The sequence below is a fragment of the Myotis yumanensis genome, unplaced genomic scaffold (genome assembly GCF_028538775.1).
Source record: "Myotis yumanensis isolate MYYU_CA2020_CCGP unplaced genomic scaffold, mMyoYum1.0.hap1 SCAF_3, whole genome shotgun sequence".
Taxonomy (NCBI): domain Eukaryota; kingdom Metazoa; phylum Chordata; class Mammalia; order Chiroptera; family Vespertilionidae; genus Myotis; species Myotis yumanensis.
In genome coordinates this window covers 146,578,231-146,700,126 of record NW_027223754.1, presented here as the reverse complement: position 1 = coordinate 146,700,126, position 121,896 = coordinate 146,578,231, and the positions used below count along the sequence as shown (strand labels likewise).

Genomic DNA, 121,896 nt, shown 5'->3' with positions numbered 1-121,896 from the left:
TGGGTATATGCCCACAACCAAGGTACATGCCCTTGACCGGAATCAAACCTGGGACCCTTGAGTCCGCAGGCCGAAGCTCTATCCACTGAGCCAAACCGGTTAGGGCCATTTTATGTTGTTTTTAAAATTTTTTATTTTATTGTTTAAAGTATTACAAATAGTAGTACATGTTTCCTTTTTTCCCCATTGACCTCCCCTCCCCACCTCCCCTACCCTCCAGCACATGCCCTCACCCCCAACCCCAGTGTCTTGCGTCCATTGGTTATGCTTATTAAATTTTTTACTTTTGACTGATATTTTAGAGAGAGAGGAAGGGAGAGAGAGGGAGAAACATCAACTCGTTGTCCCACTTATTTATGCATTCATCAGTTGACTCTTCTAAGTTGACCAGGGGTTGAACCTGCAACCCTGGTGTATTGGGATGACACTCCAACCAACTGAGCTACCCACCCAGGGCTTCAGAGGACTTCTTGAATACTGAACATGAGAACAAATTATAAATAACAATGGCTTTAATGTTTTAGAGAGGTCTTTTTCCTTCAAAAAGGATTTCATCAAGGTGTGGCCATGATTTTCCTGAAAGCATTGCAGCACACTGTGATGTATATCAGATAAGTCAGTCTGCATCTGAGTATAAGATTTTTAATCTTAATTTTAATTTGTGGAAAATTATGCAAAGAAAGGACGTGTGTGTGTGTGTGTGTGTGTGTGTGTGTGTGTGTGTGTGTTTCTGTGCTGCCTCTGCCTTCCATAAGAGCAGGTGCCTGGGGTTCTTAGTACTATTCTGACTTAGTCAATTGTGATCCGTTTTCAGAAACTGAGGGGCTGACAGATCCAATCTTCCTTGGGAATGTGGTAAGGCAGCCCCACCTCAAGAAAAAGAAGCTAATAGCAACACAGTGTTGTATTAAGGGTAAAATAAACACTGACTTTATTTGGGAAGTCTTTTGATATGTTTGACTTTCCATAAGAAAGACATGATAATGAAAGGGCTCAGAGGAGAAGCCAACTAATTTAAAAGTAGGAAATAAAAGAAGAAAAGTAAATGTTTAAAGAACAGAAGGCTAGCTGGCAACAGTTTCTTCAAATGCTTTAAGAATCATTAAAGGAAGGAAAGTGACTAAATGAAGAACTAAAAAAGGAGGGATTTGAAAGCCCTTGAATATTTAAGATTAAATTAAGGCAGAAGTTTCTGATTTTTCTTTTCTAGACTGAGAAGACCATCTTGCTTCAGATTTGAGGCAGAGAGTTCATTCATTGAAAAATGAATCATGTTCATTAAATTATTTTTAGACACCCCATCCCTGTGTTTTCTGAGCACTAATAGGAGTTAATTCTGTCTCAAGTTTAAGTTGCTCAGCATACCAAGCTATAGTAACTGGATCTCACCCCGGCCTCATGTCTAGACTGGCTTTAGCCTTCCCCAAAAGGAAGATCAGTACAACCTGCAGTAGGAAAGAGATCCAGACTGAAGAACTCTCTCAGGTTAAGCTATTTCAATGATTAAGCTCACCTTTCCTTTCAGGTACTGTACTAATCACTAACAAATTGTCTTTATGCCAACAGGAAGAAAGAAGAGTAACATAATCCCTAGGTTAAAAAAAAAAAAAGGAAATCTACTCTCTCAAAACTTGAAAGGTATAAAAATAAAAAGTGTCTTCCTGATTTGAAAAATTTCCAAACCCGCGTCTTAATTTATTCAGAACTCTTGGGGTCTTCCTGTATTTAAACCTGCTTTGCCCCAGCTGAAAGGTCCTCAGTACCAGTTAAGTAACAATTGAAATCCAAGAAGAGAAATCAAGAATTCCATGATTGGATGTTTTCATATTCATCAGGAACATAACTGATTCAAGAGTATATTCATTTGGGACTTGTAAATCAAGAAAAGGGTATGTTTACATATTTGGCAAAGAAGTGAACGTTCTGATTGATTACCTAAAAAGGTCGAAGACGTTCTCGAGTTTAATATTATGATAGAATGTGGTTTGAAAAAAATTAATCTTAACTCAAAAGAGAAGTCATGAATAGTGGCTGAAGGAAGAAGGCTCGGGAAGGTGGGGGTGGCGGAGCAACGGGCAGAATTGAGGGAGCAGGACGCAGCTCTGGGAACAGTACCTGTCCCAGAGTGGGTCTGCCCTGCGCAGCGCCCCTGGGAAGCCCATCTACAATCCCGGGCGGGTCCAGCGTGGCAGGACTCCTTGGAGGGAAACTGAACAGAAAGGATTCTGTTCTCGGGAGTCCCCGACGAGGGGACGGTGCTAACGGAGAAAGTAGTGTCTCCTTCCAGGGCTGCAAGCTTCTCCACGGCTTTCCTTCGCCCCCTACTCAGCCAGTCCCAGACGCGGGGCAAATCGAGTTGGGGTCGACCAGCTGCGAGAAACAAGGTGCTGCGAAGTCACCCAGGATCCAGACAGAGAGGGACCTTGGTCTTACCAGTCGCACCCCCCCCCCCCCCCCCACCTCCCCCGCGCGTTGCCGGCACGGCAAATCCCGCCTGATCCGGCCTCATTCACTCCCATATGCTGCCCTGCGGCCAGACCCATACCGCGCTCGCCGAAGGGGTAGGAGGGAGGGAGGAGGCCGGCGGCCGGGTCACGCCCCCGGCCCCGCCGCATGCCCGCCGGGAGCGTGGGAACCGTGGCAGGATTCCTCCCGGGCGCCCCAGCCCCGCTTCCAGCCGCCGGTTTCCCGGGAGCGCCCGCTGCTCACTCTCCCTGCTGCTGACCAGTCCTCGTATGGGTTCAAGATTCCCGCCGCTCTGCTTGCGCTACGCCTCCTCCTCCTCCTTTTTTCTTCTTTTTCTTTTCTTTTTAACTTTCACTCCAGTTAGGCTACATTGATCCTAAGCTTTCATCTCGGACGTCCCTCCAAGGGAACTGAACTAGGACCCAGTCACCAGCCGCTATCCCCCGCGCTCGCCGCCCGGGGCCCACGGGAGACGCCCCGAGCGGGGCGGGACGGGAGGGCGGGGTCCGCGGAGGGAGCGGCTGGGCGGAGTCGCCTCCGGTTAGGGGGTGCCCCCCTCTGCTCACTCCGACCCAGCCGCTCCTGCCCCCGGGGCAGCTTGCCCGGCGAGTCGCGGAGCAGCGGCAGGCGAGCGATGAAGACGGGGAGACTCCGGGCGCGAGGAGGCGGGGTGGGGGAGGCCGGGAGAGCGCGCGGGCGGAGGCTGGCAGGGGGCGCTGGAGGCCGGAGCCGCCGGTGCGCTCCTCGCGCCCGAGGGTGCAGGAGGCTCTGAGCCGCGGCAGCAGCGCGAGCCTTCGGGACACGGGCGGCGGCGGGGCTGCAAGTGGAGGCGCTGCCGCCTCCGGGGGCGTCGCCGGCCTCGGCCCCTTTGTTCTCGCGCGCTCCCTCTCGCCGCCCACTCCCCTGCTGTCGCGCGGCGGCGGCGGCGGCGGCTCCTCCCGCCCGAGGCGGTCGGGCTCGGCGCCGGGGGCGGGAGGGGCGGGGGGAGCGCGCCAGTCGCCGGGATTGGGGGGCGATGGCGAAGCTCCGGGTGGCTTACGAGTACACGGAAGCCGAGGACAAGAGCATCCGGCTCGGCTTGTTTCTCATCATCTCCGGGGTCGTGTCGCTCTTCATCTTCGGCTTCTGCTGGCTCAGTCCCGCGCTGCAGGATCTGCAAGCCACGGCGGCCAACTGCACGGTGCTGTCGGTGCAGCAGATCGGCGAGGTGTTCGAGTGCACCTTCACCTGTGGCGCCGACTGCAGGGGCACCGCGCAGTACCCCTGCGTCCAGGTCTACGTGAACAACTCCGAGTCCAACTCCAGGGCGCTGCTGCACAGCGACGAGCACCAGCTCCTGACCAACCCCAAGGTAAGGACTCCCGCGAAGGATGCCTCGCTCCCGCACAGGTCTTGGGGTTTGGGGAGCCTCCGCGGCGGACCCCGCGCGGGCTGGGCTCGGAGTGCGCGCGCGTGGCTGGGAGGAGACCTGGCTTCCGAGGCGGTGCTGAAACCTGCGGCAAGTACGTCGGGGAGCCCGGGCCGGTGCTTTAGGTGGGTTTGTGTGCGGCGACCCGCGGTGCCCTGGGGCTTTCTGGACGCACTTGTGGTGCCTGGTCTCAGATTTGGAGGCCTTGGCCCAGGTCGGGTCCGGCGCATACAGGATGGGCTTTGGAGAAATGTGAGGAGCGGGAACTTAACTTTTCCTCTAATCTGAGCCAGTCAGTGGGTAGCAGGGATCCACCTACTCTGGTCAAAGTCCGAGCTCCCACTGGCCACTGAAAGGACTCGCCTTGCAAGGCGGAGGAGGTATTTGAGCCCCTTGAAAGGTGTTCGAGGGCTCCTTGCCTTTTAACTCTAGACAAACATTTTAACTTGGGGTCCACAGGTGAGCTTTTGAGGGTTGATAAATGATACAGAATCAAATGTGAAATTCTGCATAGGTCCTTTGGGTACAGAGGACTCCAAGTTTTCATGAAATAGATTCCCCAAAAGATCTAGAGCAGCGGTTCTCAACCTTCCTAATGCCACGACCCTTTAATACAGTTCCTCATGTTGTGGTGACCCCCAACCATAAAACTATTTTCGTTGCTACTTCATAACTGTAATTTTGCTACTGTTATGAATCGTAATGTAAATATCTGATATGCAGGATGTATTTTCATTGTTACAAATTGAACATAATTAAAGCATAGTGATTAATCACAAGAACAATATGTAATTATATATGTGTTTTCCGATGGTCTTAGGCGACCCCTGTGAAAGGGTCGTTCGACCCCCAAAGGGGTCACGACCCACAGGTTGAGAACCGCTGATCTAGAGGGAGCCTAGTGATTCTGTGTCTAGGGACAATTGGAAGCCATTTGGAGAATGGTCAAATTTACTGAAAATAGAAAACCGTCGGTAAGTGCACCAAATACTCCTTTCCTGGCCACTTTTTTTCCGTCTCACAAGCAAAAAAGAGAAAACCTAGTTAGGACTCGCGGGATGGAGAGCAGAGAGGAAGACTCAAAAAACTGTTCCCAAAGGAGAAAAAACTTATAAAAAGCTGTGTCCTCAGTCTGTGAACTAATTGAGTTTTGTAGTACACCTGCTTCTGCAAGAAGGGTTTTCTTTCTTCTTCTTCTTCTCTTGGTCTTTTTAAATATTCTTGTTGCTTAACTATCAAAGTGAAGGTGGTGTCTTCTTTTAAAGTTACTGACATTTTCCCTCTACGAGGGCCGTGCTTGAAGATCAAGGAGGAAACTAGTCCAAAAGGGAGTAAATCTTGTGTACACAGGAAAACTTTGTTAAATGTGACAAGATACAATTATATCCATCCAAAAGAAGAAAAAGTATATATCAATGTTTTTTAAGTATTTAACATAAGCTTATGATTTCTCTGGGGCAAAGCCCCTGATCTTGTTTTCTAAACAGTAAATTCTTGAATTTGGGACATTTTTACAAAGGAGTACCTTTTAAAAAAAAATACCACTCCTCTTAAAAAAGATGGCCCTGCTGACAAATGTATATTCATTAACCTTAAAAATGAAGAGGACATGTAAACAAACATGGACATACAGAATTTAGGTAAGAGCATAGTGTTCAAAGTCTTGAAGAAGCAATGTTTCAAAGACAAATGTAAGTTAATCTGCTTAATGCTCAGGAATTTCAAAAGAAATGTCAGGGTTTTAGAAACCTCACCTTTTAAAAAAAGATTTAACCATTAATATAAAAGAAAGTTGCCAAGCGGTAATAGTGATTTAGAAATTATATTGTAGTGTATCATTTAGGAGGTGTTGTTAAAATTGATGAAACATTGCTAATTGGTTTAAGATAGTGGTTCAGTCACTAATAAAATACATGCACATAAATGAGCAAATGGCTAATATTTAATCAAGACATTGAAAAGTTAGAATTTACTTCAAAAAGGCTGCTTCCCAATTTCCATGCAATTTTGAAGCATCTGGCAGAAAAAGTAAATTGGGATCATTAGGGCATAGATTTTAAAATCATTTGGAAGTAGTCATAATGCTTTATGTAATACTACAATTTTCCCTATCTCTTTTTGTTACAAATAATCTATTTTCTTCCAGTGCTAGTTCAGATCCTAGCAACAACCATTGTTTTGAAGAAGTATCTGAACAAAATAACATGGTATAAAGTTATTCAAGAAATGACAGAACTCAAGGACCATCTATTTCTATTACAGAAAATAATGAGGAACACCCCAGTTAATTTAGTCAAAGTTTCCTCAGCCAAATCAGTGTATATCTATCCAAATTATGACTGCTTTATAGCATTTATAGAACATACGTTCTTTTATACTCATCTTTCTACTTTGGGGCAATTAAATGCTCAGTTTGGAAATGCTCATAAGCAGTTAGTAATGGAAAAATTCAATGTAACTGAAATATTGTGCCAGAGTCATAAGCAGAATGTTTCCACAGTGTCCTTGTTATCAGGCAAGACTCATTGCTCATTGCCCTTGCATTTTGGCTGCCTACATCACTGTTTTTGCCTCACCTTACCACTTTATTGAAGGCCTCGTTCCCACCCACTCCCTTTGTCTGCAGTGTCTGGGTTTCCTACAGTGCCATGAATCCTACTCACCCCACATGATCCATTCATGATCCATTCATGATCCATTACCACAAGAAATCATGTAGGAAATCACTTCTTAGAAAAAAGAGAACAAGGACTGTCCCCTTCCTTTCAATTTGTTGTCTTAATTACAGTAAAAGGCAGGGAAAGAGAAAAATATTGCAAATATATAACTTCTTAAGCCATAGAGTACTAAAGAAGATGGTATGAATAAATTTGACTAATAATTTATTTAAAATATCTTCAAGTCTTGTTCAACTTGTTTATGTTTTGAATCATATTCTTATTATCTAAAGTGATCACTGTATCCAGTCATGTAATACAGTATTAAAGTCAAGTAATTATATACAGGGCAATATCTGATCTGAGAATTAATTCTATTAAAATCCAAATTTGGGATCAGCTCCTGCTTGCTACTATTCCACCGCTGCATTACTTCTTTATGACTTGTGTGTGCCAAGGACTTTGATTCTCAACTATAACTGCACATGAGAATCACTGGGGGAACTTTAACAAAATTCTCACTGGGTCCATCCCTCAGAGATTCAGGCTTGGTCTTGGATGGGCCTGGACATGAATGTTTATTAAACAGTTCTGGAAGTGATTTTAATGTGCAGACAGGGTCAAAGCCACTGGCTTATAAAATGTACTCCTCTATTTTGCAAGAAAAGTAAAATAAGAACCAAAAGGATTCATCATGATTAATGATTGTGTTTTTAGGTCAAAAGATATTACTGATGCTACTGAATGAATAGAGAGAGCTGGTATAAAAGGAGGGACTCAAGAAAATTCTGAAGGACAAGAAAGTCATTTAAAATTATAGTTGACCCTTGAACTACATGGGTTTGAAATTCATGGGTCCACTTATACGTGGATTTTTTTCAGTAATACAGTAAATGTATTTTTCTTCATTATGATTTTTCTTAATAACATTTTCTTTTCTCTAGCTTACTCTCTTGCAAGAATACAGTATATAACACATATAACATACAGTAACATAAACAGTATGTGTTAATCAACTGTTGATGTTACTGCTAAGACTTCTGTCTACTGTAGACTATTAGTAAAGTTTGGGGGGAGTCAAATATTGTAAATGAATTTTTGACTGTGTGGAATGTTGGTGTCCCTAACCCCACGTTGTTCAAGGATCAATTGTAGTGTGGAAATTTAAAATGATAATTTTAAATTGGTTAAATATAAATGAAATAAACGTTGGCAATTCCAGATGTTTGCTTTTGCATCAACATATACATTGGGTGGCAAAGAAATGGTGAATTTTTAAAACAGGCCTCCTATATGTAGAACAAGAGAAAGTGGGTGATTAGAAGCTATGTTTCATTTTTGCTTTGAGTTTTTTTCTCTCTCTGATATGATATAAACATCTAGAGAAGAAAGGTTAGGGGTAAAGCTTCATGGAAAATAAAACATCTGCCACAATTTTGAGAATGAAAGGAATTTTCATCTTGGAAGGAAAGGTGGCAAGGCATGAAGGAGAATATCAGGAAGAGAAAATGCCAGGAGTACAGCTGTGGAGCTCTTCCAGGATGGGGTATTTCAGGGGATTAGCAGATAGACTGGTGTGGCTGGAACTGAGGCTACAAAGAGCAGAGTTTTGGGGGTAATGCAGGAGAGTATATTGGGATCAGTAGTGAAGAAGACCTTGAGAGCTAGGATGGTCAGACATGGGGAAACCATGGTAGAAAGAATAATATGCCCCCCCTCTCCCTGCCCAAAATGTCTACATCCTAATCCCCAGAACCTGTGAATATCTTATATTACATTAGAATCCCAGTGCATGGATTTGTGCACTGGTGGGGTCCCTCAGCCTAGCAATCTGGGACCCCTCAGGGGATGTTGGACTGCCGGTTTCAGCCTGATCCCCACAGGCCAGGCCAAGGGACCCCACTGGTGCACAACTCTGTGCGCCGGGCCTCTAGTATGCATATAAAATCTTTGGTTAATCTCTTCCTGCCCTCCCCCTCCCCCCTTCCGTCTGAGATTCATCAGTCTGTTCCATGTTTCCATGCCTGTGGGTTAAGCATCTGCCCCCTGGTGTTCAGTGAGTGTCATAGCTACTGGTCAAATGGTCAAACGTTCGCTTAGGCCAGTGGTTCTCAACCTTCCTAATGCCACGACCCTTTAATACAGTTCCTCATGTGGTGACCCCCAATTTCATTGTTACAAATTTCATTGTTATAATTAAAGCATAGTGATTAAATCACAAAAACAATATGTAATTATATGTGTTTTCCGGTGGTCTCAGGCAACCCCTGTGAAAGGGTCTTTTGACCCCCCAAAGGGGTCGAGACCCACAGGTTGAGAACCGCTGGCTTTTATATATATATATATATATATATATAGACTAGTGACCCAGTGCACGAAATTCATGCACATTTAAAGAGGATTAATTAGAGGAAATATTTTTTTTTTTTAATTTTTTTTTATATATTTATTTTTTTATTTTTTTTATTGCTTAAAGCATTACAAAGGGTATTACATATGTGTCCTTTTTTTTTCCCCCCGCCCTTGACAATACCCCGGCTTCCCCTACCCCCCAGTGTCTTATGTCCATTAGTTATGCTCATATGCATGCATACAAGCCCTTCAGTTGATCTCTTAACCCCCTCCCTCCTGCCCCCCAACCCTCCCCGGCCTTCCCGCTGCAGTTTGACAATCAGTATGAGGCAGCTCTGCCTCTGTATCTATTATTGTTCAAAAGTTTATAATGGTCTCTATTATCCATGAATGAGTGAGATCATGTGGTATTTTTCCTTCATTGACTGGCTTATTTCACTTAGCATAATGCTCTAGAGGAAATATTTTAATATTGCTATTTGCCCTTTCTCTATAATAGAAGTGTCAGAGATGAAAGAAAATTATTAAAATGTATATGAAAATCCTCCTCCTGTCAGAGTCTGGGGCGCACCATGGGAACCAGACTCAAGTCCCTTCCCACCCATGTGCTCCTTGAAATCGGGTGAGACCCAGACCCAGCCGACCCCACCCACATTGGGCTAGATCCAGGCCCGGCCAGCCCCACCCCCACCAAGCCCCGCCGGGTGGAGGGTGCAGCCTCAGGTCACCTGGCCTGGTGCTGGGGCAGGGGGCGTGGCCTGAGGTCCCCTGGCCCAGGCCGGGGGGCAGGGCCTGAGTTCCCCCATCAAGCTCCACTGGGCGGGGGGTGCACCCTGAGGTCCTCCCTTGAGCCCTGCTGGGCAGGGACACGGCCTGAGGTCCCCCAGCCTGGCGCCAGGACCGGGGGGGGGCGTGGCCTGAGGTCCCCCATCAAGCCCTGCCAGGCGGAGGTGCGGCCTGAGGTCCCCCATCAAGCCCTGCTGGGTGGGGGCACAGCCTGAGATCCCCCAGCCTGGCACTGGGGCCGGGGATATGGCCTGAGGTCGCCTATCAAGCCACACCAGGCAGGGGGTGCAGCCTCAGGTCCCCTGCCCCGGCTCAGCGCCATGCAGCCTCAGATCCCTGCTGATTGCTCAGTAAGGCTCATTATAGGAACTCGGTCTCTGCTGTGGGCGCAGCCATCTTGTGTTACAGAATCCCCGCCCCCACTGTGGGCATAGCCATCTTGACCGTTATGGTGTGATGGTCAATCTGCACATTCCCTCTTTATTAGATAAGATGGCAAAGGGGATTAATGTTGCAGGTGGAGTTAAGGTTGCTAATCAGTTGACATTAAATTAAGATGATCCTGGTGGGCCCAGTATAATCACAAGGTTCCTTAAATGTTCAAGAAAAGAGACATGCAATTTGAGAAAGACTCACCCAGCCATTGCTAGTTTTGAATACAGAAGTGGGCCATGAGCCAGGAATTCAGGCAGCCTTCTTTTCTAAGGAGGTGGTGGTGGTGATGGTGGTGGGGAGAGGCAAGGAAATGGATTCTCCCTTAGAGCCCCCAGAAAAGAATGCAGTCCAGCGGCTGTTGATTTTAGCTCAGTGACATCCACTTCTGAGTTCTGACCTCCAGAATTGTAACATAACAAATCTGTATTGTTTTAAGATGCTAAATTTGTTACAGCAGCAATAAGAAACGAATAGAGAGGCCAAGGAAGATTTAGCATAAGTAATATGATTAGATATTTAAAGACTTGGTCAGAACATATTAATAATCCATCTATATATGGCTCTTTAGAAACAATCTAATTTGCAGGCTGTTGGGATCTTCCTGTCCGAGATTACTTACCATGATCCATCTCTGACCTCCATTTGTGGATGTCATTTATGAAGGTCTCAATTAGTTGTAAGATCCCCTCAAATTATGTGTTTAAAACACTAACCAGACACTTTTTACTTTTACAAAAGAGATTTGTGATGTTGGGGGAAAAATGCATTTATTTTATCATAAGCTTGCCTCAGTGTTATAAAACTTTTTATAAGTCATTGATACATTTTGTATAATTAAAATGGTTTTGGAACTCATTTATGAAAGAAGATGTCAAGTTTTATTTACCTTGGGTTTAAAAATTTTTTTAGTCCTTAGTAGAATTTCATATTCAGTTGTGTTTCTAAATAAACAGTACATTTATATATTTCATTTACTATAATCAGTCAGTAAAATACTGAACAGAATGGTTTTTAATATTACATGTTTCTAATTATTCTTCATGCTGAGACTTAGGATTCTCTAGGACACAAATCAATGTGTCAAAATTTGTGCTTTTTGAGTGGTAGTAATATCCTCTTCTTTTCTTTTAAGAGGTAATCAACCACAGACCTTGTATGCATATATGTATAACCCATGGGCACAGACAATAGGGTGTTGAAGGCCTGGGGCAGGGGGTGGGGGTAGTTGGAGGGGGTCAATGGTGGAAAAAAGAGGACATCTGTAATACTTTCAACAATAAAGATTTCAAAAAATTAATAAAGAAATAAACCTAAAAATAATAACCATTGTTATTAATTTAAAACCATGTGTTTATTAAATTATTTAATTTGTGACCATATTTTTAAATAAACTAATTCAAATAAATTCATTTATGTAATTGCTTTGTTGAGTAGCAGGATACAGTAGGTTGGGCCACTAGAAGGTCTTTGCATAGTGATGCACATGTGAAGGATTATCCACTCATTTAATTCTTCTAAACCGTTCATCTGTCTAACTGATGCAGTGGACCAAATGGACACTTGACTAGTTAAAATGTAACTATATTATAGCAGCATATATTGAGAAAATTAAATCCTAAATCCTAGAAGTTTAATCCAACTTTTCTTTTGTAATGAATATCTATAATAATAAAAGCATAATATGCAAATTGCCCGAATGTCCGAACAGCAGAACAACTGTCCAGATGACCTCCCTGGACAGTTGTTCTGCTGTTTGGAACAACTGGCACTGTGGAGGCTGAGGCAGCTGGGGCTGTGAAGGCCTACTCTTACACGAATTTCATGCATTGGGCCTCAAATGTTTATATAATTGTTTATATCAGGACAACATTATTTTAAAATAGTTATTGAGAACAGAAAAACAGACAATAATAATGCTTAGTGAAAGCTAAATATTTGATTCAATCATAATTACCTTATGTTTTCTCTATTTCAAGGATAAAAATGTCAACCAAATTCATCTTTATCTCTCCAAAACCTGCCTCTATTCTGTAATCTTTTGTTTCTATCAATGAGACCACAATTCACTGATATTAATACTTTTTAAAAATTTCACTGTCACTATCCTAGTCAAGGCCATTATTGTTTGCTTCAATTATTACTATATCTTTTCACTGATTTCCTGCTGGGACTGACCAGCAGATCCTGAGCGACAGATGAATGATTACTCTAACACATGTTTGTGTGAAAGATAGGGTTAAGGGACTGCTTGGCTATTGGAACCAAACAGCCCCATTCGCTTGCCTTCTTAGGCTTTATTGTAGCAACAGCTTGAATTAAAATTAACCTCTAGATACTATCAACAGGGAAAGTATCCTTGAGATAGCACATGCTTCTACAAGGTTGTTTCTAAAGACTAAACATTGAGATTATAGGAAAACACCCGGGGGCTTGGACTTGTTTGGAAAAGTCAAGGCAGGAGCTGCCGCCTTTGGCAAAGTCCCCCCAAAGGCTCCTGACCTTTTGGAGAATCCTCCCTACAGACTTTCCAACCAAGTCCTGTGCTTCCCCACATCTCCCCCTTTTTATTTTGCTGGCTGCAGAAGACAAAGGGAGGCTTCGAACTTTGCTTTGGAATGTAGGGGTCTGCAAAGCGTGTTCACTGCTGGAGTTCTGATTTTGTAGACTAAGAAAAACAAAGAGAATTACAATAACAGCAATGGTTAGTCCGATCAGGTACCAATTGATTCTAGGAAACCATGTGGTGAGGTCTGTCCACTCCAAATGCTTCTTTTTTTAAAAAAAATATATTTTATTGATTTTTTACAGAGAGGAAGGGAGAGAGATAGAGAGTTAGAAACATCAATGAGAAACATCAATCCGCTGCCTCCTGCACACCTCCTACTGGGGATGTGCCCGCAACCCAGGTACATGCCCTTGACCGGAATCGAACCTGGGACCTTTCAGTCTGCAAGCCGATGCTCTATCCACTGAGCCAAACCGGTTTCGGCTCCAAATGCTTCTTGACTGTATTCCAAGCAGTAATCTGTTTTTCATGTTTATTGATAGCAAGTAAGGACTCTCTAATTTGCCTTTGCAACATGTTTTCTTCTTCAGTAAGGTTATCATGAAAGACTCCCCATAGATGCTTTTTAACATCGATCCACTGCTGGTGACTATTGTTCCATTTTAAAGGGGTGACACATATGTGCTTATGCTCCCAATCGCAATTAAGTACTTGCCTGTATGCCATGGCGCCCTGTCTTTCTCCCAGATATTCATTGGCTGCCTCTAATGCCTATAGTCTAGCTAATATTTTTTGATCTATGTGCTGTTGTATAGTGAATTCCCTAGTTACTTTATAGGCCATATTGTCTACAAATGTGACCGTCTTCACAGACTCAGAAAGGGCCACCACAGCAATGCTGGCAGTAGTAAGAATACCAACAGCCAAGATGATGGCTGCAATGAGCATTCCCAAAAATCTTTTGGGCCACAATTGGCTCAATGCTCTTTCTAAGACTTTGATAGCTGATGAACCTTGCCATTTCCTGGTGAGATTAACAGATATTAGGATTTTGTCTCCTAAGTACCATAATAGTGTTGATGTTCAATGAAGTAATATTCTGGGTGGTAATACAGGATGCAAAATAAGCTCCTTCTCTAACCTGTACTAGAAAAGATGAACTATGGTTTATTAGTAGATTGGGGCCCATAACAAAGACATAGGGTTGAGTGGTATAAATCAGGCCATTGTCAGTAAGGTTATTAGTAAAACTTACACTATAGTGACTGGAGGAGTTCTGGTAGTCACCGTGCCATGCCATGATAGAGTTTAATCCAATGAGCTGGAATCCACAGTGGTCCTGTGGGATAGAAACACACGCATAGCCTCTCCCCCATGTTAATAATTCATTGGGTCCCATCCAGTTGTTAGTGTCCACATCTTGCCACAAGACCTGTGGTGTCTGAGCTGGTGCTAAAGAAGTAAAGTGACGCCCTATGGGGGATAAAAAGCGATCATTCAAATTCAAAAAATTAAGGGTAAAGAGTGCTTTGGATAGCATCATAGCTTGGTCCTTGAGTCCCATATTCCCCCTTTTTTGTTTTACTAGCATGCTCTCTAATGTTGAATGGGCACGCTCAACAATGGCCTGCCCCTGTGGATTGTGGGGGATTCCTGTGGAATGCTGGATGGACCAAGTCCTGCAAAAGGTAGCAAAGGCATGGCTGCTATAAATGAATGAGCACTCAACAATTGTCAGTTTTTATCTTGGCTAATATAGCTATTATTGAAAATAGGTCTTACTGAATTCATGCAAAGAAAGGTATTGCTACTTATTAAGAACTGCTAAATTTTGGAGGGACAGGTAGGGAGAGAAATATATAATTTACCAAATTGCTTTAAAAATGCTTCCTTATATACAAAAAGTTTAAGAATTAGCAATACTTTTAACAAAAGTTAAAAAACTATATAATTATTTTCTATTTATTTAGCTCTATAATAAACTAGAGGCACGGTACACAAAAATTTGGGGGGGGTGTTCCTCAGCCCGGCCTGTGCCCTCTCTCAGTTTGGGATCCCTTGGGGGATGTCCACTTGCCAGTGGGGAGCAGGCCTAAGCTGTAGTCGGACATCCTTAGCGCTGCTGAGGAGGCGGGAGAGGCTCCCGCCATCACCGCTGTGCTGGCAGCCATCAGCCTGGCTTGTGGCTGAGCAGAGCTCCCCCTGTGGGAGCGCACTAACCACCAGGGGGAAGCTCCTGCATTGAGCCTCTGCCCCCTGGTGGTCAGTGTGTGTCAGAGTGACTAGTCATTCCCAGTTGTTCTGCTGTTAGGGTCAATTTGCATATTACCCTTTTACTATATAGGATAGAGGCCTGGTGCCGGGTGGGGGCCGGTTGGTTTGCCCTGAAGGGTGTCCCGGATCAGGGTGGGGGTCCTGCTGGGGTGCCTGGCCAGCCTGGGTGAGGGGCTGAGGGCCGTTTTCAGGCTGTCCACAGCCTCTTCAGGGTGGGGGAGTCCCGCTGGGGTGCCTGGCCATCCTGGGTGAGGGGCTTATGGCCGTTTTCAGGCTGGCCACACCCCCCCGGCAACCCAAGCTCCCAGCCTCTCCTTTTTTCTTTTCTTTTTTTCCTGGGATTTATATATCTTCTATAATTGAAACTTTGTAGCCTTCCAGGTCCAGCTGGAAGCCTGGGCAACCCAGGCTCCCAGCCCCTCCTTGAGCAGAGGCCACAGCAGGCTGGAAGCAGGTATCTGGGTTTATTTATCTTCTGTAATTGAAACTTTGTAGCCTTGAGCAGAGCCAAGGGCCGGCCAGGGCAGGTGGGAAGCTTGGCTTCCTCCATCCCCGGGGGCAACCCAAACCTCCTGTTCGCTCCAGCTCCGTGACTGCTGCCATCTTAGTTGGGTTAATTTGCATACTCACTCCTGATGGGCTGGTGGGCGTGGCTTGAGCATAGCGGAGGGATGGTTAATTTGCATGTTTCTCTTTTATTATATAGAATTATTGTTTCTTCTGATTTTTCCTGCTAGTATTTCTATACATTCAGATACTTCATAGAGAGTAATGTAAATGACATGGAATCTTGTCCTTTCTGCAAAACACAATATTCCAGAATAACAATTAGCGCTATAAATGAAAGTATGATACAGTTGTTATTATTTGACAAAGCTTCCTATGTACCTTAACACATTTCGTACTGCTCAGGAGTTTTCTCGTGTTTCGCGCACCATCTATTAAGGACCGCTCATGAGTGTTCTCGTTTTTCACGCTCGTGGAAAAAGGAGCGAATCTAGATACTTATGTAATTTTTGTTCCTCTTCATAGAGGAAAATGTTTTACATAGTACCATACGTTAACAAAGTACTAGGAACTTTAATTGTTTAATTGTTTTTGTAAATAAAAATGTTATAATTATTGAAAAACAACACCTAAAGTGCATTATGATGATTTAAATAACGTGCAGTCCCTGGCGTATGTCTTAGAGATTTCTGTGCGGTACGCAATGTGTTAAGTAGGAAATTTTCCTTCATGAGAAAGAAAACAAACACTTGAGGCATTCTGGAGCCTATCGGAATGATCTAAGGCCAATTCTAAGTCAAGGAAAAGTTTCTTAAAATTCAAACCCTGGGAAGGTAGTCAAATACATTAGACTAAAAGATTATGTATTATTATTATTAAACAGTATTAAGTAATTTATTTATTTAAAGTAATAAAGTTCCCGATTAATATAACAATGATTTTAATACACACACACACACACACACACACACACACTGAGTGGCCAGATTATTATGACCACCCCATCAGTACTTTATTGACACTTCCAAAAATACTGAATATTGAAAACTTCCTAAGCAAATACTCAAGGTTTTATTATTTGCATAATTAATTCACTTCATTGTACTGATGGGATGGTCATAATAATCTGGCCACTCGGTGTATATATAACCTTTGCGTCTTAGGCAAATACAGGAAAAACTTCTTTTTCCCTTACTTTTAGAAATAGGCTTATATTTCCAATGGAAAATATACTCATATCCGTAAGAAGCATAATGGAGATAACATGACCTTGACAACTCTTAGGAGGCTGGAGAAAGGGTGGGTGTGTATATGGGGAGATAGCAGGTCCTGGAATTTGTTCCCAGGCCTGCAGTAACTCCTGGGCCTCTAACGGCTTTAGTATAAAAGTATCATTTTTTTTTTTAACAAGGAGAGTGCCCCCTCCCCCCCACCTCACTGCTTCGGCTATTCCAGGCTACTTCAGTAGCTCCAGCCCTTTAGGATAAATACTTGGGGAGTTTAAATAATTATTTCCCATATTTTTCTCTTTTTGAGTAGACTAACAATATGAAAACTTGTATATGAGAAGAGATTTTAAAAACAGAAACAAACAAAAAAAACCCCAACCCTACAGTAAATGAATGAGTACTCACAAAAGGTGGACTGGGACATTAGCCTTAGAATCTCATTTTACATTAACCCAGTATAGCAAATGGGTTCTTAGTGGCACAAAGTCCAAACAGTAGAGACCAAGAATTCCCTATATTCATAAAATGGTGAAGTGCAAACTAAGTCCCTTAGAGATAAGAAAGTAAGCAAAGAACATTAATCAGTAATCAAGTTACATTACAGACAGACAAGAACTTCCAATAGCTAAGTTTCCAGTGGCTGATGTCTTGAGAGGGAGAGCAAGAAAGGTCCCCAAGATTCAGAATTTGTGGCAGCTGCTGGGAAGTTCCTGCAATCCCTGCCACATGTTCAGCCTGCTACAAGTAGCTGGAGCCCCCAGCAAAGAGAAGTATGTCCCTTTTTTAAACAAATTAAGCCAAACAACAAAGACACAAAACAACAATTAACAGAGACACTCTACGTACAATATTTATAGGCATGCACAACCTACAGACAAGACTTAATAAACTAGAATCCTTTCCATGGATCTTTCAGAAGATGTCTTAGAGTGCCCGGGACTTACAGCCAGAGTGCGGACCAGAGGGCTCCCAGATGGGGTGGCTGGTGAACATCCACAAACAGCCTGTTGTTCACAGATCTCATTATATTCTGCTCTCCGTGATAGATATTGACTGGCGTCCAGAGTTGTTTGGGCCAAAATCTGCCCGTTCCAAAGAGTCATGAGATAATTTTCAGACAAGGCATTAAGGAATCCTTTTGTAAATGGACCGTTAGCTCCATTTTCCCTAATACTTTTCCTTATTTCTTTAAAGGTATTAAAGGAGAGCGGCTCATGAATTCTATTACCTTGTTGATCTTTAACAAGGGTGTCAGAGCTGGGCAAGCACAGTTTTTTCAACCTATGATGCTTGAAAAACTGTGTACCCAAATGTGAAGAGTGACTTTGGACTTATACCTCAAACTATGTACAAAAATTAACTCAATATAGATTAGAGACCCAAATGTAAGAGCTAAAACTATAAAGCTCTTAGAATAAATACATATGTAAATCTTTATACCTTAGAATTAGACACAGTTTTTTAGCTATGGCACGAAAAACACAAGCAACCAAAGGGAAAATAGATAATTGTACTTAAAATTTAAAACATTTGTCCTTCAAAGGACACCATCAAGAAAGCGAAAAAGCCCTGGATGCTGTGGCTCAGTTGGTTGAGTGTCTTCCTGTGCACCAAAATGTCGCCAGTCAGGGCACACACTCAGGTTTTGAGTAGATTGATGTTCCTCTCTTTCCCTCTCCTTTCTTCTCTCTCTCAAATCAATTTTCAAAAAAACATTTCAAAAAAAAAAAAGTGGAAAGACAACCACAGAATGACAAAGTATTTTCAGATATTATATAACAAACTTTTACAACTCAACAACAATAACAAAAAATGCAAATGACCCAATTCAGAAATAAACAAAGATGGCAATTGATATTTTTCCAAAGAGGGCATATAATTGGCCAATAAGCACATGAAAATATGTTCAAAATTATTAGTCATTAGGGAAATGCAATTCAGAACTGCAATAATATACCATTAGAATGAATAGAAGAAGAAAAAAGACAGTAACAAGTGTTGGTGAGAGTGTGGAGAAACTGAAACCCACGTACATTGCTGGTAAAAATGTAAAAGGTGCAACCCCTTTGGAGAACAATTGGCAGTTCCTTAAAAATTTGAATGTAGAGTTACTTTGTGACCCAACAATTCCATTCTTAGGTATATACTCAAGAGAAATGAAAACACATGTGCAAATTAAAACTTATACACAACTATTCATAGCAGCATCATTCATAATAGCCAAAAAGTAGAAACAACTTAAATGTCCACCAACTGATGAATGGATATATAAAGCCTATATCGATAGAAGGAGTATTATTTGACTAGAAGGTATGAAATGTGGATATATGCTACCACATATATTTTTAAAGACATTAAAATTGAAAGAAAAATGACAAATTTGGAATAATATTTGCACCACGGTAGAGATATGATTCAAAACTTAACATGTGAAGAAATCTTAGCAATAAATAACCATCTCTTCAGAAGAACACTAGATGTGGTGGTTAATTTTATGTGCCAACTTGACTGGGCTAAAGGGTGCCCAGACAACTGGTAACACTTTATTTCTGGGTGTGTCTGTTAGGCTGTTCCTGGAAGAGATTAGCTTTGCATCAGTAGACTTAGCAAAGAAGATCCCCCCTCGCCAATGTGAGTGGGCATTGTCCAGTCTTGTCAAGAACCTGCATAGAGCCAGAAGACAGAGGAAGGGTACATTTGCTCTCTGTTTGAGTTGGGGCATGACATTGGCACTCCTGGTTCTTGGGCCTTTGGAGTTGGACTGGGATTTACATCGTCGGCTCCTTGGTTCTCAGGCCTTCAGGCTCAGACAGAATTACACACCCAGCTTTCCTGGGCTTCCATCTTGCAGAGAGCAGATCATGAGACTTCTTAGCCTCCCTTATTGCCTGAGCCAGTTCCTCATAATAAATCTCTTTCTACAGGCCTATTTACATCCTGTTGGTTCTGTTTCTCTGGAGAACCCTGTCTAGGCAAAAGCATGAACAGGCAGTTCAGTGAAAGAATTACAACTAACTAAGCACATGAAAAATATGAATAATCTCACTAATACCCAAAGAAATACTAATCAATACAATATTGAGATACTTTTCCTGCCTATCAGTTGACAGTTATTACATTGGTAAGGACCTGAGGTCATGGACAGTCTCATGCACTGCTGGTGGGAGCATATTGTCAGGGAGCATTGGAAATAAATACCAAAATCCTGAAAAAGACACATACTATTTTTCCTAGGGCTGCTGTAACCAAGTACCATAAACTGGGTGGCTTACAGCAACAGAAATTTGTTCTTTTACCGTTCTGAAGGATAGAAGTCTAAAATCAACATGCCAGAGTGGCCATTCTTCCCCCGAAGGCTCTAGAAAAAAATCCTTGCCTCTCTCTAGCTAATGGCTATGTGCAAGCCTTGGCACTCCTGGCCTTGGAGCTGCATCACTCCAATTTCTGTCTCCTTCACATGGCCGTCTTCCGACTGTGTCCTTGTATCTCCCTCTTCTATCTCTTTTAAAGACAGCAGTCATTGGCTTTAGGGTCCACCCAAGTCTATGATGTCATCTTAACTAATCATATCTATGAAGACCCTATTTTCAAATGAGGTCCCATTCTGAGGTTCTGAGTAGACATGCATTTGGGGGAAGACATTATTCATCCTGGTACAATATGCATACTCTTCGACACAGTAAAACTGTTTTGGGCAGTATATCATAGGAAAAAATGATGGGATTCTTGAAAGATGTAGCTATAAATGTATTACTTGCAGTACCATTAAAAATTGCAAAACAGCCCTGGCCGGTTTGGCTCAGTGGATAAAGCATTGGCCTGCAGACTGAAGGGTCCCAGGTTTGATTCTGGTCAGGGGCACGTGCCTGGGTTGTGGGCTCAATCCTCAGTGGGGGGCATGCAGGAGACAGCCGATCAATGATTCTCTCTCATTCATTGATGTTTCTAGCTCTCTTTCCCTCTCTCTTCCTCTCTGAAATCAATAAAAATATATATTTTTTAGAAATTGCAAAATATCTGAAACAACCTAAATGTCAATAAAATGGTACTGTTTGAAGGAATTGACATAGACATACACTTATATGATGAAATACTGTGTTAAATTATATTGTTGACATGTATATTTTTTTAAAAAAATGCATTTTATTGATTCTTTACAGAGAGGAAAGGAGAGGGATAGAGAGTTAGAAACATTGATGAGAGAGAAATATCGATCAGTTGCCTCCTGCACACCCCCTAACTGGAGATGTGCCCACAACCAAGGTATATGCCCTTGACCGGAATCGAACCTGGGACCCTTGAGTCCGCAGGCCGACACTCTATCCACTGAGCCAAACCAGTTAGGGCGACATGTATATTTTTTTACAAAAAGGATGTTTCTTTTGTATTATGACAAAAAAGTAGGTTACAAAACAGTATGATTCCATATTTGAAAAAAAGTGATTATATATTTATTACGTATATACATACACACACCAGTAATTTTTTAAATTAACTTTATTGGAGTGATAATGGTCAATGATATGATACAGGTGTCAATTGTACAATTTATGATATATCACCTGTATATTGTATTGTATTGTCCACCACCCAAAGTCAAATCTTCTTCCATTAGCATATATTTGACCCCTTTACCCTTTACTACCCATCACCCACTTCCCTCTAGTGACCACCATACCATTTGTCTGTGTCTATGAGGTTTTGTTTGCTTTCCTTGTTTGTTCATTTGTTGCTTTCAGTTTTATATCCCACATATGAGTGAAATCATATGGTTCTTGACTTTTTTTGTCTGACTTATTTTGCTTACCATGATATTCTCAAGATCCATTCATGTTGTCGCAGATGACTGTATTTCATCTTTTTTTATGGCTGAGTAGTAGTCCACTGTGTATATGAAACACATCATCTTTATCCAGTTCTCTACTGAAGGACACCAGTTGTTTCCACGTCTTGGCTACTGTGAATAATGCAGTGAACGTGGGGGTGCACATATCTTTGTGAATAAATATTTCCAAAGATACCCAGAAGAGGGGTTGCTGGGTCATATGGTAACTATTTTTTGAGGAGCCTCCATACTGTTTTCTATAGAGGCTTCCAGTTTTCTTCTCCAATAAAGATGGCCTTACTTTTATGATGAGAGAAAACCCAGAAATGTCACTTTTAAATAAATGCTCTGAAACACATGGGAAAAGATTAAATAATACAGCTCAGAGGATCAGTGTACTGAAGATGAAGCTACCTACTCGAGAAAACCATCGTGTGTTGTACTTGTTTACCCATCCCACCCAACCAAGATACTTTACTACAGTGCTGAGGGAATGGAAAAGCCTTTCTCCAGCCCCCTTTGAGGGACAATCCTAGGTTTCTCTAACGTGTTCAAGGCAGAGCTGTACACGGAGCAGGCATTCGGAAGCTGCCTAGGATCATGGAAAAGGCTGCGGTGCCTACACCCTGTAAGCCAATCACTTAACCTCTTGATCCTCAGTTTCTTCACAGACTGAGGATTATAAATAACATATACAATGTCCCAAGAAGGTACTATTGATAAGTTCTTGTGGAACAAAGAAACCTTGGCATTTGCACTGAGGCACCAAGTAGGGAAAATTTCACAGATGAGGAAAGAGGTTAAGGACTTTGTCATAAACTGTATTTGTAATGTTGAAGCAACAGCATAATTTCTGATATCATAATATCAACTCTCTATTCCTTAATCTTCATAGCTGATAGGAACATATCTACTTGCTACAGCTTGCATTATTTTAAAATATCTGTAGAATCATTAATTAAACAGATGTTTAGCAAGCATCCGCATGTGGCAGGCTTTACTCTAGGTTCTGGGGATGCAGTGTGAAGGAAATCCCTGCTGGGTTGGAGCTTTTTTTTTCTGGCACAATCATCAGAGGACTTCACTCACTCAGTGCTGTGGGAGGTGCACTTACTGCTTGGATTTGAGATGGCATCTACCTACTCCATCCATTGAGCTCTGTTTCAGCCAGCTTTATCTCCCATGCCTGTGTGATATATTGAATGTCCATTTTCTGACTAATGTTGAACACTTTGACCTTCAGTGATTTTTAAAAAAAAATCTTTATTGTTGAAAGTATTACATATGTCGCCTTTTTTCTCCCATTGACCTCTTATATCCCATCCCTGGTCCCCGCCCCAGGCCTTCACCACTCTATTGTCTGTGTCCATGGGTTATGCATATATTCATATAAGTTCTTTGGTTGATCCCTTCCCAACCACCCACCCTCCCCCACCTTCCCTCTGAGATTCGTCAGTCTGTTTCATGCTTCTATGCCTCTGGGTTTATTTTGTTCAACAGTTTATTTTGTTCATTAGGTTCCACATATGAGTGAGATCACGTGATATTTGTCTTCCTCTGACTGGCTTATTTCGCTTAGCATAATACTTTCCAGGGCCTCCATTCTGTCTCAAAGGGTAAGAGATCCTTCTTTTTTACTGCTGCATAGTATTCCATGCTATAAATGTACCACAGCTTTTTTTATCCACTCATCTACTGATGGACACTTGGGCTGCTTCCAGATCTAAGCTATTGTGAATTGTGCTGCTATGAACATAGGGGTGCATATATTCTTTCTGACTGGTGTTATAGGATTCTTAGGATATATTCCTAGAAGTGGGATCACTGGGTAAAATGACAGTTCCATGTTTAATGTTTTGAGGAAACTCCATACTGTTTTCCATAATGGCTGCACCAGTCTGCATTCCCACCAGCAGTGTACTAGGGTTCCCCTTTCTCTATATCCTCACCAGCATTTATCATTTGTTGATAGTAGCCATTCTGACAGGTGTGAGGTGATACCTCATGGTCATTTTAATTTGTATCTCTCACCAACTTTAGCAGTCTGCTCAGATCCAGAAGTTAAGTGAATATTACTAATTTCCAAAAAAAAAATGCAGATGTAGTATTTTTTTTTTTTTTTTTTAGTTTTATTCATTTTAAACGGGCCAGATCCGGCCCGCGGGCTGTACTTTGCCCAAGGCTGTGTTAGCAGTTTCTTTTTTTCTTTTTTTTTTAAATTAAATCTTTATTGTTCAGATTACATTTGTTCCTCTTCCCCCCCCCCCCCATAACTCCCCTCCTCCCAGTTCCCGCCCCACCCTCTGCCCTCACTCCCCACCCACTGTCCTCATCCATAGGTGCAGGATTTTTGTCCAGTCTCTTCCCGCATCTCCCACTCTCCTTTCCCCCCCAAGAATAGTCAGTCCCTTCCCTTTCTATGTCCCTGATTCATTATAATCACCAGTTCATTCTGTACATCAGATTATTTATTCACTTGATTCTTAGATTCACTTGTTGATAGATGCATGTTTGTTGTTCATAATTTGTATCTTTACCTTTTTCTTCTTCTTCCTTTTCTTAAAGGATACCTTTCAGCATTTCGTATAATACTGGTTTAGTGGTGATGAACTCCTTTAGCTTTTCCTTATCTGTGAAGCTCTTTATCTGACCTTCAATTCTGAATGATAGCTTTGCTGGATAAAGTAATCTTGGTTGTAGGTTCTTGGCATTCATCACTTTGAATATTTCTTGCCATTCCCTTCTGGCCTGCAAAGTTTCTGTTGAGAAATCAGCTGACAGTCGTATGGGTACTCCCTTGTAGGTAACTGAGTTTCTTTCTCTTGCTGCTTTTAAGATTCTCTTTGTCTTTTGCTCTTGGCATTTTAATTATGATGTGTCTTGGTGTGGTCCTCTTTGGATTCCTTTTGTTTGGGGTTCTCTGCGCTTCTTGGACCTGTAAGTCCATTTCTTTCACCAGGTGGGGGAAGTTTTCTGTCATTATTTCTTCAAATAGGTTTTCAATATCTTGCTGTCTCTCATCTTCTGGCACCCCTATAATTCTGATATTAGTGCGCTTGAAGCTGTCCCAGAGGCTCCTTACACTATCTTCGTATTTTCGGGTTCTTTTTTCATTTTGCTTTTCCGTTGGGTGTTTTTTGCTTCTTCGCATTTCAAATCTTTGACTTGATTCTTGCGCTCCTCTGGTCTGCTGTTGGGTGTCTGTATAATATTCTTTATTTCAGTCAGTGAATGCTTAATTTCTAGTTGGTTCTTTATCACAACATCAAGGGTCTCATTAGTTTTCTTGAGGCTCTCATCAAGTTTATCGGCAGCTTCAAGCACATTATTGAAAGCCCTCAAAATTGCGTTTTTTAGCTCTATATCCTCCATTTCTGTCATGTTTTTTTGTCTCCGCATTTTTTATGCTTTCTTGGTGCACCCCCTAGTGGTCTTTGTGCGCAGTCTTGTTCTAGTTAAGCCTTGATTGTTGTAGTTAATACTAGAGGGATTTGACCACCCAGGCCGAGAATCAGCTGTGTCTGCCGTGGCAAAACTTCTGTCCTCTGGAGAGGTGCTAATCTAGCCTTTGCCTGAGGCTATCCGGCAAATGGCTCTGCACAGGGCTTGGGCGGGGCGGGTCGCAGGGGATCAACAGGGCGGGTGGAGCGAGCAGTTATGGCTGCTCTCAGTCTCGTTCCCAGAGGCTCTGCTTCTCAGAACCCCAGCAACCGCTGCAAACCTCGGAGAGAAAGCTGCCCTCACGTTCTGACTGATGCCAGACAATCCCGCTTCTCCCGTTTGAGTCTGGGTCCCTAGAGACTCGCCCGGATCTGGAGCTCAGAGTCTGAGACTCCCTCCTCATTGAAAACGACAACCGCGTCCTCAGCCACCAGCCCGCTCTGTGCGCGCACCTCCGCACCTTTGTATTTTCCACACTGCGCCTCCTCTGAGCCTCGGTATGCTGTTCTCTCTCCTTCTAGTTGAAGAATCTCTCCTCAGCCAGCTTTCCTGTAGTTCTGGGTGATGTCCGTTTCGCTTTTAGTTGTATTTATGAAGTGGTTGTTTGCGGCAGCAATCTCCGGTGTTTACCTATCGCAGATGTAGTATTAGCACGTGATAATAAGTTATAACTAAAGGAGCACTGGTGGGTGGGTGGATTACTCTACAGGAGGTAGTGAGCCACTTTTCAGAGAAGCATTTAAGGGGAGAAGAACAACTCTTCTGTGAGTAGCAGTTCAGATAATTAGGGCATTTTCCATCACCGTCTCCCGTGCCCCCTATACTCCAGCACATTGGATGACTCAGTCTTTCTGGAACATCTGTACACAAAGTCTTTACACATTGCATTTCTTCTTGGAATGTCACCTTCCCAACCTGGTCATTCACCAAAAAGCCAATTCCATGAAGACACAAATCCAAAGTCATCTGTGCAGTCTTCTCTCAAAAATCTCAACACTCCTCACTCATTTGTGGATTATAATGAACAACATAAACTGATGAACAAAAATAGATCTAGAGACAGAGAAGCATCGATCAGATGCTCAAACCTCAGAGGGAAGGCGGAGGAGGGTGGGCTAAGGGGGAGAGATCAACCAAAGGACTTGTATGCATGCATATAAGCATAGCAATGGATACAGACACCGGGGGATGAGGGCATGAATTGGGGGATGGGAGACAATGGGGGGGATAAGGACACATTTGTAATATCTTAATCAACAAAGGAAAAAAAATCTCAGCACTCCAAAGCCACATCTTCACTTCCTCTTTTGTGACTACAAAGCCCTTTGTGAATATGTTACTATTCCTACACTGCACACTCCTGGACAGGGAGGGAGGGAAGGGGTGAGGAGTGAGTAATAGCGAATCTGTTTTCTGTCCAGTACTCAGTAGTCAACAGCGGTTTGTTGCCTAAATGATCATTTCTGAAAATCTGTCATTCTAAGGAGGAGAGCTACTGAAATGCAGATCCCTAGCCCCACTGAATCAGACTCAGAAGGTGGTCTTTTTGTCATGCAGTTCCCTGGGCTGTGGACAAACACTCTTCTAGGTTAAGCACCACTCTGCTTCTGCCCGGCCCAGAAGAGCTCTCAAAAAAGCTCCTTTTAGCTTCTGTTCTTAGCTTGCTTTTCACATTTTCTATTTATTTGACCTTCAAATTCTTCCACGAGATTATTTTCATTTAGCTTTCAGATACATTCTGGATCCACCTGCCCTAGAACTTGGTTTTTTAGCTCTCATATAATTTTGTACTGTTTGTTCACTACATTCATAAAGTGTGTGTGTGTGTGTGTGTGTGTGTGTACTTATTAATGAAGTCGTAAAGATGTGAAACTTTGTGGAGTTTTCAAATGGATCAGTTACACTTTTTTATTCCACGGTGCTTTTCTGATCATACGTTTATATTGTCAAAAAGTCCCTAAAGTTACAAATCATAGCTGACATAGAGATGTCTTACAGGATTTCAGAAAACGGGGGATTTTGGATGAAAATATAATTAGACCCATGTTGCAGTTGATAATGTTTTAAGAATTCATTTTCTAACCAAATTTATTTTGGAAATTATTTAATCAGCTAAACCCATGCTTGTATTATGTCTTTCAATACTACCCTCCCCTACCCAAGTGCAATCAAAAAAGAAACTGGAGAAAAAATCCAGTCTCCCCATTTCTGTATCTTAGATAATGCCTAACACAGAACCCGGTCCCCGTAGTTTAGTTAAATGGATCATGTGTTTTGTGCAGTAGTTTTTTAAAAATGACTCAGTAAAGGAAGAAAGTGAGTTCTGCCTACTCTGCCCACATGATTGAAATGCAGTCCGCAAGACACTTATCACACAAAGAACCCACCCAAGAAGAGTTCTATTAAAATATGAATTCATTGTGGTAGGCTGAAAAGCATGCGATTATGCATCTTGATAAACCCTAAAATAAGATAATGGAAAATAAGTAATAATAAGTCTGTAATCCAATGTTCCACATCAAGTGAAGACAGTGTCTTCCCTTCATGAACTCACTGGAAGCCTTTATATTAATTAATATACTTAGAATAGCCCACTCGATCCTGTCACTTTGTTCATGAATGCAGAAGTCAATTTTTTTTCACTAAAAGGTAGGCATTAAACAAATCTGTTGCATGCCTCTTTTTCTCCTGGCTTTTAAAAAAAATTACTTTTTTCTAATTAAATTTATTGGGGTGACCTTGGTTTCTCCTGACTTTTTAAAGAAAGTGATTACATGGAAGTTTAGGCCGCAAATGACTCAGACTCTAGTGAAGGTTATTTGGGCAACATTGATTGTGGAAGTTAGGAAATGCTGCCTTTGCAAATGAAATACAAAGAAAGTCAGAACTATATGAAGAAGTTTCTCCAAGGGAATGCTCCTTGTCCTACATGACCAAAGACACTGCGTCTATAAATTCACCTCAGTGAAATTGCATCCATAGCACCAAAAACCGACCTTGGAGCCAAACTGAGACTGGAGGGAATAAGCAAAGGCTTACAATGCATTTCTCTGAGAATGTACCAGGCCTGCAAAGAAATGCTTTGGCCCACTAGTCCTCAGGAGGGCTACACCAATTTCATTCCCAAAGAATCACTACACTGATTCTCCAAGAAAGGGATGCAAAAGTCAGCTCTTCTCCCTGACCTCCAAATCGGGAGCTCTGAAGAGAAGACTGGAAAGCCCTAAAGATAAAAGACCCGGGAGGCAGTGCTGTGCAGTGGTTAAGAACAAACACTTCAGTCTGATTCCCAACCTTTCCATTTGCCGCTGTCCCAGTTTTCTCATCTGTAAATGAGGGTGCTCATAATATTTGCTCATTTGGATTAAATGGGATTTGGATTAATGAAATGCTTGACATATAGTCAATGAATGTTAGACACGATGATGATGATGATGATGATGATGATGAAGAATTGATGATGATGGTTTATGATGATGATGATGATGATGATGAGATGTCGTACATTATTCCACGTGCCCCTCCCCCAAAGGAGAGAGATTCATGGTGGAGCTATTCTTGTGCCAGGAAAACCATCAGGCTTGAACAACCTAGAAAGGAAAGGAGTCCCTGTGACTGAATTTCTAATTCTTTTTCTAGAACACTGCTTTGAAATTTCACTTATAACTCATTTTAAAACTTTAAAAATCTACTGATCCACTTAAATAGAATTGAGAAGAAGTCTAGGGAGAATCTGGGTTTGGCTCCACAGAAATTTTAAAGATAGACTAACTGGAGAATCAAGATATATGAGAAAGAACAATAATGATTTTTAAGAACATAAAGTTTAGCTTTTAAAATAGTTTCCTTTCAAGGTGTTATGAGCTTTAAAAGTTGCTAGGGTATTATAAGATCATTATTTAATCTATGATACTCTAGAAAGAATGCAGTCCCTGAAAAAGAATACTTGGATTTTGATCTCAGGAAACTTTGAGCTTGTGTGAATGAATTTTTATTATTATTTTTTAAAATATATTTTATTGATTTTTTACAGAGAGGAAGGGAGAGGGATAGAGAGTTAGAAACATCGATCAGCTGCCTCCTGCACACCCCCTACTGGGGATATGCCCGCAACCAAGGTACATGCCCTTGACCGGAATCGAACCCGGACCCTTCAGTCTGCAGGCCGACGCTCTATCCACTGAGCCAAACTGGTCAGGGCGAATTTTTATTATTTTTTTAAAAATTCATTCACACAAGCTCAAAGTTTCCTGAAGGCAAGAAACATTTCTTTTATCCCAAGTGAAACCAGGACATACTTAAAACTCACTCAGTGAAAGCTTTTGTCTGACTTTTTCCAGAAACATGTAGGTGTGATTCTCCTGGTCACATCATAGTGTTATTGTCATTTGAGAGAGACATTTAACTCCCCCACCCTCACCCCCTAAAAATAGTAAATAATTCAAACTGAGTTAACTTGCAAATTTTAAAAATCGGCTTTAATTACATTTGGTTGTTAGTTGTCATTCTCTAAGATGTTTAGTATACCCCTTGTGCTGGGCATACACAGCAAAAAGGGCTCTGATGTGTTTTTGGGGTTTCACTCCTCACAGCTTCTACCTCCAAATCTAGAAATTTCTCCTTCCTACAAAGAGCACAATCAGTTGACACCTACTCTCCCTTTATAAACTAATTTACCATGACGTAGAAAGGTTTTAATAGAAGGAAAGGAAATGTCCAGCACATTATTGGAAATAAGCAATAGAAAAATCAGATCCCCCTTATGAGCATTTCCTTAATGCAAAGCCCAGGCCCCCAGGAAAGGCCTTACCACACCGTCCTTTCTGCTGGCTGGATGGTGACGCAGGCTTCCCAGCCAGGTCTCGAGGGGCAGGATCTCTTCTGGGAAAAATATTACAATCGTGTTTGTAGTCCTGCCTTCTGCTCGGAACTTTCTTGGTGTACATCCAAGAAGAGAATCATGGAAATGTAGAGCTAGAAATTGTTTTGGAGACGACAGATTAGAAAAAAGTGAAATCTAGAAAAAGGACTTATTTACTCAAGCCCAAACACCTAAAAAATATTTGGACTGGAGCCCTATCCAATGGTCTCCATTTCTCCTAAGCCCAACTGCTGCTTTGAAGAACTCAGAATTCAACATGTCACAGAAACTCTTCGCTTTATCTTTCTGTTATTAATAGAAGTGGAACTGTATAGGCAGAAGATAAATATGCAGTGACTCAGTCATTAAAATAATACTATTTGCTGGGTTTTAAGCATGTTATGATTCATTAATGCTACCAACATTTTTGAAATTTCACTGTTATCAGGCATAGTTCTACATGTGAAGATACCGAAAAAAAAAAAAAAAGCCCTTGTCCCAACTTGCCAGCGAATGGGGAGGCTGACATAAAACAGACAAGGGTGATGCTGTGTGATCCTAGCTGTGATCGTGTGGGGTGCGGCCTCTATGGCCACATGAAGGAGGGGGCTTAACTGTGGGGTAAGAAAGAGAAGGATCCCCCTAACAAGTAATGCCAGAACTGCATCTTGAAAGAAGGGACTAAGGAAAAAGGCATTAAAAGGAGAAAGAAGAGTATTGCTAGTCAGGTAGCTGTGACAGCACATGGCAGATTTGGGTACAAAAGTGCTTTCACATGACTGCATCCCAGGCTTATGTGAGGCCAAGGACAGGCAGGGATCAGGTCATGATGAGCTTTGTATATCATGCTAAAATGTTTGTATTTTACCAGAAAACAATGGGAAGGTATTGATACATTATATGCTGTAAAATAATATGACTCAAGTTATACTATAAAGCAAATAGATTTTTTTCCCTGTTCCTTAATATCAGATACTTTGGTAAAATATCTGAGAATAGACCGTGACAAAATTGCCAGAATCTACTTCCAATTGTCGAGTTGACAGAGATCTCAATTTCCTCATCTGTAAAATGGGGATCATTATAGAGTTGTTGAAAGAAATACACGAGTTAAAGCCTGTTAAGCATGGATTACAGTGTCTGGCATATTGTAAAGACTTAGTAACTGTAAGCCGGCATTGTCTTCATTGTGTTCATCATCATTATAACAGACTGAATTGGAGAAAATGGAGGAGAATGCTAAGGGCTAATTTTAACATCTAAAGTTAAGAGTAATTTTCCAGTTCTGCTGCATCTACATTGCTTAGGGTAATGTAGGGTCAGAGAGTACTCTGTGGGAGGCATGGCTGGGAAAAGGCATTGGTTAGCAGATTGCACGGATTGTGTACTTGGCGGGGGGGGGGGGGGGGGGGGGGCTACTTTTCTGCTGATTCTGTTGTCCACGAGAATGTAAGATAAGAAAACATGCCCTGACTGGTTTGGCTCAGTGGATGGAGCATCGGCCTGCGGACTGAAGGGTCCCAGGTTCGATTCCGGTCAAGGGCATGTACCTTAGTTGCAGGCACATCCCTGGTGGGGGGTGTGCAGGAGGCAGCTGATCGATGTTCTCTCTCATCGATGTTTCTAGCTCTCTATCCTTCTCTCTGTAAAAAATCAATAAAATATATTTAAAAAAAAAAAAGAAAGAAAGAAAACAGGCGTTTCTGCCATTGAGAGCAGTATCTGAGCAGAGTAGAGGCTTGGTTTGTTAGTTAAAGAAGGAAAAGGAAAATATTAATGTCCATAGAAAGAAATGGGAGATAAAATTAACTTTTTTTTTTTTTGCTTCCCTTCGTTGATTGACAGGCTCTCAAAAAGAGAGAGTGCGCTTTTAGTTTGCTATTAGATTGTAGCTAGTTGTTTATAATATATCCTTATACTGTAAGGACTGAAGGTTATGTTTTCCTGTATTTTTGTTACTAGCATATTTTCTGTAATTGGGCCAAATTTGAAATTTGTAGCAGGTCCTCATTTCATTCAGTGTTGTTTCAATATAACGTTGATGCGATGTCCAAGGAACTTCACTCTTGTTTATATCAGTTAACCTGTGGTGAAATTGGTTTTGTTATTTGGTTTGGTCACAGTTCCAAGAACCTATCATTGACATTACGCAAGGACTTACTCTAGTTAGCAATTTAAATTTGGTTGTATTAAAAATAAGGTAGGTTACAAATAGATTTAGTATCTGCATGCCATCTCTATAAAAAATGGACTATATTTCAATATTTCATAGGATAATAGGTTTACTTTTTGTTGTTTTGTTTTGTTAGTGCTCCTATATCCCTCCCTGTAAGAGAGAAAATCAGAAGAACTTGGAAAGTGTCATGAATTGGCAACAGTACTGGAAAGATGAGATTGGTTCCCAGCCATTTACTTGCTATTTTAATCAATTTCAAAGGTAAGCCAATATTTACATGTACCTATTAAACTTGTTTATAGCCTTTTGTAGTTTTACACTATGACATATTACATTAATTAATCATAGACTGTGCTAACTTGAAAAATATACAACATGATTGTCTCAATTCTTTCCAGCATGTAGTAGGGAAGACCCTTCTTACTCTACAGGATGGGAGGCATGCAAAGAATCTGCAAGCAAAAAAAAAAAAAAGAGAGAGAAGAGAGAGAGCGCACTTCTATCTTAAAGTGCACCATCTGGGTACACTAAGAACGTGCCTTAGGTAGGATCATTGTATACTAGCTAAGGTGTAGGTTTATTAGCCTCTTGGACTACTTCAAATATCATTTTCCCTTTTACTTTCTATTCTTTTTTTTTATCAATTTTTTTTTTTTGCTAAAAGTATTACAAAGGGTATTACATATGTGTCCTTCCCCCCCCCTCCCCGCCCTTGACAATCCCCTGCCCTCCCTTACCCCCCAGTGTCTTATGTCCATTATTTATGCTTATATGCATGCATACAAGTCCTTCGGTTGATCTCTTACTCCCCTCCCTCCTGCCCCGCAACCCTCCCTGGCCTTCCCACTGCAGTTTGACAATCAGTTTGAGGCAGCTCTGCCTCTGTATCTATTATTGTTCAAAAGTTTGTAATGGTCTTTATTATCCATGAATGAGTGAGATCATGTGGTATTTTTCCTTCATTGACTGGCTTGTTTCACTTAGCATAATGCTCTCCAGTTCCATCCATGCTGTTGCAAATGGTAAGAGTTCCTTCTTTTTTACAGTAGCATAATATTCCATCGTGTAGATGTACCACAGTTTTCTAATCCATTCACCTACTGATGGGCACTTAGGCTGTTTCCAGATCTTAGCTATGGTGAATTGTGCTGCTATGAACATATGGATGCACATATCCTTTCTGATTGGTGTTTCTGGTTTCTTGGGATATATTCCTAGAAGTGGGATCACAGGGTCAAATGGGAGTTCCATTTCCAGTTTTTTGAGGCAACTCCATACTGTCTTCCATAGTGGCTGCACCAGTCTGCATTCCCACCAGCAGTGCACAAGTGTTCCTTTTTCTCCACATCCTCTCCAGCACTTGTTGTTTGTTGGTTTGTTGATGATAGCCATTCTGACAGGTGTGAGATGGTACCTCATTGTTGTTTTGATTTGCATCTCTCGGATGATTAGTGACTTTGAGCATGTTTTCATATGTCTCTTGGCTTTCTGAATGTCCTCTTTTGAAAGGTGTCTATTTAGATCCTTTGCCCATTTTTTGATTGGATTGTTTATCTTCTTTTTGTTAAGTTGTATGAGTTCCCTATAAATGTTGGAGATTAAACCCTTATCGGTGATAACATTGGCAAATATGTTCTCCCATGCAGTGGGCTTTCTTGTTGTTTTGATGATGGTTTCTTTTGCTGTGCAGAAGCGTTTTATTTTGATGTAGTCCCATTTGTTCATTTTCTCCTTAGTTTCAACTGCCCTAGGAGCTGTATCAGTGAATAAATTGCTTTGGCATATGTCTGAGATTTTGTTGCCTTTGGATTCTTCTAGAATTTTTATGGTTTCTTGTCGTACATTTAAGTCCTTTATCCATTTTGAGTTTATTCTTGTGTATGGTGTAAGTTGGTGGTCTAGTTTCATTTTCTTGCATATATCTGTCCAATTTTCCCAACACCATTTATTGAAGAGACTATCTTGGCTCCATTGTATGTTCTTGCCTCCTTTGTCAAATATTAATTGAGCATATTGGTTTAGGCTAATTTCTGGACTCTCTATTCTATTCCACTGATCTATATGTCTGTTCTTGTGCCAGTACCAGGCAGTTTTGAGAACAGTGGCTTTGTAATACAGCTTGATATCTGGCATTGAGATCCCACCTACTTTGTTCTTTCTCAGGATCGCTGCAGCTATTCGGGGTCTTTTTTTATTCCAGATGAATTTTTGGAGAGTTCGTTCTAGATCTTTGAAGTAGGCCATTGGTATTTTAATGGGAAGTGTGTTGAATTTATAGATTGCTTTGGGTAGTATGGACATTTTAATGATGTTGATTCTACCAATCCAAGAACATGGTATGTTCTTCCATCTCTTTATGTCTTCCTCTATCTCTTTTTTCAACGTCCTGTAGTTTTCTGAGTAGAGGTCTTTTACCTCTTTAGTTAAGTTTATTCCTAGGTATATTAATTTTTTTGGTGCGATGGTAAATGGGATTGTTTTTCTAATCTCTCTTTCTGAAAGTTCACTATTGGTGTATAGAAATGCCTCAGGTTTCTTGGGGTTAATTTTTTATCCTGCTACATTGCCAAATTCATGTATTAAGTCTAGTAGTTTTTTGATGGAGTCTCTAGGGTTTTGTATGTATAATATCATGTCGTCTACAAATAAGGACAGTTTTACTTCCTCTTTTCCAATTTGGATGCCTTTTATTTCTTCTTCTTGTCTAATTGCAATGGCTAATACTTCCAGGACTGTGTTGAACAGGAGTGGTGAGAGTGGGCATCCCTGTCTTGTTCCTGTTCTTAGGGGAAATGGTGTTAGTTTTTGTCCATTGAGTATGATGTTGGCTGTGGGCCTGTCATATATGGCTTTTATTATGTTGAGGTATGATCCTTCTATTCCCATCTTGCTGAGAGTTTTTATCAAAAATGGGTGTTGGATTTTGTCGAATGCTTTTTCTGCATCACTTGATATGACCATGTGGTTTTTTTCTTTCAATTTGTTTATGTGATGTATCACATTTATTGATTTACGGATGTTGTACCATCCTTGCATCTCTGGGATAAATCCTACTTGGTCATGGTGTATGATCCTTCTGATGTACTGCTGGATCCGATTTGCTAAGATTTTGTTGAGGATTTTGGCATCTATGTTCATGAGGGATATTGGCCTGTAATTCTCTTTCATTGTGTTGTCTTTACCTGGTTTTGGTATTAGGGTGATGCTGGCTTCATAGAATGAGCTTGGAAGTGTTCCTTCCTCTTGAATTTTTTGTAGTAGTCTGAGGAGGATAGGTTTTAGTTCTTCCTTGAAAGTTTGGTAAAACTCCCCTGTGAAGCCGTCTGGTCCTGGGCTTTTGTTTGCTGGGAGCTTTTTGATGACTGCTTCAATTTCTTCCATAGTTATTGGCTTGTTGAGATTGTTAGATTCTTCCTGATTGAGTTTTGGAATGTTGTATTTTTCTAGGAATTTGTCCATTTCCTCCAGGTTGTCTAGTTTGTTGGAGTAGAGTTGTCCGTAGTATTGTTTAACAATCATTTGTATTTCTGTGGGGTCTGTTGTTATTTTACCTCTATCGTTTCTGATTTGGTTTATTTGGGACCTCTCTCTTTGCTTCTTGTTGAGCCTGGCTAGAGGTTTGTCAATCTTGTTTATCCTTTCAAAGAACCAGCTCTTGGTTTCATTGATTTTCTGTATTGCTTTTTTGGTCTCTATGTCATTTATTTCCGCTCTAATCTTTATTATCTCCTTCCTTCTGATCACTCTGGGGTTTTCTTGTTGCTCTCTTTCTAATTCTTTGAGTTGAAGAGTTAGATGATTTACTACCATTTTTTCTTGTTTTTTTGAGATAGGCCTGTAGAGCTATAAACTTCCCTCTCAGGACTGCTTTCATTGTGTCCCATAGGTTTTGGATTGTTGTGTTTTCATTGTCATTAGTGTCCAGGATGTTTTTAATTTCTTTTTTGATCTCATTGGTAACCCAATCAATATTTAATAACATGCTATTCAGCTTCCAAGTGTTTGAGTATTTTGGGTTGTTTTTATTGTAGTTTATTTTTACTTTCTATTCTGATGAAGTACCAATAAAATGAGTTCATACCATTAAAACTTTGTTGACTTAGATCTCAAGCTATACCATATAATAATGTTTCCTTGGATTAGAACACTTCAGTACCCACACAGATCGATCATGGTAATCTATTCACCAGACATTATTGAGTATTTACAATACTTGCTGGACATCTCCACTTGTGTGTTCTACAGTTATGTCAAACTTTCTTTTCCTCTGCTGGTTCCTCTCTTGGAGAATGGCATTACCATCCACTCGTTTCCCTAGTCCAGAAACCTTTGAGTGATTCTTAATTCACTTTTCTTTTGTATACTTTATGACCTATGTTCACCATCATGCTGATTGTACCTCTGTGACATCTGTTCTGTGCCTTGCCTGTGCCACTGACTTAGTTATTCATATTATTTCTCAGCTCCATTAATGTAATAGTCTTCTTCTTCTTTTTTTATTTTTATTGAATTTATTGGGGTGACACTGGTTAACAAAATTATACAGGTTTCAAGTGCACAATTCCACAATATATCATCTGTACACTGTATTGTGTTTTTACCACCCACGTCAAGTTTCCTTCCATCACCATTTATCCCCCTATACCAGGGGTGGGCAAACTTTTGACTTGAGGGCCACAATGGGTTCTTAAACTGGACCGGAGGGCCGGAACAAAAGCATGGATGGAGTGTTTGTGTGAACTAATATAAATTCAAAGTAAACATCATTACATAAAAGGGTATGGTCTTTTTTTTTTTTTAGTTTTATTCATTTTAAACGTGTCGGATCCAGCCCGCGGGCCGTAGTTTGCCCACGGCTGCCCTATACCCTTCTCCACTTCCCCTCTCCCACCTCCCCCATCTCCACCCGTCTCCCACTGCATACCATTTTACATGCAGCTGCCAAGGTGATCTTTCTAAAACCTGAGACTAATCAGATTACTCCTCATAGTTTTTGAGTCAAGTCCAAATATCTTGGCATGGCCTATGTATCAGGTACCTATTTCTGTGTAATAAACTACCCTAAATCTAACAGCTTACTACAATGATTCATTATCTCTTCTGATTTTGTGGGTTGGCTGGGAGGTTCATCTGTTGGTTTCTCCTGGGCTCATGTGCAGTCAGATGATGGCTAGAATAGCTGTGTGGTCCATAAGGTCCTCTTCTCTCACCTGGTGCTGGCTCAGATGAAGCACCTGTTCTCCACCTGGCCTCTCATTCTCTAATAGGCTAGATCCCCTTCCTTATGGCATGGCAGCCTCAGGACAGCATTTCAAGAGAGCCAGGCCTTTGCTTTGGAACTCACATAACATTACTTCTGATATGTTCTGTTGGTCAAAGGGAGTCATGATATAGCCCAGGTTCATGGGGTGTTGAAATAGACTAAAAGCTGCAAAGGTGGTGTGGCTATATTTAATCTACAATGGCACACAGACCTCTAACCCAAGCTACCGCCTCTCCAGTTTTATCTCCATACTCACACTCTTTGTAATAGACTTTCTGAACAATGTGCAGTTCCAGGAATATCTGATACTTTTATATCCATGCCCCTTTATTTGCTTCTTCTGCTTCTTGACTGCCTTGCTGAAGACTCCTCAGATATCACCTTCTCTGGGCTGCTTTGCTTGATCACCAGGTTTCATTTAGTTGTATATCAGTCAGGATGCCATCTGCTGCAGATAAATATAAAACTGTGGCTCAAAGTGCCGAAAACAATTGGGAAATTTATTACTTTGTACATCAAGAAATGCATGAATGGGCTGACATTAAGGTTGTTTGATGCAGTGACTTACAGTGCCATCAAGAACCCCGTTCTTCTAGATCTCAGTTCTGCCTCAGGTGGCTCCCTGATGACCACAGTATGGCTGCTATGGTTCCAGATGTTACAGCCAGATACAGCAGTGATCAACATCAGAAAGAGCCTATCTCTCCTGACATATTTTTATTTTCACAGCTTCCCAAAGCCAGCATCCCCTCAGGTGTTTTGGTTTATAAGAGTTCCTTTGCCTATACACCTAAACTAATCACAAAAAAGAAAACCAGAATCTACCTATGAATGGGGGATAGGCAATGTGTCCTAAGGTGCATGGAGGAAGGGTATACACCTGAATAGATTTGGGAAGGAAGAAGACAGGGGATGGAACTTGTGGAACAACCAAAAGTACCAGCTATTATAAGGTGTGTCTTCCATGTTCTGTGTACAGCTGTGACCCTCGCTTTCTATAACTATACCAGAGGACCTTTAAAAATAAAATGCACTGCAGATCAATTAAGTTAGAACCTCTGGTGGGTGAATGTAGGCATTACTATTTTTAAAAAATTAACTTCAGAAATTCTGATATATGAGAAATGTGTTATATTATATAATAGTTATTACTATATATCTCATATATATTTATTACGAGATTCTAATACATGTACATTCTGATATACAAGCTATATATTAATCATTAATATATCTTATATATTATATGAAATATATCTATATGTTTACATTAGACATATATTTACATAATATTTGAGATATGTTAATATATTTATAAATATATCTAATAAACCAAGGCTTGACAATATATGGTACATTGAGTATATAATGAGTGGTGAATTTTTAAGCTGGAAAAGTAGCTTGGGGTTAGATTTCTAAAGAATCATACACACCATTCTAAGGAGATGGTTTTTGCCATACAAGCAATGAAAATTTGTAAAAAGTCGTGTTTTCTTTAAACCAAAGACTGGCATGACTAGATCTCTGACTTAGAAAGTAACTGGTGTGAGTGCTGAATGTGTGTTGAAGGGAAAAATAGTGAAAGGCAGGTAACTCTGACTCAGTGATGGGGAAGTGAGGAGAGTACTGATCGGAAAAAATAATATGTTTGAGTGGCTATGATGTGCCAATTATTGCGAATAACATCTTGTTTAGATCACCACATTTTTTATAGTCCTTCTAAGCACCAGCCCTATTTAATAGGTGAGGAAACTGAGTCCTAAAGGAGTTAAATAACTTGCCCAGTGCACACAGCTATTAAGTGGAATCCAGTTAGTCTGATCCCAAAGCTCCTCCTATCAGCCATCTGCAGTGGAGCTTATGTGAGAGCAATGGAAGTGGAAGGCTCTAACAGGGCATATGTCAGGCAAGACATTTAGTTACAGTCAGTAGAACTGAATGACAATGTAAGTGATGAGGAAAAAGAAGGTATCAAATTTGACTGAGTTTGAGAAAAAGCTGGTCCAGCTCTGACTATGCCGAAGTTGAGGGACTCATAAGATACCCAGAAGATGCTTGAAGGAGTTGGAAATACAGACCTTTCATCCAGGAGCAGGAGGTCAGGACCAGTGTTACACAGATCTGGGAATTGGTGGTGCACAAGCATCCTGGTTGAAGCACAGAGAAGGAATGCGCACTGGGAGTACATAGAGAAGAGAAATATGACAGAATCTGGGGATCATCTACATTTAAGGTATAGGTAGGAGGAGATGGAGAAAGCAGTCAGATGGTGAGAGGAAAGTAAAAAAAGAATACCGTAGTATCTTGGCAAACTTTGCAGGTTTTAAGGAGAAGGGGGTAATCCAGAAGGACTCCTGAGAAGTCATCAGTTTGGGCAAGTAGAAGTCTCCTAGCAATCATTGTGAAAATAGTCCTAGGATACTGGCTTAGAAATCATCTATAGCCTCCGCAGATGAGGATGTGAAGGCATTAGTAAGTGCAGGGGACTCATTCAAGAAGCTTTCCATGACTGGAAGGAGTGTGGGGAGGAGGTGAGTAATTGAGAGGGAAGGAGGAATGCAGAGCAGTGAGCCTGCTAAATACTGAAACTGCTGAGAAGGACACATTGACTATAGGTAGTAATTAAGACAAAAGTGGAAGAAAAGGAGATAGGGTGAGATAAACAGGTTAAGAAGTAGGGATACTCTTTTCTGTGAGGCCGGAGCCAGGGAACGAGCGTAGGCATCAGCAGGCAGGAGGAGAGCTGGATGTGGAGCCCAGGACTATCTGGATTGGGTGATCCTTATGCTTCCAGGCCCAACCAGGGGCCACGTTCAGAATGTGGGTGAGCTTGCACTTGCACTTGGAAGCAAACAGAGCACCCCTTCTCGTGGGCTGTCCTGACTAACTGGTCTCGGCCTCCTAATAAACTCCCCACACTCCCCACTCAGGCACAGAGTTCTCTAAATGCTGCCTCCCCCAAACAGGGTTGCCTCTTATGAGGGCACGAAGTCTGAATATCCTCAGTCCCCAAGCAGGGCTGTTCCTGTGGAATAATGGGGACCATCTGAAAAGAGCTAACCCTCATTCTGTAGCAATTCTGTTAACTTCAGGAATAGAAAGTTAAGCCTGTTGTACTTCCCTCAGAATGGATGCTCATTCCCTCTCCCTCATCTCACTGTCTCCTCCCCAAACTGTCGGGGTGTAGATAGACGTGGGGGTGTCTGTCACAACCCAGTAGCACCCGAGACATGAGTTCAAGTGACTCTGGGAAAACAGAAGATTGGAGTTGGCTCTTTTACCATGCCATATGCGAGAGGAAACAGGAGTGCTGGTTGGAGGTGGGAACATGGCAGCTCTTAGCACACTTTTTACTACTGCTAAGTATGAGATAAAGATAGGTTTACTGCAGAGACTCCCAGCTGCTCTCGATAAGATGAACTTCACATTTAAAGTAACCTTTAGATTTCACTCACATGCAGGAAATAGGGAGAGTAGTTATCAGGAAGTTTCCAATTTTAAGTAAAGGGTGTTATTTTAAAAATTGAAGACAGATCATTGGAGCCTTAGCTTTGCACTGTGTAAGCCTCATTTCGGAGAGCTATCCTCAGGAGTGGGATCTGCAGCGGCCAGAGCAGCCACCAACAGCCATGCCTGTGTGGGAGGCCAGTCCCCACGTGGTCACCCTGCTCCACGCTCAGAACGGACACTGAGGGCTCCATGGAGCCTGGCACGGGCTGCTCCCATTCAAGGCCGTCTCATATAACCCTCCAGCTCCTAGCCTCCTTCAGTCTTGGGCTCACAATCTCCTTCCAATGTGTATACTTCTAGTTTGCACATTTTTACATAGGTGAGGTCACGCTTACCCTTCCTACACCACTTGTTAATCTCTTATCCTTCCCAGGCTTCTTTCTCAGCAAAACCTGAATTATGCCCCCGTACTGAGTATGTTTTGAAATTTTCATTCCAGTGCTAGAAAACGTCTCTGTAGTCTGTCTTCTCATGCTGTTCCCCTCTTCATCTTTGCCTTAAATGGCTTCCCCTTGAAGGGAGGATGGCCCTGGGAAATGGGTACTCACTCCGCAATTGCTTTTGGATCTCAGGGCCAGGAGGAATGATCAGTCTTTGTTTTCGTGTTGTTGTTGTTTTTTAGCCTTTCCTCTAATGGAGAATATAGTCTTTTTCTATCCAGATTTACTGTGTAATGCTTTGTTTTATTCTTCTGAGTGGATAGGAGTTCACAGAGTGCACAGAGCAGGCTTACACGCACACACACACTCACCCAATGAACAAACCCAGCCACACCCCCTGTGAAGTCTTGAATTATCCTCTGGGTTCGACCCCTCAATGTTTCTCATCCAGGTTGTTGGCATGATCTTCAGCTGGCCTTTCACGCTGGGTCTTTCTCTCGTCTGTCACCGCACTGTACTAGGTTTTGTTTTGCTTTATTTAAGCCTCTATTTCAGCGGTTCTCAACCTCTGGGTCGCGACCTCTTTGGCGGTCGAACGACCCCTTCACAGGGGTCGCCTAAGACCATCCTGCATATCAGATATTTACATTACGATTCATAACAGTAGCAACATTACAGTTATGAAGTAGCAACGAAAATAATTTTATGGTTGGGTCACAACATGAGGAACTGTATTTAAAGGGCCAGAAGGTTGAGAACCACTGCTCTATTTGATCTTGACACAGTCCTGATTAAATTTTCCTTCCTTCTTATTGTCCGTGGGATAAAGAGCACGCCCTTCCGATCCCAGCTTCAACTTCTGCTATTTCATTATGTGCTAGTCATGGGGAAACAAACAGAAGAAAGCAGCAGGGAAAAGAAAACCGGATACAGGTCCCTGCTCATTGGAGCTTATAGTCTGTCTTCATACCATGGCATAGATAATTACAAAGTAGGGTAAATACTATGAAGGAAGAGCTGAGGGTACTACTATGTGATGTTATAACAAGGTGGGGAATCTCAGAGGCCTGCCTGAGTAAATTATAATTAGTGGAGACCAGAGGATGCTCAACAGTCATAAACTGATGAACAAAAACAGATCTAGAGACAGAGAAGCATCAATCAGACCATCAAACCTCAGAGGGAAGGTAGGGGAGGGTGAGGGAGAGATCAACCAAAGGACTTGTATCCATGCATATAAGCATAACCAATGGACACAGACACCAGGGGGGTGAAGGCATGAATGGGGGGGGGCTAGAGGGGGGTAAAGGGGGGATAAAGACACATATGTAATACCTTAATCAATAAAGAGAGAAAAAAAAATCCAAAAAAAAAAAAGAGTTAGCTAGGTTCAAAGTGAGGCGAGGAATATTTCAGAATGAGGCAACACCATGTGCTTGCTGGTGTTAGGAACGGAAAGGCCAGCCTGGCAGGGGAGCTGTGAGTACTGCCCCTGGAGAGAGAGTAGGTGGGTTCAGATTTCACTTCCATGCAGGCACCAGTCAATGATAGGTTTTAAGAAGATGGGTGGTGACATCTGATTGAAATGTTGAACTTTTCCTCCGCTGTTCCAGTCGCCTCAGATTCTTCTCTGTTTCTCATGCACATTGATGCCTTTGCTCCCTTCCTCTCCTCTTCCCTCACCTGGGGACACTTTTGCCTTTTTTCACTCCTAGGAATTAGCATACCACGATGGCTGTAGTAGGAACCTTGGAACCAGCCTCTTTCTAGTGTGTGTGGTCTTCTAGTAACCTTGAACCTATTTGCATCGCAGTTCTCTTTGTAGAAGGAAAAAACAATAAGGTTATTACGAGGCTATCAGTGAAATGGGGCGAGCCTAACCCAGAGGTGGGCAAATTTTTTGACTTGAGGGCCACAATGGGTTCTTAAACTGGACCGGAGGGCCGGAGCAAAAGCATGGATGGAGTGTTTGTGTGAACTAATATAAATTCAAAGTAAACATCATTACATAAAAGGGTACGGTCTTTTTTTTTTTTTTTTTAGTTTTATTCATTTCAAATGGGCCGGATCCGGCCCGCGGCCGTAGTTTGCCCACGGCTGGCCTAACCCATAGTAGTTCCTATAAAACTGTTTATTATTATTTTATTACCATTAATAAGTTTGCCTCAAATGTCATTGTGTAACCTTCTCTCACCTTTTTAGGTGTAATTAGTCACTTCCTCTTCTGTGCTCCCACACTGTGATGGTTGCCTTTACCTTCCTCCTTTCTAGATTATGAATTCCTTAAGGGCAGTGGTCGGCAAACTGCGGCTCTCAAGCCACATGCGGCTCTTTGGCCCCTTGAGTGTGGCTCTTCCACAAAATACCACGTGCGGGCTCGCATGTACAGTGCGATTGAAACTTCGTGGCCCATGCGCAGAAGTCGGTATTTTGTGGAAGAGCCACACTCAAGGGGCCAAAGAGCCACATGTGGCTCACGAGCCGCAGTTTGCCGACCACTGGCCTAGGGCAACCATGTGCATCAGGTAGACGGGTTTACATTTCTGCTGTACTCATTAACTGTATGACCTTGGGGAAATTGTGCAACTTCTTGAGCTTAGTTTCACCTATAAAATGAAGGTAATATTATCCTTCTTAAGAGTATTTGGGGGGTAAGGATCATATCTGTGCAGTAGTGAGTTCTTAGTAAATGTATGTGTGTTTCTTTCCTTGCCCTCTACATTTCCAACAACTAGGGCAGAAATAAAGAATCAGTAAATAAACAGCCTGGTTATTCACTGATTAGAGGCTGAATGAGGTATTGGATTAATAAATAATAGGGATTTTATTAATGAGTAAAGCAACAGAACACACACAGATAACTAAAAAGAAGAGATTCTATTGATAAATAAATATATTGTACTTCTGATACTAAGCAGATATATCCTAATTTTGAAGTCCATTCAAATTATGTTTGTCCTGTAATACGTTTTTTTAAAAAATTTTATTTTAATTAATTTGTTGTTATTTATTTATTTATTTATTTATTTTTTAATCCTCACTGGAGGATATTTTTCCCATTGATTTTTAGAGAGAGTGGAAGGGAGAGAGAGAAACATTGATGTGAGAGAGACACATTGATTGGTTGCCTCCCAAACGTGACCCTACAGGGTCTGGGAAATCTGCAATCCAGGTTCATGCCCTTTACCAGGAATTGAACCTGTGACCCTTTGGTACAGGTTCAATCTCTAACCACCAAGCCAAACAGGCCAAGGCCTATAGTATGTTTTTCACACTTTTCGGTTTCGAGAAAGTTGAACATAATGGTCTGAACTAAAATTGAATGAGTGCAGAACACAATTTGAAAGCTATTAAAGTAGAAAACTAAAAGCAATCAATTAGAAAAGTACTACTCACTTAATTAGGGCTTTGTTTTTTTTACCTATAAAATTTGATAGAATGATAGATTAAATGATCTTCAAGATTCCTTTAAACACTCCAGTGTTAAGGTTTTGTGATTCTCTGATTCTGAAGGCTTGTGAAACTACAGCAGCTTAAGATACTAGATGAAATCCTAATGTGGAAGAGAAAGAAAAATTAGCAAAGAACTAAGTGGTTTACAGTCTGTGGCCATTTAGTAGAGGAGCAGACAATCCTCCTACCTCAACAATAATCGAGTTTTGGAATGATGACACAGAGTCATCAAAAGGTTAAATATAGTTCAACACACTCCTTGAAAGGCAAGGAAATGTGTAATGCATTTTTAGAAAGATTTTTACCAATGATATTTTAACATTTTTATTAGTTTTTCTTCAATTTAAAATGTTAAACTTCAATTATTTGGAAAATTCACTTTTGTAATTACTTACATCCTCTTTTTGAAATAAGCATATTTCAGTAATTAAAAAGCTCTCCCTGCCACAAAATGGCTCATCACTCTTCTATCACCAAGTTACCCTTTCCGGTGTCTGGGATTTCATGCATAAAGTTATAACCATTTCAGTTGATTTCTCTTTCATTTATTCAACAAGCATTTATTAATCACCTGATATGTACCAGACAGCATCGGTCAAAGATAATAAGACTTTGTCCCTGTCTTTAAGGAACTCACTGCCTAGTTTGGAAGACAAACGTGTAAATACATAATTTGGATGCAATGTACTAAGTGCCATAATGATACACACACACACAGTATAATGCCTGGACCTACTTGAATGGAGATAAGAAGTGGAAAAAGAATAGCCTTTACACGGAGAAAAATTTGAGTTAAATTTTAAAGAATGAGTAGTAATTTTTCTGATAAACACGAAGAGGGAAGGGGATCTCAGGGAAAACAATAGTATGTTCAAAGGCATTAAGATTAGAGATACTATGGGCAACTGGAAGTAAGAAGCTTCAGATGCTTGGAAAGTGCATAGAGAGGAAAGGTGGTAGACGAGCCTGAAGAGGTTGAACCAGATAATAATGTGCTTTTGTGCATCCTAAGGGTTTTAGACTTTATTATATGCACAGTGAGGAGTGACAGTCACATTTGTGTTTCAGAAAATCCAGCCTGGTGGATAGACTGGATCTAAGCCAAAGTTGGAGGAAGGGTGAGCAATTGGGAGATTATTGCACCAACAGACCAGGGCTGAAAAGAGCCTGGGCAAAGGCAGAATTAGAGAAGGGAGGGAGGGAGTGAGGGAGGGAGGGAGGGAGGAAGGGAAAAGAAAGGAGAAAAAGAGAGAGAGAGAAAGAGAGAGGGAGGGAGGGAGGGAGAGAAAGAGGGAGGGAGGGAAGGGGGGAGAAAGAAAGGAGGGTACGGACATGAGACTTTAAGGAAGTGGGATCCACACACCTGGAGATTCACATGCTGCATGATGGGGTTCAGGTAAAGAAGAATATGGAGTTGGGTCATCTGGCTTTCTGTTGTGGGTGACCATCTTGGAGGCATCATGAACTGGGGGGTGGGCAGGAGCATGGTTTCTGGGAAGGCATTTGCTTTCCTGATGTAAGTCCCACCACCTCCTGTTCCCACTACCTTTGTCCTGGTAGAAAAGTGGATAGATGTGGCTTGATGCCAGAGATGCAAAGCCGTCAAGCAACTTTGTGGTGATAAGCATGAGGATGGACATGCACAGGTTTAGAAAAGCAGAGCAGAAAGACAGAGGAGCCAGCTTCCTGGCACCATCCTTGGGCAGCTGCCCCTGCCTTGCCTGCCTACATTGGCATTTCTTCTTGTGTGAGACAAACAACACTTACATGCCTCTGAATACATTTATAACCGTTTCAACGAAAAAATAACTGGTCCATTGTAAGTGACTTTTGCAATGTCTTTGCATTCATGTTTTACTTATGAAGCCCTAGAAACAGATTTCTTTTAATAGATTTATATGTTGAATTTAATTGTTTCATTGGCTTCTAAGTTTTCCTTTTAGCTTTTTTTAAAAAAATACTTTATTGATTTTTTACAGAGAGGAAGGAAGAGGGATAGAGAATTAGAAACATCGATGAGAGAGAAACATCGATCAGCTGCCTTCTGCACACCCCCTATTGGGGATGTGCCCGCAACCAAGGTACATGCCCTTGACCAGAATCGAACCTGGGACTCTTCAGTCCGCAGGCTGACGCTCCGTCCACTGAGCCAAACTGGTTAGGGCTCCTTTTAATTTTTATAGAACAAATTACTAAAAAAAAGAATCTTTGTCTTTACTAGCAGATACAAATGGAGAAAATGTGCATAGAAAGATAGGAACTGATATTTTGAATAAATTCTACAGGGAAATTTTATTGACTTTTAAATGAATTGCTATATAGCAGATTTGATATTTTGTAAAAATTTAATATTTTATAGAGCATTTTACTTTTGTTTTCTATTTACTCTGAAAAATATTTGTTATAATCATTAAAGAAGAGACTGGTTCTGTAGTTATTTTTTTTTTTAATATATTTTATTGATTTTTTACAGAGAAGAAGGGAGAGGGATAGAGAGTCAGAAACATTGATGAGAGAGATCGATCAGCTGCCTCCTGCATGCCCCCCACTGGGGATGTGCCCGCAACCAGGGCACATGCCCCCGACCGGAATCGAACCCGGGACCCCTGAGTCCGCAGGCCAACGCTCTATCCACTGAGCCAAACTGGTTCGGCTGTAGTTATTTTTTAAAGGAACATATGCATTGGCTTTCTTCTTAGACATTGAGTCTAATAATAAGTATATCTTGAGTCTTAAAAAAAACAAAACAGTGTATCCAGAATATTATTCAAATTGAGTTTTTCCATGTACATTTGTGTCTGGTTCCATATTTAGAGACATTGCATCAGAATTGAAGGCTCTCTTTGGTCTCAAACTCTGTACTTTTAAAAAAAGCAGCAATTGTGGTGGCTTCTCCAGTATGCTATGGAACAGGTATGGAATCCATCCCAGTGTTATTTGAAGTCTAACGTCCATACATTCTGCAAATGTTGTTGATCTAAATTTGAGGATCTGTTTTCTAATGTCACTCAAAGGGTTTTTCTGCTTGCAAATTAGTTTTCTAACAGCTTTTAACTTCGTGGCAATCAAGTTAATAATTTGAAGTTATTAGTCACTTTTCATTTAAGATGGTGTATGTTGCCATCAAACAGAGCCCCAAGGGGATTTGGAAGGAAAGCTATAAGAACTGGAGGACAAGTAGGTCGCAGAGTGCAGCGCTGCCAGATGATGGAATGCAGGGCAGGGCCGAGCATCAGGAGACTTCTGTGCTATCCATAGCTCTCTTTGTGACTCAGTGTATGACCTTGGGCTACTTACTCAACAGCTCTCGCCTCAGTTTCATCTTGGATGAAATGGGGCCAGGCCTAGCCTCTAACACCTGGAGAGTGGATTGTGGAGTTGCTATTCTCACACTCTCAAATCTGGGAGACATCTTCCAGTCATTCACTCCAACACAAAATAAATCCCTTCCCCAATGAAAAGTGGGTTTTTCCCATTCTCTTACAACTCTGGTGACAGCGGACATCACCTCCCCCATGAAGAAGTCCATTCCATTTCCAAACATTTTTAGTTGTCAGTAGTCTATCTTGGGAAATAGCTAAAACAGGCACATTCATAGAGCCAGAAAGTCAATTAGAGGTTAACAGGGACTGGGGAAGGAGGGAAATGGAAGGTCCTGCTTGATGGTTACAGTTTCTGTTTGGGGTGATTACAACATGTTGGAAATAATAATGGTGGTGGTTTCACAACCTCGTGGATATAATTAACACCACTAAATTGTATATTTTAAATGGCTGAAATGGAAAATTCAATTGTATATATATATATATATATATATATATATATATATATATATACACACACACACACACACACACACACACACACACACACTAGTGACCCAGTGCATGGATTCATGCACATTGAAAGGAAATTAATTAGAAGGTGGCCAGCAGCTTGGGACTGGGCGAGATGTGCTGGACATGCCCTGGAGTCAACCTCCTGTGGTCCCTCCCCAGCGTCTGTGGAGTGAGCAGGATCCCTCTGGCAGGTGGGGTCCCTCGGCCTGGCCTGCGGGGATTGGGTTGAAACCGGCTCTCTGACATCCTCCGAGGGGTCTTGGAGTGCCAGAGGGCACTCTGCAAAGTTGCTGTCTTACAGGGTGTGGAACGCAAATGCAAGTGTGCAATAAACCAGATTTGCGGCCGACAGTGCCCCAGCAACAACATAACCCACAGCCAAAGGTGGAATCGCGTGGCCCCATGAGGAATCAGGTTCCCTCCTCTCTGGTTCCGGGTGTGTCACCCAAGAACTGCCACTGCCAAGTCACTGTAGCTTGGCAGCTCCTGCATTGAACTTCTGCTCCCTGGGGCTCAGTGTGTATTATAGCGACTGGTTGGACGGTTGGACACTTAGCATATTAGCCTGTTATATATACCAGTGGCCTTGTGCACAAATCCATGCACAAGTAGCTCGCTGCCACTTGCCTCAGCTGACCGCCCCGCCCACCGCCGCTCGTAGCTCTCGGCCACACATAACTCACTGCCCCGCCCTCCTGTAGCTCTCTGCCACAGGTAGCTTTCTGCCCCGCCCTCCTGCTGATTGGTTGTTACTTGACAGCATCCTGACCAATTTGGATATTACCCTATTATAAGTACAGACTAGAGGCCCAATGCACAAAAATCATGCAAGGGGCTCGGCCCTCACAGCCCTGGCTGCCTTGGCTGGCCCTCACAGCCCGGGCCGGCCCTTGCAGCCCCTCACAGCCCCTCGCAGCCCCTCCCAGCCCCTCCCAGCCCCGGCCGGCCCTCGCAGCCCCGGCTTCATCCAGGAAGTCATCTGAACGGTTGTCTGGAAGGTAGTCCAGACAGTCATTCTGCTGTTTGGTCTAATTAGCATATTAGCTCTTTATTATATAGGATATATGAAACCACAATAAAAAATTGTCATTAATCATCAGGGAAATGCAAATTAAAACCACAATTAAAAAATTCCATCTTGGTTAGTGCTCTGGTCTCAATGTGAAGATAGACCATGTTATCTAAGATCGGCAGAACAGGAAGCAGTCTAAAGTCACATGCAGGGAGGAAGAGGGTAAGGATCTGAACTCAAGTCATTGAGCCTCAGACCATAGGTGTCCTGAGTCCACATTGCTGTCACTGTTGGGAATAGACTTGCTCTCACTATTTGTGATACTTTTCTTACTGTCTTTAGCTGGCCTATGAAGGGGAGGGCAGAACATTTTTGCCACCAGTGTTCAAGAGACTAAAAACTCACTTAATGAGGCCTGACATGGCTTTCACTTTTTTCCCCATCACCATTTATCCCCCCTATACCTTTTCCACCTTTCTCCTCCACCCCATACCCCAACAATCACCACACTATTGTCCATGTCCAAGAGTTCTTTTTCTCTTTTTTTTCTTCGTTGCTCAATCCCTCCACACCCCCTGCTTCCCTTTTCTCCCACCTCCGCCCAGAATTGTCAGCCTACTCTCTCTGAGTCTGTCTCTGTTTTGCTTGTTTGTCCATTAGATTTCACATATGAGTGAAATCATATGGTACTTGTCTTTCTCTGACTGACTTATTTCACTTAGCATAATACTCTCCAGGTCCCTCCTTGCTATTGCAAAAGGTGAAATTTTATTCTTTTTTATGACAGAATAGTATTCCATTGTATAAATGTAGCTCTTTTTATCCACTCATTTACTGAGGGACACTTGGGCTGTTTCTAAATCTTGGCTATTGTAAATAATGCTGCAATGAATATAGGGGAGTATATATTCTTTCGATTAGTGTTCCCAGAAGTAGAATTGCTGGGTCATAAGGCAGTTCCATTTTTAATTTTTTGTGGTAACTCCATACTGCTCTCCATGGTGGCTGCACCCATCTGCATTTCTACCAACAGTGCACAAGGTTTCCCCTTTCTCCAATACTTGTTTGTTGATTTATTTATGACAGCCATTTTGACAGATGTGAGCCAATATCTCATTATGGTTTTAATTTGCATTTCCCTGATGATTAATGACATTGAGCATCTTTTCATATATCTATTGGCCATCTGTATGTCCTCTTTGGAGAAGTGTCTATTCAGGTCCTTTGCCCATTTTTTTTAAATTGGATTGTTTGTGTTTTTGTGTGTTGAATTTTATAAGTTCTTTATAAATTTTGGATATTAACCCCTCATCAGATGTATCTGAAAATATGTTCTCTTATTTAGTGGATTTTCTTTTCATTTTTTAAAAAATATATTTTTATTGATTTCAGAGAGGAAGGGAGAGGGAGAGAGAGATAGAAATATCAATGACGAGAGAGAATCATTGGTCAGTTGCCTCCTGCACAATTGGGGATCAAGCCCGCAACCTGGGCATATGCCCTGACCGGGATTTGAATCATGACTTCCCTATGTGGGACATTAATACTAGTCTATGTCAGAGGAAAATAAAACAAATTTCCCTCAATAGTACTCATGCCTATAATGTTTAATGATTTTTCAAATTCTTTTATATTTAGTACAACAATCTGATGACTATTTACTTGTATTTTCTTGAATTTTGAATGTCACATGCTACCACAGTAAAAGTTAAGTTGCTGTCACATCCAAGAGAAACTTCAAGATTGACTGATAGGGTCTTTTTAATGGCTCAAGTTTTAAAAATTCTATTATTGTATTATAATTCATCACTTTGATTGTTATGCATATTTTTCTTGAATACTTTCGTTCTCCAAACATATATTCATAAGCAATTTATCAGTTAGGAAAAGAGCTTCATAATTAATTTGGCTAATTTTATTGTGCAGAAGTATTTCAATATTTCTTCAGTGCATTTTTACCAAGAGAAACAATTCTTTGACGGACTCTAACAAAACTAGAATGTAAAACTGTTATTCATGTAGTGTTTACAACATAATTTAGGGTTTAGGATGAGTAATTCATTCCTACCCTGGACAGAAATGCTGGCCTATTTCTTTCTTCCTATGGGCAGCAGCAAAATGTATATATTTAGCTAAGTATTTAATTAACAAAATAACTGTTTTGTGCATAGTACATTTTAATGACATGAGTTTTTAACAAGTGAGAAACTTCTAGAATGACAGTATAATAATAGGAAGTATCCCTGTTTCCTTCACGCTCTCATAATCAAAAAGATATGTGATTCTCCTTGCCTCCACTCAGGATACATTCTTCATATCCTTTCTTCACAGTTGCCAAAAGAATGGAGCCGTGCTGGCATGAGAGGTATAGAAAATACTAAACTGTCAACTGGCTGATTTTTCTTCCTTGAGGATCTAATTATAGGGAATTGACCTTAACCTAATCAGACATGAATGGTGATTTCCTGAGAGTAATTGTGGAATGAATTACTGTGGAATGAGTTACAGGGGCTTTTTGAGAGGTTTAGAAAAAATAGAATGTCTATTCACCTGCTTGGGCTCGTTTGGTCTGGGCATAATGGTGCTGGCAGCATTTCCTGGCTCGCTGGGTCTGTGACGGCAACCTCTCTAGGAGTAGTAGTGTTGGAAGGCATCTCACGGAGGGGAAGGCACCTAAGCAGGGGTGGGGCAGGTGAGCTGAGAGACAGGAACCACAAGAGACAGTAGTTACATGCATGTGAGTTGGTTGGCTGGGCTAGAGATAGGTTGTAAAATAACTAAGCGGGAAGAAAAGAAAATACATTTTGTAATGACAAAAAGAATAGTAAACATGATCACTTTCTCTTGGAAATTATCTGAAAACTAGAGGCCCAGTGCATGAAATTTGTGCATGGGTAGAGTCCCTAAGCCTGGCTGGCGATCAGGGCCAATCAGGGCCTTCCAGCTGCCGGCCGGGGCCTTCCTTCCCCAGCTGCTGGCTGCTGGCTGCTGGCTGGGGCCTTCCTTCATTCTGCACCGCCTCCTGGTGGTCAGCGCATGTCATAGTGAGCAATAGAACTCCTGGTCTCCCAGTTGAACTCTTATGGGGACACTTTGCATATTAGCCTTTTATATATATAGATAGTTTGCATAGTCTGTAAAAGCACAAGCAAATATACATGACTGTTTATACAAATACATATATAATATTTATGATTTCAAATAGAGGGTGCCCCCCAAAGTGTATACACACTTTAATATCAAAATTTCCATTTTGAAAATGAAATGTATTTTAATAAACACTACATTTCTAATTATTCAAAATGTGTTACACATTTTTTGTGGACACCCTATATATGTAGACTTGAGAGAATTCATAGGAAGTTGGAGATCCTCCTCCTCCCACCCCCAACATTTGTTTAACTGAAACTCTGTGGCTCTGGATTTCATTCCCTTCTTATTCCACTAACATGTACTGAGCTCCCACTTCAGCTTAGCACAGTGTGATGCTCTTTTTGGTGTGAGAACGGATGGAAAAAATGCAGGCTTTGTGGCGTTGGGCGGACCTGCTGAGACCACTGTTCTTAGTAGGGGCATTTGCGTTTGAGCCATGGGTTGGTGAGCGAACCCTGCTTGCTCTGCCCCCACTTCTGTTTCACCAGTTAAGGAACCTCTGCCATCTGGATGTTATGTCAAAAATCGTGGGGAAAATGTTTCTCGACCTCCTTGTCAATGCTGGTTTTCATCTGCACACAATATGCCCCATCTTGTTCAGACGGCAAGAAGATGCACTGACATTTGGGGGGATCCCTTACCCGCCTCATCCTTGAGAACCAAATTCTGAAGCCCTTGCCAGCCTTACAAGCGCCCAATGGAATCCTTGCATACATGCATATTTTGGGTGCATCAATATGTTTGTCATTTTCTCCCTGGAAACAGTTTCTCACACCCACGTTGCAAGTGTGTGATCTGTGATTCTGTCTCCCGCTAGCTTCTGTATCCCCTTTGCCTGGAGGGAGGGCTGGGAGCATGACTCAGCTTAGGGAAATGATACAAACTGTGGCTGTTCAGTGACGTTTCAAAAGAGTCTCTCTGTGTGCAGTTCCTATGGTGGGTGCAGCCTATGACTCCCTTCACCTGAAACAGTGGAGCAGGTTTGAACACGAGGATCTCAGTATCATGGCATTGAATGGGCCTGGAAGACACTTGCTCAGGTTTAACCCTTTGGACGTCATCTTATTTAATTTCAAAGGGAGTCTCAACCCTCTTTTTGAAGATTTTGAGGAAAAGGCACATGATAATTTCGCTCAGTGATTATCCTTTCAGCGTTTGCAGCCTTTTCTATAAGGAGAACTCTTTCCACTTTGGTATTTTGCTTCACAAAGTGGATAAGGGGTCCTGTTGTTTTTGTCTTAATCAGTGAGGATACTGGGATGTCCTGGTTTAATCAGTACTGTTGTTTTTAGTCCTTTCCAGCCCCTGGCTTTTCTGGGAATCCCGTTTGTATCACTATATCCTCAGACATGCTGGATCACAACAAGCACCTTAAAAAAAGATTTCTAGAGAGAGAGGGAAAGGGAGAGGGAGAAGGAGAGGGGGAGGGAGAAACATAGATATGAGAGTAGACTATCAATCCTCCTGCATGTCCCCCACCCAGGACTTAACCCAAAACCTGGACATGTGCCCTGACTGGAAATCAAACAGGAAACCTTTTGGTACACGGAGGATACCCAACCAACTGAGCCACACCGGCCAGGGTAACAAGCACTTTTTGATGTTTAAGAATTAAATCCTCTACATAAGGAATTGAAAAACAGAAGGGTATTTCAAGCATTAACATCATAAGTCAACATTTCCATTTTCTGAGGCAGTTTCTCCAGGTATAAGCATCACTCTCCATTGATGGAACATGGGTTCTGAGAAACTTCTCTTGGGAACAATGGCCCACCCTTGAATGTCCTCATTTCTGACTAAAATCTGATGTAATAATGCAGTATTGATTTTTATGAGAATAAATGCATGGAAGATTGCAGGTTGGATAGAAATTGTAAAACTGTTTTTTAGTAAAATAAAAGTATGAAAATGACACAAAGATCTGCTCCAACTGATCACTCTGAATTTCCCTGTGTGAAAATTCTACCTCAATTTTTAAATTTAGAATTTTTTAAAAAAAAGATTTGAAGGATAGTTAAGAGAGAAAAAGTTCATGATGTGGCATAAGATTGTGGTTAAAATTAATGTGGAGAATTACTAGTGACATATTGCATCATGACAGATCTAAGTAAAAAATAATCAAGAATCTTTGGACACACTTGATGAAAAATAAAGTTGAAAAGGAACTAGCAAAGATGTATTGCTAAGACACAAAGGAAATCCTATAGCAAACAGGAGGCAATTCCTTAGGAAGGATTAGCATGGAGGATGGTGTTAAAATGCGTGAAGTTCCCTTAATGACGTGCTTAGGAGCAGCGGGTATTGGGGTTCTCACTAGGCGAAGGCACATGTAGGGAGACAGTGGGAAGAGAAGTGCTTTACAGTATTTGGGGGGCAGGTGTGTTTTATATGTTAATGCCTTTGTCATAAGTGGACAAATGGGGGAAAATGAAAATAATAAATACTTTTTATAACTCAGGTTGGGATAATACAAAGAGTTTATTCTCTGATGTGGTTTTTTGGTTGTTTTGTGGGGATTTTTAGAGCAACTGTTGATGATTAAATTCCGAGTGACTAATTGGGGAAAGGGGTAGAAAACTTGTGCTAGTAGGAATGGATTATAATATAGAACAGTGTATGGTAGTGTGGTTATCTAAATGATAGGCCACATCCTAATAATCCCCATGGATTTATGTTTAGTTACCTTGTTACCTGAGCGTACTGGATGTGGCTAAAAGGGACTTTGCAGTTGTGATTAAGGATCCTGAGATGGAAGGTGTCGGGTAGGTTATCTGGGTAGGCCCTAAATGCAACCACAGGGGCTTTGTAAGGGGGTGGGGGTGAGGGGGTAGGAGATCAGAGGAATGGTAGGGAATGTGATGGTGAAAAGGAAAAGTGGCAGTGATGCCCATGGGCCATGGCACAGGATGCAGGCAACCTCTGGGAGCTAGAAAGGCAGTGGGGAGTGGGAACCCTATACTCTCTCTTACGAAGCCCTGCCCCCTTCCTGAGGCCACAGCTCCCTGTTGGACCTGCAAGTCTCCATCCGGGGCCTCACTGTATTGAGAAAGCACCAACAATGAGCTGAACATTTCAAAAGGCAATGTTCTTTCCACTTTGATGAGAAAAGGAAAGGTGGAAAAGAATTCCTGTTTGGGAATTAGGGATCCCCTTGCCTGGGAGTTTTCCTGGAGCCAGCAGAGATGAAATCTCTTAGAAGTGTCCACTCTTACTGTCTTCTTGCCTGTCCATGGTTTCAGTTGTCCTGGGTTGGACCATCCGTTCTGATCTGAGTAGTATTTTCCTCCATGGAGAAGACGAGAAAAATGAGAGAAGGGTAGGTCTAGGTTCTCTCTGTTAACACTGGTAGTTATTTGTCCTAAGGAGGGAGCATGTCCATTTTTGTTTTGATTCTTCCTGTAAACACAGCTTTAATACCATTTTCATTGCCTGCAGTGTTTTTCATCAGCTCCACTTATTCTGGGCTTGTCTTCTTGACAGTATTCTGATGGGTTCAGTCATTTTTGCTTCATCTTTGGTCCTTTAAATACTCATCTTTCCAAAGAACTCACAGTCCAGCCTCCTCTTTTCTGTAGGCGGCTCTTCTCTTTCCTTTGTTTAGTTTGGTGAAGGTTTCTTGGAAAACTCCTATGATAAAGAGAACATTCATGTAAACAGTTTGACCATAACATGGATTTATACAGTTTGACCATAACATGGATTTATACAGTTTGACCATAACATGGATTTATACAGTTTGACCATAACAAAGACTACGGGACAATAGATTTCTGCTATTTACTATGTGAAGAATGTTTTGAAATAAATATGTTTATGGCAGCTCAAACAGTAATCCATCCACATAAATTGGCAGGATAACAAAAAATGAAAACAAGATGTAGAGGTAAAGTTTTCAAGTAGAAAAATGACTGCTATAGCAAATAGAGAGTTTTAAATTATGAAGGAAAGATAATGTCCTAAATTATGCTCCTATTATAATTTTTTAAAATATATTTTTATTGATTTCAGAGCAGAGGGAGAGAGAGATAGAAACGTCAATGATGAGAGAGAATTGATCAGCTGCCTCCTGCACGCCCTTTACTGGAATCAAACCTGGGCACCCTTCAGACCCCAGGCTGACACTCTATCCACTGAGGCAAACCGGCTAGGGCCTATTATAATTTTTTAAAACCTTGCAGAGAAAAAGAATCTGCCATTACCTTTACTTTAAAAAATGTGAATATAGATGATGAGTAAATTCATGGAAGTATAGTTGCTGAGTCAAATGTTCACATCTAAAACTTTTAATAAAGCCCGGCCAGTGTTTCTCGGTGGTTAGAGTGTCACCCCAAGCACCGGAGGGTCTCTCTCAAATTCGATGGTCAAGGGCACATACCTGGGTTGCAGGTTTGATCCCCTGGTTGGGCTGCATGTGGTAGGGAACCAATCAATGTGCCTCTCTCACATCGATGTTTCTCTCTCTTTCCCCTCCTCCACCCTTCCTCCATTCTACTCACTAAAAATCAGTGGAAAAAATATCCTCAGGTAAGAATTAACAAAAAAAATTTAAAAATTAAAATTTTAATAGAAACTAACAAATAACCATTCAAAAAAATTACACCTAACTTACATAAAAGTTTTATTTCCCCACATACACTCCAGAGCTGTGTATTATCATTCTTAATTTTTACCAATTTGATAGTAAAAAATTTTTTATCTTATTTTTAATTTGATTTTCTTTCATAAATGAATGGAATTGATTATCTTTTCATGTAAATATTAGCTATGTGTTTTTATTTTTGCTTATGTGTCTTTGTGTAGTTTTTTGGGTTATATATTAAAAGGTGTACACATCTATAATTAGATCATCTTTTCTTAGTTTCTGCATTTCATGTCTTACTTAGAAATTAGAGTTGCTTATTCTATGTAGCATAATGCTCTCCAGGTCCATTCATACTGTCTCACAGGGAAAGATTTCCTTCTTTTTTACAATCAAGCAGTATTCCATTGTGTAAATGTACCACAGTTATTTTTTATCCACTCATCTTCTGATGGACAAATACCATCTGATTCAACTCATATGTGAAATCTAATGAACAAAATAAACTAACAAACAAAATAGAAACAAACTCATAGAGAACAGACTGACAACTGTCAGAGGGGATGGAAGTTGCCAGGCTGGGTGAAAAAGATGAAAGGATTAAGCAAAAACAAACAAACAAACTCATAGACAATAGGAAAAAAAAAGAAATTAGGGTTGCCAAATTTAGCAAATCAAAATACAAGGTTTTGTTAAATTTTTATTTTTGGTAAAAAATGAGTAATATTTTAGTAAAAGTAAGCCCAATAGAATATTTGGGACATATTTTATACAAGAAAAAAACATTAGAAAAAGTTTGCTTTTCTCATTTTAAGGTTATTTTTAAAAATGTAGGTGTTTTAGAGCATTCATGGTTCTGATTTTTTAAAAATTAAGTTTTTGAGACATCTGGGTTTTCTTTCTTTCTCTCTCTCTCTCTCTCTCTCTCTCTGTGTGTGTGTGTGTGTGTAATGAGATGGGGAGCCAATGCTTTTTTCTCCAAATAACCACTGTTACCCCAACATAGTTTATCAAATAATCCATCCTTCCCACACTACCTTTAAATAGTATTGAATTTTCACTGTAAAAATGGAACGACAGCCCTGACTGGTTTGGCTTAGTGGATAGAGCGTTGGCCTGTGAACTCAAGGGTCCCAGGTTCGATTCCGGTCAAGGGCATGTACGTTGGTTGCGGGAGGCAGTTGATTGATCGATGTTTCCCTCTCATCGATGTTTCTAACTCTCTATCCCTCGCCCTTCTTCTCTGTAAAAAATCAATAAAATATATTTTTTAAAAATGCAGCGACAAAATAGCTACACAAAGTGAGAACTACGATGAGAATACTCTGTCTACAATAGAAGAATGTATTTTTCCAGTGTATTTCTGCTTAAATCTTAAATTGAAGCATTTTGGCCAGAGAACACTTATAACCCTATTTGCAATAAATTACTTACCTGGTGATTCAGAGACACCATGGACCAAATTACTCTGAAGAACAATAATACTTTCTTAAGAAAAGGTCACAGAAATTGCTGAGTCTAAATTACTCTCTACTTTACGAAATCCTTCATGTCTTTGATGAGCTCAGTGGACAGAAAGTCATGTCCCCCAGTGTTCACAGTCACTGACACAGATGACTCTTCCCAAGCAGCTTGCAGAGGTGAGTGGAAGAGGAAAGGGAGGTAATGTAAGTTTTTGCAGTTCCTTAGGTCTGATCTTAAAGAATATCTAGGTTCTCTTTCCATTCCCACCCCCCGCCCCAGTGGAAGATCAGCAAAATATTTATAATTTTTAAAAAAATTATGTCAAGCTAACTCTAGCATAAAATAGATTCATTGATTTGCTTTTTTTTTTTTCTTTTAAGGCAAAAAATCATAAGCGTCCTCCTGGTTTGCAGGTTTGCTATCTATCCTGCCAGAGCTGAATGCAAATTTTTCTCTCCAGAAATGGCAGGCTTGGGGCTTCATTTCCTCCAAGAAGAATAGGCAAGCTTGAGGAAGAAGTTTTATGCAGTTAAACATTACTACACTCTAAGTTCACCTAATTGGAGAAACTAGTTAAGAAAATGTAAGAATGTTTATAACATTTATAGATCCATAGTCAGCCTTTCACCTAGAGCAACTGTAGAGCAAAGCCATGATCTTGATAAAGTATTTCCCGAGTTTTTAAAAGCCCTTATCAGAGTGTCATTGCTGGACTGGAGTGGGCAAAACTGGGCTCATGATAGAGCAAATCACCATACAAAATACTGCAAAGGATCTCTATTCTTGTCCCTGTGTTTGTGCTGTAATTTATAACAGAACCTGACCCAGCGTCCAGACTAGCTGTTCACCTGCCTACCTGCAAAGACAAGCATACCTTCCTCTTCTCTTGGCAAGGTCTTACGATTGCTTCAAACAGCAACTAAACACATTGGCTAACTACTGTCAATAAGGAGAGCTCAATTACGCCAAAACCGCATTAATGTTGTTATCAGCCAATCTTCAACATCTTTTGGTAGAAAAAAGATTTTTAAAAATCATTAATCAAGTCAGATATTTTCCTGAGGTGCATTTTAATCCTCACCCAAGGATATGTTTTTATTGATGTTTAGAGAGAGAGGGAGGGAAAGAGAGAGAAACACTGATGTGAAAGAAAACATCAATTGGTTGCCTCCCATATGCACCCTTAGGTATGTGCCCTGACCAGGAATTGAACCTACAACCTTTTGGTGTATGAGGCAATACTCCAACCAACTGAGCAGACCGGCCAGAGCTAATTCAGTCACCTTTTAGAAAGCCCATAGCATAAGTCTTGCTAAAAATAAAAACATTTCATAATACCCACATCAAGGTTTTCTAGATTAGATATCAATGATTAGCAATTTCTACCTGAAAATCTTCTATGACATAGTCAGCTCTCACCTGTGGCATTTTTTAAAAAAATATATTTTATTGATTTTTCACAGAGAGGATAGGAGAGGGATAGAGAGTTAGAAACATTGATGAGAGAGAAACATCGATCAGCTGCCTCCTGCACACACCCCACTGGGGATGTGCCCGCAACCAAGGTACATGCCCTTGACCAGAATCGAACCTGGGACCTTTCAGTCCGCAGGCCGACACTCTATCCACTGAGCCAAACCCGTTAGGGCTCACCTGTGGCATTTTGATTGAAATTCCTTTATACATTTGAGACTTTTATAGAAAACTTTCAAAGGCTTTCTGAAACCCAGTTCCAAGCAAAGTTATCCAGGAATTACTACATGTCAGGAATCTTTGGTTTTCGTTATAAAATATCATTATGTCACTTCCATGACAGGAATTAAGCTGACAAAGACTCCTTTCAACCAGTAACATAGAATGTGCCTCAGTTATTTTAGCCTGGAACAATTGTTCTTCAGTTATTTTCAAAAACCATTTTTGGTATTTAAAAAGCCTTCAGTCAGTTATTCCTGGATGTGAGTAATTATTCGCATCACCTGGGAAGCTGTTTAAAACCTCAGTCTGATTCAGAAGACCTGAGAGCTTGGAATCAATACTATAGAAACTCTTCGAATGATTTCATTAGCCAGGTTTGTAAAACTGCTATTAAGGGCTTTTTGAATGTGTTATACAGATTATTTTATGGAAAAACGTGCACAGTCTAACTTATTGAGTGTAGCCCCAGGAAAAAGTGTATTCTTGAGGAATTCACATGCTTCTCTCTTTTTTAAATAGAATGGCAACTATGTCATCTCTCCTTTTTTCCTTGGCGCTGGGACATTCAGAAGAAAGTTCCATTTAAGCATAAGGCAGGAGCTTTTCTAAGCCTGGGATTTCTATTTTTCCCCCATCCTAATTGTACTTGCTTTTTACTGTCAATTTAAGGATTGTATTATACTTAAGTCTTTTGTTTTTATTGTTACCTATTTCAGGTTACTTTTAAAAGTAAGGTCATGTTATAAATAATAAACAAGATTTAGAGCAGAAATAGATAGCACCTATTAAAAAGGTTTGGAGAAGCCCTGGTCAGGTAGCTCATTTGGTTAGAACAGTGGTCGGCAAACTGCGGCTTGCGAGCCACATGCGGCTCTTTGGCCCCTTGAGTGTGGCTCTCCCACAAAATACCACATGCGGGTGCACACGTACAGTGCAATTGAAACTTCCTGGCCCATGCGCAGAAATTGGTATTTTGTGGAAGAGCCACACTCGAGGGGCCAAAGAGCCGCATGTGGCTTGCGAGTCGCAGTTTGCCGACCACTGGGTTAGAACATCATCCCGATATGACAGGGTTGTGGGTTCAACCTCCAGTTAGGGCATATGCAAGAATCAACCAATGAATGCATAAATTGGTGGAACAATTATGTCATTTGGCTATGTTGCTATAACTGAGGCTGCCATATGGATTGATATTATGCTTGCAGAATTATGTTATGATTGTGATAATGATGAAGCATTTGTAGACTTTAAAATTAGATTTTATCAAAATATGTAAGTGTAAATCCTTATAATGACATCGTGTATAATTTCTCACAAAAACATGGGTAAAGCTTGACAGCTAAAAAAGTTTCCAAGGTTTATTGTATCCTTGGTATACAATAAGTGTACATAATTAATATATGTGTATTCTAAGAAGGGTTTAATGAGTGATCTAAAGGTTGATAGAATTTAGCAAGATAAAATAAATCAGAAATATGAAGAAAATAAGACAATGCATTAGGGGTCTGGTTGGCACAAAAAAGCCATAGAATCTTGCTAGAGATGGGCCAAAATTTTAACTTCCTAGCAGCCTAGATGAAAAGGAAAATTCTCTGAGTGGTTCTCAACCTTCCTAATGCCTCGACCCTTTAATACAGTTCCTCATGTTGTGGTGACCCAACCATAAAATTATTTTCGTTGCTACTTCATAACTGTAATTTTGCTACTGTTATGAATCGTAATGTAAATATCTGATATGCAGGATATATTTTCCTTGTTTGCGACCCACGGGTTGAGAACCGCTGCTCTATAGGATCTCTTGGAGAAAATACTTTGAAGTGGATTATCTTGTCTCTTGATTGGTATAGTTACCATTATGTGATTGATACAATAAATTATAGTGCTGTAAGATTTTTACATGATCTGGATTAGTTTAAGAACTTTTCTAGCCTTAGCTGGTTTGGCTCAGTGGATGGAGCATCGGTCTATGGAATCAAAGGTTCCCAGGTTCAATTCCAGACAAGGGCATGTACCTTGGTTGCAGACTCCTCCCCAGCTCAGGCACTGGTCGGGGCATGTGCAGGAGGCAACCAATTGATGTGTTTCTCTCACATTGATATTTCTCTCTGTCTTTCCCTCTTTCTAAAAATCAATGGAAAAATATCCTTGGGTGAGGATTAAAAAAGAAAGAAAAAAGAAAGAAATTTTCTAGCCATTAAAAAAAGAGTTCACCTGTTAGCCAATAGAACAGGCTCTGTGGGGTGGAAGAAATCTTGTTTGGTGAGACAAAGTCAAAGATAATATTTTTTTTTTACTAATTTTTCTTATTATTTATTGAGATAGCATTGGTTAATAACATTATATAAATTTCAGATGTGTAATCTTATAATTTGATATTTGTATAATACAACATTGTGTGCTCATCACCCAAAGTCAAGTTTCTTTCTATTACCATATATTTGATCCCCTTTACCCAATTTTCCCTTCCCCCTCACAACCTTCCCCTTTGTGTGTCTTTTTCCTTCACCAGGTTAGGGAAGTTTTCAGCCATTATTTATTCAAACAGATTCTTGACTCTTGTCCTTCTGGTACCCAAATGATGCGGATGTTGTTATCCTTGATGTTGTCACAGAGGTCCCTGAGACTTCCTTTAATTTAAGAAAATTATTTTCCTTTTGTTGCTCTGCTTGGGTGTTTTCTATTATCTTGTCCTCTAAATCACTGATTCAATCCTCTGCTTTATCTAACCTGCTGTTGGTTCCTTCTAGTGTATTCTTCATTTCAAATATTTTATTCTTTATTTCTGAGTAGTTCTTTTTTATGGCTTCTATATCCTTTTTAATGCTTACTATCTATTTGTTTAAGTTCTCACTGAGATCCTCCATTCTTCCCCTAAGGTCCTTGAGCATCCTTATAACCATTGTTTTAAACTCTGCACTTGGTTGCTTCTATTTCATTTCATTATTTTTTCTGGGGATTTCGTTTGTTCTTTCATTTATGGTATATTTCTTTGTCTCCCCATTTTGTCTTCCTTTTGTGTTTATCTCTGTGTATTAGGTAGCTGTGCTATGACTCCCAAACTTGTTATAGTGACTTTATGATGTAGGTGTCTTGTGAGGCTCAGTGGTGCAATATTCCTGATCACCTGAATTAGGTTCTCCAGGAATGTCTCTTGTATGGGTTATGTGTGGCCTCCTGTTGTAGTTGAGTCTCGAATACTGTTGGATCATTCATGGGTGGAGTTAACCCTCATGCTGGCTGACTATAAAGGATAGATCTCGATTACTGTGTATGAGTCTCTCTTCAGGGACTGCTCCCTAAGGAGAAGTTATTCCCAGCAGGATCTGATGTCTGCCGGAATCCCCCTTTGAATGTGCCACTAATCTGAAGTAAGGGTGGTGAAGCCATTGGTTGTGTTGGTTCTGGGTCCACTTGGGTAAGGTTCCAGTGTCGATGTCAGACATAATGTGTTACTGGCCTTGGGCTACCTGTCTGGAGCTACTATGTTATTCACTATTTGTGGCTGTGTCTACTGTGCCTGGGTGTATGTGGAAGGGGCAAAGCTATATACAAGGGTCAGCTTCCTTCAGCTCTGAGCCTGGGGCAGATCTATAAAAGTTCCAAGGCTCCCTGAGGTCCACCTCCACCTGTCAGCTACTCTGCCACCCCCTGAGGTTGCCTCCTTCAGAGCCTTCTGAAGAAAAACGATAGAGTGGGCCTAGGCTGGACATGACCTATAGACCCTAAAACAAGGCACAAGCTTGGTAGGGTGGGGTGACCTGGGTCAGGAAGATGGGTCTAGAAGGTCTCCTTTTGGGAGGCAGCTCACTCAGCGGGGAAAGTGGCCCCTACTCCAGAGCCATGCCACTCAGTTTCTGCCAGAGTCTCCAACCCTAGCTCCCGCAGGAGGAGCACATGTCAGGTTCAGGTTGGGTGTGGCCAGCCAGCCCTTCACAGGAGCAAGCTCAGTTGGGGAGAGCCACCAGGACTCAGGAGGACAGATCAAAAGAGTCTCACATTTGGGGTGGTGCCAGCTGATCCTGCAGGAGGAGGGCAAGCATGTTACGTCTTCCTTGCTCTGTAACCACACAACCTCTTGCCTGTCAGAGTCCAGAACAAAAGCCTCCAAGGAAGACATGCTCCAAAGGTCCCAGCTCTGAGCTGCACTCCCTTCCCCCACAGAACTGAGCTCAGCAGGGTTGGGCAACTGATTCTTGGGAGGACAGATCAAAACAGCCTCTCATTGGAGGTGATGCTGGCCAAGCCTGCTGGAGGGGGGCAAGACTGGCCCCTGTTTTAAAGCCACACAGCTCAGCAACTGTCTGAATATCCACCTAGTGCTTCTCTAGAAAAAGACCACAATAAAGGTCCCTGTTGTGTGCAGCCAACAGACCTTTCTATAGGACTTGAGCTTGGCAGTGTGGTGTCTCCTGGATTAGTGCACCCCCCAAACTGGTGTAAGAATAGGAGTACTCGACCCTGGGAAGATGGCACCTAAGGGCAGTGTGGAATTGGTACTCAGCACAGGGACCTCCATGGGTAACCTTTCAGATTGCTCCTCGAGGACACACCCCAATCTTCTTTTTATGACTCCCATATGACCTAAGTCACCTTCTCTTTACCGGAGCCCCATGTGAATGTCCAAGAGCAAAATCCTGTGCATTGGCCCTTTAGAGAACACCTGGGTTTCTAGCAGACTGCTTCCTCTTCCAGGTAGACAGAGTCTCAGCTAATTTCCACTGCCAGGAACTGTGAAGACTCCTGGTATTCTGGGTTGGGGATCCCATCCTGGGGTTGAGACCCCACATTTCTCAGGAGGGACTTTTTGCAGCCGAGATATCCTTCTGGCTTCTCAGCCCCCTTGTGGGTGCAGGGGCCAGACACCTCTCTGCATCTCCACTCTTCTTACCAGTCTCTACGTGGCTTCTTCTGTAAATCCTTGGTTATGATACTTCTATTCAGCTATCTTTCAGTTGGTTATTCAGGTTGATTGCACTATAATTTAACTGTAAACCTGGTGTGGCACTGGGAGGAGGTGAGTATAGCTTCTACCTGTTCCGCAGCCATCTTGGAACCCCCAAGTCTTCACTTTCAATGGTGCTTATTCCCTTTGAGCCAGAAAGCTGGGCTCCAGATTGTAAAGACTTTTCAATGCCATGCCAAGGCAGCTGACCACACTTTCTTTCCTGTTTTCCACTGTCTTGCAGACCAGATGACGTGCTCCTGCATCGCACACATGATGAGATTGTCCTCCTGCATTGCTTCCTCTGGCCCCTGGTGACATTTGTGGTGGGCGTCCTCATTGTGGTCCTGACCATCTGTGCCAAGAGCCTGGCCGTCAAGGCAGAAGCCATGAAGAAGCGCAAGTTCTCTTAGAGGGGAGTAGACGTGTGGAAAGCAAAGCACAGAAGCTGCACCCATTGGCACACATCTACCTGCAGAGCCTGTTCCCGGCGCAGGAGATGGAAGGGGCTATGAGAGGTCTCTGAGAGGCTCCTCCCTCAATGGCAGCAGCAACAGGCACAACTGGAAGACTTAGAACCTCATAGATGATATTCTATGTGTTGTAGCCATGGCTAAAGGGTCAAGCTCTTAGCTGTCTGGAGTAAAATTCAGAAAATCTGACAAAATGTTAATTTTTTTTGAAAGTCTCAGTGTATAATTGTACAGTGTAGTATACAAATCATGATGATTTATGGTATTTAAAAATATTAAACTAGAGTGATCTGTGTTCTTTTCTATTTTCTTTTTTATCCTTAAAACACCAGGATTCAAAAAAAAAGTTCTTCAGGGTTTCACTTGATTCTGCTAGACTAAACTTTGACTTGGAGATGAGGATTCCTGCACAGATCTTGACTTCACCATATAATTCCGTTTCCATTATTAAAGAGTACCATTGGGCTTTTGCTTGAAGAAGAAATACTGCTCAGTCTCCAATCACTTCCATGAATCTTCAACCAGGGATGCTCTAAGGTTGGAAAAAGATGTCCTCTAACACTTGCCTTTGCCTGTCCATTATTTTTCAGCAGATTTTTTTTTAAAGAGAAGAGCATAATTCTGAACAAGGCCCGTACTAGCTCTTAGAGCACTGCACTCCTCTATTCATCTTGCTCATGTTTATTTTGGATGGATTTTGTACTTGTGCAATAGAATGTACATGATATGAAGGACACCTTTCAGCTTAGTCAAATGCTGTTTTCATTTTTTTTTAAGTCAGAAAAATTATTCAAGATCCATCCAAACATTTTGTTTTGATTTTCTTTGTCCTTGCCTTGATGTTACCAGTATTAAAGCAAGAATATTGCTGATGTTCAGTTTGCTTGGACAAACCTGGAGATGCAGCCCAGCTCAATATCACGGCTGAGTTTTCTGTGCCTTTATCAAAAGTTCATTGAGGAGACCAGACCTCTTTGAATCTGTTCATAAGTTCAAATTCCAAATGTCAATCCCACATCTCGATGAATATCAAACCTACCCTATTTATTTACCAGGTAGAACCAAACCTTTGTTTAGATGAAATGTTACATTTTTAGTGGAGGAACACCTGACAATATAATTCCTTTTTGCTTTCTTCTAATACTCTGGACATGCTCCTAGTAAAATAAAGGCAAATTAGAAGTTAAGGACAAGCTCCCTCAACTATTTGCTCAGGGTTCTAAGTAAGATGCATGCTAATGGAATGATGCTTTCCTGACTTTTAGTCCACATACCACAGTTTTCTTAATTTTAGAATGCAAGTAATTGAGAGAGCCATAGTCTTCAGTGGAAGGGTGCTAGATGACTCTGATAATTTTTTCCTAATTCAAGTACTACAGGTTGCACTGTGAAAAAGGCCTTGAACGCACTATTTGTGACATCCCTTTAGGCAGCTCCAATGCCTTGACTTCAATCCCAGTTTTCTGTGGCAGCATCCCTGTTGTCTTAGCAACACAGCAGACCATTCTAAAGCAGTCACACAAAAATGGGACTCAGAAAATCATCTTTGCATCACTTTGTGGGAGATGAAGTCTACTTTATTCATTTTATCTTAATACAATAATCTATGATTAATTGATTACAGAGAGTAGACAAAAATAGCACATGGACATATGTTAAGTGTTGGACAAAAGGGAAATTGATATATATCAATCTGAGTTTTCATCTATCAGTTTGGTACTCACACATATTAATAAAATGCCTATATTTAGGCCCAAAGAGTACACACGACTGTATTCCATAGGTTGAGTTTTGGGAAAGAGGAGAAGCACACTGAATTCGTGAGGTCACTTGTAGTTTTAGGGTCTTACTTGCTTTCAGCCAGTTAAATTTGAGACTACTTATACTTGTCATTAAAGATAAAACCTGAAGGAATAAAGACAGGGCATTTTAAAGATAATAAGAGGTAAAGAAACTTATTAATATTTTAACTTTTATTTTGTATAAGTGAGAAAAGTTATTTTAATTATCTTTTTTTGTATAAGTGAGAAAAGGGTTTAAGGCCCCAAAATATGATCGCTCACATAAGATGGTTTATTTCTTCCTCACATAACATCCAGAGGTAGTTGAGAAGTAGTAGGGCTGGTCTGTTTCACAAGGTAATTAAGGGGCCCAGGATGCATCCACCTGTTGTTCTTTCATTGCCAAGGGCAATAGTCAACGCTGGCTCAAAGAAGCACTTCCACTGTGCGGCCTATCAAAAGAGGAAGTTGAGAGCAAGCTATTTCCTTTAAAGGAAGTTTTAGCCATCACTTCTGCTCAGTCCATAATCACTTACTACATAGCTATACCTAGCTTCAAGGAAGGCTGAGATATGTCCAGCTAGATGGACATATGTCCTTCTAAAATGCCAGGGAAAAGGTTCTATTATTAAAAGGAAAAGGGGGAGAATGAATGCTAGACTAAAGAAAAAGAATGATGTATAGCCCTCAATGGTCAGTGGTCGGCAAACTCATTAGTCAACAGAGCCAAATATCAACAGCACAACGATTGAAATTTCTTTTGAGAGCCAATTTTTTTAAACTTAAACTATATAGGTAGGTACATTGTTATTAACTTACTTAGGGTACTCCTAAAGCTTAGGAAGAGCCACACTCAAGGGGCCAAAGAGCCGCATGTGTCTCGTGAGCCGAGGTTTGCCGACCACGGGTCTAGGCCATGATGAAAAGCTGAGCAGGGCTAAAGAAGACCCTTAGCCTTGGTAAGAGAAAAGGTACTTGGTTAAACCTTGAATCTGCTGTCTGGAAGAAACTCTCTTGTCCATTGTTCTCTGTGGCCATAGTTTGACTTCTAAGAAATGCTTGCTCATCAGACTTACAGATACATCTGAATCCTGGAGAGGGGTGAGCAGTACAGCTTTGCAGGCCCCTGCCTACTGATGCAGATTTGTAGGCGTAGGTAGATTTCCTTAGGACTTGAACAAACATAGGCTTGTATAGGCCAGGATTACAGTTCATTTGGCTGCGATAAAGAGGCCAATTCCATTTTTGATGTTTGCTGATAGCTTTCAAGCCTCTTTGTGTCCCTCTCCTTTCCCACTAATCTCACCTGGGCAAACTGATTAGCAAGCTGGGGTGTCTTCTTATTTGGCCCAGGTGGGAAGTTCAAATCACACAAACACTGCCCTGAATGCAGGAACCCTCCCCGCAGCTTCACACCCTAAGAACACAAAAGCCAAGCCAGGCAAGCCAATTTTGGATCTGCCTGGGAACTTGCCCTGCTCTCCCCAGAAAGCCTCATTATGTGAATAATAAACCTTTTCATACCCTCTTGGTGTGTGTGTATGTGTGTGTGTGGTTATTGGTCTCAGCATCCAAACCAAATCTGGGGTTAGGGAGTCGATCTGAGGGGTGCCCACAACATTGGTGATAAAATTTCATCAAAATCAGGTTTCTGCTCTATTTGCTTTCAGTTCATATAAAAGTAACCACAGCCAAAGGGCTATGCTTATAGTTCTTAAACCAGCAGCATCTTACTTATTAGTCTGTGCTTGGCTTGTACCCCCATACCTCAATTTAATGGCAGCCACCTTGAACCTTCTGTAACAGTACATTTAAGTGGGAATGCAACACCCTTTATCTTATCTTTTCTGCTGAGCTGGCTCCCATTGTCTCTCGATAATACTTAATGGAGACTCTTGAGAAAGACGGAATAATAATCTGCTGTTTGGAGGACAGAAGCAGTTGAGTTGCAGGACACATTGTAAATTAGCTGTCTCACCTCAACAATTTTTCATAGCCCTTTCACAAGAAACAGCAAAGAGCAGCTAATGCACGTCCTAACTCTGGTTTTCTTCTACCTACTTTCCCCAGTGCTACAGGTCTGCCCTCCAGGTTGTGGCTAGTGACAGTGTACCTAATGGTTAGCCAAGCATAACAAGGGTCTCTAAATTTTCCATCCTGCGATATCTGTTTCCTCACTGCTGGCTGCCCGGCTACAATGCCAAAGCCCCATGGTTTAGATTTGTGCTATGATAGGGATATTCTTTACATTGTCTCTTTGTGAAGGGGCTCAGCTGATGACTCCTGGATCTGGGATCTGTCCTCACCTGTTCCATGCTCTGGTTGCATATTGCACAGCTCTAATGCACTCTTAGTCTCTGTCTCAAGCTTAGTGATGGGCAGACAATGCGGTGACAGGATAAATAATGGGACAGAATATTATCTGACAGCATGGGTGGGGAACCATTTACCTGGCTCAGATAGTTTGTTCTGAAAAATTACTGAGCTATATCAAACAATTTGACAACCTTTTGGGAATAGATCAACATTACCATCACATATCATATAGTCCAGATACACTGTGCTCTTCTTGGGGTCTGGGCACGTGGGTCCTGTCCGTGGCATGGGCCTCTCTTCTCACCATGTATGCAGATCTATTTTTTCTCATCCATTAGGTCTGAGCTTAAATACTCTGAAGTCTTTCCAAACCATCCTATGTAAGTAGATTTCTCCTGTCATTTTCTTCTTTACCCCACTTTCTTCATTTGTAGTACCTATTGTTGTTTATATTTATATGTTTGTTTGTTTACTTGTCCATAAATACATCTATTTATCTCTCAAATACATCTCTTTATCTCTCCTATTAGATGATATGATTTATGAAGGTAGAACAGTATTGGTAAAACATTTTTTTCACCACTGGCACAGTGGTGCTAAATATTTATTTAGCACTAAGGTGCTAAATATTTATTGAATGGATAAATGAATGAATGAATGCTCCCAGATCCATTATGTCCTCTGTATGTGAGGTTTTCCTATATCCTTTCTTATCTTGGAAAGTTTACCTTACCTTCAAGGCACGAGTTCCTCCCTCCATTCTACCTGCTAAATTAATCATTTCTTCCTTTGTGCTCTCATAGCAATTTGCACATACTTCTATCATCTTAAGAATTTAGCATACATTGTAAGATTTTATCATTTGTCTTATGATTGTTAACCCACTGATTCTTCCTTCCCAACTTATGAGACAAGAAATATATCTTGCCCTGGCCAGTGTGGCTCAGTTGGTTGAGCATTGTCCCATGTACCAAAAGTTTGCTGGTTCGATTCCTAGTCAGGGCACATGCCTGGGTTTTGGGCTTGAGGCAGCCAATCCATGTTTCTCTCTCTCATCAATGTTTCTCTTTCTTTCTCCCTCTCCCTTCCTCTATCTCTAAAATCAATAAAAAACATATTTAAAACAAACATATCTTATTGATTTTTGTTGTTGTTAATCCTCATCTGAGGATATTTTTCCAATTTTTTTTTTTTTTTTTTTTTTTTTTTAGAGAGAGTAAAGGGCGGGGGGAGAGAGAGAGAGAGAAAGATCAATCTGATCAACCGAAGGACTTGTATGCATGCATATAAGCATAACTAATGGACATAAGACACTGGGGGGTAAGGGAGGGCAGGGGATTGTCAAGGGCGGGGGGGGGGGGGAAGGACACATATGTAATACCCTTTGTAATACTTTTAGCAAAAAAAAAAAAAATTAAGAAAAAAGAAAAAGATCAATCTGAGAGAAACACATCGATTGGTTTCCTTCTCAACCAGGGCTGGGGATTGAGCCTGTAATTGAGGTACATGCCCTTGACTGGAATTGAACCTGGGACCTCAGGCTGATGTTTTATTCACTGAGCCAAACTGGCTCAGGCTTGTTGATCTTTTTGTACATGACAAAATAGAATAATAACAACCCCAACCATCTCTTATTAAGTGCTTTCCGTGTGCATCTAAACGCTTTATCATATATCCAAAACATAGTTAACCCTGGAAAAACTCTAAATTAATGAATAAACAAATACATATTGCAATTTTGGCCTGAAAATGAAAATTCATACTAAAGATAGGCTAATGTTTTTATATTTAAATATCATAGGCTACTGTTTAAACAAATATATAGTGGAAAAGTCACTCTATTATTATCAAATTACCCCCAAATTTAGCAACTTAAAACAGCAAACATGTATTATCTCATACAATTTCTGAAAGTCAGAAATCAGGAAGTGGCTTAGCTGTAATTCTAAATTATTCTTGGTGAAATTTTGCCTCTTAAGTAAGTGCATGGGTTATGGTAACAGTGGAATATACATAAGAAGCAGGAGTCTAGCAGAATTACAATGGGAAATTTTTTATAAGAACACAATTGTTCATTTGATGGACATCTTAGAACAAAAAGTGACTGAAGCCAATTGTCTGCATTTTTTGAGTGGAATGAAAAGTCTTCCAAAAGAAGTCACTGGAAACTTCAGGAGTAGACTTTACAATAACTTTAGATAACTTTCAAGAGTAGATACTGAAGCATATGGGACTCTTGCTCTTTCCTCACTTTTTGTGAATAACCTTAAATTGGAAATAAGGGATTTAACAAGCAAACAAAGACTAAAATTGGAAATAGCCACATTTCCAGATCTTTAACACCTCAGGGAAACTTTTGAAAGAGCCCTAGAGATGTAAGACTTAAATTAAACCAATGCCCTTCCAATAAAACTATTAGAAGCAACAAAGGAGGGAAACCACTTGATAAAGATGCGTGTAGATGTTGTTAGCAGATAAGATACTGGAAAACAATTGTGCTAGTTCACAAAGTAAAGGGGGGAAAAACCAGTAAGTGGACAATAAAGTTGCTCTGAGGAGGAACCAAGTACTTAGCCATTTACTCTTAAATTCACAAGTTGAAATTTCTTTAAATATTAAATGACAACCCAGAGAGTATGGCTAAGTTGGTTGAGTGTCGACCTATGAACCAGAAGATCAGGGTTTGATTTCTGGGTTGTGGGCCTGATCCCCAGTAAAGGGCCTGCAGGAGGCAGCCGATCAATGATTCTCTCCCATCATTAATGTTTCTATCTCTCTCTCTCCCTCTCTCTTCCTCTCTGAAATCAATAAAAAACATTTTAAAAAATATATTTTAAAAAGAAATAATAATTAAATGACAGCTTTGCAAAGGTTTTTGGATAGTGGGCACTACAATACCAACCTTAAAATGTGGCACTATTTTATCACCTTTCCCTCAGGGCCAGCAAACTATTTCTGTGGTGGGCAGTTCTACTAATCCTGAAGCACTTTCCATATCCCAGCCCGTAACTTTCATCCTTGGACTTTAACCAAGGAACATTCTTTCACCCTTTGTGACACTACACCTGCTAACTTAATTGGGAGGGATTATTGTGTAGAAGGGTCTGCAAGATTCAGTGCTCCTCTGAAGAACTCTTTCTTGAGAGCCCCAAGCACTTCCCTATTCAAACTTAGGCTAAAACTAATTTGGAAAGTAACTTACTGGTATTCTTGTATCTAACTAAAACCCAAATTAAAGATCTCTATGGTGTATGAGACTCCTTATGCCTGAAAATTCTAACTAAATTGGTGAATTTTTAGGGCTGAATATATCAAGGTTCATGTTGACACATTCAAACCCTATCCAAGCTTACCCCTTAACTTCTAAAAATAGTAGATAAATAGTAGTAAATAGTAGAAATAGTAGTAAATAGTAGAAATAGTAGTAAATAGTAGAAAGCTAAAACCAGAAATTCAAAGCCTAATAAAAAAAAAAAGATCCATCATAACTATACCAGTGCTTGTATTCCATTCGTAGAGTGGCTTTATGTAGTAGATGTCCTAGTTAAGAAACACAATGGGTGAGGATGTAGATTTGTTCAGGACCTCAGGGTCATAAATAAAATAGCCATCTGGTCCTGATCAGTGGCTCAGTTGGATGGAGCATAGTCCCATACACCAAAAAGGTTTGAGGGTTCAATCTCTGGTCAAGGCTTGTAAGGGAGGCAACCAATGATATTTCTATCTCACATCAATGTTTTTCTCTATCTCTCCCTTCATCTCTCTCTGAAATCAATTTTAAAAATTCTTATATAAGGATTAAAAAATAATAGCCATCTGTACTTCCCTTTGATAATAAACCTAAATATAATTTCATCATGTGGTTACATGTTCTAGACTCACATCTGTGCTATGCTTTCTTTAGCGGTTCCTAGGTCAGATTGAGGTAGTTAATGCTGCTTGTGCCATCCTGAGGAAGCCAACAATATGTCTTAACAATTATGCTTTAATGAGTTTCAATGAAGTGTCTGTCTACTTTTTTGTCACCAGTTCCTGAAATTATAGACCTGAAGTTTCCCTGAAATTCTAGTCTTACCCAGCATTTGGTTTCTAAAAGTGAGTTGAGCTCTTTCAATTTCATCTATATTCTTTTTAAATGTATTTCTATTTAAAAAAATATTTAATGTTGAGAGTATTACAGATGTCCCCCTTCCCCCCTCCCCATTACCCTCCTCCTGGTTAAAGAAATAGACTTACATGTTCAGGAAGCACAGAGAGTCCCAAACAAGAGGAACCCAAAGAGGCCCACACCAAGACACATCATAATTAAAATGCCAAGGGTTAAAGACAAAGAAAGAATCTTAAAAGTAGCAAGAGAAAAGCAGTCAAGGGAGCACTCATACAACTGTCAGCTGATTTTTCAACAGAAACTTTGCAGGCAAGAAGGGAATGTCAAAAAATATTCAAAGTGATAAATAGCAAGATCCTACAACCAACATTACTCTACCCAGCAAGGCTATCATTTAAAATTAAAGATCAGATAAAGAGCTTCATAGACAAGAAAAAGCTAAAGGAGCTTATCATCACCAAACCAGTATTACATTAAATGTTGAAGGGTATTCTTTAAGAAGAGGAAGAAGGAGGAGGAGGAGGAGGAGGAGGAGAAATATGAACAATAAAATAGCAGTAAATACATATCTACCAACAATTGAATCTAAAAATCAAAATAGATGAACATGGAATCTAATGAACAAAATAAACTGATAAATAAAATAGAACCAGAGGCATGGAAACATGAAACAGACTGATGAATCTCAGAGGGAAGAGGAGGGGGAGTATAGATTAACCAAAGAATTTATATGCATATATACTTTACCTATGGACACAGACAATAGGGAGGTGAAGGCCTGAGATGTGGTAGGAACCAGGTAGGGGAAGTTTTCTGTCATTATTTCTTCAAATAGGTTTTCAATATCTTGCTCTCTCTCTCTTCTCCTTCTGTCACCCCTATAATGCGAATGTTGGTACGCTTGAAATTGTCTCAGAGGCTCCTTACACTACCTTCAAATTTTTGGATTCTTTTTGCTTTTTGCTCTTCTGCTTGGGTGTTTTTTGCTTCCTCATATTCCAAATCATTGATTTTATTCTTAGAATCTTCTACTCTGCTGTTAAATCCCTGTAAATTATTCTTTATTTCAGTTAGTGTATGCTTAATTTCTGACTGGTCCTTTTCCATGTCTTTGATGTTCTCACTAAGGTCCCTGAAATTCTCAGTAAGTCCCTTGAAGCTCTCATTAAGATCCTTGAGCAACCTTATAACCATTGTTTTGAACTCTGTATCTAGTAGTTTGCTTGCTGCCATTTCATTTATTTATTTATTTTTTCTGGAGATTTCTTCTGTTCTTTCATTTGTGACATGTTTCTTTGTCTCTGCATTTTAAAATATATATATATTTTATTGATTTTTTACAGAGAGATAGGGAGAGGGATAGAGAGTTAGAAACATTGATGAGAGAGAAACATCAATCAGCAGCCTCTTGCACACCCGCTACTGGGGATGTGCCCACAACCAAGGTACATGCCCTTGACCAGAATCAAACCTGGGACCCTTCAGTCCTCAGACCGATGCTCTATCCACTGAGCCAAACCGGTTAGGGCTGTCTCTGCATTTTGACTGCTTCCTTGTGTGTGTTACTATGTATTAGATAGACCTGCAACGTCTCCTGGAATTTGTAGAGTGGCTTTATGTAGTAGATGTCCTAGAGGGCCCAGTGGCTCAGCCTCCCCAGTCACCTTAGCTGAGCCCTCTAGGTGAGTCCTTGTGTGGGCTGTGTGCACAGTCTTACTGTAGTTGAGCCTTGATTGTTGTTGGTGTCTCTGGGAAGAATTGACCTCCAGGCCAATTGGCTATGAAGACCAGCTGTGGCTACAATGGGAGAGCTGCTGTGCAGGACTTGCTTCAGTGGGGCTTTGGTGCTCACCGAGTCTGCCCCTTGAGTGTGTCAATTGTGGATGTGTAGAGTTATAGTCTGGTATAGTCTGAAGCTGTCCACTGGGTGCACTGGCTCTAGGGCATCCCAGAGGTGCAAAGTCAGCCACTGCCTGGGGCCACCCAGCAGCAGCTACAGAGCCATCTGTAGATGACTACTACTTGTATTGGGCTTGGAAATGCCCAGGCAAGGCCAAGCTGTGAAGCAAGGCACGCCGGTGCTACTGCCAGGTCTTGGGCCTCTTATTGACAGGCATGGGGCACACTGACACCAGCTGCTGCCTGTTTGAGAGATTTTAGGAAAGTCTGAAGACTGACCCAGGAAAGGCCATTCATATGGAAAAGCCACAACAAACAGCTTGGGTGGGGCTATACATTGGATGAGGGGAGGTTTTAGGGAATCACCAGGGCAGAATGAACAGTGCGAGCCAGGCTGATGGAAACTCAAATATGGCTGCCAGTCAGCTCTGTGATGGAGGCGGTCTCAGCACAGGAGCAATGATCCCTGAGAGCATCCTTATCTTGGAGAAAACCACCCCCAAGTTCCTGTCCAAATGCCAGATAATCCGGTTCCTCCAATTACATTTCTGGATTCCCCTCTCACTGCTGCCCAGTGCTGGAGTCCAGGGGGATCAAATCATGTAAGTCCATGCACCAGCCCTTTAAGAGAAACTGCCTGGATCTCCAGTAGCCTCCTTGTCACTCAGCCACAGTCTTCACTGGTTTTTACAGCCTGAAGTTATGGGGGCCTCTCTTCCCAGAACTAAAACCCTCGGCTGGGGGCCTGGTGTGCGGCTAGGACCCCTTACTCCTCACAGGAGGCCTCTGCAGTGGAGATATCTCCTCCCCCCACCCCCGGCCTTTTTTAAAGCCACACGTTGGTGTCGGACCAGCCCATTTCCCGCCTCCACCCCTCCTACCAGTCTTGATGTGCTTTTGGGAGTGGGGAAGCTCATTTATTAAGGACAACAGTTAATCAGGATTTATCTCATGACCCTCACCTCATCGCTTTACTACTTCTCAACCATTATCTTCTGAACTTGGCTCAGTCCCAATAAACTCTGCACCTTAAGAGAATAGCCATAAAACACTTGAGTTCAAATCCCCAAATCCTACAAGTACTCTTTCCTAGTAAATTTCTCTTTTTGAGAGACTACCAAGACTTTGTCAAGATAGTCTTCCTTGGTGCCATAAATTTAATAAGCTCAGCTTTATTTGCCCAACAGCTTTTTCTGGGATCGCCAACAAAATTCATCTTGTTGGAGCCATGAAGCAGTATTTGGTTTCTTTAAAGCTTATTTACTATTATTAAGCAGATTGTCTAAATCTCTTTCTTGGAAGTGTATAAAGAGACTTTGAGAAGAGTAGCTACTCTCCTGGGCCTTTTAGTTACGATAATTGGTAAGATAATGTATGGAAAGATAATATATGCAGAATGCTTAATAGAGTTCCTGGCATAATATAGGTGTTCAATGAATGTGAGCTATATTATAATCCTCTGACTCCCCAGTTCTTCCTTACCTGGACCCCGAGCAGCCTGCAAACTGTAGGTTAATTGTCTCTGAATTCAGAGTTCCAATTCATAAGTTGTCACTGGTTTCTCATCTGGAGCGATTGGCAGGGACCATCTGCTCCTCTTCCTCCCATGCAGTGTTTTCACTGGGTTCCCCTTTAGTCTCACCAGCAAGCTGAGGAATTCAATTCTTTACATTTGTCCTCCTTAACCTTGTTAAGGTGACTTTCTCTTGGGGAGAACTGTCTGAGTGGAGGGCCTCTGTTCAGCGGCATTTGATTTTAATAACAAAAAGTGAAAAATACTTGCCCCTTATAATTGAGATTTTCTTTTCTGCCACTTTCCCCAAACAAATGAACAAACCTAACAATCTCTTAAAAGTATTTTGGATGGGGTCTTGGCTGAAGAGGTGAATCTTAAGCTATAAGGTTGATGAAATTGGGAGTCTAGAGGAAACCGTGGTGTAATTACAGGGCTCCAGTACCATGGACATAAAACATAATTTAGGAAGGGGGATGCCCAGAGAGGTTTTTAAAAATATCTCATACCTCAGAGACCAAGAGACACCAAAAACACTGCAGTATCTGCATTAGTTCCTAAAATTCTCCTTTCTGAGACAGCACATTTTAAATGCCAACTCTATGTTATTATAAAATTCAAATCTATTCTGAAATTTAAAGAGGAAACAGATGAAATAAAAATGTGTGAATAAAATCTTCCAAGGTGAAAAAAAAAAAATGCTTGAGAGCGAAGAAACCCTACAAAGATGTTTACTGTGCCCTTTAAAATTATTGGGTGAAATGCTGAGCCTGGTGACTTCACTCCTCGATGGGGTGAGTGGGGTGTAGTGTTTGTGTATGTTTGGGGTACAAGGCAGAAACCTTTACTGAACCCGGAAGTAGTGTGCTGGTAAATGTTCAGCACCCAGCCAGGTGCCCTCATTCATAGAATTTGCTGATTTCCATGGTGTAAATCTGCTCACTGTGGCCGATTGCAAGCTATCAATGAGAAATCACTGAGTTGGGGAGAGTGCACAATAGCACGCCATTAGATGGCATTTCAACCATGCAGATATGTAGACCAAAAAATCCCCTCAAGAGCAGAGGCAATAGTAGAATGTGGTAAAATAATTAAGAAGTGGTGAGTTTTGAGTACCTGAGTTTTTAATATCATTTATGAAGTTATAAGTGTATCTATTTCACTTTTTAATAATGGCTGTGTCTAACAACTAGTTCAGAAAAGTGAACATTTGGTCTCGTGGGCAGTACTAACAGCACTGGAGTGCGTTCCTCTCTCACTGGTTTCCTGTCACGATGCACATGCAGTTGGCCATGTGGGTTATTTCAAACCTGGATATGCAACCCCCCACCCACTTTTTCTGACAAAGACCTCATCGCTAATATGTGGTCCCACTGAATCTCAGTTTGAGGCAAAGTTCCTCTCTCTGGGTGGGTGGGATAAGGTGGTCGGTGGGGTCTCATATTGAACACTCTTCCGAACGGGCATTACTTCCTCCAGGACCTGAGAGTTGGGGTGGGGAGGCAACAAGGAAGCCTATGCTATTACCACTATTGCCAAGTGTCGGGACTTATTTTGAGATGATCTGTGTAGGGACAGAGCAATGGCACTTTTCCCAGAGTGATGTGGACCAGGTTAATCAATTAAATGAATGTTCCAATTCAAATGACTCATTTTGTAGGAACAGCCAATTTGTCAATATAAGAAAACCATCACATCATTTTATTAAAAACTCAAAACATACTGCTTCAGTTTTATGAGTTATAAATCCCACTTTGGCCAAAGACATATGGAAATGCACAAAGGTGGTGTTGGAGCTACTAGCGATGTTTAGCTGGCCTGCCATGTTTTCCAGGATGGTTAGGGGACATCTTCTAAGCTAATTACATCTGCAACATCCCTATTCCCAAGTCAGGTCACAGTCTGGGGGACATTATGAGTGGGTCAATGGGTGGAAGGTGTAGGCAGGGAATGTATCAGCAAAAGGAAGTGAATGTGGGGTGGGAAGCTGTTCCCAATATCTCATCAATTACTTGGTGAGGACAAGGATGGTGCAGAGCAGTTTCAAGCACCTAAACCTGCTTGGAAAAGACCAGCTGTAAAATGCCCTCTTAACCCGGATAGGCTTGCTGCATAATCAGCTTCAGAAAGCTGCATCATTTTGTGGAGATTTATGAGCACCCAGTGCTGCAAACCGGCGTGTCTAAAGTGCACCCCCAGAGGAGCTCGTTCTGTGGGGATCTGTCGCTTTCTTGGGAAAATTTACACTGGTTTTCATTGCACACCATGATGCAGCCACATCCCAGTAACGCACACGTTGTAGAAGTAAGCACTTCAAAGTTCCTGTTAATTACAATTTCAGGGGCGTCCATTATTGTTTGAAGATGCTGGTTTTGATTATGCCTAAGTGTATATCTAGGGTTCCGTGTAGGTGACAAATCACATGCATTTCTAGGCAAACCCCAACTGTAGAAAATACAGGATAAATCCAGATTTAGGTACGGAGAGACTTTATTTGAAAGGATTATTGCTAACAGGGTGGTGCTGGGGGATGATTGTAATAGGGGGAAAGGGGACCATCACAAGGGGAGAATGCTCCAACCTTGAGATCTGCAAGCATCTCAAAGATGAGGCTGAAAGGGCTGCTCTCTTACAGAGAGGAATAAACAGGCTAGAGCGAACTGGGTGTGGGGAAATGGGCTGAGCTGGCGATGGTGTCATCAGCTGATCAGGGAATGCTTTGCCCTGAGCTCAGCCTATTCTTAGGAGAGATGTTCTGGAGGGGCTGTATGCTGACTCAGATACTCCAGCAGGTTATTTATTTCCCAGGACCCCTTTCCTCATTGTAAAGTAGGTGCAAATTCAGAGCTTATCACAGGAGGCTTCTGAACCCAGGTCTGTCAGTCTCTGATCTTCCAGAGAAAAGACCAACTACAAATAAAAACTCAGGTCTTTACAAAGTTCTCTTTAAAGTTGGTTCCTTTAAGAAAGGTGCAAACTGCCCTGGTCAGGCGGCTCAGTTGATTTGAACATTGTCTCATACACCAAAAGGTTGGTGGTTTGATTCCCAGTCAGAGCACATACCTATGTTGTGGGTTTGATTCCCAGTTGGGGAGCTTATGGGAGGCAACTGATCAATGTCTTTCTCTCTCTCTCTCTCTCTCTCTCTCTCTCTCTCTCTCCCCCTCTCTCCCTCTCTTACTCTCCCTCTCTCTCCCTCTCTCAGCATATCCTTGGATGAAGATTAAAAAATAATTCTATCTAATAAAAGAGTGATATGCAAATTAACCGTCACTCTGTGACAAAGATGGCAGCACCCATGACGGTGCCCATAGTGGCCAAGGCGGGATGCTGGCGGCGTTGCCCTGGCAACGTGAGCCCAGCAGGCAAGCACAGCCTGCAGGCAGCACCCAGAAGGGCCTGCTTGCTCATCACCGTGGTTTTTTTTGTAGGAACCACGGGGAGCGGGCCTAAGCCGTCAGTAGGATATCCCCTGAGGGCTCCCGGGTTGGAGAGGGTGCAGGTTGGGCTGAGGGACCCCCCTTCCCATGCACAAATTTCATGCACCAGGCCTCTAGTAATAAAATAAAAAAGGTGAAAACTTATTTTCTGAAATATGGCTATTTAATTTGATTAAATCACCATCAAAGAATTAGATGGAAAAAAACCTTTAAAAATTTTGCTTCATTATTTTTTATAACATCTGAGCATAGTACAAATCTACAGAGTTAGATGGATGGGGCTCAGTACTGTGTGTTTTAATAGTAAGCCCTCCAGGCAGTTCTCACACACACTAGCGCTGAGGACCCTGATGGAGTGAGTGCTTGAGCACACCTGGTTTGAAATTCGATTGCCTGGGGTGGAATCTTGGCTCTGTCATTTATTGGCTGTGACCTCTTAGCTATCAGTTTCTTAACTCACAGTTTTTGAGATGGGGATTGTGTTTTGGAGAGAATTGAGTCAATTAAAATACATTAGACTGCAATGAATGCCAGGCACTTTACTTCGTCTGTTAGTATTACATATTACTGTATTGTTATTATCATAATTTCTACAATCAGTCTCCAGTTTGTTTGCTTGGTACCCTGAAAAACCTTGTTCTCAAGCAGCTCACAGTCTAGTAAGGAAAGCAATACCAATAATGTCAATGCAATATGCCATGGCAATGAGAAGTGCCCCTACAGGTACAGAAGCAATGATGGGGAGGAAGGGAGTTTGAGGAGACAAGTAAGGGACTCACTCAGCAGCAGTCTCAGAGGTCAAGGGAGATCACTGCTATTATTTTTTTGAGGCTTCTAGTATAATAAAGAGTAAACTTTAAATTTAAAAAAATGTCTGGCATAGAAGTCATGCAATCACATTTTGAAGTCAGAAGGATTCAGATTGGAAGCTGAGCTTTGACACTTCATGGCCTTTGGCAAATTAATTGTCTCTTTGAGCTTCGGTTTCCTTATCTCCATAGAAGTGTAATAACTAGGGTGTGTGAAGAACTACATTAGATGATGTATAGAGAACTTTTAGAATGCAGCACTTAATATGCACTAGCTACTCTTCCCATTCTTCAGCTAAGTTTTAAGCACTACCTTGGTCTTCTCCATGCCTCTACTTCTTTATCTATAAAGTGGAGACATTCACTAATCTCTATTGTACAGCAGCTGAAGGTACTCAAAGAGACACTAGCCTTGAATGCTTTTTAAAAGTCAAAAACACTGTCTACATGTTACAACTTTTAGTGTCCATCTTAGAGATGAAACATGCAGCACCCTTCTGCAGCACTGGAAGCAGGACTTACAATGTCTTCTTTTTGGGTTAAATTTGAACATCTTTGGCTACTACAAGGGATCTGACCCTCCCAATAGCTCCTACAGATTCTAGCTCTCACTTTTAATTTTTATTCCCCCGTTGTCTTCTCTTCACAGTCTTCCATCAAAGCAGGATCTTTCATTTTATTTCTCTTCTGTCACAGTCCACCTTTATTTATCGCTGAAGCATTGTTCTTTGCAGGTAGAAGTGGTCTCCTTTCCTAGCCATCAGTCATGAGTGAGGAAGGAACATCTATTACTTGGGTGAAGACAGGATCAGGGGTCATTGGAACGTTCTTTAGGAATGATATATGGCTAAAATTTTATTTATGTATGTTACAAATGGTATTTTCTACTGAGGTTAAATTTAGGAATGTTCCCTGGCTTTTGAACTTTTCCACTCTTGATGCCCTTTGTTTCTGTAGTTGTACCATCAGTCTTTTGTTCTTGATTTTTGTTATTGTTGTTTTTTTGCCTTAGCTTCTTGGCAAGCCCTCGGTCATAGAAACTTCTTGGCCACCAAAAGCTTGCAGCAGGGTGGCAGACAGGAAACATATTTCATTGCTAGCTCTTTCTTAAAGACTGAAATAATGCAGAGTTTCTTTCTGGGGTCAAGAACTCCAAGAGAAGAGAAATGTAATTTAAGTTAAGATCATTTACATAGAGGTTCTTGCATCATTACAATAAACCCCAGGAAATAATAATAATAACAATAATAATAATAAAGCTCAACCCAAGCTCTACTCAATTAATCACTCTCTCCTATAACAGTAACATTTTCCTTGGGAGAAACTGGGCTAGGGAGATATTTTAGCAAGCTGACCTTTGGGTTTTTGGAGAGGAGGTAAATGTTTATTAACTCCTACACAGAACCATCTCTGTATGTTTTTCTCTTTTACTCAAGCTTGAATTTTACCAGTTAAGTTTACCCTTCTATTATGAATGATCCTTTTTTTTTTTTTGCAACATCAAGTCCCTTGTGAATTTTTTCATATTCTAGCTGTAGAACCTCTTCTGGATTTTAGGTGGTTTGGTTTAATTAACTTTAATAATATTTTTTAACAGTATTATGTTAGAAAGTCATGTTCTCTCCTTTTCTATTCAATAATATTTCAGCTTGAACATTTGTGATGACTTCTGCTAAGATATGACTCTAAAATACAGTCTGATACTTGTTTACTTAATGGATGTCTCCAGACATACGAGATACAAAACTGAGGCATAATCACACACGCTGTTGAAAGTTCTGCTGAAGGTTGTGTCTCAGTGTTGGAGATGGCTGTTGCACTCATTGGCTTCTGAACAGCTTTCCTATTTGTCTACATTGTGTAGACAGGTCCTTCCTATGAGTCATAGGAAGACCCACTTAAATTCTATCACTGTCCTATTTTGCTATATCACTTTAAAACTTGGGTTTTGGTTTTCTTCATTGTTCATCCCCACAGTGGCCCTTCCAGCTCTAACATTTTATGGTTGTGATGGATGTATCAGCAAAATTACGAAGTGATTACTTCAAATTGCAATATTCTCTTTTTCTTTAAGAGGAAAATTAATGAAATAAACAGTTACTTTGGGTAGAAAATGTCTAGCCTCATAAGTCAAATTCTTTTGTTAACCTAATTCTTTGAATTCAGAAACTGTGTTGAATAGGATTGCTTTGATTTAACATGTAATTCTATTATTGTACATTTTTAAAAAATGAAGATTTCTGTAAGTTGTAGAAAAATGAAATACTGAAGTTGTGAAAGACATTGTTCTTTCAACTGAAATATGAGAAAGGCAAAAGGGCAAAATAATAATTCTGGAAATTTACACAGCAGCGCCTCACTGAATATCACACTGCCCATTAACGCATGGAGTGTCAGTGATGGGCGCACGGGGATCCGGCTGGGGCAGCGCCTCTGGGAATACACCAACACTGTGGGTAATAGGTGACACTTCGGTTGCTAACAAACTAAAGAACTAAACACAAGAATTTAGCTGGAGACAGTTAACTTGAGAGTCTGTCCTATGCACATAATACCCTGGGTAACCAACTCCGCACTCAGGAATTAAGGTTAAGACAGCCATGCTCTTTATGATAATGGCTTAGAAAAATTTTCCCATGTAAAAGCAGTCACTTCTGACCTTTCTCCTGAGAAGAAGGATGACAGAAACTGATAAATGAGAAATAGGTGAATAGAAGACAGGACACTTTCCTTGAACAAACAGCAGTTTTATTCCTGTGCTACTGAGAAGGTGTATAAAATACCATACAGAATTTTTGACCATGGTTACAAATATGAAAATATATTAAGCAAATACATAATTTAAATAGAAAGGGTAATGAAGTTCTTTGCTCAAACAGAGTTGGTTAGAAACACAACACTGTAAGGGAGGTACTATAGTATGAAAAAATAGAATCCATCTATTGCCATTTTAAATAACCAGATTTGCAGAGAGAGAATACAGGATATTAAAAATATAAAAGTGCTCTATTATAGAACATAAGCTCAGTTGCTGGATTTATTTACATTATTTGTTGAAGCTTCACACAAGTCGAGGAACAGTCAGATGAACCTCCATGGACAATAGTGTTATTAGACACTGACTACATCACATCCAAAGTCTTGGGCCAGGAGCAATTTCCACTCAAAAAGTGTATGTTGAATATCTCTAAGCCATTCACTAATTTCTACAAGATGGGAGGAGAGAAGAGGTTAAAGTCTTTGTCCTTGTAGAATTTATAAGCCTGGTAAGTCCCACTGGGAGAGCAGAGATCAAGAACTCCTCAGATAAGAACATTGTGCACCTGGCTGTCAGTGTAGCTGAGACTAGGAAATTTCACCAAGGCCATGCAGACTCCCCCACTTGCAAATGGAATACTGTTCAACTCTATGATAAACGCCTAAAGCCACAATTGCCTATGTCCCTTTCTTACTGGGATGCTTATCTACTTAATCTGCTATTAAAATACATCTCAAACATAACAGAAAGCTAACGCTTAGGGTAAAAATAGTATTTCTTAAAAGAAATTACTTAAGGCAGAAAACAGCCATAACTAACCTTTCTTGTGCATATTCTAGAAAGGACACATTACATTTGTCAGAAATTATTCACAGTTTTGCACAACATCTTTAGGTGTCAAATATAAGATCATGTACAGAGGCAATATAGGTTATAAAAATAATCTTTGGTAAATTTGTTAATAGATTTATTTCCATTCCCTAAACTTCTATTTTAGGAACATTCACCAACAATTTCCTTATTTTATGAATGTATCTATATAGACAACCTCTTTAAAAAAACAAAATGCTTTATTATATTGCATACATTTATTTCAAGGGAGCTCCCCTACAAGTAAAGAGTATTCTTTTAGTCAGAAATATTTCCATTGCTAGAAACATTTTTAGAACAGAACAGATTTTTGTATTATCATGGCTGCATCAAATGATACCCTGCATTTTGACTAAAACGGCCAGTTTCAAAGGCCTCATCCACTACAAGAATCTATGTTCAGAATTCCAAAATCAGTCAATTTAGTCAAACACCTGGTCAAATTACAAAACCAAAGAAATCGGTTCAATTGCTTCATCAGCTAAATCAGTGATTTTCAACTGGAGTGCAGAGGCAGGCGCACTGATACGCCACAAAATTTTTAAAACACACAATACCTACTCTTGTATCCCTTAGGTTATAAAATGACAGCAGCCAACACAATAGCCATCCAATGTGAATGAATCAAAATTATACTTTTTTTTTTGATTGGCAAAAAATATTTTTTGGTGTGCCGCAGAATTTTAGTAACTAGTTTATGTGTGCCTTGAGATGAAAACGGTTGAAAACTGCTGAGCTGAATCATCTGACCAACGTCATCAAAGTGATTTAATTCCCCAAAGGATAATAGGTGCTAATAGAAACATGACATTTCTAAAGAACAGTCTGGATGCTGGAAGGACTGCCATTTTCCCTTCCTGATGATGTCTGGTTAGATCTCCTTTTCTAGTATTTCCCTTTCCTTGCAGCATTTCCTTTGCTCTCAGCAGTCATCGTTTACAGGTTTTCCGTGAAAACACTCAGAAACTTAGGACATTTGGGCTGCGGTCGGTTCCACTCTTCAGAACTGAGGTAGGGTTGAGGGTTTGCTCACAGCCACCTGGAGGAGGAGCAACCATTCCTTCTTGTCACTCTGACCAATTACTTTCTTTCCTCAATGAAAACGAACCTGGAAAGTCCTTGAACTGCTACCTCGAACAAGCAGCTTATTACCTGTTGTTCACCAGGTCAATTGGTCTGGCTCATGTGTGTGAACTTCAGTCTGGAGGACTCCAGAGTTGGGGCTTGGATCCCACTACTTGCTGTCAGACACATCTGGCAGGTTATGGTTTCAGGATTCTGACCTCAAAGGCCCAGAAAGCCAACTGAATGCAAAGTTAATAGATGGCTGGTCATTTTCTTGCAAAAGGTAAGAGGAATGTTTAATATAAGAAACTGCTTCCTGAGACGCTAAGGCAAGAGAATCAGACTGTGAAGTGTAACATGTAACTGTTTCTGTATTGCTGGACAACTGCTTAGTAGTTTTACATTATTTTCACACGTCCTTTGGGGTTTTCTTCCAAGAAATAATAAAATTAACTAAAGACCTTCCCAAACAAAACTGTGTCCAAAATGTCTGTGTGCTGTAGTCATTTTAGTATTGAAAAGTGTAGTCATGGTCGTCTCTTCTATGAGATGGAGCCTGAGAAGACTACAAAATGCTAATGAGTGTAAGGAGATAAAATGAACAGAAAATAAAATCACATTCGACTGGGAAAGCAAAGGTATTCTAAAGGAGAAGTGGGCAGGCAGGTAGTGAGTGAAAAAGAGGACCCCATAATCGTTCAGGGATGGCAATTCACGAAGGACCGATGTGTGTAGGCCCAGACAGGGAAATGTGCCTTTGAAAAATCAGATTCAAGAGCTGAAAACTGGCTGCTATCCAGAGAACAACAGAATGATGATACGAAATTGACTTAATGAGTAGAGATTAAAGGAGTTAATTATAAAGAACTTGGGTAAATAATGATTAAGATGCAAGAAGGGCCTCTCCCAAGGTTGGATAAGTCAGAACACTTTGAAGATGATGATTAAAGTGTGCCACACAGGTGCACAGACAAGGATGCCCACCAGGACAGGAAACTGAGTGTTTACCAAGGCAGAACACGGGAAGGGATTGAATTAAAATACATCCAATTGAGCTAAATGTCAAGGAAACCTTTTTTTTCTCCCTCCTAAATTTAATAACTAGACCAACTAGATTACATATTTAGTCTTTGGTGGCAGTGGGAGGGAAGTTAGGGAAATAATTGTTGCTAAGGAGATTTAAAATTAGATGGGTGGAGGGTAAGAATAAATATTTCCTAGATTAGACCAAAAGAACATACAGTTTTCCCTTGTCGTGTCCATTTCCACGACTCCGATTCCACCCAGACACACCAGGTATGAGGGTGTGATTGGCTGCCACAGATGTGTAGTTTTTTGTGGTTTCAATTTTTGGTTTGTGCAGTTAATTGCTCCCTTTTCTAGATCCGGTGTTTGCTATGGACGCAGCATCAGCACTGGCCAGTGTGGCCTGGGGAAGGCTGCCTACTGCTGTGGACTGGTGTGGCCACCTCGCTGCCTCCTTGAGGCCCTTTCGAGCTTCACTGAAAATAGTAACAGCAACCTAACTTTGTTATTGTGCTGCATTCCTTATGTCAGTAGAAACGTGTAGTTTCTAGGACACTGCCTAGCAGGCTGCAGGTACTTACTAAAAGTTTCCTAGATGAATGAAAAGCCAAGAGGAATTTGTCTTTCCCTGTATTGGTGTGCTTTGTGCTGAGCAACATTAGTCTAAAATGCTGTGGATTATTTTTGTTGCCTTTACCTTTCAATGCAGGGGAACTATTCCTAGTAGACACTACATCTCCCAAATCTCTGACTTCCATTTCCTCCCTGCCACACTTACATATATGTTGTTCCTTTTCACGTTTAGAAAATCCAGTCAGTTCCCTGAAACAGAATCAAAGCCTCACACGGTCATTCACGAAGGCGCTGAGCACAAGGAAACTGTGGAAATGTGGAACCCTCCTATTATCATCTTCATTCTGACAAAGTTTCCCCCTGTTTTCATGCATCTCAAATAGCCCTGGAAACTTCTCTGGCTTGGGTGTGGACTTACCTAGCTATAAGTAACTATTTTGGATATATGTAATGATTTTCAATTACTATACCAGTTGCACCCATTTGAGTACTTATGGAATTTTATGGTAGGTAGCAAAAATACACACTTTGAAAAGAGGTGTTCTCTTTGCAAATGAAGCCGTGAGATCAACAAGCTTGCTCTCTAATTCTTCAGTTTATTACAAAGAAATCTGCAGTGAGGAAAAGGCCACCACTCCTGGCCCGTCCTCAGGCAGCCCTGAGGATCCTACACAGGTGCTTCCCGGTTCTCCCAGGAGGCCCCTCGGCTGCACACGGAAGAGGGCCAGGCCCGCCTTCCGACTCACTGAAATCTAGCAGAGTCAAAACAGGCACAGATACGGAAAATCCACTTGGGAGAGTAGGTAGTGTCTTTTATATGAAAAACAACTTAAGGTGACTGTGTAATATTTGGACCTCAATGACTTACTAAGAGTCTTTTGGAAAATTTTATACTAAGCATCACTGAGTCTTTTTACAAAAATTAACTGTATGTGATATTTATGGGCATTTCCGTAAAAATATTGATATTAGGTCCTTTGATCAGGAGTATAATCTGCTACTACAATCTTCTTTTGATGGGGAAACCAAGTATGACCGGCATAATTTTGACTTTTCCAGGAATGCAGACTAAGACCAGTGTGTGCAGGTCGACCAACACATCCGTGACGGTAAGGGCACACATGTCCACGCTCCACACTGTGGCGCAGTGAACAACCCCCTATCACTACGGATGGTGCTCTCAGTTTGATTATGTTTACAGGCAGGGATCCAGGTGGCATTCCTCTTGATGTAAGAATTCATCACTTCTCTTCACACCCTTCTCTACCACAGCCCTCCACACTGCAGCCCGGCCTTGCACTGCAGCCCCTGAGCTGACTACTTTGGCTTGAACCTCTGGCAGGAGAAAGGGGTGAGAGAATTCACTTTAGGCACAGCCGTCGCCTTCGGCTTCGGTGCTACTTAATCCCTTCCCCCTCTGCCCAGTCCTTTTTTTGACTGTCCTATTTGTCCAAATAGCATTTGGATCATCTTTGGATCCCAAGATTCATAGGACAGCAATGCAGCAAAGCCAGCACACTATATGCTCTCCCCAGCCCGTCCTTTCTCCTCTTCAGTAAATATCAAAACTGCCAAAAACCAGGGCCCAGGGGATTGCCTCTGCAGCCACGTCCACACCCGTTTACAGCAGTCCTGTCATACAGGTTGGATTAGTTTATGTAGAACAACCCATGGACACTTTGGTGTGGAAAATAGTATTATATAAAGCTTAATATTAAACACTATGAAAAAATACATATTTACAGAAGAAACTACAAAATACAGCTATGTACAATAATATCTGTTACTTTTAAATTACATAAATTCTTTAAAATTCTCCAGATTAATAAATTATACATAGTATCAATAGAAATAGTTGGCACCTCTGTAGGGCATGAAGCGAGTTAAAAAACAAATCACACAGTGAATAGCTTTTCTCCAGGATAGCTTCGGGTGCATCCTCAGTGCCTGGGATAGCCCGCATCTGAAAGGAAGGACACTGTAATTAGAGTCGGTAGCAGGGCACGTCACAGTTGCTGTTCTGCTTCTGAAACTTACAAGTGGGAAAGACCAGTGAAAGTGACTAAAACGCAATATAGTTTAAGGTGAGACGAGCCCTGTGGGGGCCTGGTCATTCCATTCAGAACCATCTCGAATTGGAAAGGACTAGCGATTCTGGGCCGAGCCCTGTGGTTTCACAGATGAGCCCACAGGCCTAGAGAGGAAGGATACCTGAGGGTAACACAGCTTGTTAATGTTACTTATCCTAAAGCTAGGACCTGAATCCTAACATTCAGATGCCTGGTAACTGTAGTATTCTCAGCTTCCTTCAGGAGCACCCAGGATTACTCTAAAAAAAGACTCTTGAGCAAGTCAAAACAAGACAAAGGGACCTCCCAGCTCCCTCCTTCCTGGAGCTTCTTAAAGAACCTGACATGCAAAAACCTTAATTTACTATACAGATAAATTAGGGGGTAATTATTTACAATACAAAAGGATTATCTGGTTACAAAGGACTCCTTTAAATAGCAGTTCTCTCTTGTATTTGTGCTTTACAGTTTACCAACCAACGATTTCACATACTGGCTAATGGGTGGGTGCAGAGAGTGCAGAGAACAAAACAAAATTGAAGATCATTTAGAAATGGAGATAAAATAGCTCTGAAATAATGTTTTTTTTTTTTTTTTTTTTTTTTTTTTTTAAAAAGGTCTGATGTGTAGATGCTGTCCCTGTGGCAAGGACCTGAGACAAGACCTCTGCAACCAGCTCTGTGAGTGAACCTCCAGCCCCGCTCCCTTTCTCCCAACCCCCACCCTCCAGAGGCTGGTAGACATGGCCAATGTCTTGACTGCAACCTCATGAGAGCCCCTGGGCCAGAACCACTTTGTTCAGCCCCTTCCAAATTCCTGATCTACAGAAACTGTGAGATAATAAATGTTTGGGCTAATTTGTTAGGTGGCAGGAAATCACGAATGCAATGATTCCGTGTGCTGAATGAAGCTTGAATGATGGTCTGCAGTGGGAAGAGGCATGCAGACCCTCATTTGTCAAGTGAGTATTGTCTGATCAAAGCAGTGCCTTATAAAGTTTATATATTTTTCCTACTGAATATTTTATTGAAAAAAAACACACGTTACAGGCTTGTTCTAGAAAGTTTAAAAAACCATAAAGTGAAAGAAAACCATATATTATTTTATTGGTAAGAGAAATTTATTTTACTATCGTAGTATATTTCTTTCCAGTCTCCCCTCCCCCCACTATGTGTTGTTTACATTTCTTTTAAATTCTGCTTTTCTTACTTATAAAAATATCCATGTTATTATATCTTAAAAAATATAGTTTTTTAAGACTGAATTGTATTCTGTTCAGTGAATGTACCATGGTATACTTAGTCCTCCATTATTAAACATTTAGTTTTTTTCACTCAAACTTTTAACTATGAAAAGCTTCATGCATAAATTTGTCAGTACTTAGGATGGAAGTAGAGATACCGGCTGACAAGATAAGAACATATTAAGAACGTTGATACATATTGGCAAGTTTTTCTCCAAAGGGATTTTACAATTTGAACTCCCAGTTGTGATTTCAAAGCATCCTCCCGAGCAGTAATCCTTAGCACTTAGAAATGTTAAGCAGAGTCTTTAATAGAGGGCACCCCAGGCCAGGTAGTAAGAGCGAGCAGTGGCATCAGTGTTACCTGTGGGAGTCCCCTCCCCACTCTGCCTCTCTCCGCTTTAAGTCTTCAATGGTTTCCGGATCAATTATATCTTGATAAATGAACCTGTAAGTTAGTGAAGTAAGGTCCTACCTCTGTGATACTCTGGATTCACATTTTCGTAGATTGGAAACAAGGGGTTTTCCTGTTCGCTCCGTAGCTTCCTTGCTCTGAGGACATCTCTTACACACTGATGTAGGTAGACATACTGACACTGTGAAAAGCAGAAAACACGTCAGAGAAAGGCAAGTCCAAAAAGATGAGAGATTATCACAAAACAAGAACAGTACTGAGATCCTGTAAGATTAGCAAGTTTCTTGATCACCACTTCATTAATGGTCTCTACTACATAGAAGAGTGACAGTATTCTATTACCACTAAGATGAGAATGATGATAATGGGCAGAGAGGTGGTGTTCATTCCTTTTTCTTACATTCATACAATATGTATTTATAGAGTATGTTCTATGGAGGCTTACTACTATCTCTGACACATGGTATATTCTCCACAAATATTTATTAAATGGATGAATTAATGCCAAACACCGTGCTATACATTTTACATACATTATTTCATATTTTGACAACCTTGTGAAGTAGATATAATTATCCATATGAATGAAGACTCAGAGAAGTTAAGTAACTTCTCCAAGGTCACAAAGCTAAGAAATGGAACCCTAGGATTTGATCCTAAATTGGCCTCAAACTTCATGTTCTTTTCACTATACCAGTTTTCTTAGATGAATCCTAGTTGCATTACATTATTGAATGACAAAAGCATGTCACTGTGTATTCTGCTGTTTTATTTCCTTTCTTTTGGGAGTATAGTGAGAAAAAGGAAAGGTATACAATAGACACCAATGGGACTATCAGTTCTTTGAGGGCAAGTTCAGTGTCTTATCTGTCTTGATTCTCTCAGCATTTGAGTCAGGCTCATGGAAGAATCTCAAAGACGTTGGCTGACGGCAGAGAACTACAAAGGGTTACACAGTAGGGATAGCCACACCTGTCAACTATCTGAGAGCTAACTACTTCAAAAACAGAAACAAATATAGATGAGTCAGTGTTTGGTGACTATAAAGACACCATGAAGACCTCATAGGAGATCAGTCACAGGCAGCTAAACTTGTGCAATGGGCCCCATTCCTTACCACCAACTGAGCTTTCCAATAAGGGAATGTATGTCCATGTAAACTTAGCACGTGGCCTTGGGCTCCCTTAATGACATATCAACTGCTCCAGGGAAAGAGGAGGTCAGGAAGAGAGCACAACACCACGTCAGGGATGCTGGGCTCCTAGTCTGCATGCACCTGGCCGAGGCTAAATCGTGAGGCTTTTTGGGATCTCAGTTTCTCCATCTGTCAAACAAGGATGCAAAGGTCTCCTCTACAGCTAATATCCTCTACCATTATCCAGTTAACTGCCACGTGTCCAAAACGCAAACCATCCCACACGCCACGATAGACGCTTATGGCATACAAATGGTTATACCCCACTTCAGGGGACACGACTTTGTGTTGCTGTCAACTAGATGGACCCCATGATCGAAGTGGTCAGCCTTAGAGTATTTCATAGGTTGAGACACCAAGTAAAACTATAAGATCTTCCCTCACCAACTATCTTTAAAAGTGAACAAGTATTTATTTTTATGGGTTGGCACTAGGCATTGCTCCTGATTGGAAGTTAGCTTGGTCAGCTACTCAGGGGACTTCATAATGTAGGTCTGGTATAATCATTAGGACAATTCAAAGACACAAAACAATCATAAATGAGGCCTGCATTAATATTAACTATTCTCTGTCTTTCTGCTCACAAACCTTGCTCACTTGTCATGAGGGTTTTATACCACCTTGATCTTGAAAATTCCAGGAGGGCACTACCCTGAAAACAGTTGTTAGCATAGGCAGTCTCTTTTTGGCCATCTTGAAAACAACCCACCGAATTATGACAGACACCTGTCTGCTTCCTCCCATTCAGAGCATGATTCACATTTTAATTCTCCTCAGATATTAAATTACTTTGGGACCTGAGCATTCAGTGGTGAATGAGCTCTAATACCTCTATGTGATGCCTTATTAATAAATTCTTCAACAATGATCCACCATGGGCTTTGAGACCAGTTAATGTTCATTACTTTGCCTTGTCTTAAATATAAATTCTTTTCCCAGTAGAATGTTCTTGAAAAATGATTACGACTGAAACCTTCAGGTTGTTAATGTGCTTCATTCACAAAAAGTAGACAAAGTCTAATATATGAACCTCAATCAAAAGATCATTTTTTGCTCTGTTTAGCTAACTGGTGAAGCCTCAGATCCACTCAATTTGCCAAAAGTTGTAATATTAGATAATTTTTATAGGATTATACATAAGGCCTTTTCATGGTTCATGAGTGCAGAGTTGAGCAGAGGGGCAAATAAGCATTGCAGAAAGTGGGAATTTTCTCTCGCTTTTTTTCCCCCCATAGCAAATGAAATCCCAAACAAATCCAGATATTAATCTGGTTTTGTGTCTTTGAATTGTCCTGATGATTATACCAGACCTACATTATCAAGTCCCCTGAGATATGTGAACAAATACCTATAAGGTGATAAACATAAGTCAGGATTGTATGTAAAGCTTTATACATAAGAAGAAGTGATCAGATTCACTTCTGGGGGATGGCAAGTATCAAGCTAGAGAGAAAAGGTAACATCTGTTAAGATTTTGAGCAAAGAAGTAGGACATTTCAAATGATGTAACTAGCATGAAGGTACACATACTGCACTCACTGCTAGAGCCAAGCCAGCCTGCCAGGCTGGGCCCGGGCTCGGAGGCTGTAGGAGCAGCCCACCTCAGCAGAGTCCTAAAACCAGGCAGATAATATCTGGATTTGTGTGGGATTTCATTTGCTATTGGGGGAAAAATAAGGGAAAGAGAAAATTCCCACTTCCTGCAATGCTGATTTCATCATGAACAGAGGAATCAAAGTTCATCCTGGCCCAGGGAGGGGAACAACCCTAAAACCATGGGGGTGGGTGGTGTTATGACAGGAACATGGAGAAGTAAGCTGGGGCCAGGTTACAAAGAGGCTTGGACACACGGATGAGAGTTTGAACTTCATTTTACAAGCGATGGAGAGCTTTCTAAGATTTCTGTGCCAAGAGTTACAAGAGTGAGTTAGCTAGAGAACTTGGTTGGTGGCAGTGGTGATGAGGAGCTGTCCGGACAGACGCTGGAGACAGCAGACTCACTGGGAAGTCACTGCAATATGCCCAGTGAGGGTTGGGAAAGGCTGGGCAAGGGCAGGGGCAGTGGGTGAGAGACTAGGACAGAGAGAAAGGTGCTGGCAGAATTGACAGGCCTCAGTGGCTGTCTGAATGCGAGAACTGTGGGAAAAGAAGTCAGACCCCGGGCTTAGGCAATCAGATGGAGGGCAAGGGGGACGGAAACACTGTCACCTGAAACCGAAAGGAGCGAGAGCAGCAGTGCTTTCGTTGTTATCACTGCGGTTTGTGTTTTGAAAGACAGGTGACGAGTTGTTTGAGTCAAGATGACTGGAAGGCTTCCAGGAGGACCTGTCTGGCAGCCAGGTGCTTAGAGGAATGCTGGGAAAGGAGAATGAGATTTGGGAAACATGGGCGCGTACGGGAGTGGGGGCCATCACAAAGAGTAAAGGTAGAGGCAGAAGAGCAGCACCTTGAGGACAGAACCTCAGAAAAATCAAGCCGTGAAGAGGTACCCTGAGGAAAGAGAGCCACAAAATCCTCAGAGAGGCAGGAGAATAGACTGGGAAAAGGAGTTATGTCCAAGAGAAGGAGGGCAAGCTTTGCACATCATGGTACCCCTGTGATATTTATGATCGGGAGTGCTCAGAGCTCTGGGCAGGTATGTGGAAGGGACACATGACCCCAGAGGCCTCTAACAATAACCAGGGAGTCTGAACATACACACATACAAACACACCCTTTGAGACAACTTTAAAGGTGATAACCTCCTTTTCTTAAGATTACAGATTAAGTATTGGTTTGAGTTTGCAGAAGTGACAAACTAATAATGAAACATTGGCACTGATGTTTTAGCAATGTAATTGTGAAATATTTGTTCATTCATTTAATAGACAAAAATCCTATCTAATAATAGACAAACATGGTAATTGACAGTACCTTCACTATGCTTCCCATTGGCTAATCAGTGTGATATGCAAATTAACCACCAACAAAGATGGTGGTTAATTTGCATACGTAGGCTCCAAGTGGTGGAGCGAGGCCTGACGTTTCCGGGGCCCGTGGAGCAGCAAGGCCTCATGGCTCTGGGGCCGGTGGAGCAGTGAGGCCTCACGGCCCCAGGGCTGGCAGAGCAGTGAAGCCTGACGCTTCCGGGGCTGGCTCCGCCCATAACTCGGCCAGAGCGAAGGCCTGGGCCCCAGGTGCCAGAGGCAAACCGGTGCCAGCAGCCAGGGAAAGGAAGGCCTATTGCACGAATCTCTTCATGCAACAGGCCTCTAGTGTATATCTATATCTATATCTATATCTATATCTATATCTATATCTATCTATATATGTATCTATACGTATATCTATATCTATATCTATCTATATCTATATCTATATCTATATCTATATCTATATCTATCTATCTATATATGTATCTATACGTATATCTATATCTATATCTATCTATATATAGATAGATATAGATATAGATATAGATATAGATATAGATATTGGCTAGAGAGAAGGAAAACACATTTCTGTCCTCTAGGAACTCGAAGTCTTATGGATAACTGGTATAAAACTGTGACATAATTCCGCCACCCTTCATGAAATAACAGAGCTAGACAGTGGTCCTCAGTGGCTGCCCCAACCCTAAGTGAAAAGCTGATGGGGAGCATGAGAGTGGATGTCACTGTCAATTCCATCGGCACTGACAGAGACTCACACAGACAGGAAGTCCTTCCTGACATGATACAACAGGAAATACTCAGCACCATCCATCCGTGAAACACTGCGGTGGTAAAAAGGGACCTGAATTTAAGGGAGCCTCACACTGGCAGACAAAGACTATGGGGAACAGATGACACAGTACCACCAGGAAAACGCAGTCAGCCACATCCAGAATGTGGGAAAATCAGCAGAACAAATGAACTGGTCTCTTTAACAAATATATGGCATGAAAAACAAATTAGAGGGAGGATCATTATAGATTAAAAGAGATTTAAAAAAGACCTCAACCAAATGCAATGTGTGAACATTGTATTCTAATGCAAACCAGGTATGGAAAGTCATTTTTGACATAATTAGGGATATTTAAACACTGACTGAATATTATATGATATTAAGGAACTATGATTAGATTTGTTAGGTCTGATAATGATACTGTGATTATAATTTTTAAAAGAGTCCATATTTTTAATTTGCACATTCACACACACACACACACACACACACACAGTATTTAAAGATGAAATGATAAGTAGAATTTTCTTTAAAATAGTCCAATGAAGGCATGTGAACCAGATATGTGGGATGTAGATGAGAAAAGAACACAGAATACCGATAATTGCAGAAGCTTGAGTTTGGGTAGATGGAATTTCATAATATCATCTTTCCTAGTTTTATGTATTTTTTAAAAAAATCCAGAATAAAATAATTGCTCTAATGAAAGCACTCCTGGGTCAGGGCAGTGGTGGTGGGAGAGGATCCCTGGTGTGGGCACTGCCTGTAGGAGGCAATGACACCAGTGTTTTCCCATGTGTCATGGAGTATGAGCTTCGCATGAGATTACCATGTGCTGCACAAGAAAAGCATTCGGGGTCAAGGAGGCTTTGGGATAGTGCATTTAAAAAAGCTCGGGGGAGCTCTGCTGCAGTACAGCTACTGCGCGGTTTCCAGATGTGCTGTAATCACGGACAGGAGCATGTAGAACGTTCCACTTTTTTAATCATGGGAATTATTTTTTAAATTACCTTTTAAAAAACTAATTTCTGCAAGAGGAAAGGAGAGGGAGAGAGAGATAGAAACATCAATGATGAGAGAGAATCATTAATCATTGATTGGCTGCCTCTTACATGTCCCCTCCTGGGGATTGAGCCCACAAACATGTGCCCTGATAGGAATTGAATGTGACCTCCTGGTTCATGGGTCAATGGTCAACCACTGAGCCACACCAGCTGGAGAGGAATTATTTTTTTTTAAATAGAAGATTTTGATGCATCACTATGTTCATTGCAGCATTATTTGCAATAGTCAAGATATGGAAGCAGCCTAAGTGTCTACTGATAGACAACTGGATAAAGAAGATGTGGTACATATATACACAATCCTTGGCCATAAAAAAGATTGAAACCTTACCATTTGCAACAACATGGATTGACCTGGAGAGTATTGTGCTAAGTGAAAAAAATCAGACAGAGAAAGACAAATACCATATGATTTCACTTATATGTGAAATAAAGAGCAAAGTAAGTGAAAAACAAAACAGAAACAGACTCATAGATACAGAGAACTAGGGTGCTGGGCTGATGGTTGCTAGAGGGGAGCGGGGTTGGGTAAAAAAGAAGAAGGGATTAAGAAGTGGTAGTTACAAATAGTCATGGAGATGTATATCAGTAAATAACAGCACAAGGGATAGAGCCAATAACATCTATACTAATAATAGAGGAATATGCAAATTGTACGGGATGCTGTCATGTAAAGACCAATCAGGACCGGGACAGGGCCACAGCAGAGAGCTTTCAGCACGCCTGCGCCAGGGGTCCAAATGGCGCAGAGAGGAAGGGAGAGCAGATAGGCAGTTAGGGGGATCAGGCCAGGAGGGGAGTGCAGATAGGCAGTTAGGGGGATCAGGCCAGGAGGGGAGGGCAGTTAGGGGGATTAGGTGAGGAGGGGAGAACAATTAGGGCCATCAGGCCGGCAGGGGAGCAGTTAGGGGCATCAGGCAGGCAGGCAGGTGAGCAGTTAGGAGCCAGTGGTTCTGGATTGCGAGAGTGATCCCGGATTGGAGAAGGTGCAGGCCAGGCTGAGAGACAACCCCCTCCCCCTGCCCCCGTGCACAAATTTTGTGCCCCGGGCTTCTAGTTAGTAATAACTATGTGTGGTGTCAGATAGGTATTAGACTTACAGGGAGGTCATTTCAAAAGTTATATAAATGTCTAACCATCTGCTGTACAATTGAAACTTACATAATATGGAATGTAATTGAAAAATAAAAGAGTTTTCAAAAAAAGTTAAATAGAGGATTTTGCAGAGTTACCTAGGAAACAGAAGGGTAAGAGAACTTGGGCTTTGGAAGGCAATTAACTGGGAAATGACATGCTTGGTCTGTGTGGGGACATGGCCTGGTGCAGAGGCTGTGGGCAGTGGACTTGCTGCTTAGGGCCCCGGGTTCTCTAGAGCAGGTTCGAGTGCCAGTCTGGCCATTTCACAGGTTTATAGCCCGAAGCCTCTGAACCTCAGTTTTCTAGCCTGGAAATGGAAAATAATAACTCTCTTATCAGGTGATGGTGAAAATCTAACGAGTTAACATGTTCAAAAATGCCCTGCAAATGCCAAAGGACCATAAATGGATGGACTTATCCTTCCCAATCAATGAACACTTCTTTGGTGTTTCCAGAGTTGGGGGGTGCAGCTGGGGCGGGGGGCTGGAGGAGAGAAGAGATTAGAATCTGTTTCCTCTTTACTAACTGAAGTTCTTGTGCTCACCCACCAGCCAATCTGAAAATGATCTTCAAGATGGCCTGGCCTTTCTCCCAGGTATAATGCATTGATCACAATAATCTGTCTTCCTGCCCACCCACCGGCAGAAGATGGGCAACCAGCTCAATGAAGAGAAGGGTACACACCATCCTGAAGGTCGCTGAGATTTGAAATGACAAGTCCTAGACAAATTGTGTCCTCCGTGCTCTTTCTCTTCCCAATGAGTCAGTTATTTCCCCTTCTCAGATGAGGGCCTCGGGCATTTGGGGGCTTTGGGAGGGAGGCACGGAGAGCGGTCTGTGTCCTTCCGCCTGTGACTCTTACCTCTGTCTGCACCATGTGAACCCTGTGAAGCCGTAGGTCATGCACTGCTCCATAGATGTCCACAGAGTCTTTGGAGTCTAACTGCTGGAGGATTCGGTCCAACGCGATGAAGGTTCCAGTCCTGCCCACACCGGCACTGGAAGAGATGGGGAAGGAGGGCCGAGCCTGTTTATTACATTGGCCTTTCTTTCTTTCTTTTTTTAAAAAAAATATATTTTATTGATTTTCCACAGAGAGGAGAGGAGAGGGATAGAGAGCTAGAAACATCGATGAGAGAGAAACATCAATCAGCTGCCTCCTGCACACCTCCCACTAGGGCTGTGCCCGCAACCAAGGTACATGCCCTTGACCAGAACCGAACCCGGGACCCTTCACTCCACAGGCCGACGCTCCATCCACTGAGCCAAGCCGGTCAGGGCTACATTGGCCTTTCAAGAGGGCATCCAGAGATGAGCAAATCTTTCTTTTCCCTTCCAAGTTATGGGAGGCTATAGGAACACGTCTTCCTCTCCACATGCTCTCTCAAAGAAATGCAACCTAGAGCCCCAGCCTCTACCTCTTTCCCTCACCTCCCTCACTCCCCCAGGGGTAGGTACTGCTCTGCACTTGGTGTGTATCATTTCCAGCCATGTTTTTATACTTCTCCTGCATCCATGAACAATATAATCATTTTATGTGTTTCAAAAATTTACTAAGACATGTTTCATGTAGTTTTCTGCCAACTTTTCCACTCAGTATTGTGTTTTGAGACTTATCCATGTCGTTACCCACACATATATACTTTCTCTTAACAACTCTATAGAGTTCATAAACCACTGCTAGTCCATCCACCACTAGTCCATTTCCTCCTGTTAAAGGCACTCACATTCTGTTAAAGACCATGTTGCTGTGAGAACCACTGGCACACATGCGGGCATTTGCTAGGGCTGATAATAGAGGTAGAACTGCGTATCATAGGGTGTGAACCCCTTCACCTTCACTAGGGATTGACAGTTGCTCCCCAAAGTGATTGCATAACCTGGGGATTTTTGCTGCACGTATTTCTAAGAAAAAGAACAGTTCTCCAGTGGCCCCAGGTGAACATGCCTGCCATTCCTCAGGAGGCAGGAAGCTCTGTACCGCACATTCCTATTAAAAGCACCAGGGTTCCAATGACATATAGAAGCAGGGCTCCTAGGGTGCTGGGCTGATTGGGAGACAGTGAGTGCCTTTGACATTTCTTACTGTAGCAATTCCCTGCTCCGTATTTATTAGTGCCATTCAGTTAGGACTATCAAAGTGTTGCTGCAAACATTAATTAGGTAAACACTAGGAGAGAGGAGAGAGAGAGGGAGAGAGAGATGGATTGCTAGGTTGATTTTATGGGCACACAGTAGTCTGAAGTCAAGAGAATTCAAGAGGGAACATAAATTTAAGAGCAAAGTTGGGTGCTACAGATGGCAGGTGCTACTCAACTGGGAGGGAGGGCTAAAGCAGGATCTTAAAGGACAGTTAGGGTTATTACAGATGGAGGAGAGAGAGAAGGCCATTGCAAGCAGTAAGAAGCGAAAGTAAGCGTATGCCGTCTCCATTCTCGCTAGAGTGGGAGGGGGTTCTGGGAACTTGGATGGGGGATGGGAGCCTGGAAGTCCCATGAGGACTCTGCATTTTTGTACAAAAGGAAAAAGAGCAAGAGAACAATGGTTGTTTGTGAAGAAAGATCTAGCTGGGCAGAGGGAGGCATGTCTTCCAGGCCCTGTTTTATTTATAGTTTGATATCGCTGGGCCCAGTGCCATGTGCCAAATAACCTCTGAGGGAAAGAGAAGGATGAAGAGTGAGGGTGAGAGAGAGGAGGGTGAGAGAGAGGAGGTATGTGAAGAAAGCAGAAAAGGAGAGAGAAGTCAGTGAAAAGGAATGAGGTTGGAGAGAAAGAGACGTGAGCTAACAACATCTGAGCCCAGACTCCTCCTCCTCCCACCAGATCCCCACCCTGCTGCCTTTTCCAGTCTCCCGGGTGTCATGTCATGGGCTCCGAGTGGCTGAGTACCTGCAGTGCACCACGGTGGGCCCGGCCCCGGGCGTCCTGTTGATGTAGTCCCTGACAGTCCGCACAAACTGGATCAGGGACTGGGTGGTCTCCGGGACTCCGTGGTCCGGCCACACCGTATAGTGGAAGTGGCGGATGAGCCTGTGTGTGTCGAGCTGCTCCTCCTGTGAGAGCAGGGAGGAAAAGAAGAAGAAAGATAAGGATAATAAGGCAAAGCTTCCAGCTTGACAGCTGTGCCCAACCAGGAACGCCTATGGGCTGCAAGGACAGGAGAGGAACCAGCAGACAGGCGATTCCCAGGTGACCTTCATCTTTCCAAGCTGGGTCATTAAATGAAATCGGACAAACCAACGCACACTGCATATCCTAAACTCCCGGATGGTCCACTCGGGCAGCACCGACTCTGAGAGCATCTGCAGGATGAGGTCCCCGTAGTAGAGGGAGTCCTGGTCTGCTGGCCAGTAATGGTCACACTTCACCTAGAGGAAAACAGACAGAAAAAAAAGTGAGTCCGGAAACGTGACTCCTCTGTGAACCTGAACTTTCCCTCCTGGAAAGGTCTTCCTGAGTGGGAATCCAGGATCAGCTGCTAAAGCCATTTGGCACCTGCTCTGCATTAACCTGCTCATTGCCAGCGCTGAAGCCCAGCTGCTGCTGCCAGTGAAGGGGAGACGCTCCCGGTGCGAGGAGTGAACCCCAACCTCTGGCTCATTTACCTTTCGGGCACAGTGGGTCATGGTCTCTTTAACTTCCTTAGCATTTCAGTTCCACTAGCAGGTAGGAACATCTTACAACTTCCTTTTGAAGAAAGATCTAGCTGGGCAGAGGGAGGCTCTGTCTTCCGGGCCCTGTTTTGTTTCTAATTTGGTATCACTGTCCTAACCTGGGCCCAGTGCTGTGCCAAATGATCTTTGAAAAGTCTGAACATTTATCTAAGCTCAAGATTACATGGAGAAAGACAGGAGAAAGAGGATTATGAACATATATTATTGACTACAGGTACTGGGCACTTTACAGGTAATTTCTTTCAACCCTCCAAGTAACCATATAAAGTAGAGGAGTATAAGTGCATTACAAGAGGTTTACTTCATTTGGCCAGTTAACTATTTTCCTTTGTTTCTGCAGACACAGCCCAAAGTTCATGTCTCCTTCTTTCCTAAAAGTAGGGGCAGAGCCAATGAGCCTGACAAGGCGTCTCCTCTCACCAAACACTGGAGGATGGAGCGACGGCTGGCCAGTTCATCCTTCTGTGTCAGGGCACTTCTGGTGTTCCCAGTCCTCAAATGGAGACACCTTGGACTGAAAGTTCAGGCCCAGGATCCAAATGGGGCCTCACCTCACAGAGCCTTGCTGAACTGGGTGGTGCAATTCACTAACAGTGTTCTCTCTCATAAGACCCTTACTTAGCTTTGCAGGAGTTAACTTTGGATGGCGGGGAAGAGCTCCCTCCAGATGGCGGAAAGCAAAGCTGGAAGTCAGGAAGAGTGTTTACTCACTCGGCCCTTCTCCACACACTGGGTCACCATGACAATGTTGTGAACATTCTGTTCCCACGCCATTTTCCAGAAGTCGTCCTTAGTGCCAGGAAGAGGTCCCTGTGTAGCGATGTATTCTCTTCTGAAGTTGTTGCCCTGCGATGAATTTACAATATGGACAGTCAGAAACAATAGGCCTCTTCAGAACCATAAACAAAGAGTGAGCTGCAGATGCGATGATATGTAGGTCTTGGCCAGGCCCCTGATGAGAAAAAGATACTAACACAAGTGTCAAGGCTTGGGAGCAGGAAGGACAAAGGCTGGAATGTTGAACTATTGTTAAGAGCCAAATTCCTTTTTATTAGGCTGGGTCTATTCTAAAAGGCAATGGAGGGAGGGACTCAGGTGATAATCTAGAAAACACTTAATCCACAATTGTGTGTGTGTGTGTGTGTGTGTGTGTGTGTGTGTGTGACAGATTGTCTGAGGGACAGATTTTAATCAGGCTCTTTCCCTATTTAATGGAGAAGCTTGTAGTCATTTGAGATAACTGACATTGGAATGTTGGTAAGAGAGGTCATGCAAGGGAAACTTAAGGAAATATAAATCACTGTCTACTGAAAACCTATCTGATAACATGCTGTGAGCCAGGACTTTCCTAGATCTTAATTAATCTTAATCACAACTCTCGGAGCTAGGATATTTTCACCCACTCATTCTGTACCCCAGCAATACAGAATTCCTGGCAGAACCTCCTGGAAGCTTTCTCTCCTTCCCTCTCCTCAGGGCCTCTACATTCTGTCACCTCTGCCACTCCCACTCCTCGCCCACCCAGACACGGCCTCTCAGCTGGCTATTCCTCATTTACCCTCCAAGTCTCAGCGTGTTGCCTGCTCTGCTGAGCTTTCCTCTATCTTCCTTTCTGCTAAGTGATGTTCCCCTGTTGTGGCAACTTCGAACCTCTTGCTACTAGACAGTGGTCCTTAGACCAGCAGCATGGGCTCACCTAACAGCTTGTGAGAAATGCAGAATCTCAGGTCCCCGCCACCACCCCTCTCCCCGCTCAAACAGAATCTGCATTTTAACAATGACATGGAGGTATGTTTTTCAGGGCATGGCCTGGTCATGTCCTGATGCCCCCAGTCTCCTGAGAGTTCTTTGAGGGTCAGATTCTATCTTACCAGGTTCCTGTGCAGCGCTCAGTATTTGACTTATAGCCAGCACTTAACAAGTAGTGCTCACTGAGTGAAAGAATGATGAGTTGAGATCCATATTACTTATCCTCATTGTTTAGAAAAGAAAATGGAGGTGACATAACTTGTCCAAGGTTACAGAGTCCAGTAAAGGGCAGAGACGGGACTGAAACCTGGATCTGTCTGATCTCAAAGCTTCTTCCACTGTAGGGTGCTACAGGAAGTTAGCAAGTTGACAGCCAGAATCTGAGCCCAAGGGTTTGACATAACCTTGGAGTTGTGTCTGTGGTTTTCAACAATCCAAGTAACTTCAAATCACCTTTCCTACCTACGCAGCCTTAGCAGGGGAGGTCCAACGTCTTTAGGGAGCTCTAGTCTTGGCCAAGGGCTGCAGCGAGAAAACGACCTATGAGAATGCATCCTGGGCTCATTAAAATCTCTTGTGACTATAGCCATTGTGTAAATGGGCCTTTAGCAGTGATTAAATGGACACCCTGTGTTTTATGGCAATCAGACACAGTCTTGCCTTCTAAAACCTGAGAGCAGTAATAGCATGTAGGAGAAGAGGTATCTCCCGTGTGGTCACCCATCAAAGCTTCATTGGGCACGACAGCCTAGTGGTGCACTCACAGGGATGTAGCTGGCATTGATGTAGTCGGAGCATGGGTCGTCATCGACATTGGACAGCTTCACTCGAGAGGCGTCATCTGGAAGGAAGTTTATTGAGACAGATTTGCCACTGAGTCTTAAGGTGATTTTCCTACGGTTTATGGAATGCTGATCCCACAAGGCCCCCACAAGGAAGAACCCTCATCTCCGCTTTGCAGATGAGGCTCAGACAGGATAACTCGCCCCAGGTTGCATAGGTGGTTCATAATCACACAAAGGACCAAATGCCTTCGGCAGTCCCCTCTGCGCTTTCCTTTGTAACACTATGACGTTCGCCCAAGGAGTGGCCAGCTCCCTCGTACTGCTGGCATGAATACAATGCAGAAAAACTGTGGCTTCAGCTAATACAGTGGTTCCCAACCTGTGGGTCTCGACCCCTTTGGCGGTCGAACGACCCTTCCACAGGGGTCTCCTAAGACCATCCTGCATATCAGATATTTACATTACGATTCATAACAGTAGCAACATTACAGTTATGAAGTAGCAACAAAAATAATTTTATGGTTGGGTCACAACATGAGGAACTGTATTTAAAGGGCCAGAAGGTTGAGAACCACTGAGCTAATAGGATAAGGATAATTAAAATATGTAATAATTATTTAAAAACAGTTGCTAACTGGAGACTTTGTTAGATAAACTTGAGTTGGCCTTTGCTGTTGGCCCTGTTACTGCTCGGAGGCTTCCAATGTGAAATGTCAACAAGAGGCCTCTCGGAACCAGAATTGAAACTTGTTACCCATTTGGAGGGAGGGGCGATAACACCCACGCCATCCCTTTTTAAAGGCATTCAGAGCCTCAGATCTCCCAAATCCACCCATACCATATTTCTTTAGCCCATTTTACTCCTGAAAAAAAAAGGAGAAATGGCTAGAGGAGGACAATATTATAAACTTCAACACGAAACTCACAGGGCAATATATTGTTGTATCGATTTTTCCCTCTGTTCTCCGGCAAGAGTGCAATATCACATGGTTGATTTCGACCCACGTCTTTTAAGTCCTATGAGGTCAAAAATAAATTTGCAAGTAGAGAATATGAAATAGAAGAAGACAAATCATACAATCCTTGAGATGGATTACAATATGAGAATACATACACTAGCTACTGTTCATGGAATGCCTGCTATTCTGTAGGCATTAGCTCTGGTCCCCACAGCAGTTCCACAGGAGGCGTTCTCATCTCCATTTTACAGAGATGGCTCCGACAGGATAACTAACTTCCCCCAGGTCACATAGGTGGCAAAGCTGGGAACAGAACCCCAAATCTGGGCACTTTTCACCAAAGCCCATTATTTCCCAGTCAAGCAAATGGCCAGGGTAACTGAGAGCCTTAGGTTTGCATTTGCAATTTGTTCATTCTTTCTTATCATCGGATTCAAGATTTGCTGCGCAAATCTGGAGATGAAATGGCCTGTGAGATTGGGTGGTATGTTGTGCGGGGAAGAGATTCGGGCATAAAAGAGCACTCAGTTGAGATCCTGCGTATCCTCCTAACTCCTGAGCCCAAATCAGCCTGTGATTCCACAGGAAAGCTTGGGAGGAAACTTCTGCCGAGGACTAGGTGCCAAAGCATAACTGCATCTGAGTTGTACCTCGTACTCCTTGGATAGAAGGTAGTTGGAGTCGGCCTGCAGCTTCATGAAGTGCCCTTCAAACTGATTTACTTTTATTGGGCTAGAATTAAAATAGAACAGAAGGAAAATTAATGAAGGAAACATGCCATAACCAGTTAGAGCTCCATTTCAAAAGCAAATACAATAGTAATTAATGAGTTTTCTCTTACCAAGAAGTTTTCCGGCTACTGTGAAAGGAAGCCAAAAGAAGAAAGACCTCATTAGTAAACCTCACGTAACACAATCAACTCATCTTTCAGCAAATGGTGTGAAGGAAGATGTGGTGCTCACCCTTTCTGGCCCAGGTTCAAGTGGACAGACAATGGCCGATCCCGGCGGATGCTCAGCTGGGCAGAGGGCCTTTCTCGACCATGGCTGTAACATAAGGAAGAGGACTTACATTCTAATTATGAGACATATCACATTAGGACTTCAACACATTTTCCATTTATGGTAAGGCTGTGCATGCTTGTGCACATATGGATTTTTCAGTATTCACGTAGATTGACACCCAGCCACCGTCTCTTTGTGGGGGGGAGGGGGAAGAAAGGGGAAGGAAGGGAAGAGAAGAAGAACATAAAGAAATAGACTTTTCCCACTCAGAAACGGATCTCTGCAATAGCTGAAGATTTGTCTTCTGGTTTTTGGCTACAGGTCACAATCACTTCCCACACTCTCAATAAAACTTTCCTTAAAAAAACCCCAGTAAACCTTAGATGCAAGACATGACATCAAGAGGGAACACAGCGTGCCAAATAAAAGAAATTCCCCAAGAGGCGAGAGTGTGGCATTGGGACCACATGCTTTGGTTCTTTTTGGTCTCTCCTTAAATTAGCACAGCAGATATGAGCCATAAAAGGGTGATGTCAGCCATACTTTTCAGCATATTCCAGAAGAGTGATTGGGTACACAATTTGCACACATCTCTGTCTTCATGAGGAGATGGAACCACACACGTGTTTTTATTTTCCTGTGCAAAAGGTGTTGTTTCACACTCAAATAAAGCTTCACACAGCCCCCTAGTCATTTGGAGAGGGCAGACTTCATTAATGGTGTGTAGAGAGGCAGACAAAAGTGAGTCCCGGTTTTAGGGTTTGACTTTTGTTTTTCTTGAGAAGCAAAGGTGATTTAACCGAGAGAAATTAAATTATTTTTCCTTCTTACTGTTCAGGCTAAAGGGCATTTTCAGTTGCATATTTAAGGTTCAGGGCCCAATCACTAAAGGGATTTTTGTACTCACCTCGTTCTCCGCCTGCAGATGAATAAGGCAACAACGGCCACCAGCATGCCAATTAGGAACAGACCAGCACTCACGCCTTCAATGACTCCAAAAAAAGGCTCTACAGTAATACAGATGGAAACAACAAACCCAGGTGGGCACATTAGTGCTAACAGACCAGGGAGCTAGAAGCTCTACCTCCCCGGGAACATTATTAAAGAAGAATTCAAATGATGCCCACACTGAGGCAGTTCCTATCTGAAGTATGGGAGTACGCAGCTGAGAAGATGAAACGCTGGTGGGTCATTATATTTTTGAAGTTAATGTTATTTAGCTTTTAAAGAGATTTTGGACTTGTTTGTGCTTGTATATAAAGCTTGGGGCCCTTAAAATAAATGCCAGCAGTTTGCCACCAAAATAAAAATGTTATTTCATTTGTATAAAACAAGTTACAGCATCTGGGACTTTAGCCAATCCAGTTCATGGCTGTGAGTTATTTTAACAAAATTTCATTTTTATTTTCTGGTATAATACTGCCACTGGGAGTTTAAGAGCAGGTAAGAGTAACCCATTTTTTAAATAGTTTTATTGAAATATAATTAATGTATCATACAATTCACCAATTTAAATTGCATAATTCAATGATTTTTAGTATAGACACAAAGTTCTGCAAATAGCACCACATATAATTCTGTAACATTTCCATCATCTCTCTCCCCCCCAGTCAAGAAACCCCATGCTCTTAGCTGTCATTCTCTATTCTCTCCTCTTCCTAGCCCTGGCAACCACTAATCTTTTTGTCTTCATAGATTCACCTATTCTGGACATTTTACATAAACTGAATCATAAATATGTATTCTTCTGTAATTGGCTTCTTTCATTAGCATAATGTTTTCAAGGCTCAGTAATATTGTAGCATTGATCAATATTTCATTCCTTTTTTATGGCTCAATAATATTTCATTCTATGGATATCTCACATTTTTAAAAAATATATTTTATTGATATTTTACAGAGAGGAAGGGAGAGGGACAGAGAGTTAGAAACATGATGAGAGAGAAACATCGATCAGCTGCCTCCTGCACACTCCCCACTGGGGATGTGCCCGCAACCAAGGTACATGCCCTTGGCCGGAATCGAACCTGGGACCCTTCAGTCCGCAGGCCGACGCTCTATCCACTGAGCCAAACTGGTTAGGGCTGGATATCTCACATTTTGTTATTCAATCATCCATTAATGGATATTTGGGTTATTATGAATAAAGCTGCTATGAATATGTGTTTACAGGGTTTTGTGTGGACATATGTTTTCATTCCTCTTGGGTATATACTCAGGAGTGGAATTGCTTGGTTCACATTTTGAGTAACTGGAAAACTGTTTTCCAAAGCAGCTACACCATTATTCACTCTCACAAGCAATGCATGAGGTTCCAATTTCTCCATATCCTTGCTAACACTCGTTACTGTCTTCTGGATTATAGTCATTCTACTGGGTGTGAAGTGGTTTCTTACAGTGGCTTTAATTTACATTTCCCTAATGACTTCTGATGTTGAGCATCTTTTCATGTGTGTATTGGATATTTGTTACCTTTTTTGGAGAGATGTCTATTCATATCTTTTGTTATTTGTCTTTTTATTATTGAGTTGTAAGTTAAGAGTTCTTTACATATTCTGGATACTAGCACCTTATCAGATATAAGATTGGTAAATAGTCTCTCCTATTCTGTGGTTTCACTTTCTTCATGGTCTCCTTTGAAGTACAAGAGTTTTTAATTTTGATTAAGTCCCATTTATCTATTTGTTCTTTTATTGCTTGTGCTTTTGGTGTCATACCTAAGAAACCATCTTCTAACTCAAGGTCACAAAAATGTACTCCTTTGTTTTCTTTTAAAAATTTTATTGTCTCAGCCCTTACATTTAAGTCTAGGAATTAGCCCATTTTTGAAGTTTCATTTTGTGCCCTTGAATTTTTTATTTAATGTTGCATTTCAAGACTCATCAAATCAACACAATCATCTTTCGTTTAAGGTGGTTAATATTCTTTTTTAAAAATATATACTTACTATCTTCCTTTACTGAAGTCTATATAATTTTTACTGTATAACAATATTTCAAAGAGGAAAGACTTGTGTTTACAAAGCCTTTACTTAACATTAAATTATAAGTAAACATGTCTTAATTGTGTTCTGATCTCTTTTTGGCTTGAAAAGTGAAAGATTGTGCCTATACTTGGCATAAATAGATGGGGGTGTTTGTGAGGCTGAGTCATTTTTGTCCTGCAGCATGGCAGACTGTTTTAGCTGTAAAGAAGAACTTCCTGAGACCAAGGACCATGGAACATGGGCTTCAGGGAAAGACTGGGGCAGATCATGATAACGAGGAAAAACCTGCTGAACAATGATGCTATTCTCAGCCTTACTGAAATATTCCAAGGCAGTGTGGTGTACAGGTTAAGGATGCAGGCAGAAAGGGCCAGAACACCAGCTCTACTATCTTCCCCAGCTCTATTAGGCTTTATTCAGTATGGTCAGTGAAAGTGTCCTTGATAAGCCCAGAAATCTGAGTTCCTTTAACTCTTGGTGCCTCAGTCCTCACCTTTAAAATGGGGGTGATAACAGTATCCACCTCAGAAGGCTGAAGTTAGGCTTGGGTAAGTCATTCTATGCACAATGCTTAAACCTACCTCCACAGAGTAGGCAACCCCGTAAACACTAGCTACCACTATTACTCAGGCTTTCCCTCTAACATACATGAGAAGTCTCTTTCATAAATTTATGTAAAGCCTGTTAACATTTTTTATGGTGTGAAAACAATATATAACAAGCCAAAGGGAAAAAGCTGCCTATAATCCCACTACTTTGAGATATTCCTTGTTAATACGTTGCTATTTTTTCTTCTAGTTTTTAAAATATATTTCTATGTATATGCATGTATGCATTCGAAAGCCTTTTGTATCTACTTATATTTTGACCTGTGCAAGCTCTTTATTTAAATAAATTTATTAAAAAATGTATCTTCAATAAAGATCTGGTACCTCTTTAAAAAATCTGGTACTTCTACCTTTTCTAGATTAATTCTCCTTGGATCCGTTCTCCTACAGAAGTTGTGAATTCCTTGAACCCGCATCAATCCACAATCACATACAGATTAACTTCCAAGTGAAAATAAATGTTCCCCCCACCATCAGCCAAGTTGTAGACCTCCCCACGAGAGGTCCCTGTGGGTGACGGTGGTTGGGAGAATATGTGGGAACGGAAAGGTTAGCCTTACCTGACTCGGTGGTGATAGGCAAAGAGAAAAACGTGTCTGAATAGAGTGGCTTTGTGAATTCCTTTAGGTCCTCATCAAACAGCTGTGTAAAAGCCCGAATACTGATTCTGAAAAAGAAACATTTATTTAGATACAAATTAGTGGCTGACCACAGTAGGGCTGACTAAAGAATGTGTTCAAGGAGAAACAGGGTGTGGACCTGTCAATATGTATGTAGGGTAGGATGTGAGTCATGGAATCAGATAGACTTGGGTTCATTCATTCATCCATCAAATATTTATGGAGCCCCTATTCTGTGTCAGATATTATGTTCCAGGGGCTGGAGATACTGCAAGGAAGAAAGTAAAAGTCCCTACCATCCCAGAGGTTACATTTTCATGGAAGATATCAGATAATACATATACATATACAAATATAATATGCCAAATAGTGACATGAGCCATTAAAAAGACAGCAGCAGAGTAAGGGAGATGGAAAGCAATGGGACTGCTTTATTCATCATGGTCAATGAATGTCTCTCTGATAAAAGGATATGTGCACAGAAATCTGAGGAAAGGAAAGAAGGGAACCGTGGCTGCATTTCAGACAGGTGCAAGGCTCTGAGGCAGGAACATGCCCGGGTGCAAGGAGGCCAGCGTGGCTGAGCACAATATATGAATGACGGAGAAATAGATGAGGGCAGAGAGTTAGATAGGACCATGGAAGACCCAGAAGGTCTGGTGAGGATTTTGGCTTTTGTTCTGAGAGACCTAGGAAGCCACTAGGGGGTGCTATCAGGATCACTCTGGCTGCTGCAGCCTAGGAGCAGCAGTAAAAGAGGACACACTAGCCAGCAGGGAATTGCTCAAGCCCAGGTGGGAGATGCTGGCTTGGACCCAAACACAGTCATATTTATAGTGAGAAGTGTTGGTTATTTCAAAGAAAGAGCTGAACGATTTGCTGGTGGACGTGCAGTAAGAAAGGGTGGAGGCAAGGATGACTCCATATGATCTGGCTGAGGAGCAACTGGGGGAACGGAGGTGCCATTTACTAACATCAAGGAAGTCCGTGGAGAATGTTGAGGGGTTCGGGAAGTACAGAGTTCATTTGCGGGGGCAGTAATTCTGGGTGCCTGTTAGAGCAGTCCCATGAGTCAAATGTCAATATTATCAGTTTTCCTGTAATTGTTGATATTTTACTAAAATAACTACATATACAAATAACATTTTACACTGAACATTACATTACAAATACAATTATGTATCTTCCCATCTTTTTGGCACTAGTTATTTTCTAAAGAGCCTTTTATCTAAAAATATTTTAATGTCATTGTCATAAAATATACTTGATGCCTTCTTTATATCTAATTGCTGAAGTTACAAAGAGATACATGCTCACTACTCTTGAAAACTATAAAAACAATATAAAGAAATAAGGCAAATAGTAAAAGAAGAAAGCACATATTAAACTCCAAATGAGGAATACTGCAATTTGGAGGAAACTATGTTTGGGCATAAGGAGATGGGGTGGCCTGGAGCACAGGATTCCAACTGGGGGAACAGTATGAAATCAAGTGGAAGAGGCAGCAAAGGACCACCTGGGAGAAGAGTGGCCCATATAGAGACTAGTGTGATAGTCCAGGCCAAGGACATGAGGCCTTGGTCTCGGGCAGTGGCAATGAGAACAGAAAGAAGACTGAAAGGCACTGAGAGGAGGTGCCAGACAAGACCTAGTCTGAAGAGGAGAAGGGGGAAATCAAGATGGTTCTAGGCCTAGCTGGTGTTGCTAAGTGGTTAGAGTGTTGGTCCATACACCAAAGGGTCACCAGTTTGATTCCTGATAAAGGGTACATACCTGGGTTGCAGGTTAGATCCCTGGCCCCAGGGAGGGTGTGTGCAGAAGACAACCAGTTGATGTGTGTCTCTCACATCCATGTTTCTCTCTCTCTCTCTCCACCTCCTCTCTCCCTCCCACTCTCTCTGAAAAATCAATGGAAAAATATCCTCAGGTGAAGATTATTAAAAAAAAAAACTGTTCTAAGATTTTAGCTCAGGTCATTGGGAAGAAAAACGGCCTCACTGATAGAAATGGGAGCTAGACTAGGGAAAGAGGATGAGCTTTGCTTGGCAATATTGGGGTTAGAATGACAGTGAGACTCATTTAGAGCTCTCCAGCTGGCATTTGGAGTTATTCCAGTCACCTGGGCTGGAGAGCTGCTGAGGTAGCTGCCCATGTGCCCATGTGGGATGGTGCCTGGAGATCAACTGGCCCTAAATTCAATAAGCAAGCAAGGTGCAGCTCCTAAAACACTGAATTAGAAACCCAGCCTGGATGAAAGGCCTACTGTACCTACCACAGAACCTAAATCTCATGTTCTCTGGGTGAGTCAGGTCCAGTCATACTCAATTTTGGGGGTCATAATTTAGAAACCATAGAAATCATTGGGGTGATTGACCAGGATGATACAGAGAAGGCTTAGAGGAACATGATAACTGACTTCATATTTAAGGAAGACTGCAAGTAGAAGAGGAAACAGACATCCTTATTTTCCTCCTTAAAGACAGGACTGAGCTCAGTAGGCTGGAGTCACAGAGCTGTAGTCATGAAGTCACACTCCAGCATGTAGAGTAGGAGCCACATAGGTAGTGAAGGGCTTTACGTTATTGAAGGGCTCTCAGCAGAGGCTGGAGGAAAACCAGCTCCCAGGAAAGCTATGGGACAGGTCTGCTGCACTAAGTTAAAGATTGGCCTGGTCCAGCTCTTGAGTTCTTTCTATCTTGAGATTCTCAGACTTTGGGTTTACTGATAAAGTATCAGGCTTAAGAAACAGAAACATCAATCAGAAAAGATATATGCACCCCTATGTTCATAGCAGCACAAATTTACCATAGCTAAGATTTGGAAACAGCCTAAGTGCCCATTAGCAGATAAGTTTATTAGAAAACCTCGGTACATCTACACAACGGAATACTACGCTGCTGTAAAAAAAGAAGGAATTCTTACCATTTGTAACAGCATGGATGGAACTGGAGAGCGTTATGCTAAGCAAAATAAGCCAGTCAGAGAAAGATAAATATCACATGATCTCACTCATTTGTGGAATATAACGAACAACATAAACTAATGAACAAAAATAGAACCAGAGTCATAGAAGCATCAAACAGACTGTCCATCCTATGAGGGAAGGCAGGGGGTGAGGGGGTAAGAGATCAACCAAAGGACTTGTATGCATGCATATGAGTGTAACCCATGGACACAGACATGGGGGGTGGGTGGGTGGTGAGGGCATGTGCTGGGGGATGGGGGCAGCTGGGGAGAGGTCAATGGGGGAAAAAAGACTTACATAATGCTTTAAACAATAAAAAATTTAAATGTAAAATAAATCCTATACAATAAAAACCTAATACACTAAGTGTCTGGTCATCCAGTCATCCATTAAACCAATCAAAGCATAATATGCTAATGATATTCTAAGGCTGCTCAACTGCTCATTATGATGTGCACTGACCACCAGGGGGCAGATGCTCCAACCAGTAGGTTAGCTTGCTGCTGGGGTCTGGCCGATCGGGATTGAGCTAGACAGGCCGGACACACCCTAGAGTCTTCCCATGGTCCCTCCCCAGCTGGCCAAGCTCCTGCATCCCTCTCCATCCCCCATTGTGCACCGGTGGGGTCCCTTGGCCTGGCCTGTGCCCTCTCGCAATCCGGGACCCCTTGGGGGATGTCAGAGAGCTGGTTTTAGCCCAATCCCGCTCAACACAGGAGCTTCCCCCTAGTGGTCAGTGCACTACCACAGGGGGAGCACCTCCATGTCGGTTGGACATCCCCTGAGGGCTCCCGGACTGTGAGAGGGCACAGGCCAGGTCTGAGGGACACCCCCCCCCCCCGCCCCTTACAGTGCACGAGTTTCGTGCACCAGGCCTCTAGTAAACAAATAAAGTATAAAGCTTGGTTGCTTTAGAAAAACCTTTTCTAGTGTTAATTTAAACCCTATGAAAATGAATGGAGGATTCATTTTTTCCTTTTTAAAAAGGCTAGATTTGTTGAACCCCAAAGTATCTGGGCACATCCTGTAATAATGCTGCAGTAGTAACAGGCCAGGAAACATTGTTCTGACCCTCTGTCCCCTCCTTCTAACTCATGCTCCCAGCCCTGCTTGAACCTGGACTACTTGCTCTTCTCTAAACAATCTGTGTTTTTGTTTCTGCACTTTGACTCACTCTGTTCCCTCCACCTTAATTCCTGTCCCTATTTCCATATTTTCCCTACCACACCCAGCCCAGTGACTTTCAGAGAGGAGGCACCCTGTAGTGAATGTATTATCAGCATGATCAATTTAATAATATGAGTAAGATTATTTTAATGAATAGATATCTGATAGTAATTATTTCAAGTTTAACTGTGTCCAGAATCAGAAAATTCCACAGCACAAAGTTAGAGATCATGTGGTTTAGTTTCCTTCATTTGAGAAAAATGAGGTCAAGAGAAGCTGACTACCCAATTGTGGTCACATTGCTATTCTATTTAGAATAGAAACAAAACTAGATCAGCACTTTCCTAACCTCCAAACTACCTCTCACCCATCATGCTCTGCCCTTTCTCTTCCCACATGGAACCGTGCTAATTATACAACTGAATAATAGGAACCCAAATGAATGGGAACACATTACATGTACTGACATAATAAGCTTGTGTGTCAGCTAAACCGAGTGTTTTCCAATTTCTTTTCAATCATAATGTTTCTTTTTCCATGTCTCTTCCTGTCCACCTATTCTTTTTGGGAAAAAGGTGCCTGACAGCATTGAAGGTCACCGTGGTGACTCTCATCTTGAGAAGGCAGAACGCTGACTCCTGGGGGCTAGGGCTCAGCCGCCCCTCGCAGGAGACCACTGAGCATAGGGTTCTCCCATGTATTCTGAAAGGCTAGGCTTCCTCTCATCAAGCACTACTGTGGCATGCTTCCCACAGGACTGAACCACGTGCACATTGGAGAAATAGAGGAGAGTTATGTCCTAGCAAACAAATATCTACAGCATGAGTTGATTACACTAGATGAGGAATGTGTAACTTTTTAGGAGTATATCTTGACTCCTAAACATTTAATAAATGCTTTTTTTGTGCCTGGGACTTGTCTTATTGTTTCATCACCAACATCACATCTGTCTCCTCCATTAGACAGTGAGCTCTCTCAAAGTAGTAAAGAGGGTAGGTGATTAAACAAAGGATTAAAAGTCACTGGTAACCGGAGGGTTGATTAGAAGAATGTCAGGACTGGGTACCTTGGAAATGGAGCTGAGAGTACAACTGCCCAGCAGTGCATTGACAAGGGGGGCGTGGGGCTGGCTGAAGGTTGAGCTGGCTTTTGAACTGTCTGAAGGAATTCAGCCGCCAAAGAAGGGATTGGCAGCATCCTAGATAGAGCGAAAAGAATGTGCAAAGCCTCAGGTCAAAGAGAGCCATGTCATGTTCAAGAGAACTCTGAGGAGTGAGGAGTAGAAAAGGGTAGGGTATACTTGGGAAAATGGTGGGAGGCAACATTGATGAGGAAGGTGGGAGGAGAGAAGGCGAGGACTTTGTGTGCCCTGCTCTGGAAGGCTGTGGTGTGAACGGGGATCACTGGAAGACCTTAATCTAGAAGGCACGTGACTAGGTTTGATCTGTTCCCCAGGACAACTCTGCAATGTTCTGCGATGAAAACATGAGGGTTAAAGAACTGAAATACTGTTTATAAGGCTAATGACCAAAAAATGGCAGCCCTGTGGCAGCTGCTATGGGCAGGAAGGAATGTGCCCGGAGCCTGGCAAGCTCTGGTCTAGATGCAAACTGTCTATAGCTTCTTGTTCTCTCTCTGAAATGTTGTGATGAGTCATTTTCTCTCCTCTCTCAAAAAGCAAACAAGCAAACAAACAAAAACAGCCTCACCTTTCCTCTTCACAAAGAGAAAATGGCCCCTGGGAGGCTTTTGCTGTGTTCTTGAGCCCAAGTGTCTAAGGAGCTCAGACACTCTTGATTCTTATAGGACAGTGATGGCAAACCTATGACACGCGTGTCAGAGGTGACACGCGAACTCATATTTTTGGTTGATTTTTCTTTGTTAAATGGTATTTAAATATATAAAATAAATATCAAAAATATAAATCTTTGTTTTATTATGGTTGCAAATATCAAAAAATTTCTATATGTGACACGGCACCAGAGTAAGTTAGGGTTTTTCAAAATGCTGACACGCCGAGCTCAAAAGGTTCGCCATCACTGTGATAGGACCTGAAGGATGCCAGCGTTCTGATCTCTCATATTTCTCCTTTGCTCTGTCTGAGATCTCACCTCCTTCAGATAAACTTATAATGGTCTCTTCCTGAAGTAAACATCACTAGTAAGTTTGCTCTGGATGTGCAAATCTCGGCTAGGGTGGCAATATCATCTTTGTGGTGAGTCGTGGGCAGAGGTAACTCCACAGAGTTCCTGCCCAAAGTGAGTGCTCTGTTTTAGGAAGAAAACCACTGGCCTTCCTAAGTTGATGTGAGGAAGGAGCTAAGAGGGCTCTCAGGCCCTGGCTGATGTTGCTTAGTGGCTGGAGCATCAGCCTGCACACCAGAGGGTCTCAGGTTTGATTCCTGGTCAAGGGCACATCCCCGAGGTGTGGGTTCGCTCCCATCCCCCCAGTCAGGGCAAGTGTGGGAGGCAACCGGTCTATGTATCTCTCTCCCACCCCCTCGCCCCCGCCCCACTCTCTCTGAAAAGCAATGGAAAAAATATCCTCAGGTGAGGATTTAAAAAAAAAAGAGTGCTCTCAGGTGTGATGTCAGGTCACTGTCTCCTTTTGAAGCTGACTCAGGGGCGATACTCAAAATATGAGTCAACATACCAGGGCACTGACCAACAAGAATAGACACTGCCCATGGAGAACCTGATTGGCGGCCCTATTGGTTAGTATCAGCTCTGGGAACACACAACAGAGAAGGTACATCCCTTGCAGAAGTGCCAATCTTGGATGCCTGTATCTATAGGTTCTCTTGGGATGCTGTGCACTTCTGCCAGTTCCTGCAGCTGGGAGGGGCTGCTGGCTGCAGTAGTGCTTCCTGGGTCCAAGTAGCCGCCCCTTTAATCTGCCTTCTTAGGGTAAGGAAGGGATGTTCCCAATCATTCAGGGGCCTCCACCTTCAAGAGTTCTGTCTGGACCAGAGAGCACTTTCATCTTTTTATGCCTTAGAGGGTAAATGAATCGGTGTAATCTGAGTCCTCATTAAAAGTGGAAGCTAAAAGCTCATACTCCTTGCGTCTCCCTACACTCTATCTTTCTATTTGGACATGGTCACAATTGTTAACCTGAGAATTGATTTGGCTTGTACTAAGGAAGTTTTAGGAGAAAGAACAATCTGTTAAGAACCTTCAATTCTTCACATAATGAATTAGAGCTTTTGTGCAACGCTCAAGGTCCTTTTTACACATTCCCTGGGAATGGAGGCAGAAACACAACTTTTATAAATTACCCAGTAAAACATAGAGCATTCTTGTAACGTAGGTGATTAATCTGCAGGAGCTTGTGTGCATCAGCGGCCCAGACAGCCGAGCGCCTAGTAATGTAGCATATCCCTCCCAGCAAGAGGACGGCAATACATCTAACCTGTAGGCAGTGCGCGGCTTCAGCGGTCCGTCACAGAATTTTAGCTGATTGGGATCACATTTTCCACCCAGGCTCTCCATCTCTGCTCCGAGCTTAATGTTAAAACTCTTGGAGTTGCTGTCAGGACTTTCGGCACATTTGCTGGCAAAATAATTGGTCTGATACACGCGAATGGAGGCGTTGTGCCTGTACTCCAGGTAGGAGGGCAGAGGGTGCTGCTGTTCCGGCTTCAGCTCATCACTGCCTGGAGGACAAAACCCACAGTGAAAACTGACTTTCTTGTGGCCTCAGTGGTTTCTACTGAGGATTCGAAGGCTGACTCCTCACCCTCTCTGGCCATTCCCAGCATTTGTGATCTCGAAGGATGCTGTGAAATTCTCCCAATGAAAATAATTTTAATTCATTTTTTTTCTAAAATGAATGATAGTGTATAAACAAAGATATATATATATATATATATATATATATATATATATATATGCCATCATTTTTCTTGCAAATAAAATGTGTGGGTGAGAGGATATCTCATTAAACCAAATGATAACATGCCCACAACTCCAGAAAGTTAAACACTCCCCATTGTGAGAGTCAACCCACTCAATAAGCTTGCCAATAATCATTGTAGCTAAGCTAATAAGGAAATCCCTATGACCTGGGAAATAGGAAAAAGATAAGAGAAATCAAATCCAAGGCCAGAGCAGTCGCCCCACCAGCTCGTTCCAGGCGCCACGCCCTGCTGATAACTGCTCAGGGTACAGGACTGTTATCTTGAGTACAGTTTAATCCTGGCTCAATTTTGGCCCCTCATGCCGATCACTTCCCAGAACTCTTCCCCTGTCCACCCAGCCTGCTGTGTGTTTTGGCTCTGCAAACCAGTTTTGATGTTGGCTGGAGGAAAGCATAATTAGGAAGATAAATATTATGGAGATCGCATACTATTTACAATGAATTTCAAGAAGTGGTATGGTAGGGGTTCATTGCATCCTGGACTCTTGTTTCATAAAATTTGCTCAAAATGAGTGGATCTTGGAAATATTATCTTGTTGGCAGTAGTTGAAAAGGAATGTGGCCTTTAGATGCGTGCATACGCAATAAATGCCACTTATACGAGCAGGATTGTTATCTTAGATCACCAGGGGAGCACCGCCGCTCTCCATGGGCATCAGTAACTGAAACCCACCTGCTGAAGAACACAAGGCTGCTTTCTGGGGTCTGACTTCTTCACTGCCTTATATTCACGTAGTAAAACATCACCTTCACTGCAGCCCACTTAAATCTAAAGTCGCTGCACAGTTCAATTTATCTCCAGTTATGAGGTGTAAAGAAATCTGGGATGCACCACTGACCCTTGAAATTATTTAATTAATTATGCATACCCAGATTTAATACAATTAAAGAAGATGTAAAAGCGCACGGACGGTTAGCTATCTAAAATACTACTTAGCTCCAACATTTGTCAGATTTAAAGTTTCCCATCGCCCACAAATGGGTTACAATGGTCAAAGATGCTTAAGAAACTCATGTGCAGACCTTAAAGAATTTTGAAAAACATAAAACATGTGAAATATATCAATGTCATTCCAGAAACAAACATCTGTTTTGGAGAAATAACACACAAGTCCTCAATGGCAAATACACTTACAGGCATGTGTACACCCATGTACAATACCCCTGTATTTTGACAAATGCTGATGTATATAGTAATCTCTGAAGATCATACTCGGTGGTTGTATGGAATGTTGTTTCAACTATTACCTAGTATTTGCCTAGTCCACAGGAATTAAGTAGACACAGAATAATTTAAGGATGAAAGAACTAGAGAATAAAACATACATTGAAGAAAATGCAGTAGAGAAAGGAGGAATGCTTTTTATGATCATCTTTTTCCTCCCTCAAACTTTTGAGTATTTTTGTGAATTGGTGGGTGGTTTGGGACATGTGATTGGTGGGGGTATTTGAGACAGAGACGGGGGAAGACAGTTATAGCATATTGCTGCTTAATGGCAGACCAAAAGAGCAGTGAACAGGACCGAATGAGTAGTGAAGAAGATTGAATGAGTCTGCACATGCAATGCACTTCCAACAGTGCCTGACACATAGTATGGGCTCAGCAACTGATGGTTACCATTATTACAGTTGTGGTTGCTATTATTATCATTCACCCATTGAATAATTACACCCAGCAGATAATAGGCTTTATTGTTGAAAGAGCCTTTGAGCAGTTTTTTTTGTTACATCTCCCTGCATCCCCATAGTGGCTTCTGAGAAAGCAATGCTGCACCTTGGAGTTGAGGGAATTCGCTTACCATCAGCCTCTCTCACTACCACCGTGAAGTACTTCACAGCTCCATTGGTGTCGCTGAACCAGCTGCAGTTGAAAGTAAAGTTGATGGAAGATTTGCTAATTAGCACATCCTTTTTATTCACACGGATATGCGGAGGTGGAGGAGGAGGGCCTGAGGAAGGAAGAAGCAAGAAGGGTCACAACTCTGCTGCTACATAGAAACAATATGTGAGGTGTTGATACATCCCCGCCCCCCCCTCTCTGTATGTGCGCCGCACGCACTTGTGTGCCTGTATGTAATCAAGAAAACCCCTCCTCTCCCAATGGGAGCAGGCCTGAAGTGATGTGCCAGAGGCACATTAAACATAATGAAAGTAGCAGCTCCATGAGCACTCTAACTGTATCAGTAAATGCTAACTCATTTAGGGACCTTCGGATCTTTTAGCTTGTTTGCTGCAGGGTACCTTACACAGAGAAATGCTTCCATTTCCCAGGCCTTTTAGGTCCTCGAAGTGACAAGACACGCTAATGTGGAAGTGAATTGTATGCAAGTGAACAGCAAGGACGAACAGGACAGAGGGCTGCGCACACCTCCGGGGACACTCACGGTCTATCATTGTGATGGTGCTGTCTTCCACCACCTCACTGGTCACGCCGGCTGACTGCACCTTGATGGACACCAGGTACCTCTTATGGGGCACGAGCATCATAATACTGAGCAGAGATTTTTCCTTCTCCAGCTTTCTGGAAAACTCAACTTCTTGAGTGTCCATTTTCCGGCATTCAATGCTATACCCGTCAAAGTCAGAATCAGGAGGGATCCAAGAGCAGGCAATGGCCGTGGAGTTCTGAGGCCGGCAATGCAGGTTTTGGATTTTGTCTGGCTCTAAAGGAGAGAGAGGAAGGGACACTTTTCATAACTCTGTGAGACACGTTTTTTTTAGCTTCTTTGGGTCCAACTAGCTCAGAGATCTAAACAAATAATTCCCCGACTTAATTTGGATTGTTTTTC

The 121,896-nt window shown here is 41.7% G+C and overlaps 2 protein-coding genes across 3 annotated transcripts in view; one reads left to right on the top strand and one right to left on the bottom strand.

Annotated features, from left to right (window-relative positions):
* The first annotated feature begins 3,016 nt into the window (after window positions 1-3,016).
* On the top strand, window positions 3,017-68,995 carry KCNMB4 (potassium calcium-activated channel subfamily M regulatory beta subunit 4). The gene is made up of 3 exons (XM_070409733.1): window positions 3,017-3,817; window positions 32,057-32,184; window positions 65,458-68,995. Exons 1-3 carry the CDS (start codon window positions 3,482-3,484, stop codon window positions 65,624-65,626), a joined length of 633 nt encoding a protein of 210 aa, XP_070265834.1. The 5' UTR covers window positions 3,017-3,481; the 3' UTR covers window positions 65,627-68,995.
* A 20,527-nt stretch (window positions 68,996-89,522) lies between these two features.
* Window positions 89,523-121,896, bottom strand: part of PTPRB (protein tyrosine phosphatase receptor type B) — a 99,321-nt gene continuing 66,947 nt past the window's right edge. For both annotated transcript variants that reach the window (XM_070409731.1, XM_070409732.1), the window contains 16 exons: window positions 121,492-121,770; window positions 120,907-121,056; window positions 118,601-118,844; window positions 110,998-111,104; window positions 107,751-107,850; window positions 106,802-106,885; window positions 106,681-106,698; window positions 106,490-106,571; window positions 105,807-105,897; window positions 104,860-104,936; window positions 103,058-103,192; window positions 101,918-102,040; window positions 101,562-101,725; window positions 99,535-99,670; window positions 91,632-91,752; window positions 89,523-89,807 (listed from right to left, as the gene is read on the bottom strand). In XM_070409731.1, coding sequence (XP_070265832.1) covers window positions 89,785-89,807; window positions 91,632-91,752; window positions 99,535-99,670; window positions 101,562-101,725; window positions 101,918-102,040; window positions 103,058-103,192; window positions 104,860-104,936; window positions 105,807-105,897; window positions 106,490-106,571; window positions 106,681-106,698; window positions 106,802-106,885; window positions 107,751-107,850; window positions 110,998-111,104; window positions 118,601-118,844; window positions 120,907-121,056; window positions 121,492-121,770 — 1,934 coding nt within the window. In that variant the 3' untranslated portion in view covers window positions 89,523-89,784. The remainder of the gene's footprint in view (window positions 89,808-91,631; window positions 91,753-99,534; window positions 99,671-101,561; window positions 101,726-101,917; window positions 102,041-103,057; window positions 103,193-104,859; window positions 104,937-105,806; window positions 105,898-106,489; window positions 106,572-106,680; window positions 106,699-106,801; window positions 106,886-107,750; window positions 107,851-110,997; window positions 111,105-118,600; window positions 118,845-120,906; window positions 121,057-121,491; window positions 121,771-121,896) is intronic.

Coding starts and splice junctions, on each gene's coding strand:
- KCNMB4 (XM_070409733.1), top strand. CDS start 3,482: ATGGCGAAGCTCCGGGTGGCTTACGAGTACACGGAAGCCGAGGACAAG. Junction 3,818..32,056: donor AGCTCCTGACCAACCCCAAG/GTAAGGACTCCC, acceptor TTGTTTTGTTAG/TGCTCCTATATCCCTCCCTG. Junction 32,185..65,457: donor TATTTTAATCAATTTCAAAG/GTAAGCCAATAT, acceptor ACTGTCTTGCAG/ACCAGATGACGTGCTCCTGC.